At 43.1% G+C, this 144,179-nt stretch overlaps 5 protein-coding genes across 18 annotated transcripts; 2 read left to right on the top strand and 3 right to left on the bottom strand.

Annotated features, from left to right (window-relative positions):
• Positions 1–31,748: 31,748 nt before the first annotated feature.
• Positions 31,749–40,409, top strand: hnf4b (hepatic nuclear factor 4, beta). 2 transcript variants are annotated; one of them, XM_035396658.1, is made up of 11 exons: positions 31,749–32,339; positions 32,435–32,801; positions 34,319–34,484; positions 34,894–34,988; positions 36,573–36,679; positions 37,500–37,655; positions 38,237–38,324; positions 38,406–38,558; positions 38,948–39,220; positions 39,456–39,578; positions 40,133–40,409. In XM_035396658.1, exons 2-11 carry the CDS (start codon positions 32,687–32,689, stop codon positions 40,258–40,260), a joined length of 1,404 nt encoding a protein of 467 aa, XP_035252549.1. In that variant the 5' UTR covers positions 31,749–32,339; positions 32,435–32,686; the 3' UTR covers positions 40,261–40,409. The 2 variants fall into 2 exon arrangements, with proteins under 2 accessions (XP_035252549.1, XP_035252548.1); XM_035396657.1 differs by having other exon boundaries at positions 31,749–32,801.
• A 13,234-nt stretch (positions 40,410–53,643) lies between these two features.
• On the bottom strand, positions 53,644–68,075 carry crispld2 (cysteine-rich secretory protein LCCL domain containing 2). 3 transcript variants are annotated; one of them, XR_004762821.1, is made up of 16 exons: positions 67,898–68,075; positions 65,729–66,062; positions 64,872–64,990; positions 63,847–63,979; positions 60,787–60,902; positions 60,269–60,369; positions 59,942–60,127; positions 59,638–59,698; positions 59,483–59,549; positions 58,914–59,044; positions 58,735–58,778; positions 58,579–58,651; positions 58,038–58,113; positions 56,513–56,643; positions 54,415–55,467; positions 53,644–54,379 (listed from the first exon to the last, which is right to left on the bottom strand). XR_004762821.1 is itself a non-coding variant. In XM_035396266.1 (15 exons), the coding sequence occupies exons 2-15, from the start codon at positions 65,978–65,980 to the stop codon at positions 55,416–55,418; spliced, it is 1,542 nt and encodes a 513-aa protein (XP_035252157.1). In that variant the 5' UTR covers positions 65,981–66,062; positions 67,898–68,075; the 3' UTR covers positions 53,644–55,415. The 3 variants fall into 3 exon arrangements, 2 of the variants coding, with proteins under 2 accessions (XP_035252157.1, XP_035252158.1); XM_035396266.1 differs by having other exon boundaries at positions 53,644–55,467; XM_035396267.1 differs by having other exon boundaries at positions 53,644–55,467; positions 65,729–66,075; positions 67,898–68,016.
• Positions 68,076–73,424: 5,349 nt separating this feature from the next.
• On the bottom strand, positions 73,425–96,756 carry usp10 (ubiquitin specific peptidase 10). Of its 9 annotated transcripts, none has more exons than XM_035395840.1 (15): positions 96,487–96,756; positions 91,218–91,286; positions 90,214–90,259; positions 89,740–89,799; positions 87,570–88,742; positions 85,461–85,552; positions 85,094–85,203; positions 84,799–84,857; positions 84,482–84,606; positions 83,776–83,875; positions 83,307–83,487; positions 82,441–82,606; positions 80,440–80,584; positions 79,095–79,160; positions 73,425–76,510 (listed from the first exon to the last, which is right to left on the bottom strand). In XM_035395840.1, the coding sequence occupies exons 1-15, from the start codon at positions 96,505–96,507 to the stop codon at positions 76,323–76,325; spliced, it is 2,601 nt and encodes an 866-aa protein (XP_035251731.1). In that variant the 5' UTR covers positions 96,508–96,756; the 3' UTR covers positions 73,425–76,322. The 9 variants fall into 9 exon arrangements, with proteins under 9 accessions (XP_035251731.1, XP_035251733.1, XP_035251732.1 ...); XM_035395842.1 differs by having other exon boundaries at positions 84,503–84,606; XM_035395841.1 differs by lacking the exon at positions 96,487–96,756 and adding an exon at positions 95,337–95,477.
• Positions 96,757–98,746: 1,990 nt separating this feature from the next.
• On the top strand, positions 98,747–102,647 carry marveld3 (MARVEL domain containing 3). 3 transcript variants are annotated; one of them, XM_035395246.1, is made up of 4 exons: positions 98,747–98,789; positions 99,512–99,789; positions 100,081–100,178; positions 101,647–102,647. In XM_035395246.1, the coding sequence occupies exons 2-4, from the start codon at positions 99,542–99,544 to the stop codon at positions 102,249–102,251; spliced, it is 951 nt and encodes a 316-aa protein (XP_035251137.1). In that variant the 5' UTR covers positions 98,747–98,789; positions 99,512–99,541; the 3' UTR covers positions 102,252–102,647. The 3 variants fall into 3 exon arrangements, with proteins under 3 accessions (XP_035251137.1, XP_035251136.1, XP_035251135.1); XM_035395245.1 differs by lacking the exon at positions 98,747–98,789 and adding an exon at positions 98,798–98,893; XM_035395244.1 differs by lacking the exon at positions 98,747–98,789 and adding an exon at positions 99,121–99,244.
• Positions 102,648–108,063: 5,416 nt separating this feature from the next.
• phlpp2 (PH domain and leucine rich repeat protein phosphatase 2) lies at positions 108,064–141,595 on the bottom strand. Its single transcript, XM_035396563.1, has 19 exons — positions 140,982–141,595; positions 138,630–138,907; positions 135,242–135,375; positions 127,802–127,992; positions 127,134–127,259; positions 124,650–124,804; positions 123,157–123,303; positions 121,886–122,116; positions 119,643–119,845; positions 119,429–119,489; positions 119,113–119,208; positions 118,528–118,683; positions 117,345–117,545; positions 116,961–117,123; positions 116,652–116,782; positions 116,210–116,323; positions 115,666–115,860; positions 114,316–114,544; positions 108,064–112,896 (listed from the first exon to the last, which is right to left on the bottom strand). Exons 1-19 carry the CDS (start codon positions 141,186–141,188, stop codon positions 111,604–111,606), a joined length of 4,311 nt encoding a protein of 1,436 aa, XP_035252454.1. The 5' UTR covers positions 141,189–141,595; the 3' UTR covers positions 108,064–111,603.
• Between the last annotated feature and the right edge of the window lie 2,584 nt (positions 141,596–144,179).

Here is a 144,179-nt window from a genome sequence, read left to right as displayed (position 1 = left end):
CCTGTGTGTCCTCTCATCTGATGGAGTGCTTTCCTTCTCTTTAGCTTAACACAACAACATTCTGCACACTGGGGAAAATGCCCTTGAAACTTACCTCATTTATTTGGCAATGAAACAAAATCCTTCTTAGGGTTTTAATGTTCCTTTCCCTGCTGTGTCTAGCTTTAAGGTCTAGCATTATAAATAAATAAAAAACAAAATAGGTATATAATGAATCATAAATATGCATTTCATGAAACACAAAATTCATTCAATTTTACTGAAGACCTGATACACATCAGCAGCTCTGTCAATTTCTTTTCTGAGCATAAATGAAGATATGGTCACCACAGACAACAGAAAGCCCACCTTTGATAGATTCACATTCACAGGTTCTGAAGGAAAAAAGAAACATTTTTTCCATCTTTACTCACAGTCATTTTTAAGAGCATAATCTTAGAGTTCATCTATCGTGCCACCATCTCTATATATTGCTATTCTGCACAAAAATGCAAAACTGATAAGATCTTTGTTGCTCATTATTGGGTTTTTTTTTTTGTGAGATTTACCTCATGACTGACCTGGCATCTTCGCCGTGCTGTTATTAAAGACTTTGAACCTGAGCCTCAGAATCGCCCAATGCTTTAACGTGACTCTTCTTTCCAAGGTTATTTCAAGAGGATTTCTTTTAAATTCTTTACAGAAGGCTTACATTTTGAATGCATATTATACATAAAAATGCATTAAAATAAACTGACAAAAGTTTAGAAACCCCTTTCATCAAAGTGTTATTCTGTTTGGACCAGGAGATTACTTTTGGTGAGCAGAGCCCAGCAAATCTCACTATGGGGTTATTACTGGATTAGGGTGCGGTTCTTTGAAGACCAGAACACACCCTTTCCAGTTCTGCCAGTAACAGTCTTCCATTTCAGAGGCTGACGTCCCACTGGATGAAATACTTGAGCCACAATGAGCTTTCCCTACAGGGAATTCCTGCTTCAGACTCTAAACGAAACCATGAGGTGGAAAGGCCTTGCAAACCACCATCAGACGATGCAACATGAACTCACAGATGCAGAGGTTATTTATTTGTGGGGTGAGAAGTAGCCTAATTGCTCACAGCATTAAGTTGAGAATATGTAAGATAAATACACGCAGACTTTTGCCCTGACATAGAATACCATTTCAGCCGCCAGGCTAGATCAGCCGCTGAACTTCCCAGGTCTGTACGATTATCCCCTTCCTCCTTCGCTTTTACTGACACCTGACAATCAAGCATATTTCTTTAACAATAACATATGACTCACAGAAATGAATCAGATTATAAAATGATGATCTTTATGGGAAGTGTTTGTGTAGCATCTTTCTAGACTGTTGAACCACCTGCCCGCTACATTGGAACAAGTCCACAGACACACCTGCCGCTGTTGTTGACATAGGCCTATTCAAGGGAAAAAAAAATTCAAAGGGAGAAAAAGAAGAAGAATCTACCGGAGTATTTCTGCAGTAGGAGTACTGCAAAAGGTCAGCAAAGCGAAGCAGAAACCGAGCGCAAATATCTGTCCGAGCCACGTCTAGAATGAAACAAGAGCCTCTCTCGACTGCTACCTTCAAGGTAAAATGAATAATTAATGGGCCTGCGATGGACACAGAGAGGGACCATCAATATTTTAATATCTTCCCCAACTAATTTCAGTCTCCCTTTCCCAGGGAGACAGGGTTTGGGATTGCACTGGGCCCCATCTTCTCTAAAATCTCTGTTCAGTCCTAAGACAGTCTGGAGCTGCCGCTCCCTGGTGGTACACGTGGTACGCACGCCACGGCGTCCCTCTCAGTCGAGCGCTGATCTCTGCAAGAGACCCCAATGACTTTTCAAGACTTATATGCTGTAGATTTAGAGACATAGTAGGGGGTGTACTTTCAATGTGGGGGCAAAAAATCTAGAGGAAAAAAAAATAATACTAAAATCTACAAGTTTAAGCCAAACCAACCCTGTGGGGTTAAATGTAGTGCTGTAATATTTTTTATCATGCACAGGAAGCAATGTGCTACTCGCTCCAACCAGTCTCCAACTCAAGGTAACTCAAGAACAAAAACAGCCTTTTGGATTTACACATAAAAACAATTGTGCTTTTTAAATAACGTCATGTTTCATTTTATGTTTAAAGTGCTCATACAGATTGATTGCAACCTAGGCACACTAGGATCCCCCTCCACAACCTCAGACACTGACTATTCACTCCATCATTGAGAGGTTCACTGTGGAACTGAGAAAAATGTCAAAAGACAAACAATAAGTAGCACTTCAATGATTTTTTTAAAAAGTGAGAGTGGACAGAAGATGTGCATACAACAGGAAGAAGGAGAGGAGTATCTGGTATTTGCAGGGGGTAGGATTCTCATTAACTCTTCCTAATGTTTGACAATCTGTGACATTAATCCCAATGATACTGGACTACTTTGAAGTGCTTCATATGTTTTGTTAAAATTTTGTTAAAATTTTCCTCTTCTCACCAAGGCTTAATATTCTGTACACGTGAATACAAATCAGCTAACTACCACGAAGTAACGCATGTACCTAAAAACGAATAACTGTGTTCAGAGCCATCCCTAAACTCAGGTAAAAAATAACTTGGGGGCCCATCCAAAACATTGGCACCTTCTGATTTTACTGCCATCGAACAACGGCAAGAAGGTGGAGCCCTGAGCAAGATGGCGGGGCCCTAGGCACATTGCCTGATCTGCCTACTGGGAGGGACAGCTCTGGCTCCTGAGTTACTTCACACTCATTTTATCAGGTAATCAATCAGAAGGCAGGAGACAACCTACATGCAAAGGCCCCCATTTTCTTTATTTTAATTGAGCAAGAGGCAAGGAAACAGTAAAAACTATGACATTTCCCAGCGATGCACAACACAGACAAACCATCAAAATCAATTTCATGATCTGTTGGAACCAGAGTTCTGTCTGACGCAAACTAATGCGCACAACCGGACTCTTAATTTGCTCAGAGGTTTTTTTCTTTTGCTCTTCCCATGCAACAACTGCAGTGAATCTTCTTCCACTTGGCTTGGTAGGTTAATCCCTGCGTCATCTCTTTTCATAGTGTCACCATCCTGATTACACTTTGTCCGCGGCACGGAGACGGAGCAGGCGGAATGCTCAGTGACCTTGCCACTGTCACAAATGAAGGGTCTGATCTCATAAAGAACAGCATTAGCATTAGCCGCTAGGTGAGTGCGTCGGCTCCACAGATCACAGCCCAGGCTACTGATCTAAAATCCCTCCCTGCAGACGGGATGTACCAACCGCGCGCACACGCGGGATAAAAGGGGGAAACGTCAGCACTTATAGACAGAGGAGTCAATTTCCCCACAGCACAGGCACGATAAAAGAAACGCATCCCAATACCTCACGCCCCAGACCAAAGCATCAACCTCCCAGACCCCCTTGAGGATGACCTGCTCAATGGTGTTCTCCAAACATTCGTTACCTGCTAATCGCTCTGTTACCTTTCTGAGTAAGCCATCCAAAGGTTAAAACATTTATGTTCAAGACCCTTGTCGATTAACTGAGGAACCATTTCCGTGATAAAGCGTACTGGAATATAGGAGACAATGCTGAGCAACCATGTTGCCAAAAAGCTTTAATATAAAAACCTGTCCTGCAAATATCAGCAGAAGAAAAGACAGGGCTGCTAACTGCATGCACGACTGTTTATCCGGAACACAGTCACCTCCGATATCAGCAAGTTCATGTCTGAAGTACAGCTTGTCAGCCAAATTTAGCTCCGCGCTCCGTCGTTAAGGAATGACCGCGTTTAATGTTCAGCTCAGTTCCGCTCAACCTTCATCAGAGCAGCCTCATCAGCCTTAAATTTCTAATTGAACTTTGCTCTTAAAAGTTTGTAATCCTCGTAAACGCGGCGCAGGGAGTTGTGTGCACCCACCCGGGAGGGGACGCAGCCCCGGATATTCCCGAGCTCGGAACGCCGCGCGTGGAAGACCGGAGAGAAATTATCTCACGTCCGATCGGATTTCGCGTTTAGCTGACTTTGTTAATTAATGGAACGAATGTGTATTAGCAGATTATGTAAGCGTGCGGGAGCCGGGGACCCGTGTAACGCAGCGTGGCACCGGCTAAGGCGCGGCTTGGAGCACCCTGCCCTGCCACTTCATGCCAATGCCAACACGCCTGATCGAGCAGAGCAGGCCGGGGCGCCCTATTAGACATCAGCGGGTAACTGTGTCAGGGGGGTCTGGTGGGACGAGGGACCCTGTTACTTTTCCTCAGGCGCCGACTGTCAATGTTCATTTTTATACATATCCCGAGACATCCATACCCAATGGACTAAAAGTTGAGCACACACAAGAGCGCACACATACAGTCTTGCACTCTCCCTCTTTCTTTCTCTCTTTCTCTCTCTCTCTCACACACACACACTTCAAATTAGGTCATGCCCCCGGCAGAATGATCAAAGAAAGCAAAATCACAGAGAAGGAGAGAAAAGGCAAAGAATGAAAGTGGGAAAACACTTGAGGACTCATCATGTTCAATGACCGAGACCATGTGTTAGCCACAAGCACACACACAAACACGCGCACGTGCACGCATGCATGCACACACACACAAACGTATGCGCGCACACACACACACATACGCATGCACGCCCACACACACACGCGCACACAAAGACACACACGCAGAAGTGCACACAAACATTCGCGCGCACACGCGTGCACACACACACACACACACACACACAGACAGCTACTGAAAAGGTAAGGGGTGTGAGAGGAGGCCAAGACGTGTAACTTCCCAGTCTCTGCTCTCACCTTCTCAAACATCAGCTGCCAATGATGTCTTCAAAACAAAATATGACCAGGGGAGCCTAAGGTATACTTTCTACTTCAGCAGAAATGTTTGGAACAAAGAGAGTCATGCATCCACACCCCGGAATATCTTATGTCTCCACCCAGGTCATACACATGCCATGTTTAATAGGATTATGAACAAAATTCATGTTGTATAATTATCTGCCAAAATTAATCTCAAAACATTTTTTATTGTAATGACGGAACAGATCTGAGAATCACATTTTAAATGTTCCTTCAGTTGGTTGTAATGTAAAAGGTGAAACATGCTGGAAGCTTCCCAGTGTCACAGAAGAAAGGATCACAGTCGAACACTAAGCAGAGGCCTACCCCCTTCATTCAAACAAAAACCCCAATTATTAAAGGAGAAAAAACAAAAGATCAAAACTTTCACTGCTGCATGCATGTGAAGGTGAAAGCATCCCACGCCCCCTGCAGAGTCCCCCCCCCCCCCCCCCCCCCCACGCCCCTCAGATCACATCCTGATTCTAATTGGTTCAGACCAGGCTCGTGTCTCCATGATCCTTGCATGTTAATGCCCCCGTGGTAACAGTCGGCCGTCTAATGGCTGCACAGCGAGAAGCGTTCTCAACCGCATTACCTCTTATTGAGTTACGGTGCCCCCACCGTTCCAAATAAGACAAATTTAATTGATCCAGTCTATAAAAATCCGGGACTGCTGTGAATGGCCCGTTTATTTATTTATTTACGCCGTTTCCTGACTTCAGCAGGCCAGGCCCCGCGTGTGGCACAGGTAAATTGGGTTTACCCACCGCCGCATGACAAAAAAAGGAGGAAGAAATTTGAAGGTTTTGAAATTAGATCAAAGCCACAGCAATCAATCAAGGAAAGGTGCTGAAAGAACCGTGCTCATCAAGGAGATTTGGAGGAAGCTTCGGAACAGTGGGTGTCTGGTCCACACCTCTGACACTGATGCAAGAGTACTGCAGGGTCTCAGGCTGTGAAGGTCACAGGCCATATTCAATCTAATTCTCAATGTTAAAAATACCAATAAATTGTGGAAAATAAAGTATAAAAATAAAAAGCAAAAACATTGACTCCATATACAATACACATATACTGTAGTATCTACTTCATAAACCCTTAGTTCAACAAAGATATCAGCTTTGTGATCATTCACTTTTTAAACTTTAGAATACCCTCTGAGCATGTTTGAGCAAATTATGAAGAGAATGTATTGAAAACAATACTAATTAAATTATCTGTGGGTTCTTTGGCAGTAAACTTTCTTTGGCAGTAAGCTGTACTATTGTCTTCTTTTCTGATATGCAAAGATTGCTGGGAAATACGCCTGTGTATGTTGTTGCCCAATGTCAAGAGTCTGTTTTTTATCATGTGATGATGTAAAACGACGTAAATGTCACCTAGTTGTGATGGTGAAATTTTAAGGTCCAGTAGCTACCACCAAGTAAGTATGACAGCCAAGGAGTCCTAGATACAAAAAAAGTGAATCCGAATGCCTTATAAAAACAAAAGCGCAAAAAATGTCTCCTGAAAATAATGGTCCTCTCCCCTCCACACCGCGATTGAAAACATTTGCATAATTTCAATATGTGTTCAAGTTCAAGATTTTGGTTTAAGCATATGTTAATGTGACGATGTTAAACAAGCCATTGGTCTGTCAGTTCTTTGTTGTGTTTCCTTGTCTGCTCACAACAACTCTGAAATCAAAATTGATGTGTGAAGCGTGCTCATTACATTTGAAAAGGAAGCCCCACTGATATTTCAAAATGCTCACCCTGTCAATGCATATTAGAACCAGCCCTGTCTATGATTATATAATTATAAAAATGTACCTGTGACAGACCAAGAAGGGGAAGAATCTGCCCTCCAAAACAAACCTAGCCTTCTCCCTTCATGTCACTAACATTTCAGAATAAACCATTCTCTGCATTCAAAAAATGCTGTAAGCGGTACATTTTACACACCTGTTCCGTGGAGTCTGCTACTTTTTATTTCAGACTTTTAAGGTGTGTATTCATTTATTATTGTGATGACTTCAGCAGTTATTGGCATCAGCGAGCATTACAAGCAACAAAAAAATTGACTGACAACACTCAACATTGAAACTTAAGCTTCTGACAGATTAATCTATTAAAACCTGTACTGGCTAAGTGGGCACCTTTCACTTAAGTGCACATTAGTCAAATAGCATGAGGAGCCATGGTCAATGTCAGTGGTGAGGCCTACAGTTGAAGCAGGCTCAACACATCCTGACATCCACGCACTCTATTGAGTGTCAGGCTCCCAAAGTTGGGGAGAAAAGGGAGGGGGGGGGGATATGAAAGAGGTGACAGGGGAAGGAGGAAGAACAGAGGACGAACAATATGAAATAAAGAATAAGGGGATGTAGGGGAAAAGGGAGGAGCTATGGGAAGAGTGGAAGCAAATGTACAGAGAAGTGAGGGGAAGTGGGGAGAACAAAAGAGACGCAGGGAGAGGAGAGGAGCGGAGAGGAGATAGGAGGCGGGCAGGGATGAGGGGGCGGTATTCGCCCGAGGGGGATTTGCTCCTCCTGCTGTTGTGAGCGGCAGCTAAATTAAAATCCTGTCCATTAAATCCTGTGTCAGCCCAGAAAATTCCCTTTCCTTGACCTTTTGGATAAATTTCCATCAATCTCATTTTACGCACGATTACGGTTTTAATGAGAGATGGGCAGTATTATTGCACTGGCTAATCTCAACTTTCCCTTTTCTCCCCTCTTTCTTGCTCGCAGCTTGGCTAAATGGTGTTGATAAAGTCTTAAGTCTACAGATAAATAAAAAGCCATTTTTTCCAAAAGCAATTTCTTTCTGTCCCTCTTGCCTTTTTTCAAAAAGAACTGGACTTCTTTCATTAACTTACTCAGTCGCAAGAATTTAAAAGTTAATTAATTATACAACACACCTGGAGGAAACAAAATAATCAAAACACACACCTGAACTGCAAAAAAAAAAGTTTCAGCAATTTATGATTCATCATGAAATATTCTATCTCAACAGAATAAATTTGACTATTAATGAAGTTACTATTTGCTGGTGTAGTACCTTAGCCCAGCCTTTACTGGACATTCCCACAGACATGGCAGGGCATCGAGATCAGCCTCCTCTCCTGTTTCTCTTTGAAAATCGTCCCTGATGTCAGTCTCAGGGTGAACACTAATCACTTCAGGAAAATGGCCATTTCTAAAGAGTAATGCGCTCACCTTTCAAAAGCTTGTGTTCAAAACATTGTTCATTTTAGACATAAAATTGGCTTTGGCATAAAAGACATAATTGGGCAAAATTGCTCACAAACTACATGATAGTATTACCCTAAAGGCCAAACATTTGCCCTTTCGGGTAAAATGGCCAGTCTATGTGAGAGAATTCCACTCAATCTTTAAGTACAGAAAAAAGGATCAGGCGACAATATAACAGCCACAAATTAACCTCATTAAAGCTGTCTGCAGGCATGATTAAGTGGGATTACAACTAGGTTTATAGGTCAGCCTTGCGTCACCAAATAGGCACTACAACACATTGCTGTAACATGTTATAATGCACATACACATACACAATACTGCGATAGATTGCCGACCTGCCCAGGGTGTATCCTGCCTCTTGCCCAATGCATGCTGGGATAGGCTCCAGCACCCCCCGTGACCCTGACCAGGATAAGTGAGTGTAGACAATAGATGGATGGATGGATGGACATACACAATACACATTACTGTAGCACATAATACACATACACAATACACACTATAAGTCTTATCAGTGTATTCTGTACGGCAATTGAATGAATTCATCCTCAGGTGCTCGTCTGACCTCATGAGTACTGATTATAACACATCTGAATTGGCGCTATGTATGGTGCATTAACAGGGAGAAATATAGTATGTAGAAAAACACTGTAGCAACATATTTGAAATAAATGTTTCCATGCAATTTTTAAGCTTTTACCATAGTTTTTAAAAAAACATACAAAGGATATACTGAACTTAAAGTCATGAGCCTCACTCTGGCTGTCTGCACTGGGACAGAATGGAAGAGAAGGTCCAGGCCTCCACCAGACTAAGATGTAGACCACCTGCGTCCAGCTGGCACCGCCCTGCCCAATGGGGCCCGTAAGCCCTGTCTAACGTGACGCACGTACTGGGCGTGCTGGTCGGAGAGGGCCAACCGCAGACCAGCGATAAAAAGGAAGGGCAGAGGAGCGTCGTGCGCGGAAGAATGAAGGAGAACCATCGCTCGGCAACGCGACGCTCCGTCAGGATGAATACTGATGATGCGGTGAGGAAGGGTAGCGGCGTATCAGGAGGAGGGGGCAATTAAAGAACGCCCAAAGCAACGATCTCGCAGACAAAGCATTCAGTCTCCCTAATTAAATTCTGTAGCAGACACCTGCCCTTTCACCCCTCCCTCCTCATCTCCCGGGTGTTCATGTGTGGCAGTCACAGAGGAGTGCTCGACAGGCAGATTTTATTACCCTACGGTGGCTGTATTAAAGAGATGTCATTTTATAGGCACTCTGGCCTGATTTCACCAGAAATGGAATTCGGGGGGTCACGGGGGGCGAAGATTACGGCGCCGCCGTACATCTTCCACCGCAATCTCACACACTCCGCGCCGCGTTAAAGAGAGAGGAACATAAGTCATCAAAGTCCATCAAAGTCAATCTCTCCTTCCCCTCGCAAGAGGGCAAACAGCGCCTCGCATCCAATTATTTACCCATTAAGACGCTCGGGCAAATGACAGAAAAACGCAACTAATTTATTGGGCCGTTGATGCTACGGCTAATACAGGTAATGTCCAATCCCCTGACCGCAGGATGACGTTTCCATTTCCTCCGTGCGCATACAGTTAAACAGCCTCACACCTACAGTACGCACTGTGGCTTAGCCAGCGTAAAATAAAAACACGTACAAACGCTGCTGCAACGTGTTCAGCCATGGCACGCCACACCCTGCGCGTCAACAGAGACAGGAACGTCGACCCCGAGCGGCTCGCTAAACGCGGCCCGTCCATGTTGTGTCCGTGGCGTGTCACACACAGAAAAAGGCGCGGGCTGACGCTAAGCTCCGCGCGGCTGCCGATCCAGGGTAGAGACAGGGAGAGGCAGGGCCAAGGAAGGGCTGATGAGAATCAGAGACTTCCACACTCATTCCCGCAGCTCTTCATGGTGCAGGGGGGAGAGGGAGCCGTGATTGGGAGGAGGGTGGTAATGGTGCTGAAGTTAATAAAAAAAAAGCCAGGTAATGGATATTGGTTTTAAATCACTACCCGCGTCTTCTTGGGATGGAGACAGTTTTCACTAACGAACCCTGACAGCCCATTCCAGCACCGCTTCATAGCCGCGGCAAATTCCCCACAGCCAGGCTCTTTCCTCTTCAGCAAACCAAGGCCAGGGAAAAGTTACAACTTCAGAAAGAGTAACTACTGCCCATTTTCTGGTTATTTAACACCCAATCTAACTTCAAAGTCAGTAATGGCAAAATAGCTTTGCTCAGATCAAACACACCGGTCCTCACTCCTCTCCAGAGCACTGCAATTAGTTGACTGTGCCTGAGCCCAAACTGCCAGCCATCCTGAATAAAGCCACAATTCAACAGTAAAGACTGTACGGGGAAACAAGCTGACACCTACGGGAAATTCAATCCAAAATGAGCTAAAAGGATGTGTCTCAAAATAAATAAAAAATAGAAAGCAATCAAGTAATTAATATTACACCAGGTTGTACTTTGTAAGATGCTTTGTGTCTCTTATATATATATATTTATCTTGGACGGCAGGTACGCATATCACTTGGTACTTAGGTACACTGCTATATCTGGGAAGTATGGTCAGTCTCATTTCAGGAAAGGTCTAGAAATTCAGTGTCAATTTTGCTGTTTTTGATTTTAGTCCCAAAATCTATGTACAATACCATAACCAAGAACACACATTTTCCACAGGAGATTTTTATTTTTTTCCAGGTCCAAGGTCCATAAACAGCATAGTGTGCATGCATCTTAATTGCACATCTTAATTCTGCTCCCACATTGTTGCAGTTTTTGGGGTTTCATTATTTTTTGTTACCTGCATGCTTCTACAGCATAAAAATAATCCAACAATATGCAACTAATTTGAATTCTACCTTCATAAATTTTAAAACAAACATCATTGCACAGAATGTTGTGAGACAGTGAGATGCAGCCGAGAGACCCATATTGTTTAGTACCTCAAACTAAGTGGCAGAATGCAAACATAAGCCAAAGTAATGGGGTATGTTTGCACCCCAGGCCTCAGCGTTCTGTTGACTCTGACCAAATGATTTGCGTCACTCTTGGCTTTATGTTGTTATTGTGTATTTAGGCAGCACGGTCTGGAAATTTCCAAGGAAATAATATTATTGCACAATAATATGCAGTAAGTATAATAATGCTGTTGAGGAGCCAGATTTCCTGCAGTAAACTGTGTAACATGACTATAAATGTCATCTTTAACCTACCATGATTTGAATTACAATTTTCCAACCTTGTGAGCCCAATTTATTAAAGCAGAACTATCATTACTTAACTTTAGATTCTCTCTGACCTCTTGGGAGACTGTTTGACATCTTGTATTCCTGCTTTCTATCGAAGTACCTGGGAGGTGTCTCGGTACGACTCTACAATAGGTTTCAAGTGCAAAATTTCTATTTTATGATGGGAAGAAAGCAGATTCACCTTAAAATTGATCTTTAATTCTGCTATCGATATCATCACTGGGTCTATCCACCAGAGATGCATCAAAAACATTTTCTAACAAAGGTCTGCTTTCAATACTGTAACTTTTGGCAGTTTTCCGGATTCTCAGAGTCTCAAAGTGCAAAGGTATAATACCCTCTGAAGAGTAAGTTTTTTGGAATGTTTTTTTTCCCCAAATTCCAAGTTAGCGTTCTACAACTTCAGATTAGCAGTAGTGATCATTACATCAACATTAAAACATTCAATTAAGAATATTCTAATCACATATTTGTGATCTTACACCTTACAAATATTTGGGCTACTATTTGGGAAGACTACTGAACAAAGCATTAAAACATTATTCAAATAATGCCAAAAGACTGAAAAATTGCCCGAGCAGTAGCTTCTTATTTAATATAATCTTAAAACCAGGCTTTTCTAACTGTCATTTAAGAGCCTGTGACAGACAGAACTGAACTATTTCGTGAACCTGTCCCTGAGACCCATCTCTTTGCCTTAGTGAACGAAACAGAGCTTCAGAGGCAAGGGGGCTCCAGTTAATTTACTGCACATGGCAAACAGCGGACAATCGAGGGGCGAGCAGACAGGAATTTGCCTGAACAAAGGCCTGAAGCCTTAATATGAGTCCCCGTCTACTAATAACCCTCAGGCCCTCTCCTGGCCTGGACTCCCGCTAACCTCCCTCCACCGCCCTTCTGCTTCATACCGTTCCAACCTGGAAATAATGTGCTGTTTATTTCTCCCTGAAGATGATGTCTGAAGCCTTCTGAGCACGCAACCTGTCTTCATCTCCTGCAGCTGAGCCCAAGCACAGGTGGGGCGGGGGGGGGGGGGGGGGGGGGGCTGGGGGTTATCATTGATTTCTACCTACATTTCGCTGGCGTTCACTCTGTACATCCTCATAAAATGTTTCCAATCCATTCCAGCGGTCCAATTTATGTGGCTTAACAACAAGCTGGGAGCTTCGCTTAGATTAAAAGCCACACTTTTAGGCTCAACCAGCTTGCTATATTACTTTCGCTTCACGTGTACTTTCTCCGTTATTTTCCACAGTTATTTTCCATTTGAAATTTTTGGCATTTTATTTTGAGGAAACTCAAAGATCAAAGCAGAGAAAAAAAAGAGAGTAGACCCATGACAATCTCTTCGGAGCGATGTCACTTCCAGTCCTGATGACTGAGCAGTCAGCTGGTCAAAGCTACAGTACCATCATGTTCTTTTTTCCCCCCCAAAAAAACAAAACAAGCTGAAAAGATTTACAATTCAGTCTGGTCTATCACAACAAACGCTGACAGTTCCTATCAGACACAACCTAATTCATGCTCTTTCATGGCTCAACCGGCAAGATAATACAGCCTCAGATTGTGTATCCTGATAAGAGTTTCCCTTGCACCCCTGTAGTAATGCAAGGGTGATCTTTGATGTGAAGACACCGGGGATATGGCACTCAATTGGAGAAAGGGAAAAAAAAAAAAAGAAAACTCAGTTACGGTGGGCATCTGAGAATTAGAAAAGAGCTGGTGTCTGGCCCCACTCCCCTAAAGATTAATAAATAAAATATCAAAGAATGGAAATATCAAAACAAACCCTCTCAGGCCGCGGCAGACGGTGCAGGGGTACGCCGGCACAGCCCGGGAGAAAGCCTGCCTGCCGGGGAGGCGGGCGTCCGTTTGAAGCCCGGTGGTGTTGCGCGGTGCCGTTAATGAGTCGGGAGTCGCGGCGCTTCATCACAAGGGGCGCCCCCGGATTCGGAGTGGACAGATGAAACGAGGCGAAAGGTGCTCTGCCTAATCTGGCTTCATTTTCCGCCTCTTTATCCGTGACCAACGTATTTAAACGGCCCGCTCCTTTGACAGACGCTCGGTTCAAATTATTCTTAACGGGAAATTTGCAGGAGTGATATTAAATATCCTTCGGGCCAGGTTGCCCAAAGAGAATGTGGAACATCAAAAGGTAGAGCACTTCAAAAAAACTAAAACTAAAGACTACTGTCAACCTCAAGGGGGGTAACACTGTCGCGGGCTTCAGATCCTGGCTAGCCAAGATTTTGTGTTTAATGTGCAGATTTCGCCAACCCCCCGAGCTGTAAGTACAATATAATACCGCACAAGTCACATACACCTCACTGCCATGATGGCTACATGACTATGCATACATAGGGACACAGTGATAAATAGCAGTTTTCTAATCTGTCACATCAGATCCTATTTTCACAAAAACAAGCCTCCTGGCACAACTCACCAATTAAAGCAGGCATGCTCTACAGACCCAAATACCCTGAAAAAACGTCTAATAGCCCAACATTGTCTTAAGGTCCAAGAAGGACTGCAACCCCTGCTGGAAGCTGTCTAAATGAAGCATGTTGGACATGTATGAATGAGAGAGGGGAGTCCACCCAGGTGAAGATACAGCTGGAAACGTTCATCCACATCTCCTAAATGGATGTGACTGGAGTCATTAAGCTATAAACTGCTCAACTTTCATTTATCTGAAGAGTGGGAAAAGTGCATGGATTGTGTTGAGAGGCCCCTGCATAAGCCTATTATCTTCTAAGCTTTACACCGGAGAGAGGGCCTCCACGCAGACATAAGGAGATTCACTCTTTGAAATAGGGCCAGTGGTACAGGAATAAATGATAAAATAGCAAAATAAAAGATGAACTTGTCCATCTTAACAGAAACAGATTTTTGGTTGAAAATGCAAGGTGAAAAACACATCTCTTAGCGCATCATACAAATTCTGTATGTCCTCTACCCATTTACGTCTAGCAGGAAATAAATTCAAAACCACGAAACAATGTAAAAGCCACATTTCCAAACAAAACAACATTTGATGATCAATATAGACATCTTAGTCACATGACATCTGAATTAATGTCATGTGACACAGGAGTCCTATGTTGGAAATTATCTCATACTTTTAATTTTAATTTTAGGACAAGCAGAAAAGTGTAAATCATTAGTGTTCACTATCACAACTCAAACAAATGGCATGCTAGCAATAATTTTAATAATATAGTTAACTTTTTTTTTAAATGTAATAAGCTTGAATTAGAGCAATGTGGACAACATGCACTGCAGCAAATTCCAGAAAGGCATAAAAAATGTCTCAGAAGGAACTTCAGCTACTTAACATCTGAAATATCTGAAGTTCTAGCAAAGACTGCACATGTCAGTATTTATAATGAAAGGAGATTAGTGAGTACCTAAGCTCATTTTCCAGAACAAGGCAGCATTTTGTCTCTTAGCAGTGGGGTTAACCAAGCAGGCAAACTTTAAAACTAGTACTTCAGGAGTTATGGCCATCTTATTAAAAAAAAACACGTCTCTCACCCAGACTCTCCCACTGTTTTACAAGTCAGATCAAGTACCTACTTTTAAATCTGTCACGCCCACCACTCAAACGATGCAAGGGTTTTTTTCATTTTTTATACAACTGTTACATTGGCTCATAAAAAAAAAGAATAAATAAATAAAAGCAATGGTGGTCAAATTCCGTGGCTGCTCACATTGTGTGGACATTAAGAGCTGCCATCTCAGACAGTCTGTCCTGCCAAAATGCTAATATTTGGCTTTGAATGCCATAGAGGAAGACAGGCGGTACGCTCTGCTTTCCGGCTGCCTACAGAACAGCTGCACGCTCGTCCATATCTCACAATGACATTTTTATTCAGGCACCTCACATACGTTCCTCTGGGCTCGACACGGGGGCAGACTGGGAACACCGAGACGCTGAGGATCCTCGTAGAGGCACATCTTAAAACTTACAAAGGAGCTATTGATCAGTTCTCTGAGCGGAGCACGGCAGCTACCACCTGCTTGGGTTCTGATGGCCCGGGTTATTAAAAACTCTCTCTAGGCTATGAATGCATTTCTAATGTTGAATTTGCATTGCCTGTTCCATGGAAATAAGCAATTTATATTCCTTTTGAGAAATACATACATTTTAAAAGAAGAAAATCCTCCTTGCTTCAAAAAAGTGGGATCCCCTGACTTTCATTTTGCAGTTAAGATTCACCTAATGGCTGCCAGGCTGGGAAAAGAATGGGGTTTTCTGTGAGAAATTACAATGCTATTAATTATGGAAGAACAGCTCAGTTCATTAATAAATAGTGAAATGGGTGTTCGGCCACAAGACACATTCCTCTAGGCAGAAATTTAAAAGTCTGCTACGTCGTCTACCAGAAATATTTAATTAGTTCATACAAAGTTAGTTGGATTAGAAAGTTATTGGAGAAAACTCAAAAACCAAAAGTAAGATCCCATGAGAACGGCTACAACTAACACTTCACATCACTCAACCTGACATAAAGTTTTCAGAATGACTACACTGTTTCCCAGAGATAGCAAATCAAGGAATATTCATCAATGCAGTAATAGCAAATCAAAGGAGATCCTTTTTGTGCAGGGGCCAGTGCTAACAGAGGTACCAACCTGGGACTGGGCAATATGGGAGCTGGAACTCTACAGGACCCTTCAGATCAAGACTCCACCAGCCCAACTCCCTTCACCTGGGGACAAAAAGGCTCCAAGCCCTGCAATGCGGGGTCCAGCAGTTCCAGCAACTCCAGATTTTCCTGACAAAAATAACTTTATGGGCATCACAGTAGCAATCGGGCAGAGGAGGTCCAGGGTGGATCCCTTATGCGAGAAGTTTTTATTTTTCCCCCACCCAGGAGTAAAGTTTAAAATAGTCAAAATTCACCGTGACGTTCAGAAGGACGGACAGAAAGCTATCAGTGCTGACCCGGAACAGAGCTCTCCGGGATCCGCTGTCAGAAGAATAAACCCACAGTCCTGTTAGCCACATGGGGCATGGCTTTAATTATCACCATCTGCGGCCTTCATGCTCCTACGCTTTCCATCCCCGCTACACATTCTTCAGAAATTCAGTAGCTTCCTTCTTATACATTTGTAAATGTTGTTGACTATGGAAAGGGTCCATGTTTACTTTAAATCCCCGGCCATCCCCAGGCATGCTTTAATTACCTACAGCTGCGAGCTTCTCAAATGCTTTCCTTGGCCGGATTCTTCAAACACGGAACCCGGCTTCGATGTAAATTATAGATTCGTAACAGACTAAATAGAAAGGCAGATTGTTATTGGAAGCAACATGGGCCACCGTAATAATGATATTACGAGTTTATTTTAAATTATAATCATCATTTTTCCTGGCAAAAGTCCAGAATTGGAAGGTGGATCAATCTTAAATATTTTGTTTTATTTGGATTGCTCAATTTCCTCCTCAGTGTCTTCAGGCTTTTCATTAAATTACGGTAAAAGTGATTTATAATCACTCCACCACACTCCGTTTCACCTGTTACCACGTGAGCAGTTTCTCAGAACGTCTGGGACGCAAACTGGCAGTGTGAACCGCCGGTGTAACTTAGCTTAATTGCTTGTGTAGATAATGTGTCAGACAGTGTCAATGAACATTGGCTGAGGGGGAATACAGTCCTCCAGAAGCACTAAGCATAAAAAAATAACTTAATGCTGAAGTATAAGCAAATATAGAGTGTTATTTGACAGTCAACAAAAATCCCTGTGTGTCCTGTAGCTGTAGTTCAAGTTCTGCACGATTAAGGAGTGGCCAAATCATTGGTGTTGATATTTTAATACATTTTTTGCAGGCTGCAGTCAGCAACTGAAAACTTTTTTGTACAGAAATGGCTTGGTTTGTTCAACCTCTAATGTCACGTATTTAAGCATATTACCAGAGGCTGTTAAGTAGCAAATCCTTTAAGCAAGATTTATTTCTGACCGATTATTTATCTAGCTCTTGCCCACACTGCCGCCCTCAAGGTCATGTGACTATGCTGTCTACAGTCAAGAAATTGTTGATGTTTAGGAAGCTACACAGGGTAGCACAGAACTCTTATTGAATCTTTGAACTTAAGCAAAATATCTGAAAATAACAACCTATTCCCTTCGGATCATGTTTAATCATACGCAAAATAGTCCATGCTGGAGTTTCAGAGCCACAGATCTGAAACTAACATGGGGTCTTCTGTTTAAAGACAGAATTTAAAGTGACTGCACCAGGCACATCAAATAAATGGACAAGCATGATCTAAAACTCTTAAAAGCATCCCAAGTCACGGCTCATCCTGATCAAGACCAGTTGTACTTTTTGTTTAACTTTTGCTGCTCAGCATATCAAATAGCAAAATGGAACAAGGCCTACACAATTCCCCTCTGTTAAGAGTAAACAGTTTAAACTCTGTTAAGAGTTGTTTTTTTGCAGCAGTTAACCTGTAGCCTATATTAACAGAGCACTGGGAAGAGGTCAATGTCTGCACACGTAACCTATTAACCAGAATGCAATTAAAAAGAATTTGGAACCAACTAACTACAAATATGAGTAACAATGTAGGAAAATACAGTTAATGAAAAAAGGCCACAGTATTTTCTGATAGGTATTTACTCTAGAAAATGACCCTTTTGAGAGTAATTAACATTTTGCACAATAAACAATGATGCTGTGTTTTGCCATAGATAATATCAATTGTCAATGAGCATGTGTCACATGCTGTCCTCCAAACAGCGGTGTTAATACTTTCCCTCCTTATCCAACACCATGCCGTGCTGTCGCTTCTACGAGGCAGTCTTTATTTTGAAAAAGGAAAATCACGGTGAATCTGTACAGAATTTCAACAGTTTTGCTTTCAGGGGTCACCTTAATAAGCAAAATCACTGATTTAAAAACTAATATCAAAAGTCTGCTGCCATATAGAACTAGACATTTCCTCACAGCAACATCATTCTGGAATAAAATATTTATCCCATGATTGCAAGCATATACAGATCCGGGGGCAAATGTGCGAAGCCAGTGCAATGCTCGGTGAGAGTACTTGAGTGTGTTATAATGGCACCTTAAACATCCGTTGCCATGAAACCAAACTATTTCTTTCTCGTTATTCCACCAGGTTGAATCCACACACATGCAGATACACCGTGTTCAAGGAAACAGCATAACCTCCAGCCCACCTTGCAGTGGCAGAGGTAACTTCATTCAAAATGTTTATTTCAATACAGTGTACCACCCCAAGCAAAATGGATAACAGTATGAGGCATATCCTAAAGCATTCACTGAGAGAACTGAGACAATGAGACAGAGGCTAAACGTTACATGCAAAAAGTTTTACCTAAACTTGAGAGGGGTAAAAAGTGTTTCACGAAAATGGGCCTTCTGGAGCACAAAGAGCAGTATCTCTAGCCTCTGTGATAAATTAAGTGTTTTAATTGCGGCTGTGCTCAGCGAGCCTTTGATGGGACAGAGAGATCTATGAAAGGCACATGGAACCCCCTCCCAACCAGTACCACCACCACCGCCACCTACAAAAAGCCATGAAGTGATTAATTACTGGTCTGGAAGATATAAATATGCCTTCAGCGGGGAGATGGGGTGAAAAGGCCTGCAAGCAGGGACCCCTCACGTCACAGCAGGGTCCTTTCATTTCGCCGCCTGTAAACTAATTCAAACAAGACCCCGACCGCAGAGCTCCTCGGCGAACCGTGCCCCGCCCCGCGCTCGGCTTTCATCTCCTCCGCGCGTGACGCACCCCAGACATCACTCCCATGATGCCTCGCGCAAGCTTTTAGCCGTTTGTGTTCCGTGGTGAAAACGCTTTAACCGCCGCCCGTCTGATGGAGGAGTAGCCCTCGCCACTTAGCATTAAGCACGTACTCCCTGGCCAGGACAGAGGCAAGGTTGCGACTGGTCTCGTCTGTGTTGCTACATATGCCCGAAACAATTACCCCTCACCCTGTCAGCTGTGACAAAGCAGATTACATCAACATCTACAGAAGGCCCTGAACATTTTTATTATTAGCTAAACTCCTCCCACACAAAGGCTAATGGTATCATGTTCCACCATTTTACACAACCCTGTGGCCAGTCTACCACCACAACCTGACACGCAGAAAAACTCCCCATTATCTCACAGAGAGCTCATCCACTGTGCTGTGTTCATGGTCATGGTAAGACCATAAAAGACCCACACGAACCCCAGGGGCTCAAAGATTACTTCATCCTTCACCCACATACCAACTTCTCCTGGGAGGATTTAGTTAAGAACACATGGCTAAATTCCAAATCTCTGAACGAAACTAGCGAGGCAGCAGACTAATGAAGTACCGGGGCCCCCGCTGAGCCTATTAATAAACACAAAGCGCTCCAAAGCCTGGGACAGCCGTGCGAAATGTCAGGAACACATTAAAAGAAAACAGGCAATCTGGTGGCACGCCTCTGCCAAGCCGGACTGGCACAGGGGGCACAGTGTGGGCGGATCACCACGCAAAAGGCTGCAGAGGCCCACTCAGCCACCCCACTCGACGACTAACAGCAAAACAAAAGGGCCGCTTGCAGAGGAGGGAACGTTAATCCCATACTCCTCTGAGGAGGACAAATCTGGCCGTAAAACATCTTTTCAGCATGCCAGTTTGCCACATCACATGCCCATTTAATGCTTTCACAAACAGGGAGGGCAAGGAAAACCAACCAAGCCTGGTCCTTCAATGAACATCAACAAAACTCTATATTATCAGCCACGGTTACAGAAGCCTTCAGACTGAATTCCGGTTTGAATCTTTTTCCATGCGAACACAGTAAGTCTCTGAAACAAGTCACATGCAATGCCTACACAGCATCTGGATACATCTTGTGCGTAACAACTTATCCGGGGACCGTCGGAACAAACAGAAATCCTAACCTAAGCCATTTCAGGAAAAATATCTGGAACTGATCCAGGGTCAGCACCTGGTCTCACAATCAATCGCCGCCCATTTAATGCACCGCCATTCTCCGTGAATAAAGCGGAAGAGCAAGGCACATGAAGAGTAGTCATGCAGCTCACCTGCCAAACACATGTGAGGTCACAGCAGAGCTTCAAGATCATGGAACCAATAAAACATAATGCTGTAAAACTGCTCCATACATACTGAACAGAAATACTCATCACATCAGAGCATTACATCTGGCAGCTAGGTGTCAGAAGGAGTTCCTTCCTCATTGGATGACAGAAGTTGCTGCCTGGTCAGTGAGTCGGCCATTTTAAAAACACCCTCCAAGACTGTCATGTTGGGATTCAAATAGAGACGGCTGTATTTTTTTCTGCTATGTTCTAACGCTTTATTGGCCTCTGCAGAGTCATGTGGTCATAGTGGCCTGTCTGCAAACCTCATTCTGGTCTGACTAGCAAGGGTCACCCGCCTTCTTTAAAGAACATTTGGTTTAAACAAACCAAAAAATATTAGCCATAAGCCTTAAAGTGGTAAAATAGCAATATCTTCTTTAATTTGTGAAATGTTGTTCAGCCCCAGGTCAGAGACTGCAGAACTGAAGACAATTTTGATTATCACTTCCCATTAGTATATTGGTCACCATATATGGCACCACTTTTAAATTGAAAATGCAAATGTATGAAAAGATTAGATAAAATCTCTATGTCTATAGAGGGAGCACTGTGTACACACAGATCAGAGACCGTACCACCCAGATGCCATCGTAACCCCACACTGTGAGTCCTCACCCGCTTCCCACCCAGTCCCGCACGGTGCCATCCCCAGTACCCGACTCAAAGCGAGCGAAACGAGGGCTAAAGACATAAATATTGCCCCCAGCTTTCCCTCCTTCCCTTTTCTCCCCACTTTGAGCCGGCGAAGGGCTTTTATTAATTTTATTTAATTATCCCGTGAAGCCCTTTTTCTCATCGCAGTACCGCTTCTGGTGCCCCACTCCCACAGTGTAAGCCGTGTAATTTAATAAAGCCCATTAAAGAGGCGATTTGATTAAAAAATTAAGCTGCCGTGATCGCTCCCCCTCAGGATGAGATCCAATATTTCACATTATGAACATTATGAACATTATCGAACAGAAATTATCACCGCGGGGCAAATTAATGCATTCCATACGATCATGTGACGGCAGCGTCCCCCCCGCTCAGGAGCGGGGCGAATATTCTTTACCGGCTTCGAAGAGCACGGCAGGGAGACGATCTCTCCCTAAAGCTCAGGTGTGTTTTCCACCCCTTCTTCCTCTCATCCCAAATACTTATTCATAATTCAGCATTTGTGCGCCTTCTTTCTGGACTACTGTCAGTCAAAATCAGTCTACACAAAAAGGAGAATTCTGACATTTCCTGTCTGGGCTGAATTGAGAATTCTTTTTTTTTTCTTTAAACATTCAAGACTGAATTATGACACATGCATGCAATTCCAGCTGTAAGGGCACAAGGAATTAACCATAACACCACACTTTCAGAAACTCCCTAAATTGCAATAATCGCCAGGTGTTTATCCACAGAGCATTATATAACCTTTTTAATCCCGTCTGCAGAAGCACCCCCCCACGGTGCACACTGAAAATGCACCGACCGGCTGATAGTGAAAATGTGTCAATTCCCTTACTGTACCAGAAAAGCCCCCTGCTAAACACAATCTGCACGCTACGGCTAAATGCCTTTTTGCAATTACAGATTTAATCCCCCCAATTAACGCTGAAAATTATAGCCTGGATCTAGCGGTGGGTTTTTTTTTTCTTTTTTTTTTAAACCGTAAGTTATTGATTTGGATATGAAATCCTGCATTCTTCAAGGTTAAATCCACTCCACCCTCATTACAGCTCCATCCTTTAGAGGCCTTGCATCAGGGCTCCAGCGAGGAGGACACAGGGCTGCTTTAATGAAGGTGAATTTAATGGGATTTAATGTAGCTAGGGGCAATGGAGCAGCAGGGATGGGGTTTTAACAAAGAGCCAGGGAGCACGGGCAGGGAAGAAAGAGCCGCTCTGTTCACCCTTTTTTTATTTATTTCACATTTTGCCGGTTGAGTTAAAGCGGGCCAAGGAATTCCGTATGCACTCTAAGAGGGACCCAGGAGTCAGCATTTACACATTGTTCGCCAGTTAGTGCAGGATGAGGGCGATGGCTGAAGGACTTTCTAATGTAAGTATTATTATTGTATTTGATTTTTTTTGGGGGGGGGGGGGAAACCGCATTCAGTGGAATTGCACATTCCTCGCCCGTCCTCAATCGAGTAATACAGTCAGCACCCACCTCACTCAGCAGATCAGAAAACTCCAAGGTGCAAAATTAAAGAATCAAGAGGTGCAAGCAAGGAAAATCATATTCAATATAAAACCATGGAATCAGTCTCACTAGTGTTCAAACACACACACACACACACACACACTGTACGTTGCATCATTGCATTTAGTTTCAGATGCATTTCAACCAAAACCAAAAAAAAAAAATAATATTGCACACCCTGTTCGGTTTGAAAAAAGCCCAAAGAGCAAAACAAAATCTGTCCAAATGCCAAATAACAAATGAAATAGCATAAAACGGCGCATTAAATATTTTGTGTTCAGCCACACGTACGTACACATACTTCTACTCTTGAACACAACTCTGACTCGCGCACACACATTGCAACACCCCCATTCGATAACTCAGAGCTACATGCTGCCAAGTGCGTTTCTGCCCCTGGCCTTGTAACACTACAGCAATCACGGTAAGTTCTGGCGCAGCTTTAAAAAAGCTGCCACGTTATTAACTGTACATACATTTCAAAAAATCTCCGTGTGAAGTTCTGGGCTGTGGCAGCAAGGTCAGCTCCCATGTGACTAAGCCGCAGCTTTCATATGCTTGATGTGAACAATGTGTGCTTTTTGCAGATAATATTAACCAGCCCACTGTTGCTGTAATACCCCATAAATACGCCTCAATCCTGAAGACCAAAAATAATTCGTTTCATACCTTGTTCCTAACCCTTTGCCCGGAATAATTCTTTTTTCAGCTTGTCCACAGCTTGCTCTGAATAGAAAGCCATTGTATCCTGGAAAAGAGCAAAAACAAATACACATGACCATCATGGAAGTTGCACACCCGCAAAGTTTACATAACATTCATACCTGGCCAAGTGTCAATTCAAGTATATGAGCTACATTTTTTTTAACGTTTACTGTGGCATATGTATGTTATCTAATTGTCGTACAGGCTAATTAATGCATATGCATCTAGCAAGTTCAGCAGATGCAAACAAAGTGCTCCAGAGAGCACACTGTAAGGAAGGACAGGGTGGGCCTGACCCCTTTGGGCAGTGTATACCTTCAAAACTTGGAAAACAGCCGAGGAGTGGCAGGGGTTTGAGAGAAATTTGACATGGAAAAAATACCAACATTCAAATCAGGGACACAGACACAAAGTTCTAACCATAAGAGTTATTGTTCCTAGACAACACTATGCAAGGCTCTTCAATTCTGTGAAACAATTACATCAGAGGTAGAATAAGGTTACACACTGTTTCTCTCTTTTATATTCTGTTGCCTGGTAACATGAACCATCATGAACCATATAATATGGCACACCCAATATTAAGCCCTTTTAGAATACCCCCAGTAAAAAGATTCAGCTTTACTGATGGCTAGATACTTCTTCACGTGCATCTCACTGACTTTGTGAAAACCCTGTTTCTGTTTACAGCATTTCATACCTGCTGTTCCAACACGGGACTCAGAAAAGTAAATGTCGACAGCATCCATAAATACTACTGAACATCAGTGAAAAGACAAAGACTATTGGCACTGATAAAACCAGGAGACTTTTTTTGTTGTGTAGCCTATGACTGCATATCAAGGATCTGTTTATAAAATATTGGGACACTTAGTAAAATTAGTCAATAAAACAGTTCGTCAGAACTTAAAAAACAAGTTGAAAATATTTCCATTGAACAAGAGAAACTTGATCAACTAAATCCATAATTTCCAACAATAAGTCAACCCTAACTGTTAAGAGAATTAGGAAAGCATGTCACATTGGCATGATTGTTGATAATGCACAAATGGTCCACAATAAAATGTTCTACATGTTTTACATTAAATCCCTGACTTTCACTGAAAATGTCTGGAATCCCACAAACGAAATGGAAAAATGAATCCTGAATTCAGAGCAAGTGGTGCCAAAAGTGTTTGCAGAAGGCTACAGATAAAGTAAGTTTCTAAATAATTGTTCTAAGATGCATGCCTTCTAATTCATACTTCACATGCAAGTATGATATGCTTAACAATTCACAAAACTTAATTCGGTGAAAGACTGCTTGTAGCTACAAACACTTCAATGTGCACAATGTGTGATCATTGGAAACCTTACTCGCCAATAACCAGTAAAAATTAGTAAACAAACTGTAAAACCATTGAAAATATAAAACATTATTCATAATTCTGTATGCATTATGACCAGCTAAGTGGTAGGCTACATTAAACAATCAAGCATTAGTGCACACAGTGAGCTGTGAACGATTTCGAAAGGAGACTATCTACTGTGAATATGCACAACGCTAACTTTCCGTTTACGGTTTCTTTCCCCCTCGTATTTGAACCCACGGTTGTAAGACTTCGGGAACACTACTGACGCGCCATTTCAGCAGATCTGTAACCCCAATACTTAACAGCACGTCCGTGATTTAATGCAGATGAAAACAGCGAAATGTACTGGTAGAAGTTAAACTGTGAAATAATAAGTACCATTGCTGCATAGGGCAGCTGTCGTAGGCCTACGTCTCCTTTAATAACACAGGCAGGCATTTCCTGTTTGTTGCAGAATGCAACACGACCTTTATTGACAAAAATGTTTCGAAAGGACAAAAAAATAGAGTTCAATGAGTAGACTGCAAGTGTTCTAACGTGTGTCCGAAACCAGATTAATGACTTCTACGCAATGTTTGTTTTGTCATGCAAAACAAAATAAATATCTGGACTGTTTAGAATACGAACTCCCTTGTTAAGTGACTGCACCATAAGAACAATTCTAATGTTGCATCAATTCTGCAGGTATTAGTAGCACATAGTGGAGTAAATATTTACGTAACTTGGGATGGTATACCTGCCATCCCAATCTTGGGAAAGTTACAAACCTCTTCTTTTAGTGTTTTAGTTTCCATTGTGGCATTTGCTGCCGTAACACAGTAAAGATGGCCACCTGTCAGATTGGAAGTACTTGTTAGGTGTAGGCCCTTCCTTCATGCGATATCCGGGTATGAATTAAACGTGAACACATTTATACCGGCTAGCTACGCTTATTGAACTAGCACGTGCTAACCAACTTTAAATCCTTAGCGTTTTTTTAACTGAGTATAAAACCATGTAAATTCAAAGAAATTTTCTACCACTCAATGCAATACTCTCATCTGAACAGTTGATGCTGTTCTCATAAATAAAAGCTCTGCAGCGTAGCACATCAGTTGCTGTAACACAGCAGACACGTCAACTAATTTAGAAAAATAAAATATGGCATCTGTCTCGGCATTCTGGTTGTCATATTTAACTGTATTTGAATCGTTTTAAGAGCAACTGTGACTATAAAATGCACGTCCAGGGAATTTAAAAGAGTTTTAATATTTGGGGCAGAGAAGATGTGCTTGAATGTTGTAGATCTAATTTAGTGTTCATCGCGAAGGTGAAAGGCAATTAACTCTCAGAAGAAACAAAACAAAATGGCGGTTGACCTTAATTTGTCAGGTGATGATTGCGATCAAATAAAAACGACTAACATCAAACTTTCCACTATTAGTCCGCCATTTCCACCATTAGGTCAACAATAAAGACATTTAAAACCACCGGACCACTGGTAACCCTGCTTGGCCGGAGGACACAAATGGGTTGGAGAAAAAAAGGCCACAGTTTTAGAGATACAAAACTTTGTTGAATCTTCGAGATATACAATCTACCATCAGATGTCATCTCCATTCCAAAAGGCTTTTTGGAAGGATTGAAAAAAAGAAAAGCTGTGTTGAGAGCAATTATCAAAAATAAGCATCTGGAATTTGCTTAACGGCATTGCAGCTTCGATTGGAACCAGGTGCTTTGGCCAAAAAAGACAAAAATTTAGTTTTTTTGGCCACACACACCAGCAGGGGGCTTTCTGCCAGAAGGAGGATGCATGTGTTGAAAGAATGTCTTGCCTACAATGAAAAATGGGGCTCCTGTTAAGGTCAATGGAATCACGAACAAGTACGAAGCCATTTTGGCCAAACCGGGGTTTCGTCTGCCAGGAAGCTGACTTGGCCACACATGAATCTTTCAGCAAGACAGTGATCCTGCACACACTGTACCTCAAAATCAACTGAGAAAATGACCACAACATTACCGTTTTGCAGTGGCCAAATGACAATTTGTGGTTTTAATTGAAGGGCAGTCGCCAATTCAGACTTATAGATCTTGAATGATTCTGATGGGAAGAGTGGTCAAAAAGATCCCAATTCACCCCTCTCATTTCTATTAATATCACAGTTATTTTAAATTGATGAAATTAAATTAAAATGTTAAATGTTTTTAAATCGACAGCATTTAACTTCCTCTGTCGATTCACATGTCCCAATTCTAACATTGCTGAATCATAATCATTTTTAAATTAATTGAATAATATTTAATATCAGCTTGTAAAAGCAAAAAACAAAAAAGTTGAGAATATTTACAAACCACTTTTTGCCCTCTGACAAACTACTGTACTGTTTTTAAGGTTCTTGTCTGCACATGACTTCATCCATCCAATTTCTACACCCTCTTTTTCCTGATCAGGGTCGCAGGAGGTGCTGGAGCCTATCCCAGCATGCACTGGGCAAGAGGCAGGAATACACCCTGGACAGTTCACCAGTCCATCGCAGGGCACACACACCACTCACTCACACACTCATACCTAGGGGCAATTTAGACTGCACATGACTTGATATGATTATGATTTAGCGATGTGGGAAGGGGATTTACAGAATGCTATATTCCATTCCACACAATAGCCCCCCATTAAAATGGCTCCAGAGCTTCGGATGGGATGCACATGCATGTCTCTTTCTGGCCTCCACCTGAACTAATTCTGTCTAAGGAGATGGGAAGAGGTTAGTTTTCCCCCCAACAGGAGGATTTTTTTCACAAAGCTGCCATTTTGTGCCAATTTTCTGCATTCAGAGTGTTTATTATTCAATTTGTAAATTAACCACAATGCTTTGCGTCAAAGCTCTCTAGCTCACAGCACAGCGAAGCAGGTGAACAGGTCCGAAAACCAGCCACTCCCCTCAGACTTTGCTCCTCTGGAAAAGCCATCGGGCCCAGCAGGTTTTGGGGCAAGCGGAGGAACGTGAAGGGCCTCTGCCTCCCGGACTTGGCCATATCTGTGACAGGCCCTCTCCCAGTGAGCTCGCCCGCGTGATGAATGGCCACCTCTCCTTTCTTTATTGCCTCTCTAAATCATATGCCTGCCATGCTTTTAGAACCTATTTGAGCTGCTTTTTTATTTTTTTTATTTATTACTTTTACCCGTTTTGGGCAGAAAACTACAAAGAGAGGGTGCTTATATTTTTTTTCTAATGAAGAACACGCCGGTATTTGTGCTCCTTTGCAGGGCATTGGAAATCGGACAGGAGTATATTCTCATTGGGCAGAACCTTCAGTACAGTTTGCTCTGAAATATTACGAGCTGACAGGACAGAGGTGTGAGGTCATCTCATCTTCCTTTAGAAGTACAGTATCATTTTAATTACAGGGGGCACATCTCAGACCAGTGGCTTATCATTATAATTGCTTTTAGCAGAGTAGCTTCTGAGATTTTAAATAATTTTTCAAAAACTGTTAAAAGCATGGAGAGATTACAACTCCTGAATCAACCTGAATTGAATTAGACCACTGAATCAGCCTAGTATTTAGTATTTACCTGAATACCATAAAGTAAAAGTAAAAAAGAGAGCCAATGATCAGCTGTTTTGTTTTTGTTTTCAGCACTTTACTAATTAATTTGATTACATAGTTGACTGACCTCACCTGGTTTCTTGGATCTTGCTTGGTTGCTGATTTTAAGTTCATAAAAACCAGTAGACCCCTGGTTCTCAAGGACCATGGCTGTGGACAAGTCCTTTAATGTGTTCTCCTCTGGCTTCCTGTTTCACTCTGAGACGAACCCACCTTTAGTATGTCAACTCCATTCCTCTCCTGTGTGTTGACACTATGAGACTACAGACCCCACTGACGGGGTCAAGTCTACTGGAGGGAATTAAACTGGACACAGCCTTCGCTTCCCCTGGGAAATAACGCAGAGACCAGAAATGCATTCATAAATAAATACATAACACCCCAACTGCACCCAACCCCCCAGCCTACCTCGACAGATTCCTGGTGACCCCGCCCATCAGTGTCACGGCTGTCCCGTTTACTGTCAGCCAGCTTCAGATCATAATGATGAACTTTGTCAGGCTGGTGTAAATCAAATCCTCCTTTACATCTGGATGCAGGCTCGGGGAGTAAACAGGGCCAGTTTTGGTGGACCTCATAGTTCCTCTCTCTACTTCCATAATACCTCTCTGGCGAGGAGGTGACCGTACCACGACAGGAGGCCTCTTTGAAGCGCAGCAAAGGCTGCCTATGGCTAAGAGAGTGGGTAGGATTCCTATGGCTCCTCTTAGCCTATGGCTAAGAGAATGGGTAGGATTCATTCAACATGTGTCCCTAATTTTTGACTAACAACTGAAAGCAAGAATTATATTTTCTGTTCACAAACACAGTTTGGTGAGTTCACCCATCACTGAAACTGACTCACCAAACTGAGTTTGTGAATAAAAGGCGTTAAACACTTGTGTTAATGCTAAGGAGAAATGTTTATTGACTATAGACCAATGTCTCCAACTGCAGTGACTTTACTAGCAAAAGTGCTCCTGAGAGAAGATACTCAGCACACATTGACCAGACTTAAGTACAGTATATTGATCACAAACTCCACAAAAATTGATGCAATTTTAAGTGCTTGGAATTTACATTGACTGTGAGCCTCCGTGTAAGTACATTTGTGTGTGTGTGTGTGTGTGTGCATGCAAGCACGTGCATGCATGTACATTTCTGTGTTGTGTGTGATGTCAAGCAAATGAGTCTGATAATTCAGTTCTACATTAAATGAATCGGACTGCCCTGATGATAAAATTATAGATGCACTGTTAAGTACTGTGGAGACCAGCCCCTTAAATTTGCCATTGACATAATTTATTTATGGTTGGCTGATAGTCCAGCCTGCATTACTGTCAGAAGGGCACTAAAACTGAGCCACTGCCAATATGAATGTTCTGGTACCCACACATATACCTTCCCAACACACAGGAGACCCTCACTTTGAAGCTCTGCAGATATTTTCTTTAAGTCGACACTGATTGCAGCAAATAGCCAGGTCAAAGTTATTTCATTGCACCTGTAGAGAATAAATTCAGAAGTTTTGACAGTAAGGTTTTCACCTCTGCCTATACTGCTGTGTGAGTCTTCAGTCCAGGTGTTTTGCTCATGTTACAATGGTCTCAACCCCACTGGTTCTGTTCACATTCCAACATTGCCTACAGTGAAGACCATTTTCAGCTAATATAGGCCATTTCACTCCTGTTTTCTTTTAATTCCACATGATTTTACTTCTCTTTTTCTTGAATCAGAACGTATTTTATTTTTTGTTCGTTTAATACATTTTTTTCGTAGTGTTGCCCTGTAATTTTAGACTGTACTTTGTCTCCCTCTAATGGCGAAATAGAGATAGAACATTCTTTTCTATTTTATTTTTTAAGTTTGACCACAAACCTGTTTACCAAAGATTGCCCTGGGTTACATGAAGTATTAGATTTTTATTCATTTTTGGGGGGCAATTTGAGTTTACGGTATATGAATACAAACAACTTTACAAAGATAACTTTTTATTTTACATTTTTAACTTACCTATATGTGATTACATGCTTTTTTTAAATGAATGGATAAGAAATGAAATAACATACATTTTGAAACGTGTTTGCCATTTTCAGTGGTATTCACTTAAAATTACAGCCTAGATAATCCCTATAATTAATTATATGAGCTATAATTCTGTGGTGTCTGTTCACTGAACACCAGAATGAGTAGCAGGCAGTGATGAAATTCTGCACTGGTAAATCATTACCCATTTAATTCTCAAACAATGCTACATAATGTAATGCTGAAATCACCTCTTATTGTAACGTCAACATGATATATGCATGTTCAGCTCGCTCTCTCCCCTCTAATGTAGAAACACATAATCTTACACACTAGCGCTGGAAATTCCAGATGGCTTCTGTGTACTCAAGTGTGAAACACACACTGTATCAGAAGTGGTCAAAGTAGGGTTAACTTCTCTTTCACTTTGAGACATTGGATTGAAATAATGCTACAAAAAGGCAGCATGTTATTTTAAGTGCCTTGAGTTATGTGTAATTCTGTTTTTATGAACTTCTAAGGTACACATATAGAATGAGTGGAGGAGGGCCAAAGTCCAGACAGAAATGAAAATACTGAGGACTGAAAACTGAATCTGTACTTCTCCTTTTGACTCATCTTCTCAGGCATTCGATTTTATAAACGTCTAGGAATCCGCTCTCTTAAAAAGTGTATTCAATCACTAATCGTCCCAGCAAGACACCGACACTCCATCTAAATGCATTTATCCAGCTCTCAGAGGCCGCTTTTTACAGCGTGTACTCAAAGTCTGCTGCTGGGCTTATGACAAGTATGTTTAAATATTTGGCATAGACCTCAAGCAAGGTTTCAATTCCAATCCACCTTAAATTGAATCAGATTTTTTTCCTGCTGTGGTGTCCATAAATAATACATGCAAGACTGGTTTCAGTTGCTGATTCCACCGATGTCAAGGACCCGGAGAACTACGCAGACAGAAGAGACTCATTAGAAGGTCATCTAGACAATCTAGTTCCTCTAAAAGCTTTTGCGGGGGAAAAAAGTGGGATTTTATTTCTCTCCGTTAATGCTGTGTTTTGGCACAGACCACGGGGGGAAAAGTTTACTGCGGTTGAATCAAAACAGCAATTAAATTGCACCGAATCTCTTCATCCTGTTCTTGAACGTAGATGAGGAATCGCCACTGCCAAATATATAACAAATAACAGGGGGAGGTGGAAATGGCTTGAGTTCTAACGAGCTGCTGGGGTTACGCTTGCTGTCACATGGTATCCTTCGGCCATTGATCGATAGCTCTAAGCGGCTGAAGGTAAACATACCACAAGGGCAAAGGTGAGTGAGTAAGCTCCTCCCCTTTGGAGGGTGCTAAATGCTGACTGCCGGGAAACGTAGTGAACCAATCAATGGCTTGCTCACAACTGCACACACGATACACTTGATTATAGGAGATTCCTCTTCTCACTCAGAACAAAATTTTAAAAAGTATGCCTCGGTGTAGCCAATTCATTTAAATAAACCCAACAACGGTGTCTGTGTTAGGACATGAAAAAGAAACTCTCAGATGTGCAGTTACAATTTGAAGAGCATTGAAATATCTCAATATTTACTGATGAAAGGTTTTTTTTATACCAAAATAATTCCTCTTGTATTGATCTTAGGTGTTGTAAATACAGATTTATTGTTTGTTGGTTATTCTTCTGTTTTTGTTTTTATGGTTTCTACATCACAAGTAAAATATCAGCCTGGACTGTAAATTCCTGTATAACTCAGTCTATAAGTTTTTTTTTCTTTGACAGTGAGATATTTGTTGCAAAGGAGTTGCTCCCTTTATTATACCTCATTGCACTGAGTCAGTACACAGACGTTGATAATGAAACAGCAGATATGGACTGGGCAAATCTCCGCTCCCCTGGCAGACCGACAGGAAGGGACAAAGTTTTGTTCACTCTGATTTGGAGCTTCCCAACAACAGCAGCAGCGGGCTCTAGGAGAAGGTGACAGGCGCCTGTGGAAAATAAAAACCGACTGGGGTGAAATTCTAACACCCCAAAGCAATCCAGGTGAAGTTTTAAGGCTCTAAACGGGAAGGTTTGAGGGAAAAAGCCACAGATCTACTGGAAGTTTTTTTTTTTTTTTTTTTTTTGATTTGCGACAGGTACCAGGACACTTCCTTAAACTGCTTCACTCCAGTCTCTGGTCTGACAGGTGGTACAGGTGGTACCCAAAGGGGTGTATCAGCAAAATTACCAAAAACACATTGGGTGCCTGGGCAGGAGAGCAGGTTGAACAATACAGGAAGACAGCGTGGGAGAAGAGTGCTCAGGACTGGAGGTGGGCGTGCAGACAAAGACGGGGCTGCATCAGATCACCTCTGTCAGATCGCCTTTTTTTTGGATAGGTGGACACTATGAAGCTGTCCGGAACTACACTGGACCTGGACTCTACCGACTACACTATGACCCTTGACCCCTCCTACACAATGCTGGAGTTTGATAGTCTAAGAATGCTTCCTGTGGAGGCGGGTAAGCACTCCTTGAAAGACATTTAATGCCGTTGCAGTATTACTACACATTTTCATGAACTGGGAAGCACTATTTGACTTTCTATCTGGGAAGAATAATAGCTTTGTCGATCTGTAATCTCCCATGTATAATGCCAGGAAATCCAACTTGTTACAAACCATCAATTGGTACTAGAGGGGTGGGTGGGAGGGGTGAGCGTAAGGACAGACAGAAGAGAATGTATATACATACATGCACAGAAATAGGTAAACATTTAAACATAGAGTACATGTACAACAATAATTTGTCAGACTCTTCCGGCAACACTGAGCGCCTGTGGAAAGCAGGCCAAAAAGAACCTGTGTTGAACCGCTCTCAGAGATGGGTTTCCATATGCCGATGACTTTAGACTGCTTTCTCATGCTCTCTCTGCTGTGATCTTCGGTTCTCATTTCTTATTATGCAGTAAATGCTACAGTAATTTCATAACGAAACCACACTCTAAATGGCGGCTATTGAAAGGCATGCAGTTCTCTGCCTTATTCCACCAACCTCTAAAAGCTAATTCTGTAAACATGGCTCTGTTTGCCTGAATTAGATCAGTTTCTGGAACAATGCTAACTGCTCTGTTCCCCACACAGGAAGCACATGTTGGCACATGCAGAGCAATGGCTTTATTAAATCAATCTGATAATTCATATCTTTTAAAGACAATGTACCTTTACACCTTTTAATGTTCAATCAAGTGACCACATTTTCACTTCCGAGCAAGCTTGGTGAAAAACCTGTGGGAAACTCAAAGGTTGAGAGTCCAATCTGCATGTATAATTTACAGATGTCTAACCTATGGTCCCTGCTATCTGTATGCATATGCTAGTCAGTAGTTCACTGCAGACAAGTGCTGAAGTGATTTAACTTGGAATAGTGCACACCGAGTGACAAAATTAAAACAACCTTAATAAGATACAGCCACTGACTTTGGCTCATGGCTGTGTGTAATTCCAGTAACCTGTGATCACTTACTCAAGCAGCATTGTTTTGGGAGTCAATTCCACAGTGTGCAGTTCCTGTAGTAAGCAGCTCCACTCATTCAAAGCTGAGGAGAGTACAACACACTGACATTTGTGTCAATTTCTAGTTTTATCTCATGGCTTTTGTCAGGCTGTGAAGCAGTTTGCAGGTAATTCATGTCCTTTGATATTCAATGCTCTCGGGCTGACAAAGTTGTGTCAGCAGCCACGGTGTGCAAGGTCATTTTGTTGGAGAACTGAGCACTTTGAAAGATATATTTATATATTACAGCAGTTCATTATGAGTGCAGCCCTTTATGTGCTCAGTGGATAAATGTTCAGGGATGCACATCCCTAATATTTATTCAACCAACTTATCTGAACTAGTCTGGGGCTATGTCTGTTGACCTATCAATGACTCTGGGCATGGGCCAGGCACAGGTCCTGGCACAGGTCCATACAGTATGTCATTAATGCTCCTCATCAATTCACGAACTTAAACGAATCTCCTTTTCTCTCAACATTAAGAGCCCTTGGTACCAGAGCCAACCCCCCTGCCTCCAGCAGCCAGTGGGGGCCTGTGTTCCATCTGTGCAGACAGAGCCACAGGGAAGCACTACGGGGCCTCCAGCTGTGATGGATGCAAGGGCTTCTTCAGGAGGAGCGTGAGGAAGAACTACGCTTACACCTGCAGGTGAGAGAAGAACAGGCGACAAGGAGCAAATTCCACCCCAGAACCATAAAACAGCCCAAATCAGGCGTCACTTGGTGTTTTGTGGCTAATAAAAGCATGACGTAAACTTCTTTAGAATTGTAATTTGGTGTGTTCCACAGGCCATACAGTTTTAGTGTGTAAAGCAGAAAGTGCACATGCACTTCATGCAGATTCAATTGAGAGGAGGACATACGTGCAATAAAGTAGGAGCTGATATAGCAGAAAAGTGGGATTCAGGTTATAGTCTGATACGTGACAGACATAAGTCAATTCTCCCAAAAAGAAAGAAAATATTACACTCCCGCCTTTTCGGTCTCATTAATTTCTCAATGTCTGGCCAAGTGTACATCTGTCCGTCTGTTTGTCTGTCAATCTGTCCGTTTAACAGGTTTAACAGGCAGTGTGTGGTGGACAGAGACAAGAGGAACCAGTGCAGGTACTGCAGGCTGCGCAAGTGCTTCAGAGCCGGCATGAGAAAGGAAGGTGAGACGTGGGGCAGCAGCTCTGCATTGTCAGCACAGCATACGGTGTTCATATTAGTATACGAATCAGTGGAATGAAATCAAGTCTAATGGCGGGCTACATGCAGAATGCTTTCCTGTTCACAGTTTCTTGACCTGCTATGGAGAATCATTGGCATAAAACGTGAAAGATAATTTTTTTGTTGGCAGATAATTTGGAGAAATACACAGTCCCTAGGTATGACATTACACCGCAAAATTAATTTCAGCATTCTCACAGGAAATTGGAGATACATGACAACAAAAAAAGGTTCTCCACTTTACGAAAATTAGACAGACAGCAGTACAGTCTGCCAAATGCCAAGTTATGACTTCACTTCAGGCGCCTGCTAAAGTTGTGAATAATAATGGTCAGAGAGAATTCAGTAGAATATTAGACATTCTAAAGATCATATTTCATAAACATTCCCAGTTTATCAGCTAAAACCACTTCACACTATTTTCCACATTACATAAATGGTGTGGGAGGTGAAATGAGGGACAATGCAGTGGCTCGCAGTGCTGTATGAGAATCATATTGGAGCCACAGAACAGCAGGAATGCCTTATCTTCTACAGGATTTAACAGGGGGTCAAAAGGTCCACTGATAACAGCAAAAAAAGAGAAGAGGATTCAAAAAAAAAAATCAGTGAATGGCCTCTTCACGTGAATAATTAACAAGCTTAAGTGTGGATAAATATTTGCAGTTGGCCTTTAAGAAGACACAGTTCTCAAAGTACTGAGTCAGGCTGTTACGTAAGAGAGAGAAATGGCCTGGGCTGGATTTATAGTTAATCAGTCTTGTCTTGGATGTTGCAAGTGATCTAATATCTCAAGTGAGCTTCACTACCTACATTCTCATTCTGTGGGCACCCACACCTTCTCAGTTGGGCTATCCATTAATTCTTCTGGGTATCACAGATATCAATGCAGATTTATATGTGGAGATAAGTGTGAAAAGGGATAGTCATGGGGATGTGATTTAATCTACCAGGAAACAAACGGTGAAACTGAAACTGTTCCTTAGTCAGGTTTATTCACCTTCATTCTTTTGCCTTCTGCTTATTTTTTAAAATATATTCTGAGGTTTTCAAGCTTTCTGGCCAAAGCAGTTTTTGCCTGATCTGAGGACACAACTTTGCTTGTCACATGGTCTAAAGAGCTATATTTTCCGTGACTGCAAATGGAGGCTGATTTTCTCTTCGATGTTAACGTTCAATGTTTCTCTTCAAGTGGCTTGATTTGAATAGGGGGATCTGCTCTTGTACCGATTGACTCACAGACTGGAATAAACATCAACTGTCAACCTTCATGGTTGCAATCCATAAATGAAAACCGTGAATACACCATAAATGCAAACACCATTTACAGTGCTTTCCTGGCAGCTCAACCCCCACAATCCGTCATCATCACCTACAATGCGTCATCAACAAAACACAAAATAGAATAACTGAATTTTACCCGTTATTACCCGGGAAATTTCTGTACAGGACTACATTAGAAGACTCTGGACGTTTATTTATCCCAATGCGATGCTCCCTGACACTGCCCGCCTCTCTCTCTCCAGCGGTGCAGAATGAGCGCGACCGCATTAGCAACCGCAGAGCGGACGAGATGGGACTGGGGTCTCTCTCCATCAGCGTATTCCTGCAGGCAGAAGCCAGCGCGCACCAGGTAGGCCTGAGCTTCGGCTCACCGAGATATCTCCCCGTCCAATCACAAACACCTCCTGGCAGCGCTGGTCATAAAAAAATCACATCCGGAAACTTCCGTGCCTCTCAGTAAAACGGCCGAGATTCCTGGCTGCCATTTGCATTTTGGAAAGCAGAGGTTAGATGTACGAACTTAGCGTCGTCTGCATTTTCAGAGATGAGATACGACTGATGTTCCCTCAGGGTTCATAGGCAAGTATTCTGAGTGCAGTCTCCTGGATGCAGTTACTATTAAGAAATAGGAAACCGACCGCAGGATCTGTTTGATCGCAGCGTATTTAATTACAGAGCCTGGCTGTTTCAGCCAGTGTTCCATTTGCTTTAAATGCTTAATGGCAACCAGACATACTCCTTACATTTTTATAAGGAATGTGGGGAAATTAATGGGATGATTCAACACAAATGCAGAGCAAAATGAGGTGAAGCTATGATTCATATGATTCTAATTTTACACAATGGCTCAAATGTAAGTAAATATAGGAGCTGCTCACATTTGGAAAGCATTGAACATGCTCTGGAGATTCCACTGAAAACAGCAAGAGCATATCCCTGGTCTTTTATCCCTCCCTCAAACACACATTATCCTCTGTGCTATTTACCATCAGGGTCATTGTGTAACTATGCTCTAAATACTTCCAACAACCAATCTAGGATCAATTTACCATCCCCTTATCCCAAACCCACCTATTTTGTTTAAAGAAAAAAACAAAAACTGATCTAGAGGTGGTATTCAGGTCAGAATCTGTATATGTCATCTCACCACCCCTGCCTGCTATTTGTAGTTTTCAGCTCTGACCCCGCCCATCAACTGTGACATCAGTACCAAGAAGATTGCGAGCGTGGGCGATGTGTGCGAGTCCATGAAGCAACAGCTACTCCTGCTGGTGGAATGGGCAAAGCGCATCCCAGAATTCTGTGCACTGCCAGTGGACGACAGGGTGTGTGTTTTATCTGAGTGGAGAGAGATGACATTCCCCTGCTTTACCTCAGTTGGTCATCCTTGTAAATCGGGATGTTTCATATAGCTTTGGTTTAAAATAGCATGCTGTAGTGTTCATGATATGAACAACGCAGTTCTGCTCCTTGTTTGCAAAGAATTAACTAAGTAATCTTTCCAGATTTTTAGCAAACTTAGTCTCTAATTATAATACTAAAATACAGAAAATTACAGATGAATTCTCCCATGGATGGGGTCAAAGTAAAGTGTCTGTCTGTGCAGGAGGCATACAAAGTTTGTGAACCATCCCCACAAACATGTAGATTGACAGTGTAAGAGTTTGTCTCCACAATCTACTACAGTAAACCCCTCTCGTACGTATGTGACTGTTGTATAGAGTACATAGGGATATGCAGGGAAATATTCAGTTAATGTATGACAGTCCTGTAAATGTTGTGTGTGTATAGCCTTTCATGCACAGGTACTGTAGTTCTGCTGATGCAGTATAGTGATGTATGGCTGTGTCTGTGTGTGGGTAGTTGTTAGCATATGATTGTGCTGTTTAATGGGGTCTGTCTGCAGGTACTTCTGTTACGAGCCCATTCAGCAGAGCACCTCATACTAGGAGTGGCTCGTCGCTCCATGCCCTACAGTGACATCATCTTGCTGGGTAGGAGAGGTCAAAGAGAGGCCATCGAACTTAAGATTTCCACGCACTAGAACACAGTAGCCTCATTGTCACTCTGCACAGGAAATGACTTCATCATCCCGGTGAACGGGCCAGAAGTGGAGGTGTCCAGAGTGGCGGCTCGTATCCAGGAGGAGCTGGTCAAGCCCCTGAGGGAGCTGGACATCACCGACGGGGAGTTCGCCTGCCTGAAGGCCATCGTCTTCTTCGCCCCAGGTCAGCCCGATGGTTCAACTCCTGACCCACATCGCCCTCGACTCACACCCTGCCCCCAAGATCCCTCTGTTTATACAGCTTCCCCACCCTTCTCACGTCTGCGTGAAAACAGAGACGTAGACAGGATTTCCTGTGCGCCATTTCTGTGGCATCTCTTAGTAATTCCAAGCATCTGGCTTTATTGTGTTTTCCAATCAGAGCTGTCACTGAGAGATCCTCTGGCACAGACCGGTGGCAGCGCTTGTGTTTATGAATGCCAGCCTGCTTGATCATAAAAGTACATAAAAGTGCTGATCACTGCTGATTATAAAAGTAGAGGCATTCGGCTGGACCAGCGGTGGCAGTGACGGTACAGAGCGTGTGTGTATTCTTATGTCTCTCTGCCTCAGATTGCCCAGGACTGGAGTGCTCTCAGGCTGTGCGCAGGCTGCGCTTCCAGACCCAGGTCCTGCTGGAGGAGGCGGCCAGCGAGCAGCGGGGGCGCCTGGGGGAGCTGCTGCTGACTCTGCCCCCGCTGCAGAGCGTGGCCTGGCAAATGGTGGAGCAGCTGCAGCTCGTGCGGCTCCTGGGCGAGGCGAGCATCGACAGCCTGCTGCAGGAGATGCTGCTGGGGGAGGCCGCACCAGCGGGAGGAGGAGGAGGAGGCGCCGCCACGCAAGCAGGTGGGCCCCCCAGGACAGACCGACCCCCGCCCTTTCACTCCGCCCTTTCGCTTCGCCCCGCCCCATTCAGGATTCACTGTCAGGTCTTGCCGAGCCACAGGCCCTCTTCTTGTTCAGTGCAGATAGGATCTCTGGCACGCTGGAGAATGAGGTTTTCCTGAGAATGTCTGGTAATGACCCGATGGCGAGAACACGGGAAATGCTGTAGATGCGCCTCTGCTCCGTTTCCTTCAAGGTGCGAGTCCGGACGTCCTCTCGTTCCCCGCGCCCGGAGTCGCCGCTCCATCTCGGGAAATGCTGGGGAGCCACGTCATGTTGCCAGGCAACTTCACCTCCGTCATCCTTCCAGTGCCCACTTGTGAGTCCAAAAGCAAAGATTTGTGCACACACACATATACACACACACAATGCCCAGTGCTGAGGGCAAGGTATATCCGGTCGCATGCGTGGCTTTCTGTGAGTACCTCAGACTGCGTATTCATAGTCTCAGGCTGAAAGAGTTTCTCACAGCAATTACCAGCAGGGGGTACAGTGTGATGTGCCATCATTCTCTAAGAATACTATCCCAATATGTATAAGCATCCTAAAGTCATGCTGACAAAACAAGAAGCCCATGGCCCAGTCTGCTGTTTGTCTCAGCCATGTCATTCATGTACAGGTGAGCTGCAGGGGAATTAGATGCATTTAACCTCAACTCCAGTGGGTGTTGAGGAGTAATCACAAGCTTACTTTCTCGCCTCTTCAGTTTTCATTTTATAGTCCTTCATTAGCATAACATTATACCTTGTACCCAAAAAACAAATGTAACAAATACACAACTAAATATTGTAATACAGGGTGTAGCATATTACCAGCCAGTGAAATTTCTCTTTGCCCTCTCTCTCTCTCTCTTTTTCTCTCTCTCTCTCTCAGCTCTCCAGCCGGTCCCTCTGGTACCTACTCGAGCTGGTGCTGAGGTGTATGCGCACGCGGAGAGTGGTCGTGTTCCCACAGACTCTCTGCACGGTCTGACTATACCACCAGTCCACACCTGTCTCTGAGTGACTGGCACAGTCATGTGACCGACTGACAATAGTCAGATATCGTCACTCTCAAGACTATCATCAGAGACAGACTATTATTACAGACACACGTACACTTACAATCACACATGAAAATTGAATGAAAATAAACTGTTTTCTGAAATTCATTTCAGCTGACCTCTTGATTATGTAATTTCACGCTTGGCTGTTTGGTAGTGACCACTGTGACAGTAAATTTAACTCATGACTCATGAGCACGAAAAAGTGCTGTAACAGCAGAATGCCAGCAGATGGCATACATGGCCTATTAAAGGAATTCAACATCTTGTTCTATCTTCCTACAGAGGAAGAGAAAAGAGGATTCTTCATACAGGGTTTTCAAAATGTCTCATAGCCATCAAATACATCCTAATGAGACATAACAAGGAGGTTAGCACAGGTTAGTTCTGGCATCTGCCAGGCTGGTGATCTGAGGTGAGCCTCCCCCAACAGAGACATTCAGTATTGTGACAGTGCAATAGAAATGTAATCCCTATAGAGGCGATACTGCCACAAGAGTACAGCCACCTTTTGCAATGATGGTGGAAATGTGTGTGTATCTGCAAATCTGCGTGTGCGCGTGCGTGAGTCTGCGTGCGGAGGGATGCTGTGCTGCGGAGGTCTCCGAGTGAGAGCAGGCAGAGAAACACACAGACGCACGCACGTATGCACACGCGTATGCATGTAGATTCGCACACGCGTACATGCAAATTTGCACACGCATGTGAGTCTACGTGTACTTGCGTGTGTGTGTGTTTCTCTGCCTGCTCCCACTCAGAAAGCTCTGCAGCAGAGCACCACTATGTCTGAAGCCCGGCCGATGTCCAGAGGGCAAAAAAAACTTAATGAGCATGGAGGTTCTTGCCGTAGCTATGAGAGGGGCATGCAGGAGAGGGGATAATGTGACTCATCGACGGGGGAGAGGGAAAGACCCCGGCCCTAGCAGTGCTCCAGCGCTCTGCATGTTTATTTTCAAACTCAATATACCAAATCAATACCTGCGGAGAGCAAGGAACATTTTCCGTTTTTTTTCTTATACGGTGGTGACAACCGTTGCTACAGCAAGAAAGATAATCTAAGCAGATTGGGATTTCTGCTATTTAATGAGGTCTCACCTCGCACACAGAGGCCAGAATGCACACACACATACACTTACACACACGCAGACACATATACACGCACACACGCATGCATGCATACACGCATGGCAAAGCACTATTATTAGAGTGATAGATAAGTAATCTAAATAAAGTGTGATGGTCACTGTGGTAAACCACAAATGATGTTGAATTTATGATCTATCTGTGAAAAATTATAGAACTATAATTCATATATTCTGCTTCAGTGACAGGATATATAGTATTTTACATGGTATGCCTTAATCTCTCATCGCATATCATGATTTGCTATGATTCATTCTGATAAAGCACCATTTGTTTGTTGCTGGAACAGGCTATAGAGTCACTGTTGAAAATTGGTGCCGGCTTAGCTCAATTTAACTAGTCCATGGTGCTCTATTAGCATGGTAGCTAGCTAGACATTTCTGAGATGTTATTTTTCAGTAATACTACTGTCATTATTCATTTCGGTAAGGTTTCAATCATCTGAAGATCTATAACAACCAAAATGTCAGCAACTCATGCAGAACTAAATGACCTTCCAAGCACAAATCTAAGGCTACAAGATAGTGGTATCAAGCTCGAGATCAAAACCAGATGTGGAGCATCATTGTACAGCTCTGGAAAGCCTCATTGTAAGAAAATCTTGAGATGGTCCAACTGGCCAGTCAAATAAGCAGTGATTAATTGGGAAATCAAAAAACCACTAAGGACCCTTCAGAACCAAAGGGACCAAGGAAAAATCTTGTGTTTTGTTCAAGCATTCATTCAATCAAGAAAACTATCTTTTTAACTTCACTGCAGAACAGGCCAGCTGACTTTTGCTGAAAAGCCATGCTTCAACAGGCTTATGTATCTCTGACCGGTGTATTATAGCCTGACCCATCCACCCCTCTTCATCCCAGTCCTAAAACTCTTTTAGCTGTGAAAAATCTAAGGAGTAAAAGGCATGGATTTCAAGCTTTGATGCGATTTACACAACCTCAGGGCCAGGGCAGGACACTCTGGGTCTTTGAGTTCACCCTCCACCTTGTTTCTCCCCACACTCTGCTTCTCCAGTCAGGCCACTTTCAATGCCACAGCTTAAATATTGGCTGTGTGCTTCAGTTTCTGGTGAACTGATTTTAACTGACCTGGATATATCCTCAGTGGGACTGAAGAGCAGTGAACACAGGCATGTATTTTTCACAGAAGCAAGTCTAGGAGAGAAAGGAAAGAATCCAGTATCAAGTCAGTATCCTTCATGAAAGCACATGCATGCACACACACATGCACACACACGCAGGCGTAATCACACACAGATGCAATCGCACCTACACACAAACACACGCACCCACGCAGGCGTATGCACACAGATGCACTCACACACACGCACACGCACGCACGTGCACACAGTGTAAATAACCATCAGAGGACAGTAACAATGTGTTTGTATGTGACATTTTGGAACAATAAATGGACTCCACTACTGCCTAAGGAATATTCTTGTCATGACATTACCTCTCAAAGAAATAGGCACAAAATAGGAATGTTCCACAATGTTCTTGAAATGTTTCATGTTAACTGAGAAGTTGAAGTGACATCCTGTTTACCATCTAAGCAGTCCAGAAGGTTTATGAGTCTTTAGCGGTGTTGAATACCCCATACTGTGCCAGAAGGAAATTTCTTAGGATGGATATGTGAACTTAAAACGGTTGCCAAGAAAATGACATGTAACCGTCACCGCGTTATTCATTTTTACTTAGGTGACCGAAGTTAACAAGGTATTTAACTCCAGTGTGTTATATTTTGTATATTTTGCTTGCATAGATTATAGCTTTTTTATGGACCGTCTCCCCTGGAAATTCCATTTACGTCAAATCTCCTTCTCGTCAGTGATGGAATAGCACATTTTAAAAGGGGAATTTCCTGAAGGCAAATGGCGACACCGATGCACCACTGGCTCAGGCTAAGCGCTTGGCTTCAGCATGCGAACCGGCGAAGTGAGTCAACAATTAAACGCGAGTGCGTTCGTCTGCCTCTCTGCTTCTGGAACGGAGGAGTAGAGCGTGCTCTGCTCAACTGAGACCCTTACCTTTGTCACATTTGGTTAATCTTTAATTTCTCTGACACACCGGCAGATCAAACTAAACAGAGACGCAGCCATTTCCCACAGCTCTGGAGCCGCTTATGAAAACCTCAATGAAGCACTGCTGGCCGGCAGGGATTGTTCTGGTTCTGTCACGCGAGACGTTTTGCCAAAATCAATCTCACAACTGCCGCGAAAATCTACCCATTTCTGTGTGGAACCACACACCTTCTTGAATTCAGTTTTTGAACTAGAGTTATATGGTCTGTATTTCTTCTATTACACAATGGCTTAAGAAAATAGGAAAGAATAATTTGTCAGAACTTAACTTATTAGGGTCATTTTACCACGGCCACATCATTACACTCTTTGTTAACGCTCTCAGAGCCAGACATATGGCATGAACACATGGTGTAATTTCTCAGAATCACAGAAAAGAAGGGACTAATGCCTAGTTACTGGTTGATCAGGTCAAGATGGTAACACACACGCATGCGCACACGCACAGTACAGAAGAGGTCAATGATTGATTTTTCAACCACCATCCCCAGACAGATAGACAGAGCTGGAGGCAAGAAAAAAGTAATAAATAAAGGCAGGGCTAACAGTCCCTGAGACCAGGAGTACAGTCAGGGGGCTGTGTGCCTGTTTAAAGCCACCCATGCCTGTTCTTCTCACTGTCTGGCACTGTGGAGCGAAAAGGGTGTGTGGGAACTGAGCCATTTGCAGATGATCCCTAGTGGGCACTGACAGTTTACCAGAAAGACCAATCAATTACCCATCCCTCTCTCTCTCTCTCTCTCTCTTTGTCTGCACAAGACTGTAGGAATGCACAAACCAGCCCACAGTTGCTTGTGCAATTATTCCTGGGCTGTAATGCATAAAAGAGCCCAGACACTGCAAGGTGAAGCGAGGACGCTGGGCTGCATTGAGGAAGGGCAGCTGTGTTTGATCGGATGGGGCAGGAGTGTGTGTTCAGCCCTTCTCTCTGTTTACGCTTCAGCATATTCGCGGTGCCGGGATTCGTACAGTGTTCCTGTGCCAATTACATGCGGTATAATTCTCCCCCCGAGCATGGCAAAGTGCCTTTCTGACAAAGTGACAGCCAGCCACTCTTTATTTCAGTATATCAGTACTTTACGGGCATTACTGACATTTTTACGGCTGTTTGAAGCTGAGATTAGCTATGATGGCCGCCGTTGAAGAAACATGCAAAGAAAGGCATCTATCAAAATGTATTAGTCTACACCTGTCACTGAGCACTGCAGAAGGCCACAGGATTCACACCCCATGAAAAAGTAAATAAAATACACCTAAGCACTGGCATACAGATGTCAAAACACATGAACAGCAGCAATAATCGTTTACAAATTATTATAGTCATGCAGATATCTACAGATGTGACACAAACCCTCACATACTCCCTGTAATCCAGAGCAAACATCTGGAGCGGAAAGATCATACAGGGTTTATTTAATATGAAGAATGCCAATGTGAGCTGCTGCTTTATATTCTCATACCACACCTTGTCCATAGTCCAGAATAGTGGTCAGACCCAAGGTTATGGGGTAGAGTGATGCCGTTTAGTTAAGATCATAACTATTGTTAATGCTAAAGCCAGATACCTAAGACATTCCAAACAAAATATACTGAATCTTGCAGTTCTACTGATACAGCAATGTATAAGATTAGACACTGGTAAACCTCTTTAGGTATATAGAAGCCATAATGAGTCAATACTGAACAGAAATCATGTTTTCTCCAAATCAGTGTAAACATAATTTCTAATAATTGTCAGGGGCAATCATGGATGAGGAAACATCTATAATAAACAATCAAATTATTACATTGCCTTACAGTGAGGTATTATGCCACCTCCCTCCCAGAAACCATTCCCACAGGATGTAATCCATTGCTGCAGCTGTTCAGCCAATAGTGACCCATGCTTTCATGGGCCACCTATCAGATACATCCGTCAAAGCCACCGTGATTGGTGCTCTACAGGCCTATACAGCTCTGGTGTGAAACTTTTTTTTGCAATCCGTTAATCCCCAGAGCTTGCACCTGCAGAACAACCCCAGTGGCGGAGCACAGGATTTGAGTGGTTCCAGGACTCCAGCCAAAGGGCTCTTGACTGCAGGGCTTGGAGGCTTGTGGTGGAGTTCTTAGCGTTTCTGATCGCATGTAAACTCTCGCCAGGGGAGCCCACCCGAGCTCAGAAATATTCCACATGGCAGGACCGGGTCCATTCACGGGGAAGTACTTTTCCATTCATGTAAATCAGCAGATTGCATGGTCTGTAGGCATTCGCTAAGGTATGCAGAGCAGAGCAATGACTGGGCTTTACCCACAGAGGAGTCTGAAGGCGCTCTTTAATGAGTTTAGACTATATGCCCTATACCCGCACAAGCTCTAGGCACCCATTATCAAAATAGAAATACACAGTAAAACATGATTCCACCCACTTCCAATTTTATTTGGATATGAAACTAAACTTGGTGGTTTACAATGAAAATAAAAACCATAAAGGAGTCACACATGAGTTACAGCAAGAGACCATTGTGTGGTCAACCTTGGTACTTTACTTAAAATACCTACCCCAAACATAGACAAAGCCACAGATCCAGATTCTGCATGGCTGTTTCCCACTGTCTCTCAGCATATTAGAGTCTCAAAGCAGAATGTCAAGTGTCGGATTACAACGGCTTAAGAAAATGAATGCCAACAATAGACAAAGTGCTACAAGTAAGCTGAGCTGATTCATCCTGCAACATTGCAAATTAAAGTTAAAGAATGTGTGAGGGTAAAGGGAGAACCCAGAGCATCTTGCGTGTTGGCATGAGCAGATATAAGAGCCAGAGTCAACAGGCTCTGCGCTATCCAAAAAGGAAGGCAAACATTTAGACATTTTTGATGAGGCTTCCTTGCAAACAAACAGTTCATTAACAGCTGAAGAGTATTCCTTGCTCTGGGGTTTAAAACCTTTTGAGTGCCTTTTTACAAGCTGAGAGGGCTGTTGTATGACAGACACGGCCTGAATCAAAGTATGAATCGAAGCTCTGACAGTTGCAGCAGAGATGGACTCCTGTAGAAACTGAACAGGCCAGTTATCCCTGTTTACAGACCACACAAGCTGTCTTTACTCAATAAAAAATCTCTACATCAAAATGAATACAATAAAGTGAGTGTATGTCATGATTTACAAGATGACAACAGCACTGAGGAGAAGAGCCATGAACCCAGGCCTGCTACAGTAAGCCTGATGAATGGAACAGAACACTGGAACTGCTCTAGATGAAGGTATGGAAAGGATGGGCCAGTGCTGTGGGAAAAGGAACATTTAGGATGTTACTGTGGTGCTATTACTTTTTTGATTAGACAAAAAAGAAAAGAAAAAGAGAGAGAACAAGAATGGAAGAGAATTCACAATTCACTGAGGGACAGTGTGGCTGTTTTCAGATCCCAAAGAGATGAGCATGAACAGTCTTTTTCAGCCTCAGAGCCAGAAATATTCACTGTTGATCAGTGAAAATGGATAAACTTTTATGAACAACAGCATGCAGAATTTCCCCAGAAACGCTATTTAGTATCCAGGTTCAGTGATTTGGCCTCCTGGCCCCCATGCAAAACACAGCTGCTCTTACTGTTGGAGCAATTTCACTTCAATCGAAGATCAGCCATTTGTTTTTGTCATTTCCCTTCAGTCTGGCTCAGCCCAATGATGTTCCATTCAATTTGGCAAGACTGCTAATACAGAGGTTTTTAATCTGTCAAAAAGAGCAGCAACACAAGTGAAAACTAGGATCTACTTTTTTTACAATGGTCAGACATTTAATCTACTGTGATGTGCACTTATGTGATCTGTACAAATTATTTTTATAAACCAGACAGTCTGGTCAAAAACCAAGCATCTGACAACCCTAATGCACACGCACACGCACACGCACACGCAAACACACACACACTAAAGCTCTCCTTCTGAAAGGACAAAACCCTCAATAATGCAGTATCTCGGCTTTGTTCACTTGATCTTTACTTTTGTTTTAATCCACTCCTTTTATAATCTTGAACTGAGCCACTGTAAAGAAATGGTTTCACTCAAATGTTAATTCCAAGTTTTTATACATACAGAACAATGATAAAGTTTTGGGAGAGTATTTACAGAACACCGACGTGGGCACTTTCATGGAAGAGAAACATTCAGTCAATCTCATTTATTAGGCACATGGGGTTGTGCAATCCATCTACCTTGTGATCATGTGTCATCACATTTTTATCTAATCTTGTCAATCCTTGACTTTCTTGGGCAGCTTCTCAAGCAACTTCTTCGTTGCCTTTTCCTGTTGGGCAATCTCGTCTGTTTACGCCCATAGTTACACCGAAGTGAAATCCAATTGGAGCTTCCTAGACATATGAAAGCACTAAAAGACATCCCCAGACCATCCGTTGGACAACCTTTCAAACAGCACATTGACTCAGACAAACACTCAGGGAGGATCTAATGGACTTTACACTACATTCTCCATCCGGCTGTTCCCTGGTAATGTCTGATGGTGTGTGGTAACGGTTTTACTGGAAATCGTTTTTTTTTTTTTTTTTTTTAACTCTGGTGTTGCTCATTTCATAAACAACTGCACAATGAAATCACAATTGTTTTTCCATTTGTCAACAGCAAAATGCATGAAATGGGGGGCAATGTGTGGTGGGTAATTCCTTCTGTGTTCAATGGAGGATTTTGCAGGTAGGAGCTCATGTACCTGGGAAGTACTGTGGCATTGGAGACCTTGAACAATGTCTGCAAAATGACATATGCAATGCATCTTGAAAAACCAAAAGGTTTTCTTATGTGGAAAACAATATCAATTAGTACTGCAGACCCTAACTAGCATGTTATCTGGCTCAGTTAGGATTTGCAGTTTTAATGGTTGGCTTATGATAAGAAGACTGGAATGATCAAATAAAGAAAAATAATGCATGCAAAGATATAATGCATGTCATTTTAAAATGATTGAGCTAGAGAAACAAGCCGTGGCTCATATAGGTAACTAGCTATTCTTTTTGTTTGCATGAGTGCAGTTGAATCCATAATCTCCTATTGCACTCATCTCAGAAACCTAAAACAGTTTTTTTAACATGTAATACTGTCTTTAGAATTTACACATTGCACAACCTGGTTAAAAGCAGAGGCCCCTGTCGCTGTCACCTGAGAACAGCTCCAAGAGAGGCAGAAAATTATGGGCTAGTCTCATACCTAGCCCTACTAAAAAGACATAGAAAAGGGTAGATGGACCAATACCCTTTTGTAGTTTTGAAGTGCTTGAACTATAATTAGTTCCAAATGTGGAAAGGGAGCTATTGTGTTCTCTTAGGCTCCCTTATAATGTCAAGCAATAATTGAAAGTTATTAATATGCTAGAGGATTGATGAATTTTATTTTTTTGTTTGTTTGTTTTGGTTTATCCACACAATACAGGCAGACTCTCTCAGCACACAGGCTCGGAGCAAGCGTCTTGTGCCTGATGTAGAAACTGTGAATCATCTTGGTGTGAAACATGTAGACTTGGCAGTGGCATGAACTGCAGGCATTCAATGGTGTGAAAAAGGATTATCACATCGCCATCATCCTCGTTGTCTATACATCGTTGCTGTGCAATTTTTGTACTTCAAGTCAGCATTGGCCATGCTCCAAATTTTATCACTTAATATTCCTGTTAAGAGAGTTTTTCTTTGGTAAAATAGTTTTAATTTAGGCTCAATATCAGTCTTCCTGAGAAGAAAAGCAACAAGAAAATCCAAAATTATGTCTATTAGGACTTTAAAATCATTTATCATTAAAATCCCAAAGTCACATGAGTCATGAGTCCTGTGTTTTGGTTTGTTTGGAAGGAATTCACCACACATTATTGTTGCACTTAACATGAGATCCTACAAGCTGAGTGTACATGATCTTGGGAAGCGTTGATAAAGTATATCTGCCTTCACTGAGGAATGTGTGTAGTGAGAGGTAGGACGCTACAAGTTGGAGACTGAGAGTTAGCCTGCATGTTGGTGCCAAACACAGACGGATCTGCCATCTATTAGGTAGCATGGCCCTAATGGCCTTCCCAGCTGTGGTGGAGATTTTAAGTGATTTACCGGCACCTTTCCACACTACAGGCCCCACAGGGGTGTACCCCCATTTCCTATGCTGATGTTATTTAGGGTCCCCTTGAGACCCCGTAATCACATATTTACTTGTTGTCCCATCAACTCCCTAACTCCCAAATGCCAACCTTCCTCCTCCAACTTCACGCACGCACGCACGCACGCACGCACGCACAGTTCTGTGCTGCCGCCTCATTGCCTCCGCCAGAATAAGGTCATGTCAAGTGCTGTAGAAAGACTCATTCCCTGTGAAGGCGGTGGCTCTGCACCCCTGCTCACTGTTGCAGTCCAAGCCTTTAGACTCCATATGAACATAGCCACGGCGTATTATATTCTCAAAGACGAAAATGATGCAAGGAGAGTAAGCCACACCCACTCCATCAAATGATAGTTCCTCAGTCAGCCTGCGCCGTTCCAAACACTTGTTAATGGTAATGAGATAAATCCACAAACACATCTGAACTGTCGTTTATATCGCTTCATCTTGACTTTCTGTACTTGAACCAAGCCCACTCACCCAGAGGGTGTACAGTGGTCCCATGGTGAACTCTTGCAACAACAGACACATTTGCATAATATTCCTCATATTTTCCAAAAGCTAGAAATTCTCCCACACACCCTTCATTTCCTGAATTATCAACTGTAAAACAAAATCTGCTTTCTATTTTCATTCTGTGTATAATGATTTCAATCTTTCGTGGTTTGAACTGTGCATTCTTCAACCAGTCTCCTATATCCAAACACCGCATAAACACAATTCCCTCACAAATAAAAATAACTCAATGGCTGTCACCAAAACCTTAGCAGAGCCCCAACTTTAACTTGAGTTTGTCCCAGAGCAGGGTAGATATTGTAACAGTGGGCAATGGAGCAGGGCTCAAAAGCAAAGCTGATATTTTGGACAGTGGAGCAGGGCCCCAGAGCAGAGCTCTGATATTGTGACAGAGCAGCAGGCCCCAGAACAGGGCTCTGATATTGTGATGGTGGATAAGAGCCCCAGAACAGAGCTCTGATATTGTGACAGTGGAGCAGGGCCCCAGAGCAGAGCTCTGGTATTGGGACAGAGGAGCAGGGCCCCAGAGCAGAGCTCTCATATTGTGACAGTGGATAAGAGCCCTATAACAGAGCTCTATTGTGACAGAGGAAAAGAGCCCCAGAACAGAGCTATTTGATATTGTAACAGAGGAGCAGGGCCCCAGAGAAAAGTCCAGAGGCTGAATGTAGTACAGATGGGGCGCTCAGATCTGCAGTAAAGCCTCATTAACTCCCATTAAAAAGCAGGATAAAACAGTGGGTGCATAGTGAGATGACTGGTCTTGCTCTAAATTTCTGGTACAAAGACTTTATCCAAATAATTATAAAATTTCCAGGAAAATGGTTACCAAGTCCAAGACTAATGTTGATTAGACGTTGCTCTCAGAGAAAGATATTGGCAAGTGACCTTCATATAAAAATTACAGGCAAAAATTTATGGTCTTGAATTTCACTGCATGATTGGATACCAACCAATGGATGGCAAACTATACAGTGCTGTCAAGTGCAATTTTACAACAGTGTTGGGTTTTATAAAAGAGCAATAGATTGCCATTACAGAATATTACTGTTCTAATAATTTATATCTATCCCCATTGTTTTTAAGTGGGTCACTTGAATCGTTAGAGAGTAAAGAGCGAGTGAAAATTAAATTTTTTTTAATATGGTCTAATTTGATTAATTATGTTAGCTTTCACCTCTCTTAGCAGTGTCTGAGAGTACTTTCTTCTGTGCAAGTCTGGGTAGATCTTTCCTTCGATGTCATTATATGTCGACAGAGCAGTGATGTACCAGATGCCAAACAAACCGTCACCCCCATATTTAAAAAAAAGCTCCCCACATGGCTTTTAGCGGTGTAAAGTCAAAAGTAAAAATCTAAAAAGTTAAACTGAAAACACAGAAAACACATGTCTATATTTTACAAAAAACTTGTGCGCTCAATCCATGAAAAAAATAACATCTTCAGTGGAGACATGAGTGCAATGTAGATACATTGTTCTTCAGTCATTACGTGCAACAGCTTGTCAATAAACTATAAGGCAGAACAAATGCTTAGGCAGGATGTTCCACGATGAAGACTTGCAATTTGCTGCTGTGGGTTACACAGGAACAGAAAGTATACAAGGGATCTATACCACTATACCAGCCGCACACTGTATTATTCACTGCTAGGGCAAATCGGCACACAATGAGATGTCACGAACCATGGTGAATATTGCTGCTATGCTCTTTACATATTGAAGTGAAGAGTATTGCATTAAAGTTTAATTCTCTTGGTTCCTCATTCACTGCAAGTGGATTACATGGTGCTTAATGACTGCCTCATTGCAAAGTACTCATTTCAGCTAGGCCTTCAGCTTATTGAAACCCTTGAGTATGTTATTACTTTAGGTGAAACTCCGACTTGAACAAGAATGCAAGATTATTGACAATGATACTGACAATGATACAACAGGTTGTGTGAACAGGCGATGTTTTCTTCTGCAGATTGGTTTTCAGGGATAAAATAATTTGTAGTAGTAGGTTCGTGGACTGTGTGTGCTAGGCTAGACTAGACATGTGACTTATAGTCTTCAATTCTAATGACTGGTTGTGTTGAACATGTGGCGAAATATGTACTCAACATGGTAATCAAGCTGTGTATGACATCTCAGTTTACTGAACCATTTCTCAAACTAACCGCTCTCTGGAACACAATGTTGTGGCTTCCATGTTACAAAATAAAGATGGGGCATTTCCTCATTTTTTACATTTCAGTATGCTGTTGAACAACATGGAGCAGATAGCATTGTGTTGAGTGTTGCCATGAAACACTCTCACTGCAGAACATGCAAACAAGAACTGATTGTACATCACTTAACTCTGAGATAAGACTCATTGACAAACAAGCAAAATTTTGTTTCACAATTACTATGGTTTGTCTGTCTTTCCAGTGCTCAAACATATCCAACTCTAAATGAAAATCTCTATACGTTATACGTTCATATTATTTCAACTGGTTTATGCATTGGTAGGTCTAAAAGAAAAGAAAAAAAGGTGAACTGGAAATCATGACCAAATTACCCAGTACTAATGGAGAAGCTTATTCACATTTAGAAGTATAATTTCAATTAGAAGTATAATTACTGAATGTTTTCTTGTCCTGAAGGAAATGGAAAGAAGAATTTAAGAAAACTATGCAGGTTTTTATTAAAGTGAGAAATCATCCATTTAAATGGAATCCTGTTTAATCTCATGTTTATATGATTAGTTTGGGTCAAACCAGCCAGATGTAACTTTAAACATTTCTTTGAAGGTCATCTAATAATAATCTGCCGTGAATGTAAGCAAAAAGGATCTCCATTTCTAACATAATAAAACTGTTGTATATTTTTAATCAGTATAAATGCTCAGATCTTTTACCTCTTGTGTTCTCTGAAGTCCAGTCTTATGTCATGTGATCGCCTCAATTGGCCTACAACAGCTGATTTAGATTGGGCCTACTCAGTTTGGATGTGAATGTCAATCACTAAGAGGACAAAGGTGCAGCTGATTCAGTCTCAGAGTTTGGGAGGAGTCACAGCACAAGTGTGCATTTGGGATCATCTGACCTATGCAGTATGAATGACTTTAGTCAGTGCATCGTTTTTGTATTTTAGCAACAGTTCTGCTGAATGAAAACTGAATGGGTGAGCATATTTATGAAAACAATATTGACATATTTCTGAGAAACAGCAATAAATTACCATTTATGGGTATAAAATGTACATGCATAATAATAATAATAATAATAATAATAATGTATATTATTACAGTAAACATATGTACATGTCCACCCTTTCAGCTGGGGATTTGACTCCTTGGCACAGTACGTTTTGTACAGTGACGTCCCCTCTAAATGTAACCCTCCCTGTTTCCCTGGCATGAATTCAGTGAAAATACCCATGGAGGGCAGACTATCCAATCTGCTTCTATAACAAAAAACAAAAAACAAGATATATTTCCCTTAAATTTATTTTCAAACTGTGCAAACTTAATAAAAAATAAAATAAAAGCTTAGCCATCTGTATAAAAACAACACATCACACATTATAAGGCACTTTCACAACAGACACATTTACAACAGATACCTTAAGAAAAGACTTATATAATAAAAAAGACCTTTAGAGTATTTACACAATGCAGATTTCAGCAGCTGTACAAAAGAGTGAATGAAGTTTTCTCCCAGATTCCCCAAGCAGTTTAAACTGGACACAGCAAAAAGGACTGAGGTAGTCATTAAAGGAGCAGAAGGGGAAAGTTAACTAGTCTCTACCACAATTCTAGCCTAGAGGAATGAAAGATAATGTAATATAAATGATTTTTTTTCCCCCAATTTCAACTCTTGTTTCTGGCAAAAAGGGCTAAGGCAAATAAATACAGAAAATTCAGATTTTCAGAATTCACTGACCTTGGCCTCCTGCATATAACTTGCTCAGCATTATGCCTATTGGATAAGTACCATTGGATTTATTTGCTGTGTGCGAGTGATTTAAATTGATCCACATTGGGCACTGTTTTTATTTCCCTCATTGTTTTCAAAAGCATGAACTGTAACTGAAGTTGCAAATAAAAAGCCCTTAGCTCTTTATGCTGGATTGAGTATGACATACATTCAGAGATTTGTCCAGAATGTGAGGTATGAGTATCAGAAAACAATATAGTTCATGATAATTTGTATAGTAAATTAAACGAAGGTCCCTTTGTGGGGGATGTACTGTAATGGGCTTAAATTAAGAGAATGTTATCTACATGCAGGCTAATTCTGATACATAATGAACATTAATAGTGTGGACTTACGTTAATTTGGATGATACCAACATTATGTAAAATAATGATTAAGCTCATAAATGAACAACAATCCTCTAATTTTCCAGAGCAGAAAAGTTTTTGCACCCAAAGTCTGCAGAATATTGATACTTGAATACACACCAGCATACCTGTGTACTAGCTACATTTAGTCACAGTAGAGGAATTCCACCTCTACTCTGCCTGGTAAATTTCTGTATTAGTTTGTCTGCTATTGAACACAACAGAATAAACCCAATTAGATCTCTCTTGCACACACTGCCGTTTAAAGACCATGATCTGTCTGCCATTAAATAAAAAGTAAGAGAAGCTTAAATCAAAACTGAAGCAGAAAACAGCTTCAAAAACACATAGAATATTAAAAGGGCATTGGCATCAGCCATTGAAAAAGTAGCAAATTGAATATGTACAAAATGATTAAGCACAAGTGTGATCAATATACAGTACGTTCCTGTGTATTAAAGACATAAAATAAGAAGCATTTAATTTTAGCCTACATTTCAAGACGGATATAATCAGCACTGCTGTTAAATACGTCATTGATAATATATAGAATTTTAAATTCTTACTCATGAACACAAATAGCAACAACTGTAGGTTATACACAAGAAGCAAAACTACCATTTCCTCCTGCATCGTAGACTACTCGCTATTGATCTATTGATGATTAGTGGATGAGATAACTGTGATGTTCAGCTTTGAATGTCTTTGGGCTTTTCTCGTCAAGCACACCCTCTCCTGATTGGGCAAACCATGTCAATAATAACCTTTTCATTGGCTCATAATGGGTAGGTATGTGCCGTGTGCTGAAGGAAAACAACGTGACCCTTGACTGAGAGCGGGTGAGATGGATCTGAGCGGTTGCCGTGGCACCATCATTTGGGGAATTCCTGTTTTTTGGGCAGTTCTCCCACGTCCCCGGGTCGGCTGGTGAAAAAAACGCCTTACTCCCTCACAGCAAAGACACGGAAGGAGCCTCCCTCTGGACTGCTCTTACTACAAAAAGACAAGAGAGGATAATTATGTGGCCGGTCCTTCTTATCTTATTAACCAGCGATGTCCAATCTTAAAGGCCAGTGTGTGCAGATTTTTTTTGTTTTAGCCCAGCACTACAACACCTGATTTAACTTTTTAACTAATCGTGGTCTTCAATCAAGAAGAAGAATCTTAGTCTTAGTCTGGGCAAAAACAAAAATCTGCACCCACACTGGTCCTTGTCGGATAAGAACGGACCCTCCTGTAACAAACAGGTACAGTTTAGTTTTTCCTTGCCTTGTTTTTTTTTTTTGCTTGCTGGTATTCAGTAAAAATATACAAATATATATATTGCATTTGATGACACACCAAAGCACAAAGAAATGTTACTTCAAATACTTGTGAATATTATTGGTTTCAGTGCTGAAAGTATTTTTATTCATTACAAAAGGGAAAACTAAGTTATAAAACAGATTTTGTTGAAGCAGTTAACAAAGCAAATGACTGAGCCATAACACACATACCTCTAATTCATGAGTAGTTACTACCTCATAGTTATTTAAGCTGTACTCCATTCTATACACCACTACTGAATATTGTGCTTGGCTGCCTCGCCTGTTATTATTCATTTTTTAAATACTCGTGATACTTTGCCACATCCAGAAATGTTTCAGAGCAGCAACCCTACTGGCACCAGATATACCCTAATTACATACCATCACACATTACATTTTCAAACCCACTTGAAACTGGAGAGGGGGCAATAATGTCCTTGTTAATAAGGTTTTGCCTACATGGGTGGCTAACCCTGTTTTCTCAAAGCTGGATCATCAAAAAAAGCAATATGCTTAAGTTTGCCTCAGCGAACCTCAGTTTTGAGAAGGCGGTTCACTGCCATTGACTTATCTTGCCAGAGAATTATCTGCAAATCCCTGCGTGGCTTCAGAAACAAAGCGGCATTCCGTATTAAGGAATTAATATGATTAAAAGTAAAGTAGATTTCAACACATGTAATTCTGCCCGTGCGTAAGGCCAGGGTAAAAGAGGAGGGATGGGGAAAGGGTACCTCTCTGACTGGATTCCATTCTTCAGTGTGCCCACATAGCCCTTCTTTTTATCCAGGGCCAGGACATCCACATAGCCCCCGCTGGCTTTGATCACCCCGGCATGGATGGCTGCCCGGCAGATACTGGAGCTCTGATGGAAGGGAGAACAGGAGAGAATCATCAGCTCCACTGCACACACACACACACACACACACACACACAAACACACACATTCATTCATATACATAAACATGTCGCACACACACAAACACACACACACATTCATTCATACACATAAACAAAGACACACACACACACACACACATTCATTCATCTGCATAACCATAGATACACACACACACATCATTAATATACTAATAATAATAATATTAATAATAAAGGAAATCCCTGCTGTCATAGAAAGATTAGAGTGTGAATCATTATACGAGACTAGAAAGTATAAATGCCCAGAAACTTTAGGACACAGCACGCTGGGCTAGGATTTAAAAAAAAAACTAAAATCAGGGTCTCTCTAAACACAGCTGTTCAAGCCCAGGGGTTGTGTGTGCACCAGCAAGACATCCAACAGACACCTGCTGTTCCACTATCCTGATATCCCCCTCATCTCCCCACCATCCTCCCCTGGAGTGCACGGGCCTCTGGTCTAAACGCCTTACCAAAAATCCTTCAGCCCTGCTGGAACGCAGCCAACTGCCTTAACCCCCACCAGGCTTACAGTGTCTGCCGTACCCCCAGCTGCACCTGGTGTATCCATCTCTGCCGTACGTTGTTTTGCATTCTTTCGACCAGAGGGAAGCGAGCGCTGTATGCGAACCCTGGAGTCTGTCCCGGCCTGAACTCTCAAAAAATAGGTGAAATTCTGATGTATCCAAGCCTGTGTGTAAGCGCTCTGATGTGTGGCCAGGAAGACGAGATCGCCGCGCTTCACGGTGCAGCTCTTCTGACGGAAACAAAGCCTGCTTCACAACCACTTTTCTCCTCCTTTCATCTCAGGATATGTGTTCTAGGCCCCAAAAACCTGGTCCAGGATCAGTTTACTAATCCAAGCCCTGGCCATTTTGAGTAAAAGGTGGACAGTGAGCCCGGATAAGGCAGGGAGCCGTGTTGACTGAAGCAGCCGCCACACGACACACAGCTCAGCGCTGTTGTCTGGCGAGAGAGGCAGCCCATCCCCCCATCCCCCCCCCCCCCAACACACATTCCCCCCACCCAAGCACCCCGGTCACCCTCTCCCACCCTCCCCCCCTCCCCTGCGCTCCCCTGAGCCAACAGAGCCTCTAGCCAGGAGCACAAGCACATCCGTACTGCCCCAGTTATGCATGACTCAGTCCGGCCACTCCTGACACACGGGTCAGCAGGGAGTCTCTGCCAATACCACAAGCCCTCGTATACTTCAGCCAATCCGTGTTCGCAGTCTCGCTCAGTCGCTTTTGTGTGATCATTTTATACCACCATGACCTCGGTGGCAGTGAGCCATTCTCTGCTATGAATCATCCCACAGATCTGAGGCAGATCGATACTCACGTCTGAGTAGAAGACGTTTCCCACAACAGGAGCCCAGTCAGACGGCTGATTCTTGCAGTCGTCAGGACAGAGCACTCTGAGGACAAACACAGAGAATATGGTCACACGGACTGTGAGGTCATTAGTTTCTTCTTTTGCACTGAAGGCTCACTGGCCTGAGAGCATAAAATTTTCACTCTCAAAAAGGATGTGTTAATATAAAGTTATTATATTATATGCTATTTATGTGCTACTTTTTAAAGCAGACATTGACGCAAAATGTGTTGAAAGTAACACAAAAGTAGAAACAAGAAAAGTGTGTTGGACATGAACACATCTTTTTGGAGAACATAGTGCTGTTCATTGTCCTTATCTGCCCCATCAGTGTCTAACTTCCCAGGAACAAAGGATTAGAAGAAGCATATTTAGTTTAATTATGGTTTTCAGCATTGGCCCACAGCCTTAATCCTTTAATTTGAGGTTTTAAAACTGAAAAGTAAATCTCTTGTTTTCCAACTTCCTTCACTCAGTACGTCAACATACATGATGCAAAATAAGGCACCTTGGGCAGTTGACACTTGGCTTCTCAAAGGGGCAAATTTCAGCCACAGTGGCATAGCAGTCCACAGTCCGTTCTGTTGAGAAAAGGCCTGTGTTACATAGAATTCAGAAAAAGTATTCAAACTGAAAGACAACGTGTTTTAAGAGATTTTCAAACCTTCCATTTTTGCCACGATAAATGCATTTCCAGGCTTGAATTTACTGTGAAGAGAAAAAAGGATGCTTAAGCATTCGGTATAATATGGCAGTTTATATTTCCTATTTAACTCATCTAAAATTTTGAGCTACGTGACAGCCATAAAAAAAGTCCCTAGACATTTAAGGGCAAAAAAGTACCTTAAGGATTCAATCCCATTTTTCGTTGCTTTGATGAAGAATGGGAGCCTTTCTTTCCTTGTGATGTCTACCAGACCGCCATTGTTATCGATTACCCCATAGTGGATTGCAGCACGGCAGATGCTTGATTGCTGAAACATTGAAAAAGCAGGTTTCCACGGAAACAAATGAACAGATGTTGTGCATTCCTCCCTTCCTTCCACATCAAGTCAAATCAAAAACAACACATCGCCTCGTTTCACTTCATTCCCAAATTTAGAACGTCCAATCGCAATTAAATCCTGTCCCCCTGCAACATCTTCTGCCAATCAAGCATGCACAGTCTTTGCACCAGAGGACTGAACTTCCTCTGCAGCTGCGGTGGTCAGTTTGCAGGTGTTCGCTCGAACAGTGTAGCAATAGTTGCACAACTGAAACCATCTTTCTTTGGGCAATACTGTGGCTGTGCACCACATTTGTGAAGCAACGTTTACACTCAGCATGTAACCTGAACGCTGTATCATGACATTGTTACTAAATGCATGCTCTGCCATCTTATGATGCCCTGGTGCTTGAAGTAACAGACTTACCACATCATAAAAGGCAGTCCCCCACACTCTGCCCTTCTGGTTCAGACAGTTAGCGGGGCAGTTATATCTGTGGGGAGGAAGAAGGTTGTTATTGAGTGGGCAGTACAACCCAGAGCAGTGGGAGCTATCAGAGCGCTAAGACCAGGCTGACTGACCTGTTGCATGTTGCTCCTTTGCACCTGTCACGCATTCTGGTTTGACACTTAACATTCTGAGCTGTTAAAAAATAAAAATATTATTATTATTATTATTATTATTATTATTATTATTATTATTATTACATATTATTACGAATTACATTAAAATTACAAAATTACATAACTTGATAATGCAAACCCTGCGTCTTCTTCACTTTATGTCAGAAACACAAAGGTTCTAACAAATCTCAAGTCAGGCTTTAGTTTGATATCCTTAGTTTTACTAAAACAGGGATACTCCCTGCCTTCCATCTCCACTCACCAAGGAAGGCGCTGTCAGCAGGCTGGGGTGTGCTGGCTTTGGGCCCCGAGGGCTGCCTAGCTCTAGGCTTGGCCTTTGGTTTGGGGGACGGTTTTGTGGTGGTGGTGTGGGGCTGCACTGGAACCTGAGCCATCTCCACCTCGTTCATATCTTCAGTCTCAGGGCGGCGCGGTGCCACGGGGCTTTCTGTGAAGGGTGTGTGGGGGGGGGGGGGGGGGGGTTTCAGGTCATTTTCATTCACTTCGTCAGTTTATCAATGTCTGATAATGTGAATCGCAGCCTCATTATAGCACAACAGAAATTACAAATCCACAGTGAAGGGCTCACCATTGAAGCAGAGGTTTTCCCTGCAGCCACCTCCGTAACTAGGTGGACACTGGGAACAAGGACGACCATGTTGGTAGGGGGCCTCTCCAATCCAGTTCCCCCTGATGAGGGACACATTGATCAGCACAGTTCAGCCTGACTGAGTACATCGCCCAACAAGTGAGTACATTTATATTCTCTACGCACTATATCAGGCTGCTAAAAAATTCTACAGATGAAAGTTTTCTCCATTGCCGTGATGTTAAGAAAATAATTATAAATGACTGGGAGAGAATAGCCATGATTTTATTTCCCTTTCTTCATAATTTCTCAGTCTTGCTTTCTGCTGGTTGCTGTGACCTCATTATGTCAGCGCAAAATTACTTCATAAACTGACACTTCAAATTATAAGTCTAACGCACAGCTGGAAACACAAAAGGTGACACATGAGTATGGAATTGTGCACTAGAGAGCAGAGGAGAGCAGCTGAAGGAGGATGGAAGGCAAGGAGGAGAGGAAGAGGAGGAGAGACGTCTTACTTCGGGGAATAGTTGCAGACCAAGTAGGCCGGGTTCTCCCAAACATCACCCCAGACATCCATCTTGGGACACACGTGCACCGCACACCCCACTCTAGTAGTGGTGGCCCACACCAGCTGAAATCAGGCAGATAAAAATGTCTGCTTCATTATAAAGCTCCTCCCAACCTCGCTTTCCCATCAAAACTGATCTCCATTCAGTGTGCTGCACTCCATTCAGTGATTCATTGTGGATTACTGAACTGAGATCACAGTGGGAAGCTCTGTCGGTGGTGAGCAGAAATATATCATTTTACAGTTATAACTCAAATCAAAACACAGGAGCTTTTCACCGTAGCCATTTCTGTCCAAACAAATCACCATCTAGGTCTAATTCTGGAAGAGTGTCAATATCTATTTATCTTAAATATTCTTTCTATCATAATATTCTATTTTAGCTATTACACTGGGCCAGCCACTGGATGATGGGATCCCCTTTATATCCAGATTCTTCCCAAGATTTCTTCCCATTGGGGAGTTTCTTCTCTCCACCGTTTGAGTGTTTCCCTCCCCACTGGGGAGTTTTTTACTTCCTCAGTTGCTCACTTTTTGGGGGTCCAGGCCAGTTTTTTTCCCCAATATTCTTTTGTATTACCACTGTCAAGTGGTACTGTCACAGTGTCTCGCTATACAAGTAAAATAAAATCAAATTGAATTGAACCTCAGTGATGATGACTTATCAGACATCTGGTGGATAAAAGTAATAAAGGTGTTAGCGCCCCACATGCATGCAGAGCAAGCACGAGGCCAAACAGCTCGCTGGAACCTTTCTCTCGCCATCTCTCACTCTTTCCAGCCCTCCGTCCCTGCAGAGCAGCCCTCTCCTGCAACAGGAAGCAGTGTCTGTGGCCTAACGGTGGAGACTGATTGATGAGGTCACTGGGGACCAGTGCGGAAGCTAACCTTTGGCCAGAACCAGCACAAGCCTCCCTGCTATGCTGGGCAGGACAAACACCGCAAGGGCCGAGATAAATATCATATCACCATAATTAATTTATAATACAGCCCTCAAAAACATGCATGAGAACCAAGTGGCGTTTAATGAAATGTCTTACACAGTACAATCTGGCCCAATATGCTGATTGAAATAGTATGATGGGCATGCATGTCATGTTAGTCACCTGTCTGACTGGATGTAATGCAATTTGATGCCCGTCATTCTTAAATTTCTATTTAAGGAATATATTCAGTCATTTACATTGTACAGTTTCAATTATATGTATTATATTGGTTGTATATATAGAATATATTTATCAAAGTGCTGCATTTGGTGTAACGTCATCCATTTTGGGATTAGCTGGCAGTGCAGCACAATAAGACATTTACATAGATAATCCAAACCCCAGCTAGTATTCCATAAACTGTGAAGTATATTCCAAATGAGGACCAAAGTAAGTCTCCGCTTACAGGACATTCCCTAGAATGAGGCACCTGGCTCTGCTCACTCTGAAGGTGACTCAGCGAACCTGCAGCGGATGAGAGCTGCCATTAATGACCGCTCTCCCAGCTCAATTTGATCCCGAAAAGCCGCTAGGAAGTGTTTGACACCGAGAAGCTTGCTGGCCTAAAGGCAAACCCGAGAGGGGTTGAGGAGATGAAAGGCGGCGATGGGGAGATCGCACGAGGCTTTGGCCCTATTCCCTGCTTTCAGCCATCAGAAACCCACGCCAGACAGAAATACACGAAATGAGTTTCCACGTGATGACCTGGTCCCACGAGTGAACAGGACAGAGAGGTGTGAAATGTTTAGGGTTGCAAAGGTTTGGAAAATTTCTGATTCTTTCCTGGAAACCTTAACTTTCCATGGGAAGTCAAGCTCGGGAATTTGGAAAAACGTGCCCAATTTCAATACAAAATGCTAACGTATAATAGGGAATACTTTTTGGGGGGAAATAACATAAAAGGTAAATCTCGACATGTTCTGGTTAAAATATCCCCATTAAATAGAAATTCAGATGAATCACAACCCTGAACTTTTCATTCTTCCATCTCACACGCAGATAAATCTTGCATCTCTTGCACAGATAACTGTCAGCATCTAATTTCATGGGAATTCAGTAGAAATGCAACCTTCAGTATACAGTGCATTCTTCCTTCTCCAAACCTTGTCTGCTTGACAAAACTTTTTTTAATCAGTAAAGAGGATGAGGTTGGATTTCTTATCATTCGAGATTGCTTTGGAACCAGTTTAGGTATGCAATGAGAATAAATTGCTTTCTTTGTTAGAAAGAACAAGATTGGTATCTATGAATAATTTTATAATAGTAATTATCATTTTTGATAAAGGAGGTTTATTTTTGTAAATAAACAACAATGACCCAGAAATTGATTGTCAAGGTACCCCAGGTTTGTGGGTCTGATGGATTCACAGCATAAAAAAAAGTAATTGTTTTTTTAACAAGGCCTTAAAATACTTGTCCTTCATATTAAATACTACAGACTGGAGATGAACAACATGAATAGATGCCCAAAGCAGCTGAATTCTTGCAGAGATGGGAAGAGAACCAATTTTGGAATAGTCAAATGATTGATGGGACCAACAGCATATCTGACAGGCAATGGCTCAGAAATAACCAAGAGAAGCTCTTCTCCAAAGGTTTGTCAGATAGTCCCAATGAATCATAAATCATGACACGTGTTGTCTATCCATGCTAGCACCATGTGTACTATGTGTCTATTTGATTCATCTGTGCTCAGTTACAGCAAGGGTACTGAGGAGAACCATGGCTGTCTTCAGGAATAATATTTTCCATATTTTTTTTATATATTTCCATATTTTTACACGTATTTATACTTTCCCAAAAAAAAAAAAAAAACCTTCTGTGGTTAACATATCTTCTGTAATAGTAAAATTGTACTAAACTGCCACATCCATACAATTCAGCGTATAATGGCATTATGATTCACACCTGCTCCCAAACCCCAGTGTTAAATTTAAATTCCCACTGTACTGTAGATCGCAGTGGAGGTTTCATGCTCAGAACCTTGCCCCTTCGCCCCTCTGTTTGATGTGGATTCTCACCTGGGTGTAGTGCGTGCACATGGGCCCGGTGCAGCGGTCGGGACACCAGGGGCTGCACTCCTCGGGGTACGGGTAGGTGTAGTCCTTGGCCTCGTCGTACCAGGCCTGGATGTGGTAGGCCGGGGAGCGGTACCTGCGGGGAGCGCTCGGCGTCAGTGTGAGCCTCTTGTCCGCTCACACAGACGGGGGCACGGCGGAAAAGTCTGGAGGACCAGACAGACGCCGGGTTGTTCTCGGAGCAGGTTAAGCGCTTTCTGCTAATTAATCGGACTCTGCTCCAGCGGGCAGATGTTGGAGTTTGTTTTTTGACTCCAGCCAACATGCAAAGGTAAACAGTGCACACCAGCCTGACATACTGTATTTCTTGTGCACCTTAATATAAAACATTTCTTTTTAAGGTATCACAAAGTGCTAAATTTATCAAACAAAATGACCAGTGTAGCACTTGCCGCTGGGACTGGAAGAGAAATGAACTCTTGGAAAGGCTGCAGATTCCTGGAATACCACCTGCAGTACAAACACTTGCTGCCAAAAGCACTGTCTCATCTTCTTCCAGTACACACACTGACTGTATAGTACACATTGTGTGTGAGGTAAAGCTGAACTATTAAGCCTGCTTTGGCTACAGTTATCCACAAGCCTTTCAGGCTGTTGATCTTTTGTGTGAGTGTTTGTGTGCAATGTGCGTATGGGAGTGTGAGCAATGTGGGCATGGGGTATATGCATGCTTAGTGCATGCACATGTCAGTGTGAGTATGCGTGGGGTATATGCATCCATAGTGCATGCGCATATGAGTGTGATTAATGTGGGTATGGAGCATGTGTATGCACATGTGAGTATGAGTGTGAGCAATGTGGGTATGGGGTGCATGGATGCTTAGTGCATGCACATGTAAGTGTGAGTGTGAGCAATGTGGGTATGGGGTGCATGTATGCTTAGTGCATGCACACGTGAATGGAATCAATGTGGGTATGGGATGCATGTGTGCTTATTGCAGATTTTGCAGCAGTGACCCTACACTCACTTGCCCCAGTGCACTGCCAGGTTCTGTCCAATAGACATGAGCAGGTCCGAGGGCCCGTGCTCCCACTTGCACTCCTGCGCCCAGGTCATGGCCGAAGCCTCCAGATCTTCATCCCACACCTGAGGACAGGAGACACACACCTGTCACACACACTCTCCCACTGCAGCGGCGATCTGCGAAACGTGGCCTCTGTGGGCCGCGTGCTCCGGCTGGTTCAGCACCCGTGTCCACTGCCTGCCCCGTGCAGAAACCTGCAGAGAGAGACTCAAAAGAAGCAAAACATTTCTGGCAGCCAAGACAGTAAAGACGGCTGGAGTCTGGCTTTGCTCCACTGCAAACAAGTAGCAATCAGCAGATCAAATCACTTATTCATCTGCTAACCTTTTAATCTTGGCAAAAAAAAAGACAGTGTAGGAGAAGTGGGGCTATGACTAGGCTCTGTCACATTCACACAGACGCTCGGTCCAGGACAGGAGTCTGGGGCTGCAGTGTCTTTCCTCCCCTCAGTAAATTTCCACGGTCTCGGTGTTCTCCCCACTTCTCCTTCCTCCTTCCTGAAGCGCTGGCCATCTGTGTTTGCTGGAGCCTGGCTTTGAGGGCTTTCCATCACCCAGTTCCAGTCTTCCGCTGACTGCACTGCCCAGCTCTGTCCTTCACTCTCTCCGCTCAACACACTGCTCTCCAACTCTTCTACTGTCTGTCTCATTCCCGCAGTAAGACTCCCTTTAACACTACTCTCTGACCCATAGCAGATTAGGGTGCTATAGAGAACTAAGTCACCCTGTGCTCATGCTGCAGAGATGGATGAGAATTAATTCTAATTTTAATTCCTCCCCTCCCCCCATTGCCTCTCTCACCATGTGTTCCATGTTGGAGGCACTGGGCTGCACCTCGCCCCTCAGTTTGTTATGCAGCTGGACGATCTCCTCGCGGTCGGACCACTGGATGGCTCGCCGGGCCCTGCCGGTGCGGTTCTGGTCCGCCCCGTCCAGGTACCGGCTCAGCAGCCGCCGCAGCTCGGAGGAGTCGGGCAGGAGAAAGCCGGCCCCGGGGCGGGCGGCGAGGACCAGCAGGGTGAGGGCAGCGAGCCAGGGCATGGCAGCGTTCATCTCCCGCTCTGTCACTGGACGTCTGTGTTCCTCTCCTCCGCAGACTACAGTGGGCCGCCTGTGCGCCTCGTGCCGATCGGCTCTGTGTACACGGACCGAAGGAAAACACAGTCGGCAAAGGCCCGCAGCCCACAGAGCAGGTTTCAGAGGAGAGCGCACGCACCAGGCCAGGCGGCTCGGAGAGCAGAAGCACACACGCAGCCCAGTGCCAGAAAACACCGGACAGCAAACATCACCGGCAGCGTGTCTTTCGTGGCCCTTCTTAATAAATGCTAAATGAGGAGCATTAATACTTTTTACAAAATACATTTTTTTCCTTCCGCATGAATTATACCGAACAAATCTGTAAACAATTTACCTGGACTCCTGTTATAATATTAAGAAGTTTTAAAACACATGGCCACTAGAGGGAGCAGTCTCTGAGAACCACACTTGAGAAAAGTCTCACATCTACCACAAAAACAATGGCCATGTCCAAATCAGCACCCTTTCTTACTATTGAGTATGCAGGTTGTATACAACTTGTATGCTCAATAGTAGGCAAGTGTGCTGATTCAGAGGCAGCCAATGACTGAAGTTCTCCACTCCTCACTCTGAAGTATGCTCCTGCTGGGCAAGAACTTGTAGTAAAATACAGCAGTTTGCATATTACACCATGCTCTGTGGTGGGGTGCTGTCAATATTACCACAGGATTTCTTCACCTACCTGCAAGATGTGAATGTTGCAAGTGCCCAGTCTGTTGTAACATTCAACAGTGAATCACTTGCTACAATCAGCCAGGACATTAGATAATTAGATAATACTTGTCTTTTTAACTTGACTATTGTAGATACTTTCATAATATCTTGGGATGACAATAAATGATTGTAGACCTGTGGCAATCCACCTACTTCAAATGGATGAATAAAACAATACAAGTGAGTCACTGGCTGCTGGTTTTATCAAATTTCAAAAGGGAAATGATCTACCTGTAAGCATCATAGGGCTACTCTTAAGACCCATTCATTTTCCTTAATGACACCATGGTGATTCATAATTTGTCTGGAAGGAAGGCAATCAAGTGGGTTCATGCTCCAGAGCACAAATAAAATAGCTTGATTGATTCAGACTGTAATGTGGTCTTCTATTTGACCTGATTTTTAAGTCTCCCTTGACTGATCCAAAGTAAAATGAGAGAGAAAGAAAGAAAGAGAGAAAGAGAGAGAGAGTGTGTGTGTGTGTGCGTGAGAGAGAGAGAGAGAGAGAAAGAGAGAGAGAGCACCAAACACTAACACATACAGCAAGTATGAGGTACAAACAGTATTTCCTAACACTGCAATTAAAAGCCTCAAAAGTCAAAATATCGAATATTTCTTTGCAAGACTGATGAAACAGAAGTGCATGAGCCTGTGCATGAGTTTTGCTGTCTTTGTCCTCCAAACAATCTTCAGCCAGCCTTCTGCTGGGTAAAAAGAGATGCTCACAGAAAGATAAATATGCTTTCAACTCACAGAAATTCCTTCTGCTTATAAAACAGACATTTCAAAAAAAATATCTGTAGCTATTTCATTTTGAATTGATTCACATACATTTATAATCTCTAAGAGACTCAATTTATTCAATTATTTTATATAATCTTATATTTTTCAAAAGTTATTTAAACAGTTATAAAAAGATGGAAAACGTGTCCCAGTACAGAAGGTACAATTTCTCAGAGAAGCGAATTAATCGCCAGCTCAAAGTCTGAAAATTTCAGAACTTTAATTTCAATAGCTTCAATGCCAATATGATTATCCCAACCTCATGTAACCAAACGAAATATATGTATATATATATATTTACCATTCATTCAAAAATGTAATTTCTTTAATTCATTCACTGAATCAGCTACAAAGCAACCTACGACGAAATACGTTATTTAAAAAAAAACATCTTACCAAAGTGGGGAATCCTGTTCTCCGTGTTCTTACAGAGATTTGCCCCAAGTCCCGTTCCTGTCTCTGCGTCGGTAGGTATTGGGTTCCCCTTTTTCGGCGTTGTATGGGTTAAACAGCGGAGTTACCCAATCTCTGGGTTTGCGGCAGTAGGACAAGTTTATGACTTCTGATTGACTCAAAAGCGTCTGACCAGTGCCTTTTATAGCGACGAGACCAGCTAAAGGAGACGATAAAAAATCTTAACTCGTCCCCTTAACTCCTCGACAGCCGCCCCCCTTGGCGAAGAAGGATATGTTCTTGGCAAACCCCCATACCCTGACATAGGAATTTGAGGTAAAAACGGCGGGCATCGAAACAATGGCTATAACTGTCAAGACGCTCCGCGATTATTTTCTTTACCAACCGTAATGAATTAATTCCAAGTTTAGTATTGAATACTAACCACCAAATTTTGTGTGCAAATTATGGATGGCACGAATGTCAAAGACTAGTGGACTTCTCCTCATTTATTATTACCATATTATTATTATTATTATTATTATTATTATTATTATTATTATCCAATTCTTAAAGGAACAAGTGATTTGAGAGCAGCAATTAATCAAACAAGAGGGACGGCATGCTCTTTTGGACTGTCTTGTTTGGTTCAGTACATCCAAGATGTCCAATGAACAACCACCCCATTTCCAAGGAGTCTATTTTATTCAATATGAATCATAAAATCAATGTTCGCATTTCAGTCCCTCCCCCCCCCTCCAGATAATGGTAATCAGTGAAGCCTCAGATTAATTTTGCAGGCACATACACAAACTCAGACATGTGAACTCACACTTTTTCTTTGTAGTCAAACTGGGACAGACACACGGACAGACAGGTGGGGGGACACCTACAGGACTAGCTTTTCCTCCAGGTTCTCTTCAATATAATTGCGCAGGCAACAATGAGGGATGTTTGTTTATTGCGAGCTGGTGAACGTCAGCTGGCCTTCATTTAGCTCTATGTCAATTGAAGGACTTCTTAATGATTTCTGAGAACCTCTTACATCCAAACACTCAAAAAGTTATGACCTTCGGCACTGGAGAGTGTACAAGAGAGCCTGTTTGTCACAATGACACACAAAACCACTCTTAGTGATTTTCAGGCTGTGGATTTTAAAGCTGTCATTTAAGTCCTGAAGCAACTCTATTCCTTTAGAGGACAATTAATTTGTCCCATATTGCACTTGTTTTGGAATTTGCATTTTACAGTGGGTTGCACTTAGTTGCATGGAACAATGGGACTGGATGAACATAAAGGGAAAAGTTAAATATGAGCAGAGATAGGACACACATTTCCAGCATTACTGGACAATGGCAAAGGTGACTGCATGTCTATAACAGTAGAGAAAAGCAAGCTATAGCAAGAAGTGGCGCAAGCATAACTGTACAGTTAGCCGCTAGAATCATCATTCCTTAACAGAAGGAAATTGCGAAGAAAAAAAGTCAAGCAACAAATGTCACAATGTCCTTGGTGATTTTGTAATATACAACAGTTTTGAGTACCATAAGAAAAGAAAATGGTTCACTAGGAGAGTCCCTAAAAACCTGTCTGTGTAATAAATATTCACAATGAATTAGGCTATGATAAAAAAAAAAAAAAAATGTTATGCAAAATGTCTGATGGGGAAACCCTACAGGGGTTAAACAACACCATGCAATCAAAAAAGTCTTAGTAGATTGAGAATGATTCTTCTGCCCCAGATCAGTCCTTTTTACAAACTTTCAGCAGGGAGTCAGCAGGGACAGACACTGGTTACTTAGGTGAGATGAGCAGATTCATATTTAGAATATGAAATCCACATTTCCTTGCCCATCAAGATCAACTATCATTGGTGTCATTTTTCAGTCATTACTTCTTGGCTTAAATAACAGAGGTAGTCAGCACTTAGCTGTACAAAACAAGAGGAGCTTTCATCTTCTCCATTGATTTACAGAACAGCACGATGCATTTCAGACTATTCATAAGGCGCAGACTGTGACAAATAGAGGGGAGAGCACTTGTATCCCTGCGCAAGTACTGCTCGGAAAGTTGCAGGCTTCCAGACAGATCTATGATCATGAAAAGATACACCGCTTGAACTGGGGAATCTTTCCCCCTCCCACTTTCCTCAGCATTGGCTTTCCTACATCTCACATGTTACTAAAACCCTGTCCCAAAAAAACACTGCTCTGCGAGGCCATATTCTTTCTCTCTCCCCCTAACGAGTTGGTGGAAGCTTCCATGCTTCACTGTTCCAGCTGGAACAGAATTTATGTGCTATGTGGTGAAAAAGTGTAAGCCAAGAGGTTGCTAGGTCAGATAGTGAGGTTCCCCCCACAGATAGTTTTTTTATTCGCTGAAAGTAACAGCAGGGCTTGGATGAGGCCAACCATAGCAGAGCTGGTAAGCAGTCAGAGGAGTTTTTGAAAGTTTCGATTTATGACAAATGTGAAAATGTTCAAACTGACCTTTCAGCTGTGGGGAGGCTGTAGAAAGGCCACATTATACAACTGCAGAGCTCAATGATATCGGCAAAGGAGCTCTAAATAAAACAGCAGCTCACACTCACACTTTCTCTGTCCAGGGATCCCCCAACAAAAATGCAAACCCAGGGTAGAGACAGGGCCCGTATTGTGCAAATGACTCATGGATTCTGGTCCATGACTGCGGTGTTTAGTCTTAGCTCAGCTGTATCAAGTTGGATAAACTCAGATATAATTAACAGAATTGTATTTATTGTGACACTCTGCATAGCAACACAGCAGCATGGAGTAAAAGCTGGAATGTCTTGAAAGATTTAAAAAAAAACAAAAAAAAAAAAACATTTTAAGCATTTTTGTTCTGTGCAGGAATTTGCCATTTCTGCATCAGGAACTATTTTAATTGAACAAACTCGTTTGATCAGAAACAAGCATATCTTTACCTGTTCTTTCAAAGAGCAGTTTACGGAACCTCTAGAGACAAAAGAATGCTTAGACTGAATTTGCAGTGCAGACATCATGGTCTCCTCGGTCTAATGCCCATCACGTACAAACAGACAGCAAACATTCAGCTGCTCGGGAAGCAATGCTCAAGTTCTTGTTCTAATACAGGATGCACAGCATCCCGAAGGTGCCCATTAAGATCAACTCTGCGGCAGAGTGGCCAGAAAGGGAAACATTTTAAAAGGGACATTCCGGGACCATACGGTGCACCTTCTTCTGAGAAGGAACAATGTTCTTACAGAACAAACATGCCCCATGTTCCACTTTGAAGAGTTTGACTTTGATGAGGGAATCAGTTAAGCACCGAATGAGATCCTCTACATCTCCTATGCCCGGGGCAGCAGACGGCGACAGTAACCAGAGCCGAGCAGAGCCCCCGTCCAGATACTTCCGCCCAAGAGAGGCCTCACACCTCCCAATTCCCCGGGATACCCCCGTACCCCACAACAGCACCATTAAGTAAGACAGGCCTCCCCCGTAACCACAGTTTATTTGGAGAAGGACCGAGGGGATCCTCAACAGTCTGGGTCAGCCAGGTCTGTTTGTTGTCGTTAGCAACCATGGGCTGTTTTGTGGAGCACCTCACAGGAGCACTTGGGACGGACGGGGGAGTCAGCAGGGGGCGAGGCCTGAGGCAGAGGCCGAAAGTAGGAGGGGCTCAGGGTAGAGGACAACGGCCTGGGAAGGCCAAAGGGCAAGGGGGAGGCTTGGAGTAGCAGACTGAATGCATGAGATAGAGACCCAAGGGAGATGACAAGGTGCATGGAAATTATCAAAAGAGAACGCTGCAGTTACAGTTCATGGGTTAGTATTCCTCTCAACGGGCCCCTAAAATTCTTAAAATCTTAACTTTATGTCTCTATAATTCAAATTTGAATGCAATGGATAATACCCTTGGGAATAAAGTGGAAAAAAGTAAAGAAAAAAATGGTGGAGAAGAGGGGAAGCCTATGCAAAACAGACATATCAAGGCCCAACAGCTCAAGTTTCCTAAAGAAACGGTGACTTTCAACAGCTATTGCCTTTGGGTTTCAATTGTTACAATAAACAATTGCAGTTAAGTAAATCAACAACTGGAACATGCAGTGATTGTGGTGGCAATATAGGCTTGTTTTCTTTCAACCCACAAGATAACTTTCATTATTTTTTTACCACTTGAGCACTTCACAAATCTCTTGGGACCAACATGTAAAAAAGAAAACTTGAAAAAAGAGCAATTACTAAATCCAAAGCACCTAATGCAACAGAATAACAACACTGTTCACCACTTCTTACTGTAAGCTACCACCATGGATGACTCCATGCATTAAAGTAAACTAGCATAGCTCACTCAAGCCATTACCCCATGCTTAAATGAGCCGTGGGATTAACTTTGAAAATGGGGAGTTTGTTCTTATGGAGCAACAGGCCACAAAAGGTTCACTTCAAACCCAGCATCGCACAATGAAGTGCACAACTGTCAGAAGTTAACGGCCTGAAAGGGAAAGGAAACCTGGTCAGAAATTCACATAATTCGGGGATATGCTACGTCATCTACTCCACTGTCATATCACCTCCTTACTGCTTCTCAGGTCAGGAAACAGGTTACATACAGGGCTTGTGCACTGTTAATGCATGTCAGAGTGTGTATTTGAATGCCTCTTATGGATACTTCCTGGTGTATTCTGGCGTATGAACTTGCTATGGTTACTAACTTAAAAGCACAATCTTTAAAACATTTCTGGTATTATACCCAATACAAAAAATAAAACAAAAATCCTACATTTATGTAATATCCAGATGAACTGAAACAGAAAACCTTGGGCTGTTCTTCAGTTGCATCACCAAATAAAATACAGTATTGTCAAAATGCAGAAAAAAAACAGCACCTTGGTGTTTATGAAATTTAACATAAAAAATGTTAGATGAATATCCCCTACATGTAAACAAATCCTGAGTAGGTGGAAATGTAATTGCTCCACAAAAGTGGAATTAAAAAATGTTGAAACATTTTTGAGAAACAAAAAATCTTTAACTCTTGGATGGTGTATACAGCTAGAGTACTGGTTCGGTGTTGAATTCCACTGTCTAGGACTGAATCCTGAACAAGAAAATGGCAATTGCAGCTTGAGGTCTTAAACAGCAAAGCATACACAAACTAAACGAGTTTATTAAAGCTTTTAACAATACAGCTAACCTGTGATAACTAGCATTGTATATGTGGGGTGAGTAGCAGCTAGCATTTTGGATTCATATGGTAATTTGAGCTAGCATTAGCAGTTCTTTGCTAAAATTTAGGTTAAAATTTAGAGTTAGGGTGTTGTACTAGAGTTGCTTCTGCTTTATTTTGTACCCACAGTGCTGTTCTGTACCCACAATGCTCGGTGAGTTACAAATGACAAACGGCATCCGCCAAATAACACAACTATTTTCTTGGGTGTACAACATGTGCATGTTCTTTCAACCACCAATGTGCGCTATTTCTTCAAAAAACCGACTCCCAGAGGACAAGCCAGTTCCCTGACGACAATTCATCAGTCAATAAGTCAATTTTCTCCACAATTTTATTTGACCAATTAACAAATAAATATGAAGCTGGAGGCTTCAAATGAACAACACAGCTCGAGTGGATAGCGGGTTCCGCCCTAGTGCCTACTAGGTGTCAGCGGACAGTGTTAGAATTCACAAACGGAATCAAAAGCATCGAAGAGATTTAGCCAGTTTACCCACCATTGGGCTCCTGAAAAACAAAACAAATACTGCAGTGTCCATGTCTGTTACAGATGTACATTGTAACAATACTTTAGAAAAACAGGACTATATCAACATTTACACAATAGCTTGAGCATTAGGTACGACTTTATTTTCCCTGTACGAAAGTGAAATCAAATATGGGGAACATTTGATGAAATTGTGGTGACAGGGATTCATTTAAAAGGCAACAGGTTCAATGAAAGCATTTTCCTTTGGTTTTGATGGAAATATATAATTATATAAAATAGGTAATTTTTTTGAGCATCAGGAGAATAAATCTTTACCAGATGGAACTTACCTAATTGAAATTTAACTGCACAAGACTGTGGATTCAAAGGTTGCCAGAGATGATAAATTTAGTTATTTAGTTCTTACAAAATATTAACTCAAAAGGAGACCATTTCAAACACCCAAATTAGATACATTTCTGATACAGATACTAGTGTATCCATAAAAATGAATTTCTGAAAGGAACACAGGTTTCCAAATGCTTCAAGAAAGAGGTTATTATCATTTCTCAAATTCTGAACCAGCCTTCCCTTGCCAAACATGAAACAAACAGTACAAAATAATTTCCTTGGCTCTTGCTTTCTGGCTGCAATGCCAAAGGAGGAAAATCTTATTTCACATGGCACTATCTTCAACTCACTGACCAACATTGCTCTGGACAGAGGCAAGACAAATATAAAAGCAACTTTACAAAGGACCTACACCCCTAACTTATTGATTTGACAGTGAGGTCTTTCAATCAGTGTTGCCTATTAGGGACACACACAAGTAGTCTGGAGATACAATGCAGTTGCTCATAAAGCAATGAGAAGGTAATAGCTGTAGTTCAAAAATATACACACTCTATAAAGGGATAAATGCTGATGAGTACTTGTGGAAGTTGCATTTGAAAGGAATATACTTTTGAATGATTTCCTTCATAGTGCAGGTACAACTACCCTTAATAATTGCATGTAAACACTGACAATTTGGTATGAAATACCTGAAGATGGAAATAAATTAAAACTGATCAAATGAAGTACTTGTACAATTTTATTAGTTGTGCTTTAGCATGGGTAAATTTAAATCATACCAATTGAGATAAACAACTGGGGGAAATTCTTACGCAACAATAATTTAGAAAAAAATGGTACTTTTTCAAATAAATTCAAATAAATATAATAAATGGTGATAACGAAGCAAAATTTAGGAAACAATGGCAGAACTTTTTGTGCGCATTCATCATAGGGCTCAAGTGAAGTTTCTCTAACAAAGTGGAGGCCTGCCCTCTTCTTTCCAACGGAAGCACCTCTAACATTCTGCAGACTGGGTTTGATGTTAGTCTCCACACCCCAAACACGCAGGAGAAGCAGACTCAAGGTTAGACAACCATACGCCAGGACGATGGTGGCCGTCTTCAGCAGTAGTCAAGGGGGGGGGACGGGGGACGGGGACGTGACGGTCAATTATATAAACATCACTGGCAGCCAAGGTGAGTCAAAGTGAAAGATTCTGTCCAACACAGGAAAAGGGGGATGGGGACAGGGAAAGAAAAGAGGCGTGAAATAAACGAAGGCAGACGTCTGTAGTGGAGTATCTCCATATTCATTGGTATTTCTCCAGCTTGTGTACAGAAAGCATTATCACCACAGCTCCCCAGAGAGTGGGATAAAGTCACCATCACGCAGGTTTTTTATTTATTTATTTTTTTAACATATTTAACTGCAAGAATGTGCATCCGCACATGCAGTTTTCTTTTTTTTTTTACATTTTTATTAATTTATATTTTTACGTGCACGTAAGCCTTTTCTTTACCCTAAAGCGCATTAAAATAGTTTAGATTCTCTTTATTCTAATTCTACACCCAGAAATCACACAGAAGTTCTCTTCACAAAAGAAAAAAAGAAAAAAAAAAGCCTGTTTGTTGCATCACACAGCAGCACCTCTTGTTCGCGGTTGTATGGACTGCTGAAGTGTCTCCTATATTTAAAAACATTAGGAAGGATAGGCGAGGAAAGAGAGAGAACAGAAGCGAAGAGGTGAAGAGGACAATCTTCTCGCCTATCTCGAAGTTAAGAAAATGAAGATTCAAAAATGGCGGTCAACACACAAGTTTTGCTTGCTGGTACAGGACCCTTGTGCACTAACCAAATTAGAAAAGACTGAACTGACAGCTGGAAATTCATCCAGTAAACCACCTCCCTTGGCTAAAGGGCTAGTTATTTGCTCTGCCCTTTCTTTAAAAAAAAAAAAAACAATAATAAAAAATAAAAAACAGAACCAAAAACAAAAAAAAAACATTCCAGTAGTCCCATGACTGCAGCCTCAACTGGCACAGTCCTTGCAAGCCAATGCATGTTCCCAGTTTGAGTGAGGGAGGGGTGCAGAATTAGTCTCAGGTGCTTGCTGTCTTTCAGTCACCCCGTCCAACTTTTTTTTTTTCTTTTTTTTCCTCTTTGCGGTTAAAAACTCAGCAGTGCTGCACAGACACAAGGAAGCGGTCTTGAGTAGGACTTTAGCAATGTTCATGTGTCTTCATTCTTCTTCCGTAAGGATAAAAGGATAAAGGAGATGTTGGGAAAAAATGCGTGGGGGGGGGAGGGGGGAGCACGGGAGGTGGGGGCAAGGGAGAAAGAGGACAACCTTGCAGGTGAGAAGCAGGAGCAGGGCAGTGTTCTCGTTGAGGAGTTGGCGCACGGTCACTACACCATGTCCACACGCCGGTAGTAGAGGAGGTAAGCAGTGCGTTCGGCGGTCTGCTTCACCACCTGGAACTGGTTGATCACCTTCACAGTCTGGTCGTCGATGCGCAGCCAGCCGTTCAGACCGATGTGGAAGACATCCGTGGTGTAATGGCCACCGGTAGCACTGTTCCCATGGTGATACACAACTGCAGGGGACACAGGAAGGCAAAAATGAGATGGAAATCTCACAATTTAAATTAATTGGAAGTTTGAAACTGGCATCAATGGTTGTCGAGGACGTTGTCAAAGAAAAGTCAGAGTTCAGCAAAGTACCCGAACATGCTACGATGTAGCTGCGAATGGCAAATACATTAAATTTCTGCATGAGTTGGCACACAGCATATTGCTATGCATAATATGATTAAATGGAGGCATTATTGCTCCGATGACTGGAGATTTATAGAACAAACGACAAAACATTTTCCTCAAGACTCTTACCGAGTTCCAAGTCTGAAAGAGTGCCAACGGACGCTGTTGCTCACCGAAACCATAAATGGGTACAAGCAGAACATGACTGTTGCACCACAAGTTCTACAAAGCAGTGGGTAACAGTATCTGCACAATTATCACAAACAAAAGAGGGCTCCATCAAGGAAACATCCTTCCCATTTCACTCTCAGCAAGCAGTGGCATACACAGCACTTTCCATTTTACCATGCAAATAGAAGAAAATGAAATGTTCTTGGAAAAGGCTTTCTTGGAAATTGACTAATTTGAGAAAAGATCTCGCATAGGAGTAAAAACTACTTTCAACATTTTCGTTGCATTCCACCCTTCCGTCAGACCACATGGACAAAAGGAGAGAAAATTCACCTTCGCCTGCGACTTGAGGAAAATGGCCTACATTGCTATTGCTACCGTCACCAAGGATCACTGCACTGGAAAAGTCCTGACAACAGTGTGTCTTTTCCTTCCAAGAAAAAATAAACATCAGAGTATAATTTAGTTCACACCTATCAGAGATGAATAAGAGGGCAGATCCACAGGGAGTCTGGGCCTGTGTACACAGCTCAGTGAGCCATGCACGGGGGGGGGGGGCAATGGGCAGCTGGGGGGTCTCCCTTCCTGCTGGAGGGACACTGCATACTGGCTAAGCTGCAGCAGATATTACAGGACTCTTATGCACAGCCCCAGAAAAGGCCGGCCAGAGAGAGAGAGGCGAGCCCAAGAGTGCAGCGTGTCACGCCGCAGCGCGCTCCTGGTGAAGGCGCGCATACGCCTCGGACCTCTGCAAACGCTCCGACCCGGAGCTGAGTTATAACTCCGCCGTTTCAAGCGGAGCCTCGCGTCAGGGCGGCTGTGCGGAGGAGCAGTGGCAGCGCCGCGAGCCAGAGAGGACTGCAGCCCCACGGGCCAGAGAGAACTGCAGCGCCGCGGGCCAGAGGAGACTGCAGCCCCGCGGGCCAGAGGAGACTGCAGCCCCGCGGGCCAGAGGAGACTGCAGCCCCGCGGGCCAGAGGAGGCTGCAGCGCCGCGGGCCAGAGGAGACTGCAGCCCCGCGGGCCAGAGGAGACTGCAGCCCCGCGGGCCAGAGGAGGCTGCAGCCCCGCGGGCCAGAGGGGACTGCAGCCCCGCGGGCCAGAGGGGACTGCAGCCCCGCGGGCCAGAGGAGACTGCAGCCCCGCGGGCCAGAGGAGACTGCAGCGCCGCGGGCCAGAGGAGACTGCAGAGCCGCGGGCCAGAGGAGACTGCAGAGCCGCGGGCCAGAGGAGACTGCAGCCCCGCGGGCCAGAGGAGACTGCAGCGCCGCGGGCCAGAGGAGACTGCAGCGCCGCGGGCCAGAGGAGACTGCAGCGCCGCGGGCCAGAGGAGACTGCAGAGCCGCGGGCCAGAGGAGACTGCAGAGCCGCGGGCCAGAGGAGACTGCAGCCCCGCGGGCCAGAGGAGACTGCAGCGCCGCGGGCCAGAGGAGACTGCAGCGCCGCGGGCCAGAGGAGACTGCAGCGCCGCGGGCCAGAGGAGACTGCAGCGCCGCGGGCCAGAGGAGACTGCAGAGCGTCACCGGCTCGGCTCTCCACAGGTCTGGAGTCAGACAGTAAAGCGCAGCTCTACTGCAATTAAGCTCAGGCTTCAGAGTAATCTCTGCTCAAAACTGTCCCAACACATTAACATGTCCCCCCCCGTCCTCAAAACCATTACATTCCACACAAATGTAGTCTTTCAGACGTCTAATACCTCTCTCCTGATGACACCCTTTTTACTTGCCAGTAGGGAATTGTAGTTAATCTTCTAAACGATTGTGAAATCAGATACCCTTCCTTGGTTGAATCCCTTCATGGTTTTAATTGTCATGTATTACAGTTAGAGCCAGTGGATGTTGCTACAAAAGCCTTCTAAAAATGAAATCAGAGTATTAAAGAGCACTTGGCATAAACATATGGAAAGAAACACCCACCAAGGAGCTTCAATATATCATCCTGTTGTGTATAACATTTGATTTCACAGAGACGATGTACAATATTAAGAAATATTGCATGCAGTGAGGAATTCTGAAAACCAATGCTGATGTTTGGCAGCTTTATTTTTGTGATGGAATGAATTGCAAGAAAATGGAAAATCCATTAAAATCATGTGCTCAAATTGTAAACATGAGAAAGAAACCATAATTCACCGTGGATACACTGGACTCAGTCAAAAACATACCACAGCAACAAAGAGATGACTTGGATCTCAGGACAAAAGAAAAATGATTGGACTAGAAATGGACAGTAAAACTTAAAAATAGCATACCTGCGAAGAGCCTGTATGTCCTTTGGCCTTTGAAAATTTTGCTCCGTACGCCTGGTGATAAGAGATCTGGGGGAGGAGAAAAAAGACATTTACAAGCATATTCATAAACACCCTATATGAAAGCAGATCTGCAAAATAACACTCACTGTCCAGCTTTATAAATTACTTTTATTAAAAATGAAAATTTATTGCGAAACGAAATCCTGTTTTAGGTAAAACAGTACATTACAAGATGAAATGCACAGCCCAAACAAAATACAATGTAGGCGAGAAATCATTTTCATACAAGCCTGCCAAAGGAATCTAACCAAGTAGTCAATCAGTGCCAATATCACTCATCAACACTTTGCCGTATGGTTCTCTGATGAAAAAGATGTTTTCAACGTACAAAAATGCCAAGTTATTCACACCTACAAAGCACTGACTACAAGTCATTAATTCAAACTGGCAAAATCTAGGTATGCTATTAATATTGATTATTGATATTAAACTTCATTCCAAGTTACAAAAACAATATTGCCAATCTTACCTTACACAAATTAAACAAGCTGCATTCCAAAGCAATGCTAGCAAATGTTTCCTAAATTGTTTAAAGTAAATTGGCCCTGTGTGTACAAGCATACAGTACATTAATGCGGCTAAAATGTATAGATAAGGTTTAAAGAGTCAAGCTTGATTTAACAGGCCTCAATGTGTTGAATTTTTATCTGCAATTATGTATTTATCCACCCTGCCTTTTTGTAGCGTGAATGACTATGTTTCTTGGTATAAATGTATGTTTCTAAATGTGAATGTTACATGCTGCTATGAAAATGTCCCCAAGGGATAATGCAGTATTGCATACAGCTGTGTGTGTGTGTGTGTGTACACATATACAGTATTTATTTTACAATCAGTATTTTTTTTATTTATGAATTCTGGCTGTTGAATTGGGGTCATAGTTACGATTAGAATGATTGAGTGATCCTGGCTTGTGAAGAGTTTTATGGGCCTTTTGTAGCTTCTTTTTCCAAAAACAAATTAAAGTGAACAGTTCAGTCAACAACACTTCATTCAAATTATTTTAATGTATCAATAGGATTACAGTACTGAAGGAAGAGTAATCTTGAGCTTAATTCTCAAATTACTCTGCATACTTTTTTGTGTGCCAACGGACGGCATCCAAGATTAATAAACAACACAATCGTTGTGGACAAGCTGGATTCTTTTGCACTTCGTATCAAGGGGCTTTTTTACACCAAGAATCAACAGATGTCAAACCAGTTACGACCTGGAACGTCTCATTCACAGCCAAAGGCCCAGCTCTGGCCTAGATGAGTTTGAAAGGATTTCTGGGAACACGTACCTTTGCTGATTTCCAAGTCAATGGGGTAATCGATGTTCTTTATTAGCTTCTGACACCCTCCAGTCTTCTCAAACACAAATCTTTTGAGGTGGAGGACGAGCACGGGCGGAAGCTCTTCCAGGGTCACTCTCCGACTGATCTCAATCTGCAAGCGGAAAGAAACAGTCATTTAACAGGGAGAACGCAGGGTTCCTCCAGCATCTCATTACACTAGGCCTATGTTCCAAAAGAACTTCTCCCATTCAGGGACTCTCGGTCCAAGCACAATTTGAACTGTCTGCGCAAACAGAACCGAAAATGCAATCGCTCAATCTTTACAAGCTTAAGGAGGCGAATTATGCCAACCACACTGTTGTACAATTGAAGGAGAGTCCTTTGCAAAACAAATAAAGGCCTGCCACAAAACAAGGAAACAAAAGGTCCCTGCGGGTACTTTAATCCTGAGCACTTTTTAACTAAAGTAGTGGATTCAGACAAAGGTAAATTGCAGCAAGGCAACAGCGCCCCCTGCCAAGCGTTGTCAACAAGAGCAATGTCCACAAACAAATACTACAGTATCATATGGTAAAAAAAGGAATGATTAAAAAATACAATAAGCTCTATATTTTCAGATTAGCTTGCTTGTGAAATTATCAATTCCAGCTGTTATTGCAAGCTACTTATAGGAGACTGACATTGAGTCACTACTAGGGTTGCAAAATTCCGGGAATATTCAAGGATGGAAACTTTCCATGGGAATTAATGGGAATTTATGGGAATTAACAGGAAATAACGAAAATAAAATGGAAATATAGCCGTATTTGCTCAGGCTGCATTTACCATGTCAAATGCAGATAGAAACAAACCTTTTACCATATCATAAGCAGACATAATTGCAAACATTCTCTATGACCCCCCTCCAAAAAAAAAAGACTTTTCACTTAACACCTAAAACCCCCCCTCCCCCCTAAAAACTGTCTTCCGAGTGTTGTTTTAGAATTCTATCTACATAGATAGCTGAAGCGCGAGTTTTTAGAAAAAGTCAAGGAATGACAGACATGTGGAATAAACATTAACAAAATACGTTCCATTTCACTGCGCAAGGGGTCCGTTGACCCGGCGGTTCTAGTGACAAGCAGTATACCGTGAGTAGTGCCAAGTGACGTTGGCAGCACACTATGTGACCAAAGACGGAAAGTTTTGAAGAGAAGCTAACTGCTTGTCCAAAATTACCAATATTTATACAACGTCTCCATGCCACTTCACAGCGATAAAAATATCCTACTTATCAGATGGTGTTAATTTCGTCAACAAAAAATATTAATTACAACCCCTTTTTCCATGACGAGAACAAAACATAACAAAATAACAATTCAGAATAGGCCTTAGGGTTTAAAGTGAACAACTAATTTATAAAATAAATGTTTTACGATAAAGAAATAATGAAAATAGATTAATTAAAAATTCCCATCATTCCCGAGCTTAACTTCCCTTCCAAAATTTCCGGAAATTTATTCCGACCCTTTGCAACCCTAGTCACTACTAAGTGATGCTAACATCACTTTCACCTCTGAATTCTTGAGAAGTATCAATAGTGAATGCAAATTGCATTAGCCTATGAAAATGCTAACTAACAGTATGCATGCAGTCTGCAAACTACTTTGTCACATCACATTTGACCATACTAAAATAAAGACAGCACAGGAAGACTGATGCCTTGAATAACCCCACAATACTGAGGACACAGCCACAGGCTGGTTACTGGGAGAGGGGACAGTGAGACAGAAGTAGTTTCGTCTTCTGGATAGGAAACTGGTCTTGCAACTCCAAAGTTCTAGGCTGGATTCCCAGGTGGGGCACTGCTGTTGTACGCTTGAGGAAAGCACTTAACTGCTTCGGCAAAGGTTTAGCCGTTCAAATGGATTCTATACAATAGACTTTAATAAGTTTCAGTGGAAAAGAACATTTGCTAATGCCTAAAATGTAAAGTAGATGTGATGATGATGGCTTCATGATGCCCACCTCCTGCTTGGTCTTAGTGGTGTACCCCTGAACAGACTCCCGCGCCACCAGGGCCTCCAGGGCCTCCTGGAGAGTGCGGATCTTCTCGGACTGGATGTCCAGCTGCAGGGTGAAGAAGGGCTGCAATGTGGCTGACTCCTTGGAGCTCTGCTGGTACACAACAGACCTGAAGGAGAGAGGCATCTGGTTCCAGACATGTCCATTTAAATGTGCCTTACAAAGCTTTGAGTACAAACAGGCCAATGAAACCCCACACTAGTAGTTGGGAGCATTAGGGAGGTCTGAGCACATGAAATTCTCACCTTTCTCCCTCCTCCCTTCTGCCATTTCATAACATTTCAGACATTAAATGATGCAAAACATTAAATTGGCAAAAATCATTCAGTTGGATGTAAAACTGCCAAAGAATAAAAAGGCAATTATAACGTTGAATTCTGAAAAATTCTGCATGTTCTTTATATATTTTGACTAGTTTCAAATTGCAGCCTCTCACAGTTGTTGCACGAGAGAAAAGCTCCATTAAGCAGTTGATGACATATTGGTAATGGTCCCTGTTGCTGAGGTTTGAGCTTGTGGTCAGCATCGTGGCAGCCAGCCCAGAAGCTCAGATAAAAAGTATACATAACAGTTTAACCAGAAGGCATGTTGCCTGGAGCACCAGACCAAAACCTGACAGAAGGATGAAGGCCACGTAGATTTGCAGGTTTAAAAGTGTGGTAGTCTTGGGCCTAATGCCTTGACCATTCCTATGTGGTTGAAGGTGTGACCCACATCAAGTCAAGTCCTCCACAAAGTGTAGCCAACTTTCTTAACATGTTGATGCGCGCAACTTCAAACTTTCTGTGGGTCCGTCTTCAAAACCATACCTGATATGACCTCCAAATATGTCAGAAATAGGGGTTCTGACAAAGTCTGCCTGTCGAGTTATGGACGTCTTGTTTCGGGGTCCGACTTGCTCCCACTCATCCTCGCTGTCCTCCTCCTCTTTGTCCGCCATGTCCTCTTCAGTTCCCGGCTGGGATCCTGGACCGTTGAGTGTGCCAACCTCTGGGTGAGAGACATGTACAATTAACAAATGCAATGCAAGTAAATGCAATATAAAACATAAAACAAATAAAAGATACAGGTGAAAACATAAGACAAAAGAAAAAGTTTCAGCAGAAGATAAATTAAGCATTAACACACTACTTACAAACTTTAAAATTGCTTTAAATAGACAATTTGGAAAGGATAGGCACACACACCATCTTCCAAAAAAAGAAGAAAAAAAAAGAAAAAAAAGAACGAGGTACAGAAACAACCTGTCCGAGAAAGCGATAGCTCAAGCAGACTTACTCTCTTCCTCCGGACAGAGCAGCTTCTTCAGGGCCAGCATTTCCTCCTGGAGGCCGTTGAGCACGCAGCCCAGGTACTCCTCCGCATCTTCCTGTCGGCCCTGATGGCAGAGAATCGAGCTCGTTAGCGCGTAGCGCACGCCGCTCGGGGCGAGCCAGCTGGCTCTCCTGCAGCATCGCTGACCGGCGAAGCCCCTTTCTTTCAGAGAAGAGACACAGTCTGTGCCAAACGACGCACAGCACATTCACCTCCTCAGGTGTGCTCATTAAAGAGAGAACTATTTCCTGAAGGAACGCAAGGTCAGAAAACAACCTTTTTAATTAGCTTTAACTGCCATCATCTGACCAGCACGGACTCATTTTCCTGGCATCCACTCAACACCTGATAGGACTACTGTTACAAACAGGCTCTTCATATCTCTTGAGAACTACCAGTTCTTTAGGTAAGGAGACTAAAAAAGACACAATGTCAGGAGATAAATGCGCATTGGTACAGGGCACCTCATTTTTTGAGGCTCAAAAACACCAGCAGTCACAAAATGTGTAACAAGAGGCATTCCAAAGGGATGAAACTGAATTGACCTTCTGAATAGCTGAACACAATTTTTTTGGGCCAAATGTGCTTAAACAGCTTAATGACACGACATGCATTACACGTATTAAAAGCATAGCAACATGAAGCAGAAAAAATCCTTTGCTAAACTTACAAGCGCCGTGACGTGGTTTACCTTCTCAGAGAGACCCGACTTTATGACAGTGAGAAGTTTGTAGATATAGGCAGGTTCAAAAGGAACGCCTGGTCGAATATCTTTCATTATTTTGTCTCCAGCACCTATGAAAGGGTTGAAAAAGTTAAACTCCGTAACGATAAGGAACTGAAAGGTGATACTGACATAGGCCGTCAAAAACAATCAACACTGTTACGCAAATGAAAGAAGCATGCAGAAATGTTTCAATCTTTAACCGTATCTTAACGGAAAAACATGTACGGGTCATTTCTGAAAGTAGTGGAAAAAAGACCAACCTTGCTGCTTTGCCTTTGGTGGCACAGGCATATTGCTGAACTCATTGACAAGCCTAACACTGGAAAGGGGAACACAAACATTCCTTATTGAAATTCACCTTCATTTACACCACTAAAATTTTACAGATGCATGAGGGCATCTTAGTCAAATATATACTTGCTGTGTGCTACATACTGCTACACTTCACACAAACTGGTCACTTATAAAACACAAATGTAACCAGGAACAACACAAGTGAAAGGAGCAACAACCACATGTAACAAGGAGATATGACCACAAGGACACAGTACTCACAAGCTGTCAATCATTGGCGTGGAGGTGCATGGACGCTGAGTGTCGTTCAACATGGGAATGGATTTCATCAGGTGGTACATGGGGGGGCAAGCAATCAGAGCCTGCAGGGTCTTAGAGTCAAAGTCAGGGGTCAAGGAAAGGCACCTCGAGTGGGATTAGGAAAAACCAGCACACAAACCCTTAATGACATCTGCAACTAAACCACCATACGACTGGACATTTCCCACTGTTAAATGCACTTTCCAAAAATAAAATATAACACCAAGACAAGAAAGTACAATCAAAAAATAATGAAAATGAAATATGTCCGCTTCTCTGGATCATTTGGCACGCAGCATATTCAATGATGGGCAGAAATAAAGGATACAGCATTGACATAGCACCAGTTTCCCTTGTTTATCAGTCCTCTGGGTTGCAAAGACACCGGTTTGTGTATCAACTTCACATTTTCAATCAGTTCTGAGGACATAAAACAAACCAGTTGTGACACCGTAAACACAAAACTGAGTCACGTAACCTAGAATATACAAGGTTATGAAATGTACATCACTGAGAAGCATTTACACATCATTGGCAAAAAAAATAATAATAATACATTTAAGCAGTTGACTGGAGTGCTTCTACAATCCATGCAAACAGATTTGGGGAAAAAAAACCCTGTGTGTGAGGGTTCATCACCATGAACAGATGTCCCTTGTCCTCAAACTGCATCACATGACAGACACATGGGGCTGAATTTCGGAAAAGGGTTATCATTCTGCCACGCCTAGGAAGGGTTGCTGTCATAGTCAAAACAGCTCCCATGGTAACGTGGCATCCACACACTTAAGATCTTTTGTGATTTGTCTGCGAGGGGAAGTAGGTAAAATCAGTGTGAAAAGCCATTAAAAACTTATTCGAATGTAGAGGAGGCAGGGAGGGTAGGCTTGTACAGAGGAATGCTGGGAAACTAGACAGCTATGCACGTCACCAGTGACCCTTTGAAATAAGTCTTGTTCAGATTCATCATCCTCCTTCAAACCTTCAGTAATACAGACAGCACACACGGAACGCTGCCGTTTAAAGACAGTGAGACGCTATTTATTCAAGGCTCCACATTGTTAGCGAAGTCAAACATGCTTACTTGCAGAGCAGACAAAATCCAGTGACCCATTTAGAGCATTAAGGGGCCCTGGCAAATTCAGACTTTTTCAGAAGAGCTGCAGACACTGCAGGTTCAGTGTCAATGTTATACTGCACGTGAACACAAGGCTGTGTGATTCATAACAACTTAAAATATTCTGCTCATCAACACAGATCAATTATTAACCTCTAACTTGCTTTTCCCCTGTTGGAATGTAGGCCTAAATGCGCTCAAGGATCACCACATGCAAAAGGAACTCCAGCAGGAAAAAAACCTGAAAACTGAACCCATCATTCTGACAACATCCCGGACAACAGTTTTGATTAATTGTGAAAAATAAAAAAAATCTTTTTTCAACCGGCTTTCTCCAAAACAGACAATCAGTGGAATTTCCAGCCATGGTGTTTTTGGTCAGAAATAAAACTCTTAACCTGCACTGCACAAAGATTATATGTAGAAAACACAAAATAAAATATGAATGAATTAATACATAAAAATGTCATTAAAACATCCAATAAGCATCTCAAGCTAAAAAAAAAGACTGAAAAGACTAGCTCTGCCAAAACCCTCAACATGTTTACAACTAGTTTATTCAAATCTCCTGGCTGATGCTTTAAGCAATGGGACAAGAGCAAGCAAAGACTAAGGCAGGAATTCAAAAATAAGCTCACCAAATAGGTTAAGCAGCGGTACATTGTGCAATGTTATTGTTTTTCTAACTATTTCTGTGTTTTGTGTTGAGCTGAAACATAGTTCAGAAGTCACTATGGTAACAGATATTGTGGGCTTGCAAATTACTTGCACAATCACTTTGACTTCTTAGTCATGATGTCCAGACACCAAGCTGGGAAAGCACCAGGGAATACTGTCAAATTAGAAATAATTACAATTATTCATGTTTTAGCACCACCTGGTGGCCAAAGGGAAGTCATCAACAGTAACATGTACATATTGAACGGAAATCTACGACTACAGCCTGAGCGATTCCTCTGTACACCACACCTAAAAAATAAATAAATAAATAGATAAATAAAATTTAGTTAATATGTCAGTTTAAGACCAAATTCATCAGGTCATGGAAAGCACGAATTTGAACTTAAACATAAAAGCCCCACACCACAATGCTATATTCGCACGCGCACACGTTGGCTTTAGTGCCAACATCACTTTCTTTCCTGCACCAATCACGGGTGCATTCGTTTCACTAATGGTGAAAAAACTATTTTCAACTTGTTCTAAACAAATTTTCTTAAATGTTAAGTGACAGTTAACCTGTGTGGAAAAAAACATTTAACATTTAAGCAGAGCGCACTGGTGTGAGCATGAGTGTCATTGCTGAGAGGCGCACACTACCTGCAAGTCTGGGGGCCATGGGGTCTTCAGACACAGGGACTGGCCCCTCCCTGACCTCGCTCGTCCCCTCCAGTGTCTGGGCGGTGCCCGGAGCCACAGTCACAGCAGCCGGGACGTTTCTAACCTCCACGTACGCGGGTGGGCCGCCCGGAAGGGGCTTAGAGTTGTGAAAGAGGCTGGCCCAGGACTTGGGCGGGTTTGCCGTGGGAGCGGCTGGAGGGAGCGGCGACCGGGCCTCCGCCGCTGTGGGCGGGGCCTCAACGGCTCCCGACGGCCGCCGCTCCGGCTCGCTCGCAGACGAGTCCTTCTGTCCATCGGCGCCGGAAGCGGCGTCGGGTTCGGCCAGCCCGTTGGACACCCGGCTGTCCCCGCCGTCGCCGTCCGCGGGGGCGCTGGGCGCTACAGTGCATGGGGCAGTAGTGGTGGGGGGCAGCGGGGAGGCGGGGCCGGGGCTCTGCCTCCCGCTGCCTGGTGGCTGGGGGCTCTGGGCGGGCGGCGGCACCGGCGGCTGCTCAGCAGTCCTGCCCCCCTCCGCCACCCCGCTGCTGTGAGAGGACGAGGAAGAGGAGGAGGAGGCCATGTTGTTACTGTCTGAGGAAGAGCCCGCCCCGCTCGTGAAGTCCAGAGAGGACTCGTCGGGGCTCTCGCAAGTCCTCTCCGCGCCAGCGGTGGCGGACGCAGGCGTGGCGGAGGCGGGGCTACACAGCTCGGCCACTGACGCGTCCTCCCCAGCCCCGTCCGCCGGGCGCAGGCCCGAGACTGAGAGCGCGTGTCCGTTCACCAGGCCCACATCCAGCGCGGCCTCGCCGTGGCCAGCCGAGCCGCCACCACCGCCGCCGCCGCCGGAGCCCTCCAGGTAGTTATAGTACCCCGGCGGCCGTTTTTTCTTCTTTTTGCGCTCCCGCTGCCCCAGGCTGCCCGGGGCCCCCTCCAGGTCCTGCCCGACCCGGCTGCCGTCCGAGGAGGGGGGCTCCGAGTCGGGGCAGTCGACGGAGTTGAAGTGGGGGCCGTCGGGGGCGTGCGGGGCGGCTTTCTGAGAGGGCTGGCAGCCCAGGATGAACTCGGGGGCCTGGGGGTTCAGCGTGCTGGACACCTTCTGCAGGGAGTCCCTCACCTCGCAGTCAGGGGCCATCACCTCGTCCACACCGAACCGGATGTGCTGGTAATCTTCCCCTGCGCGGGGAACACAGACGGCCGTCAGCGCGCAGAGCCACGCGCTCCAGAGCGGCTGCATCCGCACAGACAGCCAGCCAACCAGAAACCAGAAGAGCCGACTCATTTCTTATTCATGCTCAACATGACTCAACAGCCAGTTACTCCGAGCAACAACACAGGCTGTATCTCCAGATTCTTATCTGACAAGGAAGCTTTTTTTATCCATTTTATTTTTTTTATTCTCAACAGACTAAATTTTCTGCTCTGCGGGATTGTACCAAAATTATACCTGTGAAAGGTGTTAAGAATTTTTCCTTATTTTTAACCTCAACTTTTTATTCAGGCATGAAGGAAATGAAAAATGACTACCTGAGCAACACTAATATTCTCATCTACTGAGCTATTGTCAAGGTTTATGATCGGCATTTAATAGATATTGTTATCCAATACACAACAAAAATCTTTATCATAATCAGCATTGGGACATAGCTGGAAGTTAACATACACAGTGCGTTAGTAGATGCAAGCAGATCATACTCGAAGAGAAAGGTCAGATGTAGCAGAAGTAACACTGGCAAGCAAGCCTTTCGCTCACCAGTACCAACAGCCACTGGAAGACGACAAATTTCAAGAAGATTTTAAACTTGCAAAGTTTCCTTTGTTAGTTTTAATTATTAATCAATTCCAAAAGCAGCATCATTCAGATGTACAGAATTGTTATAAGAATATGATAAATTATTCCAAAACCAGGGGAATTATCAATCATTGAAGCTGGTGTCAGAAATCATCAATACTCTCAGGCAGCACTTTACAGAAGAGGATGCCTAGCCACAGCTCAGTAGGGGAGGGCGAACAATCGCTGCAGCATTTTAACTGAAAGGCAGCGAACCATGCAAAGCCTTCAAGATTTTAAAGAAAGGGGTGAGAGAGGAGGCCAGAGTTTAGAAAAGCCATCAGTTTTCAGACCAAGGTTTGGATTCTGCCGCAGGAGGCCGATGTGAGGACCATAACTCACCACAGACCGGCAGTCTCACTGCGTCCGCAATGTAAGGCACAGGTGGAGTACAGTAACTTCCTAAATAATCAATACAAATTGTGATAAAGGTTCAGAGCAGAGGAAAAAAAAGTGAGACCTGTAAAACACTGCTCAGGTGAATGGCCCGCGGCAAGATCGGCAGCAGGCAATGTTTCAGACAGACACGACATAAGGACTCATAGTAACGGTCTTGCCTTTAGGCATTCGCACAGTACAGTTACGCAATTTCAACAGCCTGTAACAAAAGTGGGCTTGGAGTCCGGAGCATCGATGCGAGCCCGGTGGGGGGGGGGGGGGGGGGTTAATACTGCCTGATTTGGAGGGTGAGGTCCCAGTCATGGTGTGCAGGCAGGAGAAGTGGGACTGGTTTCAGAGCTATGAACACAGTTACACAACAGCAGTGGCTCTGACACAGGACTGCCTTCCCTCTCTTATAAAAGATTCAGCTCTTACCTGAGGACTGACTGGTGGAGGATACTCGGTCATTGAATGGTGGAAGCTGTCAAAATAAGGATACAAGTTTAATGGGGGTGGGGCTGTAAAAATGCGTTGAAAATCATTACATTAAAATCTGTACATTTTTTATATTCTGTGATCATTTTCAATTGCTATGATATTCCCACTTGGGTTTACTATACTTATCTGCAATAAACAGATGAACCCTACACTGTGATAGCTGCACAACTATTTATAAACTGTACTTGGAAAAAAGCTGAATAAGACACCCGTCAATTTCTAAACCTAAAATCGTTGCACGTTCTGCCTGTCAGAATCCAACATTGCAACAAACTTTGTATCAAATGAAAAAATACATTAGCATAATTGCTGTTTTGGTACAGTTACTTAAGGATTAGCAGTAGCAGCCAAATACACAACATGAATGATATTGGTCAGCATTCAACTCCTATTGCTGACAGCTACATCTTAAGCATAAGTGAGACTGCAGATCTCACTCTAGTATTCATAGACCAAAAAACTGGACTTGAGAAGGACATGGAAGCTTCATTAATCTGGAAAGAGGGATGCACTTATGCACTCAGAAATATTATCATGCGTTTGTGCATAATCAACACATTGATCAATTTTTTAATTTTCACAAGAGGCATGAATTTGGAAACTTTGGCCTAGCAATGCCTTGACCCACACAGAGAACAACCTCTTTTCAGCCATTAAATTTTCCTCTTCTGTTTGGGCGCCAAGCCCAAGACCTGACAAACAATTGCTGAAAAAGCAAGGATTAAAGGGGTTCTCTGGTATCAGGTCCAGAAAAAGCAGATTCACAGCACAGTAATGCACCCCCATTGCCTGGAATCAAATCTTGACTTCCAGTGTCAACTGACAGAGGACGTCCAATAGGACTACACTGACACACTTTGATATTTGGGGCTAGACATGAGCAGCTGTGACATGAGCAACTGTGAAATTCAAACAGGAATTTTAACGAATGGTTTTGTTACCTCAACATAAGAGCGTGGAGTGACGAAGAACTGAATGAACTCATCAGGGCTGAACTCCCCAAAGATGTACTGAAAAGAAGAAAAATAATCATTCAGTAAATTATCAGTGAATCAGTTTCATTGTGTTGGGTGTTTGATGTATTTGCTACAATGTACAGCCACAAAAAAATCATCCATTAATCCCACTTTTGTTCCATATGTTTTCTAGTTTCACACTGAGGATCTAACATGAAATATTTAGATATATTTTAGCTTCTTGTGCAGTAACATTTATTGCAATGGCCTTTTACAACATAGGCCCACATGTGAAGTGACATTTCCATTCAATATTCTTGAAGACGTCATATCTCTAATGCACCATAGTGAGCAAGCACATTTCAAATAGCAGCATTATGTACCTTGTCTACGAAATCAATAGATAGATCTCAAAACTGTACTGTCAGTCAAAGGGAAAATTTGTCAGGCAACTGAAATCAGCCATGTTTCATCATTCCTGATTATCGCAGAAGCTCAGGACACCAGCGTGAAGCAGTCCTAAGTGTGCTAGACTTGTGACCAGAGTTCAAATCCCAAATCCCATGGGTTCAATCAGGGATTACTGCTGTTCTACCATTGCACAAAGTACTTTGCCCGAGTCACACCCGTAAAGATACAACAGCAAACGTGAGTACTGAATGGGTGGCTTGAAGCAAACAAGCAGTCATATTTAATAGTATCGAACAATGAAAATTGGCCGTTCTGAGCGTTAAACAAAAAAAGGTTAACTACTACTACTCAAAAAATTAGAAAAAAAAGTCACTCAAAAATACTAAAGCTATGCATTTGTATGCAGCATCATGAAAGGACAGGTGAAATTTTCCATCAGCCATTTCAGCGAAGAACCAATCCGCTTCAGCTGTGACTTGCTAACAATCTAACCCAAGCATCACACATCTCCAAGCCACGAGTCAGGGTGGCATTCCGTTATTTTAACTGCGCATGTTAACCTGTGCTGAGATAGGGATCACACAGACCTGACGCAAAGCAAAAGTCTGCAACTGGATACTACTTCAGCCCCCCCCCGCCCCGCCCAGTTAGCCACATCTCTGTGAAGTTAACCTGCTTTCCCCTGCCGTCTATAATTAACTTAATCCCCACTGCTCTGTGTAACTGAGTGTCTCTAGAGTCACTGCTCAGACCTAAAGAGAAGCCAGGTTAAACACTGTCATTTTGATGCGTTTAACTGGCAAAACATGAGCTGTTACCCATTTCAATATTATAATCCATCAATAGCACAAATATAAATTCTGGCCATGCAAATCCTGGCTTCTCAGCCATGGAGCAGCCCTTTGGAATGTAAAAATGGTGAAACGAGCTCGCAAGCAGGCAGATAATCCTCTCTCCACATTTAACAGTGGTACATGAAAGGCAACACAAGAGAAAAGAAAGTGCAGGTCAAGCATACGCAACTTTGCAAATGAGGACCAACACTGCTGAAATGGCACCACGGCAGCAAACAGTCATAATCCAAGGGCCTCCGGCCAGCTAATGCAATCACAACAGAAAGAATCCCTGTCCGCTGCTTTCAATGTAGCATGCCACGCGTACCACACTAAGCTCCCCTTCACTGTTCGCGTGGAGGGAGGATTACTGCAAATTAGCCATCTGTATTATTTGACCATGGTGACACACTGGCCTTTACTGAATGGGTGCAATCCAGGCTGGAGTAAGGGCACGGCAACACAAACTGCTACAGAGTCTCCTAAGGACTACACATCTACAATTAACGATTATCTACTCAAAAGTAAAGGAAAAACAGACTTATTTGACACAGGCAGTAATTTGGGGGGGGGGGGGGGGGGGGGGACAAAAAACAAAAATGAGGAAATCAATGAAATATTTAGTAATAAACGTAATACTGCACCACACTGACACTAAAGCTCAACAAATGTCAACTAAAATTAAGTAATCAACTGCTTAAGGAGTCGAAAACCTGTATTTTCAAGTTCTAAATGGCAGCTGCATTCACAAGTTTTAAGCTGAAACACAACTTTACAGCCCAACCCACAATATAACATCAGCTTATAACATCTATATTTATCTCCTATGGGTCTGAATTAACTTTACTCTGCATCCACTGCACGTGTTCACGAAAGCATAATGGCAAAAATCACACAACCAACAATGCCACACTATGAAAACATAATGCAATGGACGAATTAGAAAATAACTAGAATCATAAGCAAACACTCGGCCCCTCGATTCAGCTTTGACCTGTAGAGGCACAGCTAAATTCCAGTCCAAGTGCAAGAAAGCTGATGCACAAAAATGACAAAGTAAAGATTATTTTTTAACCCGAAATCATTAAAAAGAATTATGCAAGGGCAATCCACTGAAGAAACAATAGCTGTGCAATATGAACGACAAAAAAAAGAAGTGGATATCCACACACCATGCATCAGAAGTTGCACCTGAAAATAGATGCTGTCATTAAGTCACTCTTTAAAGCAGAAAGAACCGAAAGACAACAAACACAGGAGTATAAGAGTTTTTCAAATTTGCCATCGTACAAATAGGTCACAACATAATTTGGGAAAATTAGGATAACATCTCTTTAAAATATTAAGGACTGGCACTCCAATAAGACATCAATTGTCAAGAGCAGAAAAATATGCTACAGCAAGAAACCGGTACACTCACAGGCAGTCCAGGAAAGCACCTGCTATACAAGGAATTCAAACAGCTCGCCACCAGCATGGTGATTTAAATCGATTCGTCCATCTGACACTTATGGCTGCATATATACAAAAAGCACCCAGGTGGTACAAATACAAATAAATCTCTTTCCATTAACCCTAGCTTAGATGAAACACTAAATACATTTCTGATAAATGTTTCTGGAAAACAAAGCTACTGAATTCATACAGAACAATGCCAACTGCCCATTTCCAGAGTCACAGTGGATGATTTTCAACAAGACAGTTGTCAGTTTAATCATACCTCAGCTAGAAATGTCCAAAAGCAAATATAACAACTTGTCAAATCCTGTTTGCAAAAACAAAAAAGGCACTATACTAGTACAACATTGTTCCCATTGGTAAAATGTCTTCAAAACCTTTCAGATCATGGAACTACCACACCATTATGAAGTTTAAGTAAGCTCGAGTCCAACGTGCACACAAATGTAAATAATCAAATTCCGGTTAATTTTACACAAACCGTAATGCTCATTTATAAATAAACCTCAGTATTCAAACTGCCCTTTCCATAATAACTTCAGCGTTTTGTTTGTGCACATCAGTACACCAAGAATCTTCAGGTAAAAAAATTGAAGCACAACTGTAATCTTATAAAACTGAATGAACTAGCCATAAAATTTTCTTGGCATAGAATCTATGAACAAAATTGTATCAGCTAACGTAAATATTTTAAGTTCTACTTCACATAACGAACTGCGGTGCTCCCTGCACTTTGGCTTGTGACTAGGAATGACAGGGGGATGGGCACCCAACTATGATTCAGCCAAAATGTAATTCTCCATTACAGGCCACCACATAACGCATAACTAGACAAGTAAGTTAGCAGGACGTCGCAACGATAGTCGATGGTTAAAGGGGAAAGAAATCTCGAAGCGTTCGCTAGCTATGGCGAAAAAAATAGCAAATGAGCCAACTAGCTATGCTAGCAAGCTGAAATGTGCATGCCTGCGACGGCATCTGTCAATTTCTATAATGCCTAAATAGCCGTAATGTTCACTGACGTCACCGGGACCGTTTAGGTTCTTACTCGCTAACTTGAAATCAGTTGTAAAATTAGCTTCTCGTCGAAATTGCGACAAAACATGTGACGTTATGCAATTAAACATAGGTAACATTATTTCTAGCTAAACATATAACGTTGGCATTTTGTCTAAAGCAAGCCACTACTACCTTGTATGGGGGGAAAGCTATAGCTAGCAACCATTACAAAGGAGTTAAACCATAAGTTACATAAAACTATCTTGAATCCGTGGATGATTCGCTTGACGGCTATTGCATTGCACTCAAGCATCAACGCGAAATAACGTTAGTGCGAGTAGCTTGCTGGCCCGCGTAACGTTAGCTAAATAATGACAACTGATGAGAATAAAGCAATGCTTACCATATTTGCAGCACTATTACGCGACTGACAGAAATTCCATCGCTAGTTAGCACGCATGAGCAAGCTGAAGTGAGGCAATATAAAGCAAGCAGCTAGCTTGTGAACACCAAAATGTTTCCTCCACCATTAAACAGGCCCAGAAGAGGCACTAGCTAGCTAGCTTGCTAGCTACAACAGTTAAAACATACTAAAAAGCATATTACAGTAACTTGGGAGCACCAGTGAACAGCCGCATTAAATTTCAACGGCAGTTTAATAGTCAATATGGTGTTCGCTGGCAGTTGGCACTAGCTAGCAACAGATAAAGTAACATTAAACTAGTTAAACTATTCAAGCTAGATCTAGCTATATAGCTAGCTATGCATGTGGGCCTTCGTTTGTAACTACTTGCTACTTTCACTCAGCGTTTGAATCCTATGGTTTGAATGGGTCCCGACATAGAAAAGTAAAACCGCCCCAACCAGCAGGCCCAATGGTATTGCATGTGATTTAATTATTTCACCTGCTGCTGCAATGTTCATACATTTCAAGTGAGGAATTTGCTAGTGTTGCATTCCATTTCAAATTTTAAAAATTCAGCTATTCACACCCCCCACAAACAAGGGGGAAAAAAGATAAAAACTCTCCTAGCTGCATTTTGCGCTCCCTCTTTATCGAATGATGAAAACCTGCACTTGAATATATAGGCCGACCGCTGCAGGAGCAGGTGGGCCGGACTCGTTACTTGGCAGTACTGAAATTAAATAGACGTAAACGGTAAAAAGGACACCTGTTGAGATATTTCTTGGGTGTGTAGGTCTTATCCAATGGACACATTGCCCTAGCCGTGTTATTTACCACTAGCGAACCCACGAATGGTTAGCTAGTCATTATGAATGAACAAGGCGGCCTGGGCCTGCTCTCCCATACTTGCGTTTCATTGGAGAAAATGGGATTCCCGTGCTACACAGAAAATGAACCTGCAATTCTGGCACATCCTGTATGACACCACCATACTTCACCGTACCGATACATTTAGACAGTTTGCTAGCCATGTGGAGCGATACACATTATTTTAAGTATACATGCATTGCAATTTTACGTATCAAATTCTCTTGCAATACGAACTATCTAGCTAGCTACTTGTATTAACGAAGTCAAGTTGTTTTACCTGGTTACTGCGTGCAGCCATGCTCCCGATGAGTTTTTTTTTTCTTTTATGATCTTAAAAAAAAAACTCAACGTCCTGCTTTGGGAAAATGCTGGAATGTATTAATTAATGTCTACAAATAAACATGTTGTTGTGTCACCTCGTTCATTTTCACTCCCTAGACTGACTTAGTATTTCGTATATAATCTCTTGCTCCTGTACATCATGCCGCTTTCCTTGCCGCCATCTTTGACTCGCCTCGCCTCTGGCCTGCGCGCGCTCGAGAGCGTGAACTCTCAAACTAACGAGTGTTTTTACGTCCGGGGCGGAGCGGTGTCCTTTTTTATTTACAATACATGCTTGTTTACTATATTTCCGTTTTGGCGCAGAGACATTATGGAAAGATTTGCTTCAGCAATACTTTTATAACCCTGGACAGAGCGACTTGCAATGCGCGAGGCGCAAATTGGCTAGGATTATGTTTAAAGTGAGATGTGGGAATATAATGATATAAAGGCTGCGTGACTAGCACGCTCATATAACCTTATGTCTGCCCATAGTGAATCACTGAAAAGGTGCAAACCAGTTCTAAATGAATTAATCTATCTCTCTGAGCTGTCCCAGCGTAGCTCAATAATAGTTAATTTATTAAACAGCAACCAAATAATTAAATACAGTAATGACTGAATTTGCCACTCAGTGTCATTTTATACACACACAACTGTACACAAGGTGTCCTGACTCCTGAGTGTAGATTAGCTACAACTTCGTGCGGGAAAAAAGTGTTCCATGTTCAGAAAACGTAATGTGATTTTGATTATATTAGTTAACATGTTTCAGCTAGATTGCTTTAACTTTTTATGCAAATGCAAGAGTTTACAGAAAACCCTTTTTAAATTACAGACAACTGAAAAATGATCCAGAGAATTCAGTGTTTAAATCAAGTGAAAACTCTACCCGCCACTCACTTGCTATCAAAATATCAGTGATTTTATTTTGGTAACAGCTCTAGTATCCTATTTGTAAATGAGAAGGGTTTGGATACTTGTTTGTTTGTTTTTAAAGGCAAACCACGTACTTAATCTAAGAAAATATAATGTTTCATTCAGTATCTCTGTTTCTGTTTGCGAACAGCCTGCAGTTTGTTTGCAAATACTCCTAGATAGTTGGATCTGGGCCCTTTTCAAGTTCTCCCACTCCAAAAGGTACCTTTTCTGATATCCCAAGGGTATCTCATCTGATAAAACACAGTCACCCTTTAATTCTCCATGGAGCGACATAGCTCAGGAGGTAAGAGAGGTTGTCTGGCAGTCGGAGGGTTGCCGGTTCGATCCCCCACCCTGGGCATGTCGAAGTGTCCCTTAGCAAGACACCTAACCCCTAATTGCTCTGGTGAATGCGAGGCATCAATTGTAAAGCGCTTTGGATAAAGGCGCTATATAAATGCAGTCCATTTACCATCCTATGAAAATAGTCTACAAAAACATTCTGATCCAAGGACAGTCCTGGTGGATAAATACACTGTCCTTGTATGTCCAGATAAACTTTTCACCAGAGCATTACAGTAGTGTGTGTCCCATTCTTTTTGTATTTCCCCTGAAATCCCAGCCTATTGCATATAGGTTAACCACATGCAAATTTCTTTGGTAAACTCCTTTATACACTCAAGTGATCTAAAGTCAAATTTTGAGTGGCAAGTTAACGCACCACACGAGTAGGCCCTACAATGTGCACACATAATTTAGTAGACACTCTTATCCTACAGTACACAACCTTTTTTCGTTTAGGTATAAAAGGCTAAATGTATTCACCCATTCCAAGTGTATTATTCATCTATGCCTGTCAATGATGCATTTTTGCAACTTCTGTACACAACATACAACATACTATAAAGTGTTCAGCATCCCAGGGCTGGTGAACACATATATTGTATATCACTCTTACATCTTAAATGTATCTTTATTACATCAATTAGATGATTATAGTATGTATTCGAAATTTCACATTGCTGTCACAATTTACCTATAGGCCTACGAACAACTACATTGAGAAATTAGTTTGTGCACTTCCTTCAGTTGACTCAATGTGCCATAGCCTATCATTTTCCGTGTATTTTAACTTTGCACATGAAAATATTAATTCAATAAAATGCACTTTCGTGAAGCAGGAATTACTCAATCGGTAGCTGTATCGTATTTTGTTTATGGCATCTACGTATCTACGAGCTTTTCACAGGTTTTTTTTTTTTTTTTTCTCACACTACTCACCCAAACGCGTAATCTGACGTGTACAGTGAAGGGCGGAGTTGAGAACAGAGCGCTCAGGTAAGGGAGTTCGTTTCTCACCAACACACACCTTGGGAGATACAGTAGTCTAAGTTACACAAAAGATTTAGCCTACTATTAGTCGGCGGCAAAGTCAAGTAAAGGTATAGCAAAATGGTTATATCGGCGAGTTATTCGTGTAAATTGTGATGATCCGAGGTTGTTGTTTTGTACTAAATATTGAGTAATAGGTCGCTGACAGAAATAGTGTTTGTAGCATTATGTTTGTTAATGATAACTGCCTCAATGCTTGTTATTTCCCCCCATATCAAATTTTCAATGGGTACCTCTTAGTGTAGGCTATTGTTCTGTGAAAATATCATGTTGTGAATTTCTTGCGGAACAAGTTTTCGTCAGGTGACCCAGTAAATCTAGGAAATTTCTGCTGTTTGCAGTTTATCCATTGGTGAATGGGATGGGTCCGCCTCTGTTGCCGATTTTCTCATTTGTTCATGGTATGATTTCACTAACGTTATCTTTCGTTTTAAGGAGCCTACTTAATATATTCCTATTCGGAAATTGGAACCACAAGTTCAAGAAGTAGCCAATAAAAACCCATTAAGTTGGCTGACATTATTTTGACGTAGGTTAAATGAGAGCCTACTTTTTTTCTAAGCGTGTAGACTACTGTAAACGTTTCACCTAAGATGCAAAACAAGCGGACATTGCTGCTGTTCATGAATCAGCGTATCAAATCAGATTAATTCACAGTTTATTTTCAGCTGTTTTTTGAAGCCAAGTGAACAGACACTATGCCAGGAGGGAAGTCAGAGAGCAGCAGGTACTATGAGAGTTCCCCGAATGGAGGAAAGGATCCACAGCGTGATCGAGACCATCCTAGGAATAAGAGGAGAGAGGGGGACAGGACAGACCAAAGAGACAATCAACAATACAGGGAGGAGAGAGAGCCAAGACATGACCGGAGGAATAAAGACAGAGATTACCCCGACAGACAGAGGGACACCCCACCTTACATGGACTCAACCGAACGCCAAGAAACGTAAGATAAAACTCATCCCTGGTCCAGCTGGCGTCCTGTCCTCAGACACCACTAGAGGGGTTCAGAAGATATTAACGGCTTGTGTTGCCCAAGTTTTGGAAAGCCTGTTCATACATTTGTTTCAGGGGAGGGCTACTAGTTATTAGTTAGCACAGCTGGTTGTTTTGGTTGTTTTACGCATGTACTGTAGGTTATTTTTGTGGGTGTTAACCCACATAATATGTGAGCAAGATCTATCTACATCTACTATCCCCTGTCTACTAGGGCTACAGTCATTTTGTCTTCTTGCAGGTACACTCCTTCTGCTGTGCCCCCTGCAGAAATGGACCATTATGAACCACAGTCCAGAGAAGCACTTTACAACCTAAAATACCTTTTAACATCAAGAGGTCAGTGGATCTTCTCCCTAATAATTTATACATTTAGAATACATGACAAACATGTGAACAAGAGCATTAGGCCTAGGCTACATTACATTACAAAAGAACATTTTGCTTTGGATTTATTTGTACAGTTTAATTTTGAGGGGAATGTTCCCCATTATATGCTCACTTTTATTAACCTAAAATGAAACCAGTAGGAAATGGAGGGGGTCTGATTGCATATGTAGCTGTTGGGTAGCCTGGTAGGAGAGAAGAGGAATGTAGCTATGCAGGTTAGTCAGGATACAGTCACATGACCAGGCCTTCGTAAGAATAATGTGCATGTTTTCCGGATGAGTATCTTTAATGAAACTGCATTGCATTTCCCAGCTTAGCTCAGTAAAATGTCTTCATGAGATTATTTTATAGGCTGCAGTTTGGTGCCGCTCATTTAGGCTATTAAGGGTAGACCTCCCTATCAGTGCATGCATAAGCTGCATTTTTTTGCATCCACACATTGCATGACATCAGCGAACACCTGCCGTATGCAAATGTTTCCATTTTTTTCAGTTTCCATTCATTCAGGTTTCTTTTATAGAGCAAAAATGCATTTCATAAAACAGTATACACATGGAGTGTAGGAGCAAAGGGTCTGTGATTGACAGTTTAAGTTGGATATCATTTAGTGTAAAAGGTGAGACAAAGAGGAAGACAAGGACCTAAGGATAGGTATGTTGGTAGAGGATGGCTGAATACAACATGGCCAGTGAATGAATGATGGAGAGATATTACAGGAGATGGAATGAAAGTGAGCCACAGAGACCAGTAACAAGTTTCTGATCTTTGCTTTGACAAGCGAGGCTTTGAAAGACTGGTGATGGAAAAGCCTTAAAATGAGGAGTTTAGATGTGCAGGTTGTACAAATTGTTTAAAGATTTTTGTATAGTTTTTTTTGTTTGTTTGTTTTCTGGCTATTGCATCAAGTTTTTGATGCGCTATTTGTCTTTATGTTGTTCTTACTAAAATAGGCTTCCGTAAAATAACACTAGCATTTTAAAGTCAGTAACCATGGTGTTCAGTTTGTTCTATATTAGTGAAAATATCATCTAAATGTGGCTCACTTGTGCAAATTAACTTGTTCAGATATTGACATTTCGGATTTATGTTTAGACATTCTAACTTATTATTCAAGCTTCCATTCACAAATGAGATTTTCATCAGTACAACCCGGTCATCGCATGTCTGGTATGTCTACACCATTGACAAATAAATCACAAATAACAAGACACCATTTGTAATGCATTTTGGAATGAGTTTCCATCATATCATTGCTGAGTATCTCATGCCAGAGCAGCGCATTTACTGATTGTCAAAGGAAAGAGGTAGGAGTATAGATTATTTAAGATCAGTCCTACCCTGGAAAGTTTGTAATTATATCCTATCTGACTATCTTTCTGTATATCTGTCTTTTCACCCTGTGTGTGTGGTGGTACAGGGTTGTGCCAGGCAATGGACCTCTTTATAAACTTGCTGATTGTCATCTGCGCCGGAGTGTCGTACAATGCATCGGGGGGCTATCGGGACCTGGCCAGCCTCGGGGGGCTTTACGCTTACTACTTTGGGGGTGCCAATGCCTTCACGGGCACGGAGGCAGAGAGGGTGAAGGAGCTGGACACCTTGTTCTACCAGCTCAAGCTGCCTCCCTACATCTTCAGCATGGCGTGCGGCGGGGCGCTAATGGGCTACAGCTGCGCCCTGCTCCTGCTGGGGGTCTTTCGCGTGCCCTACCGCTGGCCCGGCGTGCTGCTGGTGGAGGCGGTGCTGGACGGCCTGATCGGCCTGGGCTACATCCCCGCGCTGGCCTTCTACTTCATCAAGCTCCAGGAGACCTACAACTCCGCCATCTGCAAGGAGAGGGAGGAGCTGTACAAGAGCAAAGGGCACCAGGGCTTTGAGTGCAAGCTCCACGGGGCGGACATCGCCGGGGGGCTTTTTGGGGTGCTGGGGGTCATCGCTTTCTCCTTCAGCGCGGTGCTGGCCATCCGGGCGTTCAGGGCAGTGCGAGAGAGGAAAAAGCGCAAGGCCCAACAGGACATTTAAAATGGGCTTCCTCCCCTAATCCTTACAGCTGGTAGAACTACATGGTTAAAAGATTGAAACATTTGCCACTAGAGGTGGGATTTAGAACCAACGTCTGATCTGAGGACATCTATAGGAACCTTTCATATCTAATGGAAAGACTGTTGGAGGTATGAGTCTGGCAGTTAAACTGCAGGCACTGTTTTTTTCACTGTTATTTTATTTCAAAAGTGTACTTTTAAAAAATAAATACATACTTATTAGTCAAAGGTTCACCTCCGATTAACTTTTAAGCCAGAGGGTATCAATGGCTACCATCACCCTCTAACTTCTACTTGTTTGTACGCTGTAAAGATTTTTAAATGTGATCATTTTAAAATGTAAAATTTTTTTCTCATTTGTATGAACAAATTTAAGTTTTGTATCAGTTTTTTTAAAATAAATTGCTAAAAAATAATATTTGAATCATTATGCTTTGATAAACATTGTATTGACTTACATTTAAAAAGAGGAGAAAGTATGAATGAACACAGCCAAACCAGTAAATACTGGCAGAAAAATCCAATGAACAGTGCAAACACAGTTGTGTGAAACACAACGTCCTGCTTGATCTTGTATGGGAGTGCCCCTATTTTTCTATATGTCTCCAACCTGGTGTCAGAACATCTCCTATTCCAATTATGCTTCCTCACCCATGTGTCCCCTTCCTCATGCGTGTCCCTCCCTCCTCATGTGTCCCCCTTCCCTACCTGTGTCCCCTTCCCATCTGATTTCTGTATTCATGTATCTGTCAGTCTCGAGTTCTCTTCACACTTGCCTTTGTGTGGGCTCACGGTTCACCTAAGAAAGAGAAATACACTCTACCTCAAGAATGAGTCTTCACCAATCTGATGTGGCACCAGTGCAAACCAGTTTCAAACTATCAATGGCTCTTTTCACCTCTGTCTTTCACCTTGCCTTTTATCCATTCCCTTCAGTGACAAAGCAGTGAAAATGCAAAAAAAAAAAAAAAAAAAAAGTCCTGCCAGCATATTGGCAGTTTAGCTGCTAGTGAGAAAGGTCCTCCCTCTTTAGCATTGGTGGAGCTGACTGGAGTGCTTCTGAATGTTCTGCTGATATGTTGTGACCTCCTACTCCTTGCTGATTGGCTAGTGCCTTAGTGGCTTTAAGTCTCTCAGCCTGGGGCCTACGATCTCCCCATTGCAGGATCAGGAGCTGCAGCAGGATGAATCAGCACTTTGACTTCTACAGTTTTACATACAATCAATTTATCCAGCTGGATATTTTACTGAAGTAATACAGGTTAAGTACCTTGCTCAAGGGTAAAACGGCCGTGCCATGCCAACTGACAATTGAACCTACAGCCTCAGAGTTGCAAGTCCAGTTCCCTAAACATTGTGCAACATTGCCACCCTGTCCTTTTGGGTGGGATCAGGTGAGCGCCCTTCTGAAGCTGGAGAAGCTGGTCACCCACTGCCTGGGGGCTGGTGCCATGGGTTTGCCTGTACCATGTAAATAAGAGCAAGGAGCACAAGGGGGTGTTCCTGGGTTAATGGTCTCCACTGGTCCCAACTGGAAATAAATGGTGCCATTTTGGCGCAAACACAATTTTATCCATTTGCGCTATTCCGAAATAACAATGTTGATGCTAACACCCTGTTTTAGTTATTTACGCAGCATAGCACCATAATGCAACAGAAAACCAACTTCTGTGGTACACAAATTGTTTATAAATAACCTGGCACTTTAAAACAAGAAATAAAAAATGTCTTAAAAACCACATTTCACAGTATATAAATTTTTATTGCTACTTTGGTTGAAAAGTTGATTAAAAATACAGCTTTTCTGCCCAAAACCAGTCATAGCAGCATATCAAGTGAAACAACGAACCACTGCCCACTCCAAACAGGTTCAGTTCTGGCTGATGAACAGCAAAAGTGCTCTCAGTCTTTTTTGACACATTAAATCAACAAAGTACTTCATAAACTAGATACATCCAACATAACTGGAATTTCCTCAGTGGTTTCCTCCATGCTTAAAATTTAAACATAAAAATATAATGCATCCTTAAAATACTTAAACAATGCCTTAGAAACAAAAATGTTTTCTAATCATAGGTGTGTATGTGCATACATGTATGCTGTATACACATACACAGCATTTTGAGCATGACTGACATTAAATACATCAATAATCAGTTATGAAAACAAAATAAAGTACCTTAATCAGTCACAAAATAAATGTAATTAAATTCTAAATTCCTGAAAAGGACCTGTAAAACAGCATGAAGTATAAAAAATAATCATCAGGTTTCATGGTATTGTGAGAAAAATATTTGGGCATCTCTAGAAATAAAAATAATAATAATTTGGACAGTGTTTACTCCGGTTACACATTAAACAACTGGAACATTACCTTTAAGAGCTTTTTCAAAGCAAGGGTAATTCACATACACACACACACCCACATCCAAAATGGTGCACTCTTGCGAAAGTAGAAAGTGAAACTAATGCCTTATTAACACACACATTCCCAGAGCACACATACAGTACGTGAATTCATCATCAAAAACGCAAAAATAATCAAAACACTAAATTAGGAAAACCACCCCAAAAGAAAAACAACAAACCACTGCTAGATACCACTCATACAGTTCACACGCACAAGGAATATTTAATAATTATTTTCTTATATGGCCCCAATGATATACTATGTATATTTTGTCCTTAAAATATTAAAGGGAATTTCCTTGAAGGAAATATGATGCATTTATACCCTGTGGACCACCAAAAATACTTCACCTGGTCCTGGTCTCTCTCTCTCTCTCTCTCTCTATATATATATATATATATATATATATATATATGCACACAGTATATGGCCAAAAGTATATGGACACCTGACATCCAACATCTCATCCAAAATTATGGGCATTAAATGGCGTTGTTTCACCCTTTGCTGCTACAACAACCCCCACTCTTCTGGGATGAATTTATACTAGATGTTGGAGCATTGCTGCAGGGATTTTCTTCCATTCAGCCAGAAGAGCATTAGTGAGGTCGGGCACTGATTTGGTGATTAGGCCTGGCTCGCAGTTGGCTTTCCAATTGATCCCAAAGGTGTTGGATGGGGTCAAGGTCAGGGCTCTGTGTAGGCCAGTTCTTCCACACGGTTCTCAACAAAACCATTTCTATTTGGACCTCGCTGTGTGCCTGGGGGCATTACTGAAACAGAAAAGGGTCTTCCCCAAACTGTTGGGGAAGCACAGAATCGTCTAGAATGTGATTGTATGCTGTAGCATTAAGATTTGCCTTCACTGGAACTAAGGGACCTGGCCGAAACCATGAACAACAGCCCCAGACCAAGGGGTGTCCAGACATCCCTTCAGTCATACACTGCATGTCATACAGTACACCCCAATCAGTGCCCAACCTCACTAATGCTCTTCTGGCTGAATGGAAGCAAATTCTTGCAGCAATGCTCCAACATCTGGTAGCCTTCCTAGAAGAGTGGAAGTTGTTATAGCAGCCAAGAGTGGACTAACTCCATATTAATGCCCATAATTTTGGATGTTGGATGTCAGGTTCCACATACCTTTGGCCATATAGTATATGTATGTATGTATGTATGTATGTTTATATACACACTCACACACACACAAGTTTGTGGTATTTTAAAAAAAGGAACTCACTCACAATCTGATAACTGTCATATTTTGGTTTCTTTCATATTATGTGGTACACAATGGACCAGCTTTGCCAAGGTGACATACAAAAATAATATGTTTTAACTTTCCTTGCAGGCAATATACTGTAGACAACCAAGTTAAAGACTTGTTATCTAGAGCACAATTACACAATTGCACAATTTCTCAAAAGAAATACTCTGTTTTGTGAAAAGTGGCACAAACCACAGACAATGCTTGGTTAACATCATGAGAACACATGGCACAAGGTTACACAGTTAAGGTTACACATTATAGGTTACACCGTTGAAATGTATGAAAAAATAATTTAGAAACTGGTCTGATAGAGCATAATGTTTAAATCTAAAATGTAAACAAAGTGGCACAGATTAATTCTGTGTGTACCAAGTAGGTTTACAAACATCCTAAGGTTATATATTAATGGGAGCTTGATTAAAGGCACATTATTTAGTAGCTTTTTAAACGTGCACGTTTGAGGGCATGATGTTTTTATATTGTGCAGCAAGTACATTTAGTAGTTCTTTTTTAAGATGATGATGCCCAGTTTATACAACTAATATTGTGCACAAAAAAGCAAACATTAATGCTTTTCAGAAGAATGCCCATGCAAATATGGCCTCTAGAAAAGTCAATGGACCAAACATGGAAAATCCCCTCCCACATTTTGCACTCCCATCCCACGTAATTTTGAATCAACTAGCTACCACTGAGAAACAAATCTCAACTGTGTATCTCATCCATTATTACAGGTTTAGCCCATCCCGTGCACATTTCTGCAGGAGTTTACCTAATGTTGTACAGATGCAATCCGACTGAGTCTGGCCCAAACATTTACAATGATTGTAAATTACCTTCAATGCTTTGGAATGGCTGCTTTCACAGTGATTATTCAAGAGGGTCTAAATTGTGACCTGTGTATTTAGCACATATCAGCATATTGTAATAAGGAAATTTTATCCCATGATTTTGGGGTAGAAAGTTTTCAAGAACTGAGTGACTTGGCCATACCAGGGGAATTTAGCCTTACTGTACTTCCTATACACAAATACTGTACATATACTGGGGCTATCACACTCACTAAAAACATTAAACCCCACCAGTTATTGTATGTGAACCACCAGAGAGCTGGCAAAAGATGGACACAATAGCTGAACACTGCACTGAACAAGTCAAACAAATGCACACACACACACACACACGAACACAAACACACAGTCACTGTCTTAACGGTGCTTTAAAACTTCCCATTTTTAAGCCACACCAAGTTAAAGGTCACACTAATATATACACAAGAATCTGAAATACTTTGCATATATAATTTTAAAATAATGTTCATGATTTGTCCCCATGTTGCAGTGCTCCGGCCTGCTTGCTTTGAGCTACCACCACTCAGTTCAGCTGACCCTTAGCCATGCTAACAGGGTAAATTAAGGTTAGGATTATTCATTCTGGGTTCTTGCGTGCAAATTCCTGAAGGAAATGTGTGCAGATTTGTGATTCAGCACTGTGCATGAGCTGGAAAGGAACTTCATATCTGAATCACTGCCAGTTTTGGAGATTTTAGTATTATGTAAGGGTGATCTGAACTGCTAAAGAGGCCCAGCTCTAGGGCATGCCCACAACTGAAGAAACCTCTGTTTATTCAATAGAGAAATTATGAAATGAAAAGGCAAAGTGGATGCCTTCATAAACAAATCATATATTAAAAGTTCCTCTTTCTCCATGTGCTGAACATCAGAGTAAAATCCCAACATTTCCAATTAAATTTTGTGTACTCATGGGAACATGACCTACAGCAAAATTGAGATGGCGAACCAGCTCCCGCTTTTGTTACCAATCGTCTTGTAGTACTGAAAGTGCACAGCATCTGTGTGCTCATAGACAAGCTCACACTTATTGGGAAAGGAATCAGACAATTCATTTAGTATTAGTATACTACAGTATTTACAGTATAATTTTCATTTCATGTTTGATTGGCTGCTTTCTCTTAGAGAAGATTTAGCATATCTGAAAGGCCAAGAATTGCCACAACAATTTCTACACAGATCTGTGCCACAGCCACAGTGCATGGCAAATATACTCAAATATTAAAATATACACAGATGAAGCTCGAGTAAAAACAATTAATTACACTCGCTTGAATCATATAATTCATTTTGAAAGTGTATAAGCCATACAGACTGTTTTAAAGGGAGCATTTTGTGTAAAGAAAACAGAACATACCGCCTCTCACACTGACACAAAATCTTGCCAGAACACACACTGTAGTGAACAAATTCCTACTGCATAGTATGAAAGGTAGATCTCTCCAGTCATCTCAGCACAAACCTTATCATGCAAACCTATTTTTAAAAGAACCAGTGCATTTTAAGCATTAATCTTGGCACAATGATAAGATTTTTCACTGGTAAAAAAAATGACTTAATGATAATTCTGTTAATGATTAGAAAGCATTAGAGTTCATTGCCATAATTTGTCATGTATATTCTAATAGCATTTCAAGCTAGTTAAATACAAAGGAAAAGCCATTTAGTTGAAGGCTTCCTTCAGCATAACCATGAAACCGACAGATCGACAAATGACTAATATTACTAATATTTTTATACATTTTTACTTTTCTTCCAATTTCCAGAGGTTTTATAAATACATAATAATGTGTGGAATACTCTGCCTAAAAAAAGAAAGCGTGTAACTATGTGTCTGTCAATGACAGACCTTGAGGCACACTGCTGCACCAGAAACTAGTACTGTCGTAGGTCATATCAGCTTGGAGACCATTACCTTCAAACATTAACTGAACAATCCCACATCCTTACAGAAAATACATTCTATGGATCGTGTTTGAGAGCAAAGTATATGAGGTATGGCACAGAGCCGGACTTAGCAAATGAACAGCTGTTCTGGGCAGATTACATAAACCTGTAGTCAAATCAACCTCAGATATTTTATCATTATATCCCTAAATAATAGAAGAGTGCCTGGATTTACTGTGGCACTTACAGAAGCACTGTCAGGATGGAGCGAATGGCCACCCACTCGATCTCTTTGAAACACACTATGAGTCAGCCAGTTTTAATCTTACAGTACACTGTTAAGCCCACTGGAAATCAGTCAGCTAGCAATATACACACAAATAACCTCCACGTCAGCAGTACAGTATCTCTAGTAGCAAAGTCAGGTGTCCAGCATAATTTTTGATTATTCTGAATTTGTTGTATATACCACATGATTTGACTTTCCACTACTTAATATGTGTGAAACATCATTCATTGCCAACACGGGTCATAGTTACAGTTTGCAGAACACTTTAAAAGAAGACAACAAAATGCCAAGGCCAGTTACAACAGTTCTCAATTATTACCACTAGATGTCGCCATCTGCCATATTTCGATATGTGAAATATTTCAGAACCATGGTTCTCAAACAAGGATGGATAAAAAATGTACTGTGCTATTTGACCAGACTGTACTGCTCCTGCACCCTTACCATTTCAGTAAAAGTCATATAGCATGGCTATGGTAGTCCTTATTGTCCCTATACACAGGCACAAGCACACACACAAACCCACTCTTACACTCACACTCACACATACACCACAACTGCAGGTATATTTGTTCAATTACCTATATGTAAAAATAAATACTACAATATAGCCATTATGCTTTTCTGCTGTTCTCTGGACATGTTTGGCCATGGAGTGAAAATCTCAGGTTAAGACTTTGAGTGCATTTTCAGTATCATACTGAGTCTCAGCTGATCCTCAAAAAACATTTTGCACAGTCACCGTAGCACAGGCATTCATCTGGAATAACAGAGTTCTGTATAGTCTGAGGAGAGATCCCACTCCCTATTTTACCACCTGTTTTGTTAATGTAGGTAGTGGGAGCCATTCCTGGTTAGTACTACTCTGCAGTTTTTTCATGATGATTCACCATCTCTGGCATTCCCCTTTGATCTCTCTACACTAAAATACATACGCACCAAGTTAAATTATTTCACAGCTTCCCTACTAGATCGTGCAGGGTTTATCAGTACAGCGCTATGGTTTCTGGAACCTTTTTAAATCACTGTGCTCATGATACCACATAGAGGTGCGCATCGACAACAAATAAGTCCAAAACATAAAAGCCCGCAGACGCACAGAAAGACTGAACGCAAAATGTGTTTAAAAACGTTAATAGAAGAAAAACAGACAAAAAAACAGATGACTCAGCCAATTAGGCTTTTATCAATGTTACATTCAAAGTTAACGCCTTTTTTTTATACAGGCGCAGGTAATTGAAAAACCAGAAACACCACCTACGTTTTTAAATGCATTTTGCTTTTAGACTTGCTGCGCATGAGCGGGCCTTTATGTTTTGGACGTGATAATATGGTATCTGCAATATGTTCCATTGTTGAATGTCAAAACAGCACCGGAATTTTGTATAATTTTTGTCTCTTTCCTTGATTGTGAAAGACTCAAGTGCTGATTGCCCATTAACCCCATTTATTCACTGTTTGAGAAATATGTCACGGCTTTCCAGATAATGCGGAACGTGTAATCCCAGCTCAGTGGGGTAGATCAGGGATATGAGCTAAGCCGGGAGCAACCACACACACAACCTCACTGCACCCTGAAAAAGACCGTGGAAAAAGCAGGTGGGCCATCAACCCTGGTTCCACCAGAGTTTGGTTTCAAGAGGAAGCAAGCAGCTAGCAGTTAGCGGGTAAGAACATGAGATGAATTAGGGAGAGCAGCAATGCCGAAGATAGAAAATGATGTCCTGTACAGTCAAATATTTCTTTCACATGCACAAACACACATCCCAGGACCAAGCTCCAGTAACAGTGCTTCATGGAATTGATACCATTCAATGCATTCACTTGGTGATTGGCCCTCCTTCTTTTCAGTAAATATTGCTTGGGACCACATTTGCCACTAACTTATAAAAAAATAAAAAAACAGCCCTCCCACAAACCCTCCCATTACCCCAGAATATGTCCAGCAAACCCCATTTCAGCTCAGCCAGCCCAGAAGACCACCCTCAGTGTCATCAGCTGGCCAGGTTCTGAGGTCTGAGAGAGGGGAAACCTGGCCGGGTGATTGTACCAGAGGTGCTATCACACAGTGATAACCTTCCGCAAAATAAATACTCCAGTGGACATGCCAAGGCCAGGGAGTTAGCAGTGGAGTTAGGTGTAGTAGGCACTTTATGTCCCATCTTCACCTTTAGGTCACATGATTATTCTACGACATTGGAGACCTTCTAGATTCCTTGGGACAGAAGATGATGAATAAAGTAAATAAAGAGCCAGTTACAGTGACAGTAAACTGTGTAAAGGGCAATTGTTGCTTATAGCTTTTGTAGTGATACACCGACTAACAGAAGGTATTCCAGTTCAGTTTAGGATTTTGGCCTTCTACCATAAATCAAATTTGCTCTCTGGCCCTCATCATCATCTTCTATAAAGTCACATATTCAGACAGATTTTCTAGAGAAAATATTAGTCACAGTGAAACTGGTTTCAGAACACTGGAAGTGTCACAATGCAATCATAACTGTGCATTCTGGGCCTCAGACTTAGGTCAGACCCAAAAGGAAATTTGATCTGTAATATTCCAAGGGGGCTAACCTTGGTATGGCATCTTATTTCCTGTGGGCGTGGCATTATGCTCCACGCCCTCTACAGTGCAGTGTCATAGACTTCCTGCTGCAGGGCAGGGGTGCTGATCAGGTCCTGGGGAGGTGGAGGAGGCTGGCTCCACTCAGGGTCTCTGGCAGGGGGGTGTGTCGACAGGGGTGGAGGTCCAGGGGTGACGGCGTTCTGGATCCTTAGCTGCTCTCTAACATCCTGCTCCAGGCTGGGCGGAACCACCAGCTGGTCCTCGGGGTCCTGCTGGGCTGGGGCAGCAAAATAGCCCGACTTCTTCTTGGGGGCCTCCAGGGCTACCTCGATGAGGTTGTGGCTATCTTCCAGGGCTACCACGGAGCCGTTGGAAAGCTTCTTTCCGAAAAGGCTGGAGGAGGAAGGGGACTTTTTCAGGTCAGAGATCTCCCTGCCACACACCGCTAGAAGGCAGCCGTTCGTGGCCGACACAACCACATTCTCCCTGCGCCGTGCCTTCCCACCAAAACCGCCATTTTGGTAAACGGAGCCCCGCTGGTTGTCAAGGAGGTCCTGGTTGTCGAGGGCTTCAGGAGACACTGAACGGATCGGAAAGGCGCAGCAGTGGATGTCCACCTCCACCTCCACTTTGCTCCCATTGGAGATGACGCCCTCCAGTGGACCCTCGTCGTCACTGTCCAGCCCGTTGTCCGACTGGTTGCTGGAGAAGGTGGCGCAGGACGGCTGGCGCTGGAACAGCCCTGTGTTGATGACCCCGGGGCCGGGGCCGGGGCCGGGGCCGGGGCTGGGGCCGGGGACGCCCGTCCCACTGGCGGCTGCGGCGGGGTGAAGGCTGCAGCGCCTCTCTGGCCGGGCGGGGCTGGAGGAAGGGTGCTCGTCAGAGGCGGTGGAGCCGGCCTCGCTGCCCACCTCCGAGGCGGACAGCTCGCTACTGAACTCCGAGGTGACGCCGCTGCTGGAGGAAAGGGCGGGAGGGTCTCCCAGGGGGGCGGGACCGAAGGTGGGCAGCACCGCCCCCGCGCCCCCCTTCCCCTCGGCCTCGCAGGTGCAGCCGTCCTCCCCGACGCGCAGGGACACCACCGCCGCCCCCACGTTGTCCCGGCAACCGTAGCTCTGCGCCAGGGTGCACAGCCTCTTGGCGGCGGCTAGCGGGTCCCGCACGGCCTGTACCGTGCGCACGGCCTCCTGGTACGAGACCCCCTCGAACAGCGACCTGCTCCCCAGGATCAGGAAGTCGTCCTGGGAGCAGAGGGGCTCGGTGTGCACCCACGGCTTGGGCAGCACCCAGGGGGACAGGTAGGAGCAGCCCAGGAGGCGGGAGCAGCGGGTCACCCCGCTCACCTTGTTATCCTGCAACACACCATAACGGCTCCTCTCAGACCTCACACTATCCAACCCCAAACACCACCTTAAAATACCCCCTGTGCATATAATCTCGGGCACATTCACTATAAGTGTGCATGTGCATTAGGGTATTCTATATCAAATGTACCCTCCTTGGTGGCTGTAGACTACCTCTGTAATGGCCCACGTGGTGGCCGTAGGCTACCTCTGTAATGATGTCCTATTGGTGGCTGTAGACTATCCCTTTAAAGATGGCGCATGTGGTGGCAGTAGGCTACCTCTGTAATGATGGCCCATGTGGAGGCTGTAGTCTACCTCTGTAATGATGTCCCCTGTGTTGGTTGTAGGCTACCTCTATAATGATGGCGCATGTGGTGGCAGTAGGCTACCTCTGTAATGATGGCGCATGTGGTGGCAGTAGGCTACCTCTGTAATGATGTCCCCTGTGTTGGTTGTAGGCTACCTCTGTAATGATGGCGCATGTGTTGGTTGTAGACTACCTCTGTAATGATGGCGCATGTGTTGGCAGTAGGCTACCTCTGTAATGATGATGCATGTGGTGATGGTAGACTACCTCTGTAATGATGTCCCCTGTGTTGGTTGTAGGCTACCTCTGTAATGATGGCGCATGTGTTGGTTGTAGACTACCTCTGTAATGATGGCGCATGTGTTGGCAGTAGGCTACCTCTGTAATGATGATGCATGTGGTGATGGTAGACTACCTCTGTAATGATGGCGCATGTGTTAGTTGTAGACTACCTCTGTAATGATGGCGCATGTGTTGGTTGTAGACTACCTCTGTAATGATGGCCCATGTGTTGGTTGTAGACTACCTCTCTAATGATGGCACATGTGGTGGCAGTAGGGTACCTCTGTAATGATGGTGCATGTGTTGGCAGTAGGGTACCTCTGTCATGATGGCGCATGTGTTGGTTGTAGACTACCTCTGTAATGATGGTGCATGTGGTGGCTGTAGACTACCTCTGTAATGATGGCGCATGTGGTGGGAGTAGGGTACCTCTGTAATGATGGCGCATGTGGTGGCAGTAGGGTACCTCTGTAATGATGGTGCATGTGTTGGCAGTAGGGTACCTCTGTAATGATGGCGCATGTGTTGGTTGTAGACTACCTCTGTAATGATGGCCCATGTGTTGGTTGTAGACTACCTCTCTAATGATGGCACATGTGGTGGCAGTAGGGTACCTCTGTAATGATGGTGCATGTGTTGGCAGTAGGGTACCTCTGTAATGATGGCGCATGTGTTGGTTGTAGACTACCTCTGTAATGATGGTGCATGTGGTGGCTGTAGACTACCTCTGTAATGATGGCGCATGTGGTGGGAGTAGGGTACCTCTGTAATGATGGCGCATGTGGTGGCAGTAGGGTACCTCTGTAATGATGGTGCATGTGTTGGCAGTAGGGTACCTCTGTAATGATGGCCTTGCTGCTTTTAACCCTCTCCGTCTCCTCCATGCTCTGCTCCAGACTGAAGACCTTCGACAGGGCCAGGGGCTGCCCGTCTCGACACAGCACTGCCTGGCACGTGCCCACGTTGGCCAGGGTGAGGCTGAAGTTGGAGGGGTTGGAGGCCTCGTGGTGGATGTAGCAGAGCAGCGCAGAGGCGCCCAGCTTCTGCCCGGCCATGCCCAGTTTGCTGCACAACAACGAGGACAGGTAGGGGAGAGCCTGAAGACTGGGCATCCACTCAGTCTCACTGCAGAAGCCGCATTTACATTTATCTGCATTAGTCAGACTGACCCTGCTAATTTATTTAAAAATATGCAAAACGGGGACTGCTGAGTGGCTCCTGTTAAGGCACTGCTCCATTGCATGGACGTATGTATAATTCACTTACCAAGAGAAACACTTCAGTCTATGACCCATAAAAACCTAAATCTCCTGTCTCATTCATATGCATAAGTGTCACAGCCCCCCTCTCAAAAATAATGGGTGTCAACTGCAAAATTAACATATTCAAAATGTTAAAAGGAATAAGCCCTGTGGGTGAGCCCATTCAATCTGAAAGGGCGAAGTATGTTTCTGTCAGCCAATTAAAACATGAATAAAGTTCTACAAAATCAAGCATAAGCAACAAAGGGCTGATGGCCTGCCCTAGCTGGGGTCTCTCAACACCTGGCAGGCATGATGTCCTATATCCCCAAAGCCTTCATGGCCTTAGCTTGGGTTTATAATGATACCATAGAGTTCAGTTATGGGGTGCGCCGAGAGCAGCTTCGACGGTGTCTGGTAACACAGTCTGGAGTCTGGTGTATATGATATCTCTCTGGCACGACACAATGTTATCAAATGCTAATGCAATTTCAGTTAATAATTATACATCTGTGCTACTCATTTTAGTGTGTTTTTTTTTGTGTGGGTATTTTTGCTTGCGTGTGTGTATGTGTGGTTTAGTGATTGTGCATGCGTGCATGTGTGTCTGTGTGTGTATGCGTATTTGTGTTTGTGTGTGTGCATCTGCGTGTGTGTATATAAGAGCTGACAGGGGCGCAGTACCGGTGTGTGTGTGTGTGTGTGTATACGTGTGTGCGTGCGTGTGTGTGTGTATACGTGTGTGTGTGCGTGTGTGTGTATATAAGAGCTGACAGGGGCGCAGTACCGGTGTGCGTGTGTGTGTGTGTGTGTGTGTGTATACGTGTGTGCGTGCGTGTGTGTGTATATAAGAGCTGACAGGGGCGCAGTACCGGTGTGCGTGTGTGTGTGTATATGTGTGTGCGTGCGTGTGTGTGTATATAAGAGCTGACAGGGGCGCAGTACCGGTGTGAAGTGAGGAAGGTGTTGCTCATGTACACAGTGTCCACGCTGGAGTGCTCTATCTCCTCGGCCAGCACCTCCGCCATGGTGCACTGCAGTAGGCGGGGAACCTCCTCATTGCGGTCCCCGTCAAAGATGCCATACACAGCCTCCGCGCTGTCCCTGAATCGATCTACCGCCAGCACTGACACACACAACCTGCAATAGGGACACAGGGTCAATGGCACATGCTCACAAAATGTATTCAAATAAAAAACATATAAAAATTTATAAATAAACAAATAATAAAAACTAAAATAAATTACATACATTTTTTAAAACACATATGCAGATAATGATTTATATCCTAGATAAAATTGGGGATCAGTGTCACGTGCACACACACACACACACACACATACCCTCTCTCCCTCTCTCCCAGTCTCCACACACACGCACTCTCTCTCCCAGTCTCCACACACACACACACACACAAACACACTCTCTCTCTCCCAGTCTCCACACACGCACACACACACACTCTCTCTGTCTCTTCCAGTCTGCTCACTTATTTCTGTGGCCACTCAGCTCTGAGTATCCGTGGTTCCACAGGATGGAGGAACCTAGAGAGTCTCCTGTCATAATGACTTGCTTCTGATCCAGCTTCAGGGTAGCAATGTGACTGAGGACAACGCACAAAATAAGATAAAAAACAAGACAAGAGTGGGGGTATTATAAATATGTTACAAATCTAAAATAACGTTTGCCTGCTGATATACATTTTTCCATTCAACAACTTTATTATTTTTCCTTCTTAACTTATCAAGGGCAATTTACACTGCTTGTATCCGACCTGATGCAATTATTTAGTCATTTATAGCAACTCACAGGGAACAAGGGATCCAAAACACTGTCCTACATTCAATCCCAAAAACATTGAATCCAATCCCAGAGTCCTTCAGCTGATTCCCCTTGGCTGTAGCCCCGTTTGGCACAGGCCTGTCTCTCACCTGAAGAGATTGAGCGTCTTGTGCTCCAGGATGAGGCTGCTGTTGCCTGTCAGGTCCAGCTCCTGCAGTGTTGCAGGCACAGAGTCCGTCAGCACGATCTCCGTCAGCTCATTACAGCTCAGATCCACCAGCTGCAGATGAACAAATTACACAGGGGAACTGAAGATATGCGTGGACACACACACACACGCACACACACACACACACACACCACGCACGGACACGCATGCGCAGACACACACACACACACACACACACACAGACATCCTCACAGACACACACAGAAACACACACAGGGCTGGCTCTGACCCTGATCTCAGGAAGGTTGAGGATCTCGGGGAAGACGCTGATGTGGTTGGAGTGTGCGACCAGGATGTGCAGTCTCTTGCAGCTGGACACGGTGGAGGGGATGGTCTTCAGCTTGTTCCCACTGAGGTTCAGCTCCTCCAGCAGCTCCAGTTTACTCAGCTTACTGAAACATTGGATAGCAAGGGGATTCTGAGCCAGGAGAGGACAGGTTTTCTGCATGAGCAGCAAGAGCACAGGATAAACTGTCTCATTTTGATCATTCTGATAACTTTACATGGAAATATTGCCAGCCTTATGAAAGCTTCACAATGCAAGCATCTACTGACAGAAATGTTGACAGGAAAACACACACACACACACACACACACAGACACACACACACACCTTGCAGGAAAGGACAGAAGCTGGTTGTAGGCTATGTGCAGGACGCGCAGGTTCTGATGTTCCACCAGCTGGGCGGCGCTGTTCTCATTCAGATTGTTGCCAGTCAGGTACAACTCCTGGAGGTTGCTGAGACTCTGCTCTGATTGGCTGCTTGGGGGGATAGCCTCCAGGGAATTGGCTGACAGGTTCAGGTACCTTAGGCTGTGATTGGGACATGAGTAAGGACAATGGTGCTAAGGACCACCCAGACAGCATTATATTTAGTACACTTGCATAGCTCCTGTCACAGAATATTCCTATTTCAAGTAACTGCCCAGTTTATGCTAACATTTACAAACGGTTCCTGAAAATGTATACAACACTTAATCTTACTGTGAGATTATCAGGGAACACAGTGGTGTATAGTTGTGTTCCCTGATAATGAATAACATGAATAAATCAATAAGTGAAACAGAATTATGGCCAAGAAATACTTCAAAGACAAATAAGACAAAAGATAAACACGGAGAGAGAATACAGTCATTAAGAATAATCTTGTTTGTAAAAAGACACATGGATACAATGGAAAAAAATTGTTCTGGATCTCAGCAAGGTAGGTTGTCCCATGGCCCAGCTGTGATTTATCCAAGAGGAGATGGGAGACTGGTTCAGAGAAAGAAGCTATTGGACCTGTGTGGCTCATATTACAGAGGCAGGATGGGAGTCATGCATTCTATCCCCTGTGATTGACCTAGGATCAGTTTCAGCTTTTGTCATATAAGATTATGGGTTATTCTAAAGATTCTGAAATCTGATCTGAGATTGAATGTTCTGGGAAGAAAAGCTGAACAAACCTTCTCCACCAAGTTGGACAGTGAGTGTTTCTCTCCCCGGTGTGAAATGCCCATTGCTACTGAAGGGAATTCCCGTTAATGAAACAGCCCATGTCTATAAAGGAGGGTGAGAAACAGCCTGGAGGACTGTTAAAACAGTAGCAGCTAGTTACAGTAAGAAACACAATATAGCCATAGATCATTCCTGGTATGTAAATGGTTAAGTAGCCATGAGCATTTCAGACCTGGAAGAATGGAGAGAATCTCAACTGCAGCAGCCACGTGAAAATGTGTCAGAGAGAGAGAGAGAGAGAGAGAGAGAGAGCGAAAGAATGAGAGAGAGACAGAGAGAGAATAAGAGAGAGACCTACTTTAGCGCCTTATAGAAGAAGCTCTCTGGGAGCTGGCCCAGCTTGTTGTGCTGGAGGTCGAGCATCTCCAGTGGAATATGGTCCAGCAGGTCAGGCACTCTCTGCAGCCGATTGTGGCCGGCCAGCAGTTTTCTCAGACTCAGGCTACCTAGCAGTCTGAGAAAGTGATCATCAACTTGGTCATTCATGAAATGGGGACTCCAGGGCACATAAATCCATAAAACTTTCTTTCATTGCAGACCATACAGGCCTCAAACACGGCCCAGCGTATTTAAATAAAGCACAACTTCCATCTGCGTTTGAATGCAACAGTATAAAGCAAAATTCTCACTTTATTTGAAAGGTAATGTTTGAAATGTGAAATGTTACATCATTACAACACAGGAGCTCACAGCACAGTTGTATCAGTCATCTTTAATCTTTGAACACTCTACCTGCAGACCTATTCTTCCCATGCTAAATACAAATAAAAACTAGATGACCTCTGTTTTCAAATTAGAAGTTTTTAAAAGACAACTTTCAATGTCAGAGGACGAGAGCAGTCAGGAAGGCTGTGGCATATTAAGATCTAACCGAAATACTGACCTTGCGGGCAGTTCGGACAGAAAGTTGTGAGTGACGTCCAGCACTTCAATTTTCCTGGTGTCACACACCCAGTCTGGAAGGTATTCAAGGAGATTACTGTCAAAAAAACAAAAACAAAATTTCACTTTTATGTGCATTAAAATACAAGCCTTTAGTGTGAATACCATTTGTTAAGACAATACGGAATTTGGTTCTGGGAGCCTCTCACTCAAACATGGATCAACGACTGTGTAATAGTCACTGATGAGATCCACGGGATTTCCCTCCAAAAAGTATTAACATTTGCTCTGAGACAATGGACCTATCAAGAACTTACCATGATAGGTCCAAGTGCATCAGCTGGTTGGGAACTGGGTAGATATTGACTGTGGTCAGGCCTGCGGGAGACAAACAATAAAATATAATCAACTGATAAAGAATTAATATTTAAAAAAATGAAACAATGTCTAAATTTTCTAATGTAAATCGTGCGCTATCGATAGAATCTTAATGGTCCCCATCCGTACGAGTGGGCCGGGTGAGTCACTCACGGTTGTTGCTGGCGTACACCGCGCGCAGCATGAAGCCGCTCAGCGTTAGCATCTCCAGCTGGTTGCGCTCGCAGTGCAGCGTCTCCAGGCTGCAGGCGGAGCTGAGGTCCAGGGCGCTCAGGTGGTTGTCCCTCACATCCAGGTAGGTCACCTGCCTCACGGGCTCCAGGCCGTCGCTCTGGACCCAGCGCAGCCCGTTCAGCCTGGGGGGGGGGGGGGGGGGGGGGGGCGGGGGGGGAGCATACAGGAACATACGGCTAGACCCCCGACCAATGACATGCAGGAGAGAACAGAAGTCTAGAACACAGTCCAGAGATTATACCACTAATAGCTAGAACACATGCTAGAACACCTGTACTGCTGGTCCTTACGCAGCTATACACAGCCTGGTAAACATAATGGTACTTTATTTGTGTGAAGCACAATGATAATTTAGAACTGGAATTTTTTTATAGAGTTTGTCCTCAGTATTTGATTCCATAACATACACAAGAGCATTGCACTCCACCGACCCCATAATGCAGCACATCTTTAATAGGCATTCTGCTATGATTAACCATGTTATACCTTTTCCATGGTGAATTACAGCTCAGGCACCTATAAGGGAGGCTGAACAGTCATGCCACTAATAGTGACCTTCTCTAATAAAACAAATGCTACAGTGCAATCATTGTATAATCATTGTGTAAGGTGCTATTTAGAAGCAGGGGAAAATGGGGGAGACTATCAAAAAAAAGAAGCTGCTCACTGTATGAAGAGTTACAGTAATAAGAATAATTCTTCAAGGATAAAGCCCCAAAACAATGTCCCAGTTACAGGTTAATCAGTTTAGGAAAGCAAAGAAAAATGCAAGCAAAAATCTTATCCTGCCAGTAACAGAGTGTACTACCAAACCAATCCCAATGTGATCACGGCTCATTACGGTGTGGTCATCATACGAGGATGGTGAGACTTCCAAGAGGCAAGCAACTGGCGTGAAAGAAGAGATGTGCTATACCTGGCAGGGTTAGCAGGGTGTGACATATCCGTTTACTGATGCCAAACCGGAACCAAGCAGGCTAATTTTGTTTTTTATAAAAAGCTCTTTGGTTTGGCCTCCGATTTAATTCATTTTAATGAATAACTACAATTGTATATTATATATGTAAATACTGCAATAAATCTGTACCATTTTTAAATATGGTTTTAAATATATTTAGAAAATATGGAAATTTATCCAATTTTTAAATTACTATTGCACTGTTATCTTGGGGAAAAAATGAAAATAATTTTTGATACCGAAGGGACCATAGACTAAGAAAGGCCTCTGTGGTCACAAAGCCACACAAACAGCCCTGTGCTAACAACCCTGTGCTAACAACCAGCCATACTATCCCACCCACAACACTATCCGTTTAGCTTTTACTTTCTTTTTTATTTCTTCAGTTATAAGAGCGGATTCAATTTAAATGGATTAAACTGTAACGCCTGCCAAAACTAATTTGTTTTAAGACTAATAATCTAATTTATGAGTGCATTCATTACTTTGAGTTTCTCTTTTTTTATTCAACTTTATTTACAGTTTTGTAAACTTTTAGCTGAGCCTGAGCCTGACCGTGTAATTCTGGGAACGCAGTTCAATCCAAGAGAGAATGTCAATGTATACCCAGCCATAAAATAATTAACTCGACTCTGTCTTCAAACAAAGTTTGCAAAGAAATACTGCTGCAGTTTATGAGCCGACTGACTGTGTAATCCAACAAAGTTCCATCGGATCCAAAGAAATCCCGGCCATGAGCCTCCTGCGGAATAATTAATTTCCATGGAAAGGCTGAGAAACCCAATGAATAATCGCTTACGCCAGGCCAACGAATTAAACAGGAACAGCCTCTGGGAAAACATGTGCCTTCAAATGACTCACAGTTACTGTAGATTTAATGAGAAGAAAATCCACTTATTTAAAAAAAAAAAAAAAAAAAAAAAGGTAAAGTAACATTGGGGCAATAAATGAGGCAGGGAGGCCTGGCAGGGTATGATCAGGGAACCAGGACACGTCTTCCCTGTCTGCAAGAGTGAAGATGCCTGTGTGTCACCTGCCTGCTCTCTACCTGATCCACTAATAGAGGACTCCTTATTACAGTACCAGCAAGTATTGATTCAGCACGACGCATGAAATGGAGTGATCGGAGGTGGAATGATGGGGCCGGGGGGGGGGGGAAGTAGCGAGGCTGAGGCCTGGGCGGGGCGGGGCCCCTCCCTCTCACCGCAGGTCGATGATCTTGAGGTGACTCATCCGGCCCAGGAAGCCCAGCTCCAGGGTCTCCACCCTGTTCCCGGCCATGGACAGCCTGTCGATGGCGGTGAGCCGCTCCACCACGGCAGGGATGCGGGGGAACTGGTTGAAGGCGAGCCCCAGGCTGCTGAGCTGCGACAGGCCGCCGAGCTCCTCGGGAAGGGCGCTCAAGTGATTCCCCTCCAGGGACAGAGTCTGCAGGCTGAGGGCAGAGCAACAGCAAGGCTCAATAAGCCTTATATACACACTTACAGAACACTGCAGTTCAGAACAGTCACCAGTACAGAAGACTGTCACCAACTAATTTCATTACGCATCGTATGGAACGAAACTTCCCGGCCCTCTGTAAGTACTAGCACTAAGTGGGCTGAGAGCATTCTTAAAAGGTTGATTTAATCTGCTGATCTAACATGAACCAGCTGAGTTTAACTTAATGCATTTTCAGTGCCTCAGTTAAACATACAGTTTTAACAGAAATAGCCTGAAACGCCTTGAATCGATAACATTACATGATCATCTGAACCAAAGTAACAAAAAATAAAGAACAAAAAAAACCCAAAAAGGACATGTAGGTTAGGTACGCACTAGTCCACAACATATCATATTACAGTAAGGTCTTTCAACAGACATTTTTTTCAGCCTTCAGCCATTCTGAGCCAGACGTTTACACTGTAATCACCATGCTTGAAGTTTCCTATATTCAATTTTGAAGATGAGATTATAAATCCAGCCACTGCTTTCATTAAAAGTAAAATATGTGCATTTCTGTGCTGAAAAGGATGTGTAAACTACTACCTGAGCTAGATATAATGTGACTTTAAAATGCGAAAAAAAAAGGAATGAATTTTTACAAGCAATTGAATAATCTCTCACTGCCCTGCCACTAAATCATCTGAGTGGAAGAACAAATCTAATTGGCTTCAGCTATAAAGAACAATCTATATTTAGCTGGCATGGCATATTTCTAGAACACACATGAGAACTACATACAGTATTATCCATAACATGGAGCCCTCTAATTCATCTACTATGCATCTGTCACTTACCTCTTGAGCAGAGGTACTGGCATCATGTCTTGGAAGGAGACCCAGGTTGTGTCACACCCACTTCCATTATTATTATTGTTCATTATTGTTATTATTCTGAGCTAAGAAAAGCACCAAGATCTGGGTGGCATATGAACTCAAGGTGTTGTCTATAGACACTGAAAGGAACTGTCTGCTCTCTCAGCGCACGACTCACCTCTGAAGCTTGCCTATCTGGCAGGGCACGGTATGGATGCCGTTGCAGGAGAGGTTGAGCTCAGTCAGTGTGGGGACCTCACATATGGACTCTGGGAAGGTGCCCAGTCGGTTATGGGACAAATTCAAGCTCTTCAGCTGTAAGAATCTGGGAAAAGAGATCACTGCTACAAACATCTGAATGGAACAGACTGAAGCAGCCACATGCCTTTTCACAATCAGTGGAGTTGTAACTTTTCAAAAAGAATCTAAACAACGCCAATATCAGTTCTCACAAGTTTTACCAACAAAAGGTTTTCTGGCAGTTCTTTTTACAGGTGAGTAAAAAGGTAAAAGGTAGAACACATTTTAAACGCTATCCAAAAAAACTGTTTTTCTGAAAGACAATGTACACAAAATTCTGTAAATAGTCTCCATTCCCCAACATTTTCTTCCCTCAAACACAATCCAGTTTAAAATATAGACTTCATGACAGTCAGCTCATGAAATTCTCAGAGAATCCTCTTCACAGGCAGGACAGATTCTTAACTGACCCAAACCTAGAACAGGCCACACACATCCAAGCAAAAATGAGCTATATTAAGAACCAGACACAAGAGAACTCCCCACCTCCCTCTCAATTTGTCAATAAAAAACATTCTCAAAGACATTTCAAGAGCTGACATTCTAAAGCTGGTATTATTCATTCTAAAGGTTTCAATAGTTTAGCTGTAATGGGGGCGATTCTTCCATGACGCAAGACCTGTAATGTGTGTGAAAAAATAAAGAAATAAACAGAAACCACGCTGCATGATAATGGAGTAAGTGATGTGAAAATGATGAGAGATAATGGGTGTGTAATTGCATTGGGGGAGTCGGTCCATCACGCCCAGCATGCATGCTCTCCCCCATGCGTTCGGACAACGTGGGGTCGGAGAATGCTGTGAGTCAGGACATATGTCTGCCCCCCCACCCCCCCGGAACCCCCCCACCTGTGTTTTGGATTCCCAGCTCTCTGTGGGCAGTGACAGAGCATTACTGAACTCACAGCTGAGCCACAGTGATTGGGGGGGGGGGGAGTGGTCAGCCAGTAAGAGGTGTGCGCAGTGCGCACATACGCACATCACCACTCACTGGCCTCTTTGTTGAACAACTGATAACAGACCTAGGCTTCTATGGGCTGATGTTGATTTAAGTTTAATACTGTTACACTCCAACAAGGTTGCAACCAGAGAAGTGGTGTATATCTAAGTGACAAGCATGTATTTAATGTCTACTAAATACAGTATCCTAATGGGGGTTTAAAAGGCACATCACCACAAAACACACATCACTATATAAATGTTTCTAGAAGGGTACCAGCAGATGCTGCAGTAATGATGATATACGCAGAACACCACAACCGTTTCCCTAGTTTTCAGTGTCAGACCTGCTAATAGTAATTCTGCTTGGATGCACACGATGAAGCTGTCTTTCTTTAAGCAGAGTCAGCGTCTCCGCGCGGCAGACTGTTACCTATTGAGGCTGTGCAGTCCGCCCGCCCCCTCCAGCCTCAGAAAGTTGTGGCGGAGGTTGAGGTGCGTGATGTCCTGGCTGTAGAAGAGGTACTCGGGCACGCGCTCCAGGCTGTAGCAGGACAGATCCACCAGACTGACGGTCTGGGACACCACCTGTGAAACACACAAGCGACACGTGGGCTCGGAACATTATTCACTACTGTGAGTGCTGCACTCCAAAAGCCGTGTTAAAATGTGTTAAACTCCAAGAGCTGCTGACACGCTCCACTTCACAATGAAAAAATAATGCAATTTGAGGTACTTAGTCGAGACAGATGTCATTTCACCTCAGCATTGCGCCCCTCATCACATGGCAGGCCATGGACCTGCGATGACCTTTCCATATTTTCCAGAGTGCAGTCCCACTCGAACACAGTATAATCCAGGGTAACCGTAGCAACAGTGGCAACAGCACACAAGAAGTGTACAGTCAGCAGCACATGGATTGTGGGAATTAAATACCAACAGCATCTACCCCCAATATAGCTGTGATTAAAGTCAAGCCCAGTTAATATTTCAACTTCTGATGATAAGGGAGCTGAAAAAAGTTCACACTTAGAAGGGCTTGCTGCTGAATGAGGCCTTGGACCCAGGTTTTCTGTACAGCACACAACCCAGCACAGCACACAACCCATGATACACACAACTCTTTCATAACACATACAACCCATGATACACACAAATCTACCATAACGCACACAACCCATGATACACACAACTCTTTCATAACACACACAACCCAGCACAGCACACAACCCATGATACACACAACTCTTTCATAACACATACAACCCATGATACACACAAATCTTTCATAACACACACAACCCATGATACACACAACTCTTTCATTACACACACAATCCAGCACAGCACACAACCCATGATACACACAACTCTTTCATAACACACCTAACCCATGATACACACAAATCTTTCATAACACACACAACCCATGATACACACAACTCTTTCATAACACACACAATCCAGCACAGCACACAACCCATGATACACACAAATCTTTCATAACACACACAACCCAGCACACAACCCATGATACACACAACTCTTTCATAACACACACAACCCAGTACAGCACACAACCCACAACACACACAATCCAGTATATTACACAACTCTTTCATAACACACACAACCCAGTACAGCACACAACCCTTTCATAACACACAACCGAATACAGCACACAATCCACAACACACACAACCAAGCACAGCATACAACCAACAACACGCACAACCCAGTATAGCCCCTGCTGAGTCCTGTCAGGATAAGACTTTGTGCAGCCACAGGTCTCCGAGTGATGACAGGAGTTTGTGCATTGAGGTCTTTTCCACCCCCCTGCACCAGACAAAATTCACTGGAAATGAATACATGACACTTTCAAAGCCAGTTTCAAAGAGAAGTTATTGGCTTGATTTTCACAGCATGACCAATCGGGAAAATGAATGAATTTACATATATTGGAAAGCAATGAAAATATGCAAATACAAATCCTGTGAAAACACATCTGAAATAAATGTTCTGCAAAAAGCCCACCGCAAATTACTTCACCATGTTTCAGGCACAGTAAAACAAGAGGTAAATTGAGATAAAAGGAAAGCTCTACTTTATTCCCCACTGTTTCATTTTTTTTTATCTACCTTAATTGACTTTTATGTTCAGAAAAACAATGTGGAATAGGGTTTAAAAAAGGGGGGAAAAAAACAAAAGCTCATGAAACAAACTGTGGTTCTGTGTTAGGCTTCCCTTTCCAGTAAGAGTGGAGCCAAACAAACCGCAGCAGGGGGAGGGGAGGGAGAGCGTGTTGTTTGCTGCAAGGGGCCATTGCACAGTGTCCCAGATCGCAGGGTCCCTTCCTCCCCTGGCAGCCGCAGGCACCAGCGAGACACACAAGGGCCCGATTGTGTCCCACTTGGCACGAAACACAATGCAAACAGCGCTCCCTCTGCCACTCCCCGTGCCCAGCACTGCCCAGTGCCAGTTAGCTGACCTCTCAGCATACCCAAGAGCAGAGGAAGACTTCCTCTACACTGCATTTGAGCCACTCCAACCCTGCAGTCCAGACCCCCCCACAATAAAACCCTCCTAGACTTACTGAGGATCTACGTTTAACATTCTACATTTTCAGTTTTTCTCATGGTCTTCGTCTGCACATTCTACCCCTGCTGGGCCGCTCAAAGAGCCTGTCAGAGCTGGGAAAAGGCCAAGGAGGCAGCAAGTGTTGCTCACAGTTTTAAGGCAATGTGAGTTGTTTTAGAAATGTGTCTTGTAGATGGCTGCAGAATTATATTGAGTCTCTCGTATATACATGTGCACATGTGTGCACACACACACACACACACACACACACACTCAGAGAACAGAGGTACAAAACCTTGTATGTACAAACTGAAACATGCACACAGAGAAACAGATTTACCTTAGATGCCTGCCGGTGCCACCTCTGGTAGTCTGCCAGCTGGTCAAAATTGACAAAGTAAGTCTGGGCCTGGGGTCCAGCTGAGCTGAACATTAGACAGTGCTGTCTTCGCTTGACTTCCTCCACCTGAGGTAACAATCACAGACAGCAACCTTTAGAGAGTATGCAAGCAGCTTACATTTTACAAGCTTATTATTAGACAGCAGAACTACAAAAAAAAGCCTCAAAAATAGTGTGATAAAGAGCAAAAACAAAAGTTTGGCTTGTTTTGCACTTGTTGAGAATGCACTGACTTCACTCTGCCATTGATGTTTACCTAAAGATCAGTGGCATGCTGTGCTCTGTTATTTGGACACTTAATCATGAATATCAATAAGCAGGTCTTTCCTGAGGGTGCATCTCAAGGTTATGGAGTAGAGCTCCAGTCTGACTCTGGTGAGCTGAGCTATTGACTATCAAAGAGCAAGCCCTACTCCGCAGTAGAGAAAACAAGGCCAAGCATTGCTCAATCTCTCTCCCAGCTGTGTTGATGTTTCTCTCCTGGGCCTCAGTGTCCCTGACGCACTGGTGGAGGCAGGTTTGGAAAACAACCCCCTCCCTCAAACCAACACCACCAGCCCCCCCCCCCCCCCCCCTCCCCACCTCCAGTCTGACCCCTGACCCCTGACCTTTCCCCCCACCAGCGGCAGGATGTGCATCTTCCCCGTCAGGCAGTCTTTGACGGAGGCCACGATCAGGCAGGTGCCGCACAGGATGACCTGTCGCTCCGCCCACTTGTGCAGCTGCGTCTTGCCCTTCCGCACGCTGAACACGCCCGTCAGCAGCGTGCGCTCCAGCTGGTCCGCGCTCAGCGGCCTCTCTGCAGGGGGAGAGCGAGAGGGGGCGCGGTCACAGTGTGGTCACAGCGTGGTCACGCCGCACGCTGAACACGCCCGTCAGCAGCAAGCGCCGTAGCTGGTCCACGCTCAGCGCCTTCTCCACAGCCGGAAGGAGAGGGGCCGCGGTCACGGTGTGGTCAGAAGCCATTTGTAAGCACACACGCAAACATGCTAACCCCCACATGTACATTTGCTCAGCCAGTAGAAAAGTATATGCTCTCATTCCTTGTGTAAGTATGAGTCACTTTATAGATTTTGAGGCACCGGATATCGTCTCATTACATCAGTGTTAAGGGATAGAGACCACGGCTGTGGGACACTAGTGATGTCACAGTGAGCCCCTCCCATCTGTGCTGAGGTGAAAGTGTTGTCAGTGACACTGCGGCCATCCCTGCGTGAGGAGTCAGTGTGTTATTTCTCTTTCAATCTGCTCTCAGCGTTAAAAAGGACGAAGGGGACATTGTCAAGGTTGTTTTTGCTTCTAAAATCTGCTGCCCTAGATCCATAATTCAAGTTAATAAATGAATCACCATTTTGTCACATAAAATTGATAATTCACATTTCAAATCCAATTTTACTATTCTTCTGTAACACAATCAGTATTTCTATGCAGAGAAAGGCACCAAACACTGGCCTGGGATCTAAAGTTTAATCTTAAATTACAGCCTAATTAATACAGAGAAAAATACTTTTTTTGTCTCATTTTAAGAGACAAGGAGGTTCTCCATCTTCAATACTGCCCCTCAGTTTTCAACACCACAGAGACACCTATTTTGCTGCCATTGTCTGTTATTTCATTACTGAGAGGGCAAGAAAGGATCTGATTGGACATTCAGGTGATTTGACATTGTGTTGCTTAGAAAACTGCAAATGAACAAGCAGCACAGATGCTGTGGCTGCAGGATAGATATTCCTGTCTGAATCCTGGGCTTCCCCTCACAGAGAGCAGTGCTGAAACCCAAGAGGCTGCAGAGTGTCATTGGGATTGGGGGGGGAGGAGATGCTACACAAGGCATATTTTGATCCATATTTTTATCCTGTCCTCTGTGTGACAGTGGGAGGGGTGAAGGCTGGTCTGTCAAAAACAGAGCAAACAGTGCAAAGGGGAGCCACGGGGGGGAAGACGCCAAAGAAGAGGACACAATACCCTCCATCCCAACATATGCACACACACACGTACACACGCACGAACACGCAGGCACGCACACACACACGCATGCACACGCACACACACACACACACATACACACACACACACACGCACATGTACACACACAAGCACATGCACACACACACACCCAAAAGCACATGCATGCACACACACGCGCGCGCATTACACGCGCACACACACACATGCATGCACACACACACACACACACACTCCATCTTAAGTTACATACATGGGGCTTCCTTTGATGATATTTGGGCATTGCAGATGATATCTAGTGAGTCAGGAATGGAACAGCAAGGGGAGGAATCATTGTGCACACAGGCACTGTTTGATGGCATCTAGTTATCAGACTGTGCAGTCAGGCAAGAGGCATATTTTTGCAAGGAGAGGCATATTTCAAAAGAATACTGACCTCTCGTTGACATAAGCACCACACACACCACCCATGAACAGCAGGAGAAACTGTCGCATTTCTTGCACAAAGGCCTCTTCCCCCCCATTCTGACGTTGTACATGCCATAGTGAGTCACCCGTTTTAAATCATGGATATCTTTTTAAGGGGTACCACCTGAATAATAACCTTGTAACTGTGGCAGTGTCCCAACTTGGAACGAAACTGGCAACCTCTTAAGTTGCTAAAGCAAATCCTTAACAATTACACTACACTTCCACAAGTAGTGCTGAAAGCAGTCTTTCAGCTCTGTGTCTTTATCCAAGTCCAGACACACACAATCCTTTGATCTGGAAGAGAGGCAGGGCATTGTTACCATGCTGAATACCGATCAATAGACTGCAGTCTGCCAGCTCTTCTTTCCCAATACAGGTCATTGGGGACTCTCTCTACAGGGCAGCCAGCAGATCCAATCCTCCCTCACAAATTAGATTTAACTCTGTGACCAACTCTGTTCCTGGAGATCTACCATCCTGTAGGTTTTCACTCCAACCCTCACAAAGCACACCTCATTCGGCAGTTAAAGATCTGCACTGAGCTGATAATGAGTCAGGTATGTCACTTCTTTAAGTAAGGAAATTAAATTAAATGAACACGGTTTGTTTGATCCATTTTAGCCTGAACAACAGATTAGATTGACTCTGCGGGACGCAGGCAAAGAACCAAAACAAAGGCCTACACCGGAAAGTCTCAGAACAGCGTGATATTTTTTATAATAATAAACATATTAAAAATGTCAGCAACATAAAGCCCACGAGGACTTTCATTCTTAGAAAAGATCTTCCAACAGTGCAATTCCCCGCTCCTTCCAAGTCCTTTCTTTTGCGTCCAGCACCATTACTCAATCCCTTCAGTCCGCTGGGGAGGTGCTGTTCCCGCCCCCTGTGTGTGTTTCGCACCTCCAGCAGTGTTAGCGAGCGATAAGTCATTCCAGCCCACCCATCCATTAAGCCTGGATAGGAGCCCCGCTAAGCTACTAAACAGGAAAGCTTCACCGATGATGAAACATCAGTTGAGCTAATATGGTTTCCACTTACATGCATACGGTTAGCCTTCACATAACAAGTAGCTAAAAGAATTTCAAATTTCAAATTTCAAGGATGGCATGAGAAATTAATTATGGTTCCAACAGTACATGGGCAAGGATCATGCACTATACTTGGTGAATGTACATGCTCTGGTTATGATTTGAAATTCATCATATAAAACATCAGAAGTACAGAGCTACCATGAGATTAATAGCTGCAGAAAAAGGTATATTCAGCAGCAACTAGAACAACATGAACAACTAGAACAATATTAAATCTAGATTTAACCATTAATTAGGAGTAAGAGGCAGACACACCCCATACACACACACGCACACACACGCATACGCACACCTAATGCCCACAGTGCGAAAAAGATGCCCATGATAGTGTCACACTGCATTGTGAAAATGAACACTACAAGAGGAGTCCTTTAGTAATTCTGAGCACCAAACATACGGGAGGCTCCACTAGCGCCTTCACCTCATCCAGCTCCCAGCGAGACACGGCTGACTCTCTTAAAAAATAATCCAGATGACCAGACAGGCTGTTTCAGGGGGGGACTGCGGGCCAGGCCTCTCTGGTCCCACTCGGCCCTGTCAGAAGCGGAGGGGCCTGTGCATCGTTTACACAGTTATTTTCCTCACTGACACACTGGCTCGATAACTCATTAGGCGAATAAAGCGAACGGAGAGATGATTTATTCCGTGCGGCGCTCTCGACGACAGCAGCTCCGCTCCGGTTGGGGGGGGGGGGGGGCTAACCGCCGTCACGGCTGTGGAGGAGCGCTCAGCCGGGCCCCGGTGGAGCGGGGCCAGAACTCCCCAGAACTCCTGGAGTCTGGAGCGCCACAGCTGTGCTGGACGACCACCCCACTTACTCTCTGGCTCTTCACTGTGTTTTCTTAAAGGGGGCGGTTAATTAAGTCAGCATTTATTTATGTTTCTTTCCACCCACGTCACTTTGCATGTTTGTTTTTATTTCATTTATGCTACGCTGCTTGGTTTGGGTTAGGGGGGGAGCGGGTATGGGGGGCGGGGTAGGGACAGGGAAACAGAAAACATCATAGGCCAGTACTCCAGTCATGTCTTCTTTATTTCTTTACCAACACTAACATTACAACTGATTTTCTACGTTGTATTATAAACCTCATCTCAAAAACCCTGATTGGATACTGTTCTGAGTCTCGGTGATTGTAAAAGGAGAAAATTGATTAGAGGAAACAATGATAAATGAGATGCAGCTAAGAATGAAGAGCACAGACAATATTCACATGACTGACAAACAAGCCTTACGTACTCTGAAATACGTCAATGAGAGGTGGATTCTTTGGCATGGTTAGCAACAAGATCCCTGCGTAGGCATCCTAATGAGGTATGACCTGGCCACAGCTGTGGGCCAGTGCTGGAGTGTGAGGTCAGGTGAGAGATGGAGGATGACCACCTGAGGCTGGAGCCATGGAGTGAAAGCTATTGGCCACCACAGATGAGACTCTGTGCACATTCCTCCAATCACAGCGTGGCTGGGGAGAGTCCGGGAACACGCTCAGGAGGATGCCAGGGAGGCAGGTGGAGGCCTGAGGTCTCAATCTTCTGAACCTAGCATTTCCCAGGAGCTCAAAAAGGAGAGGCTGTCCACAGACTGGAACTCTGTCTGGACTGACAGCTTCAGCCAATAGGACACTGCTAGCTGTGCTATGCAAATGATCGAGCCAATGACCAGTAGAACTTTCTCATAAGGCAAGACACACACAACAGCCGGTGGATCGGCTAACTCTCAAGCCATATATAAATCCCCTGCATAAACAGCAGTCCAAGGGTCTTTGCCAGTACAATGTAACGTCACAAGCTATTCAACGTATGGACAACTCACTTCCAGATATCAGTGTGTGAAAGTTACCAATCAGTGCAAAATAGAAAACGATTCCCACGGCAGTACTAACTATAAAACTCGACACTTTAATGCAATATACAGTACGTATAGAGCAGATGCGTGTGGAGGAATAGAGGCTCTGTGAAGAAGCGGATGTTTGACCGTGTGCAGGGCAGGGGAAGGGTGCAGTGGAAGTGTGTGAGCTATGAGGGCACTTTTTCAATCAGAGCTCAGCCATCTCTGCTCTCTGATTGCACTGCCCTAGCCCTGGATCCTCAGCACCAGAGGATCAGCCAGGTTATTAATAGGTTATGCAGAACATCAGGTCCCATTTACTCAGGAGTAAAGCCTATCAGCACACTTAAGAGGATCATTACAGCCGCTGACACGGCGTGGGCCGTGGGACCGTGGAGCAGTGTGGCGGAGTCGCCCTGCTGACATCGATCATGTGACCAAAACCGGCACTCCTGGCAACCATCCCAACCAAAACACATCACTCCCTCAAACACCGAGCACGTTCATTTTGCACCTCGTATAAGAAATGTCAACATAAAAAACAACATCATGCAAAAATGCAAAAAACCAGCCTGAGTTGGGCTCAGTTCACTTGCAATTCATAGTTTAATGAATGTAGATTAATGCTCATTAGGGTAGTTTTGTGCCTGCTTGTATGACTTAGTTTAATGTTCAACAGGGTAGGTGAAAAATGGTCAATCGAGTCTACACTTTTTACACTTACTGTGTCTCTCGGGACAATATTTCCCCCTTCCAGGGAATTACTGAACTTTGATCACTGATCCTACTCCCTTCACTGACTTTCACATCACTCACAAAAATGGATGGGCCTCATTCGAAATGCCATAAAGATCTGACGATTCAGACTAGCCTAACCTTATAAAGAGAGCCTACACATGTAATAAAGTCTAGAAAACCACATTCTATACAGCAGGAAGTGTAACATTTTAAGAGGAAAACACACAAGATTCAGCTTGGTGCAAAAGCCATTTTGCAATCTCCAACAAACAGTTGAGCAATCAACCTCTGAACCCAGAAGGTATTACTTCCAAAGTGAAAGCCAAACAAAATAAACCAGGGTCCCTATATGGAAGCATAAATAAACTATTAAACTATTCTGTTTCAGACACGTTGCTGCTTTGTTAGCGGAAATGCTTATCAATAGAACGATATTCTAGGAAGCATCTCATTTTGGCTTCTAGAACAGCGACAAAACGGAACGTGAAATTTAAACATTCCGGCCAGTCATATTTATTTCAAGGCAATGACAAGCACAGAGTGCCAAACCCAACTCTTTGTGATAGGATGGTTAAGGAATCGTTCATGCAACTCTCCGAGTACATAGGAATTTCTACCCATCTCACTAACTCACCAAACAGAAATTGAACAATGTTCCAACAATGCCATTCAATGAGTCAAGTCTCCCTATTCCAAGTGGGCATAAGTATTGGGACAAACTCTTTGTGATAGGACGGTTAAAAATCAAGGAGTCATTTATGTAGCCTAACACTCCTAGTAAATCGGAATTTATAACCATCTCACCACATAGAAATTGAACTATATTCCAGCAATCCCATTCAATGATTCAAGTCTCCCTACTCCAAGTGGGCATAAGTATTGGGACAAATGACCATCAGCTGTTACAAATCTCACTCCATATTACTGAAATTATAATTTATAATTGGAAAGCTGTGAGTGTCAGAGCATGGGTTATATCCTTTGGAAATGTTTGTACAGTCTACTTCATAAGCAAGACAGGAAAACTGCCAGAGAACAGTGACAACCAAGAAAAGTCTTGTGAGGCTGAAAAAATCAATCAGAGGTACTGCAGAATGCATTCCAAAGTCAACAGTATGGAATGTCCTAAAGAAGAAACTAACCACTGATGGACTGAAGGACCAGCGATCAGGTCATCCATGCAAGACACAAAGAAGTGATGACAGGATGATTACCCAAAATGTTCAGCTGGAGTCATTGCTAATGATCTCCGTACATTAGGCGTGACAGAATGTGCAGAAGACTGAACAAGGCCAATTTCAGACGCCACACTTCCAGATGTAAATTCCAGCTGATGCTTTTCGCTTGCTTAATAGGAAACTATTAAACCTCAGGCTGAAGCCTGAAACCTCAGCAAACACAAAGTAACTGAAGGAAGCAGCATCAAAAGCATGGCAGAGCATATCTAAGGATCACATCATGAACCAAGTGATGTCCATGAGTCACAGAATCCACTGCAGTCATCATATGTAAGGGGTATGCAACGGAATATTGATCTTGCAAGTCATTACATTTGTCAAAACTAACTTTGTCCCGACACTTACACCAAATTGAAATAGGGGACTTGACTCATTGAATGGCACTGTTGTAATATAGTTCAATATAGCCTACCGTACGTTAAAGAAAAATTATTAAATAAATGTAGACATTCTGAATATTGGTTCGTAGTCATTGTTTGATTTGAAATACAAATACCATTAGTACAGAGGAAAAACAACCAATCGGCCACAACTAAAAGTCTAATGACAATGGAAGATAAATCACTGCTATAACTACAACAACATTATTATTATTATTATTATTATTATTACAGCAGTACAATAAATATATTACATATATATATATATATATATATATATATATATATAATTTCTTTATTTGTATTCCCAAATGCCAGGCATCAAGCTGTCACTCACCCCTGTAGAAGCGAATCATACAGCTCAGGTCCGAGTTGGCCGCCTCCCACTGTATCCTCAGTGGGTCCCTGTACCCCATGGCTGCCAGGTAGTCGTACACGATTTGGAGAGGGCGCTCTGTGGGGTCCAGCCTCCTGTAAGTGAACAGGGTAACTTTCAGTCAGATAATACATGCGTTTACCTTTGCCTACGACATCCATTGCACACAGGCCCCAGCACACATAGCACGCTCCGTGTCTTTTCCCCAGGGAGCAAGGGGGCTGAGATGCAAGACTCACTCGCTTGGTGTCAGGCACAGCAGTCTGAATTACCTGACTTGGAACATGCAGGCATGGAACAGTGCTCACATTAAAATGCTCCTGCCAATCTTGTGTAAAGTGATACTTCATGTCTCCCAGAGAGCATCCCTCCTGCACCATCATAGTTCTACTTCCATATTTAAACAGGCATGCAGAAACAAAATCCTCCTAACAAAATTCAATCCAATATTATGGTGTGCATGGTAGCAATAATGCAGTTATCAAGTCTTTTGTTTTTCTAGATCACACAATGCTAATGAGTAACGCCCTGTGTCACCCAGTTGCCCTGAACACCTGATCAAAGCATCAGCTAATCCTCCGCTCGGTAATCCTGTTAGTAGACTTAACACTGGTATCAAACGGGGGTTTAAGCACCCTATTTTCCAACTTAAGACAGTGAACTAAAGGGCAAATAAATGAAAGTGAGACGTGGCTCTCTGCAAACAAACAGTAAGGGCAGGCAGTAAAACTCAGAGGAGTAAAACGCCTCTTTAGTGGTTGTATGATGGCTATAAAGCCATGGGAATGTGTTTGGTTGGATGGTCCAAGCATACATATATCAGACAAGCACAGTTCTTTCTTTTGCTGTACATTTGGCACTTGAGCCTCATCACTTCATCTGTGGTCCATTTTGAAACGTTAGAAAGAAAATGGATCTCGAAGTATAGCCTTAATCCAAAAATGGCAGCACTTATTTTATTGTGCTGCAACAAAATGTTTTGTCTCAGATCAAAATGCTTTTCTTGGGTTGCCCCACATCTTCTCCTATCCCTGAATGCTAAAATACAGCAAGTATGGCTTTCTGAAAGCCTTCATGGTGCCGAGCAGATGCAGGGTCCACTCACGTTTTCAATATGCATGTCAGAGGGTGACTCCAAAGCTCTCGCAGAGAGGTCACACTACCAATCTCTTCTAGAATCATCGGTAAACTTGCTGAGATGACAAGAAGTACCCTTATAATTAATGTGTTCAGTGGGCCTGTACCCACCCAGATGCAGTTTCACTGAGGCCTCATCCTTAGCTGAAATGAGAGTGCCCCACAGCCTTGTTGTTTTTAGGGTCCGGTTTGTACATGTTTATATTTTGGTTATGTTTATTTCCCATATATTGTACATATTTATACAATCCATTTTAGAGCATTGTAAATGTTTTTACACTGCGAACATCCAGACATATTTATATAAGCTTGTTCAGAAGCTGAAAATTAGACAAAAAAGCACATGACAAAGGTATCCCCCAGACCAGGGATGGGAAACCCCATTCTCATCACCACTGCTCAGTATTTCACACAGAGAAGCAGTGAGCATGCAGGTAATGGCCATTTCTGCATGCTGAGTTCATCTGAGCAGGTATAGACTGGTTCTTGTTTGTGCCTGTGCACAAAGAGAGAGGTGAAATGGAGTCTCCACTCTGCCATGTCACCCCTCTCTGTCCTGACAGCCCAGTCTCCCCCGGACAGAGGAATCTCATTTCCCAGATTGTGCTGGCTGCTCAGATGCCAGCTGCATGGTGCCGGCCTCAACACCTCTTACAGGATTGAGGATTACTGAGAGCTGAATCCAGGTCCGTCTCTGCCAGCACAACCTTAGGAAAAATTCTTTGTTTTTAGCCAAAGATGAGCTTAAAATATCTGCAAAATCCCCAACCCAAGAGCAGCAGGGAAGAGGGAAGCATTTGAATCTTTGTAGCTTCTTAATCTTCTCGAAGATACAGAGCAGTGTGTCATTCTTGCTGTTAGCTGGTACCTTCATGCAATCTTATGGTGATTCATGAGACATTTCAGTTGATAAATATGCATTCTGAGAAAAAGGAGGATGTTTTATTTGCAAGGAAATGGACACATATTTTTCATGACGGTGAAGAGGCTTTTAGAGCATTTTGTCATGGGCCCCTTAAAACACCATTCAGTCCAAAAATAGCCCACAAGGACTAGTGACTACATCAGTCAGTTCAAACACAGTCACAGGGTAAGACTCAATGTGACCAGCACAATGAACTAGTTTTTGCCAGAGTCATGCTCACGTGGAGGCAAAATGTTCTGGAAGATTCCAGCAATTTGCCCAACTATGTGCTACATAACTATTTCTCACTGCAGTACACAGAGTAGACACAAAAGTGCAATTCAGGGCACAGACAGTGGAAATAGGCAGGCTAACACCGTTGCCTGACCAGAGCTTTGGTGTGAAACTAGGTGAAAGTACCAAACCTTATGTTCAGGCAATCATCTATCAAAGTCTCAGAAACAAGTTAATTTTAAAAGTCAGGAAATATAATGTATGAGAGGCTGACATGTGAGAGGTAACATCAGTTACCTCTCACATGTCAGAAAAAACAACACGAGCCACTAGATCAACCACTCGGGGGGAGTGCAGAATTCCACAACGCAAGACCTCCTTTGGAAAATCATCCTTCACTTTTATGGCAATAAAACAATGGAATAATCTTCCAACAGAACTAATAACATCCACAGATTTTCACGCTTTCTCCCGTCTAACAAAACATTGGATCCTTACACAGCAAACTTGCAGACATTAGTAAATTAGTTTTGAGGGCGGGGGGTGGGGGGGGGGGGGGGGGGGGGGTGGGGGTGGCGCTTTGTTTTAGGGTTGGGATGTGGGGATGACTGTGTTTTGTATGTTTTTACTATTTTTGTATTTTGTACTTTGTTTTTTAATGTCCTTTCTATTTTACTGTTTAATGTACTTTCTATTTTACTTACCTTACTTACCTGCCCAGGGACTACGGGTGGAAATTAGCAAATTGCTATAACCCGGTACATTACATCTTTCCTTGTTTTATATAAGGTTAATGTTCTTTGTACACTGTCCCTGTTTAAATAAACTAAATAAAAAAATAAAATAAAAAGTTTACTCTGGTAAACTTATAGGGCAATGTCTAGTGCAACGACTACATAGAAAGCATGTGACATACAAGAAACAGAAGACTGTATACGACAGTAGATAAGGATATGGGCCACCGTAGGAAACTGTACAGTAGGGATGAGACAGAGCGTACGACAGACAGTAGTTAGCACTAAAGAGTCAGTCAAAAAGACTCCACTGAGAAACTGCGGCCACCTGTTACAGTACCTGATCAGGTCCCCATGCAGCTGCAGGTACAGGTCCTTACTCTCCCCTTGGGCACACAGCTCCTCCACCGTGGTGCTGGTGGAGCAGAGTACCAGTCGCAGGTCCGGCTGTGAGGTAGAGGAGGTCTGGGGTCCTGAGGAGGGGAGCTGGGGGTCTGCCGCCCCATAGAGGCACACGCACCCCCGCTGGGCGTCCCCCTTCAACCAGTCCCGCTCCCGTGACCCAAAGCGGGTCTTCCTGGTCACACAGCCCCGACTCCCATTCCGCTTCATATTGCGCTGGTGGAAGGAAGATGGGCCAAAGTAAGCCAGTGCTGGGTCTAGCTTGCCATTGCACCGATTCATAATATAGGATAAAGAAGGACTCATCATCAGTGAAACAAAGTCCTCTGTACAGTGATAGGCCTAGGCCTATATGTTCAGCTGTTACATTTTTCAATGTGCACTTTCGGTAAGTCTGACTGACTAGCCAAACTGATTGCTTACAAAAAACATTGTATGTGTGTATTAAGTTACATCGTGCTGCATCCAATTCTTCATGCATCAGCTCAGATAAAGTTGATAGATCTTACAGATTACACTGTCTACATCCTTGGAATTATTTGTCTATTTTCTTTCTGCTAAATATGCAAAGTATCGAGTATCGAGTATCGAGACCATGGTAAATGTGAGCCACACAATACAGAACGCCACACCTTCCTGGGACAGCCTTCACACTGCCCTGGTATATATAACATGGGAGCAGGGTAACGGGACACAAATATGTATGCTGCAAGCAAACACCCTGGTAATGTGTACAAAACAGAAGCGGTTAAAAATCAGGTCATTAGTCACACTGATGATGTCATGCCACCATGACCTATCCTCCATTAGGTAAAAGCAGGGAGGTGCTCTTCCCAAAACTGTGATGACGGCAGACCTGGCAACTCCTGATGCAAACCCAGTGTGATAGCTCATCCCGTACGTCACAGCACCAGTACACAACACAATCAATCACAAACGCATACATCCAGACACAATCCTATCCAAAACTCATCAAAAAATATACTGTATACCTTGCTCCTTTACTGCTATGAAAATCATTACCTACAAGATCAAGAAAAGCGCTATTGGACACCAAAATGTTACCACAATGCTACCAAAATGTTAAACTGCTGGCTTCAAAAACAGATTTATAAGCAAACAATGCAGATGATACTAAAATACCTCAAACAAGTAGTTTCTATGATTATAAACCATTACAATTTCTGGAAACTGTTTGCTGAGCAAAATGAATATGAACAATACACAATCATGGCAGGTCGTACAATAATGTCTGATGACACACACACACGTGTATATATCACACACACACACACACACACACACACCTCGCCTTTTCAGGAAGTGTCAGGGCTGTAAAATGTACAATTGATACAAGACATGTCTTTTACTAGAGTTAACATCATGCATATGTTCACTCTAGTACAAGAGATTAATTCCCAGCTGCACTTTGAGGATGATGCGACATAATTTTTGAAATCCATGCTTGCTACGTAGCCACATCACACATATAAAGGGTCAACTCATGATGACATAATGGCGAAGTATCCTATACGGAAAACCAGGGTGGAATCGGTCATCAGAGATGAGATGTGGGCTGTTGCGCGAAGGTCTCTAGGCATTTAGCGAGCACTACTGTCCGAAAGTAGGATATCCTTTAAATGCATCATTGTTCAGAACATTCTCATCTGTGATAGACTAACGCAGTAATTACACTGGGATATCACGTTTTACTACCCCCCTATCAAAATGTGCATGTAATATCACAAGAACTGTAGGCTACTGATAGCTATAACGTTCAGTTATCAAGATCTTTTCTTTTTTTCCATAGGCGTTAATATTAAGGTTACTTGTAACAACAGGTGAAAGGGCTTCAGGTGTCGCTCTGCAACGAACGCGCATACACGTTATAATGATCTTAACAGTAGATTAGATTAACGTTATTGAACACGGGTTTGACATCTTAATAAAATCGAGCCGTCAAACACATGTCATTGCCACAGCAGTATGAAGCTAGCAAGCAAGCAAGTTGGCTACTTAAATCAAAGGGACACGCTAAATAACTGACCGTTAATAAGACCAGTCTTGTTTGGAAAAGCGTAAGACGAGAAAACAACAGCATTACAACAAAGTTAATTGCACATTTGCACAAGAGTCAGGTATGAAGCGATGAAAGGTGGCTTGCCGGCTATCGCACGTAGTTCGGCCCTTGCTTTATAACATGCAACGACACTAATTCGCTAGCCAGCTAGTTGCTCGTTGACTACCGTGTTTTCGCATACAGGATGACAGGGCGTGATGCGTAGCCTACCTTCAGAACTCGTATTCCGGTTCCACCACGCCAGGTCCGTCCGTTGTGGCAGTTTAGACCTGCCACTTGATTAGATCCAGTTTCGCAAAGCTCAGTGTCCAGTAGGACACGAGCAGAAGACCCGCTATCTTCGACACCACCTTTTTTCCCGTCTGGACTGGTACTCGGTACCGCCCTCGTCGGACTATCCTCTTCTTCCATTTTCATGTTCACGATGACAAGCCGAACAGAACGTCACATCTCATAAGTGGTAAATTCCAATGCACCCAGCACTAAAAAATCTCATTCTGGGTTGGTAAAACGCCATAACGAGACTGACCATCGGGGCTGTCAGAAGGACCAAATTAATAAATATTAGAGGGGCAGGGCTAGTTATTATTCATTGCGCACAGCCCAATTCGGAGGAGGAGTTTACTGAATTATTCATTAGAATCACGAATTTTATATTGCCCAAGTGCCCAACATGGGCTATTTGTGTCTGCGTCATATTTATTATAAGCCAATTTTTGAAGCCTGATATTCTTGATAATTCATATTTCAGAGATATTATTTTTCCCCCATTGGGTATTTTATAGTATAACTTATCATACAGGCTCAGAAGTCTTGGAAACATTAAATAGCACAGGCAGTATTAGTATTATTATTACCATCATCATCATCAGCATTACCATTTAATGTGTTTATTATTATTATTATTATTATTATTATTATCAGTATTATTTATATCTGCTTATCCTGAGCAGGGTCGTGGGGGGGGGGGGGGGGGGGGGGGGGGGGTGCTGGAGCCTATCCCAGCAAGCATTGGACGAGAGGCAAGAATACACCCTGGACAAGCTACCAATCTATAGCAGGGCACACACACCATTCATACCAATGGCCAATTTAGAGTCTCCAATTAGGCTACCTGCATGTCTTTGGACTGTGGGAGGAAATTGAAGCACTCTTTAATAAGCTTCAATAAAAAGTAATAAGTAATATCCTTTCAATACAACTGTTGTGTACATACAGGGTAAAGATCACTAAGCCTAATTACAAAACAAAAAAACTGAGCTACAAAGGGAATACCACTCAATGCAAAGCATGCTTCACCGGGCATCAAGGCTGCCATCGAGAATATCAATAATGTCTTTAAATCAAGCATAACCTTTCCAGAGTCATTTGAGTAATTTCACCTTCTGGCCTTATGAAAAGCCAGAGGTGTGCCCAACACACAACAGCACCCATGGGGTACTTCTATATAGAGTGAGGTACATGCAGAACACACTTCTGACTCGCTCAAGTTGTCTTTTGGATCACCCAGCACAGCCCGGGAGATTAGTAATTCAGTCCAGGCCCCCAGGCGATGCCGCTGGTGGCCCCAAAACATAATTCATTTTTCTTCTGTCTTGCTAATTCATGCTGCCACCATCACCTGAAGGCCCACTACTTCTTGACAGTGCAGAGGAACGAGACTCCATCATGAATCATCACAAAGGTGACTTGGGATACTCACTCACACCATACAGTGGGAAGGGGATAAAAAAAGGACCTTATCTTATCTGGTGCAAGGGTGGTTGATTCCCCCCAGGCGGTGGGCAGAATGCCTTTCAGTCCCACAGCCATAGCTCTGTCCCCATTCATGAACATGAACAGGGACCAAGATGGCACTGCTGGCTGAGTTCCTTGTGGCTCCACTGCAACACATTGGAATCCACTGCTGCTGTCAGACTGGGGAAGGGCCATGGAAAGTTTAAGGACATAACTACCCCACCCATTCACCCTGATGCTCTTTTGCAAGCAAACACATTGTTAATCCTCTACCCAGTACCTAAATATTGTGTAAATGATTATTGATTTTCACAAGTAGTCACTTATAAACAAACAGAATTCAAGACAGTCTATGTGTTATGTGTCTCATTGGTTGCCATGATTATATATATATATATATTACTTTATATCAATTGAATGAAAAAGTAAGGCAGACACCTGTACGAAAACTAACTCACTTAGGACGATAATTTATACAGTACATGTACAGTACTGAGATGAAAGCAGAGCAATCATTGCTTTTATATCAGCAAATGAGAGTGACTGGCAGGCAGGGGAATAAACTGGCACTTTAAAACCAAATAATTTTGTGGGGAGAAACACGACGCATGCACACTTTACTAAATAGCAATTACTAGAGTTTGACATAACCAAAATAAGATTTGTTGGAGATGTTCCTATATCATTGAATGAAAAACATTCAATCAGCATTTTGAAATCTCATGTATTGGTCCAACAAGTCCTACACTCACTCCAGCCCTGAAAACATTCAAATTTGAAATCCAGGTCAAAGTCCGGGGCTTGTCTATAATAACTGCATGGTTAAATCTTTCGGATGAGATTTTAAACCGAGATCCTGACTCAATATGTGGCCATTAAAGATCCCATGACACTTATCACAAAGACTAGGGGGTTCCCCAGTGTCCTGGCTAAATTCCCAACCTGGCTCTCAACCTGCCACCTAATCATTCCCTAGTTTAATTGGCTAAAAATTGGTCTCTCCCTCTCAACCTCAGCTGACATGTGGTATCAGCCCAGTTGTAAAAAAATTTGAGTAGGAGAAAAACACTATATAAATGCAAGGCATAATCATTATTGCCATTATCTTTTCCCCATGCAACATGTTTTAAGAATAATCATACATAACAGGGCATAATGTAACATTCTACTTACAGCTATGGACTGGACTTTGAATGCAATGGAGATAAAATGATGTATCCCTCCTGTATCATTCAATATTACTTGTGGCATGAATAACAGTATTCAAGTTTATTCACGTACTTGATAGCTGTTCATAAAAAAAAAAATAGAAATGGTAATTCAAGCAATTTTCATTCAACAAAAATGCATAACATTCTACTCAAACTACATAAAGTAGCAGCATGTTTCACAAATGATTCCATGTTATTTAGTTAAGATGTGATCAAAAGTATTCATGTTGCCACAATCAGGATTTTGGTCATACTCCTTTGACACTGAGAAAACACTTCCTGCCATATTGTACGAGCTCCAAGGACTGATTACTCATGAGAATTTCAGCCACTCCTCCTGGCACACAGGAGTGACCAAATCCTCCAGAGAAATTAATCCATGGAGCTCATAGAAAATGGAAGCGTTTTATCCGTGTAATCAAAGGAGTATGACCAAAATCCTGATTGCGGAAAAACTTTA

The sequence above is a fragment of the Anguilla anguilla genome, chromosome 16 (assembly GCF_013347855.1).
Source record: "Anguilla anguilla isolate fAngAng1 chromosome 16, fAngAng1.pri, whole genome shotgun sequence".
NCBI classification, from domain to species: domain Eukaryota; kingdom Metazoa; phylum Chordata; class Actinopteri; order Anguilliformes; family Anguillidae; genus Anguilla; species Anguilla anguilla.
The sequence above is the reverse complement of the archived record's forward strand: the minus strand, read 5'-3'. Positions and strand labels throughout refer to the sequence as shown.

Coding starts and splice junctions, on each gene's coding strand:
- hnf4b (XM_035396658.1), top strand. CDS start 32,687: ATGAAGCTGTCCGGAACTACACTGGACCTGGACTCTACCGACTACACT. Junction 37,656..38,236: donor CACTGCCAGTGGACGACAGG/GTGTGTGTTTTA, acceptor GTCTGTCTGCAG/GTACTTCTGTTACGAGCCCA. Junction 39,579..40,132: donor CATCCTTCCAGTGCCCACTT/GTGAGTCCAAAA, acceptor TCTCTCTCTCAG/CTCTCCAGCCGGTCCCTCTG.
- crispld2 (XM_035396266.1), bottom strand. CDS start 65,980: ATGAACGCTGCCATGCCCTGGCTCGCTGCCCTCACCCTGCTGGTCCTC. Junction 63,980..64,871: donor CTGGCAGTGCACTGGGGCAA/GTGAGTGTAGGG, acceptor CGCTCCCCGCAG/GTACCGCTCCCCGGCCTACC. Junction 58,779..58,913: donor AATGGGATTGAATCCTTAAG/GTACTTTTTTGC, acceptor TTCTCTTCACAG/TAAATTCAAGCCTGGAAATG.
- usp10 (XM_035395838.1), bottom strand. CDS start 93,953: ATGCTGGTGGCGAGCTGTTTGAATTCCTTGTATAGCAGGTGCTTTCCT. Junction 84,858..85,093: donor ACGCCAATGATTGACAGCTT/GTGAGTACTGTG, acceptor TCCCCTTTCCAG/TGTTAGGCTTGTCAATGAGT. Junction 79,161..80,439: donor TGACTTGGAAATCAGCAAAG/GTACGTGTTCCC, acceptor CTCCTCCCCCAG/ATCTCTTATCACCAGGCGTA.
- marveld3 (XM_035395246.1), top strand. CDS start 99,542: ATGCCAGGAGGGAAGTCAGAGAGCAGCAGGTACTATGAGAGTTCCCCG. Junction 99,790..100,080: donor TCAACCGAACGCCAAGAAAC/GTAAGATAAAAC, acceptor GTCTTCTTGCAG/GTACACTCCTTCTGCTGTGC. Junction 100,179..101,646: donor ATACCTTTTAACATCAAGAG/GTCAGTGGATCT, acceptor GTGGTGGTACAG/GGTTGTGCCAGGCAATGGAC.
- phlpp2 (XM_035396563.1), bottom strand. CDS start 141,188: ATGAAAATGGAAGAAGAGGATAGTCCGACGAGGGCGGTACCGAGTACC. Junction 124,805..127,133: donor GGCACCGGCAGGCATCTAAG/GTAAATCTGTTT, acceptor TGTGTTTCACAG/GTGGTGTCCCAGACCGTCAG. Junction 112,897..114,315: donor GCAAGGCCATCATTACAGAG/GTACCCTACTGC, acceptor GGTGTGTTGCAG/GATAACAAGGTGAGCGGGGT.